A 144,179-nucleotide genomic window follows, 5' to 3' on the forward strand; every position below is an offset into this window, starting at 1 on the left:
AAAAAGAAGCAGAAAACTACAACTGTGGTTGAAATGAAAACTTATTTTCAGCAATCCACAAATCACAAACACAAACACCAATGAATATATATTGATTAGACTAGCATATAACAGTTTCATGCCACAGCCATGTGAGACCGAAAATGCAATTAAATTTGAAATTGTGAATTGTTTCACTGAAATAATAGGTCAACGTTTACGATACGAACTGAAGTCTTTGGCTATGGATATAGTTGGCTTCGATCATACATTCAGAAAAAAATCGCTCGGAATTTTAGATGATTAAATAAGCTTTCATAATTTATAAACATTTTCTTTCGTAAATTTAGAAATTATTTCTAAAAACTACTTTTTTGTTGTTGTGGGATGAGTGCAATTTTAGTGTGATTTTATAAAATTTAGTTTTATTTTTTTTAAGGCTTTTAAGGTCCAACTATCTACCAGCAGAAAATAATAATGTGAACTGTGACACATTCTTTATTACAATATTCTTTCCTCACTTGTTTTGAAACGACCAGAAGACCATTTAAGTCGCATTGTGAAATAATTAAAATTATGTATAATTATGTGTGTAAGCGTGCTTGTGGGTAAAGTCTAAGGAAATGGTAATAATAAATTGTTTGGCAAAGAAGTCTGGCACATAATAAGAAACTACATCATAAAATCCAAGCAATATAAAAATACACAGTGAATGGGCGTATGTGTGTGTGAATAGACTGTTGGAGTTGGAGATTGCATTTTTAATAAAAGCAAATAAACAGCAAAACGACCATAAAACCATTGAGGACGTTGAAGCGGTCTGTTCACAATACTTGCAATATTAAAGCAGAGTGCCGAACTCAAGCAGCGACCCAAGTAAACATTGCAGAGTTTTAGACGCTGAGACGCAACTGGCCAGCGAAAAGGCCAAGAAAAACGAGAAATATACAATAAAAATTACTGAGCCGAATGCATCATAATGTTTACGTCAAAAGTGAACAGCATGAAAGGGGCAACCAGCGACCAAGTCGAGCAAAATTATATCCGGCCAGTCAAGCAGGCATCCAAGATGCAGTCTGGAATGCTTGCAGCGTGGAGTGGCCTTTGTTCCAGGCACAACAACTCTGTGATATTGTTGGCCCAAGATGGGACGGAATTGTGCAACGTACATTCACTTCACATAATTGTAAGGACTGCTATGGCTGTGGTTGTTGCTGTTGTGGCTCTTGTGGCTGGGCAGCATCTAAATTGATTATGAGCAATACAGAACAAGGTATACTATGAGTTAGAGCACTAAAAAATCGAGAAGTTTAAGTAAGCCAGAACCAGAGCCAGAGCCAGCAACATGACCGGTGGCGTATACTTAATATTATATTGTAAATTTCTTAGCGGTAGCTCTTAAATTGAATATGTCTTAAAATAATTTGTTGACTTGCTGTGACAATTTGCTATATATCACCAAGAGAATAAGCCGTGAACCTGTGGCATATAGGAGTTAAGATTTTCAAGAACTTTTTTCACTCAATTTGAAAATAGGACAGCTTAAATTTATACAACATGAATGTCATTGAAGCCAAAAGTATCGACGTGACCTTAGGAGACCAAGTGCTAGACGAATTTAAAGTGCGCAAAAGTTAAGAAAGTGCAGCATGAACTAAATCAGAGCAATTGCTTTTAATGTCACCGCAATACAAGTGCCCTTCAGTACTGGCCAACTTGTCGGTGGGTAATGCTTTTAATGCGCCAAAGCCTAAGCTGAAGCGGCTTGCTAAGCGCTACAATAACAACAGGCAGCACTTTAAGTTTGCAGCTGCTGCCAAAGTGCTTCCCTTTGCCTTGAACATTTGTTGCATGCACCTGCGCTTCACTGTTAACGAACCCTGCACCGACAACAAGAAAAACATCAACTACATGAGCAGCGAAACTCCGCATTTAGCTGCTAAAAACGGCATAACGTAATTATAAGTTTACCATTAGGCAACGGCAACCCCAGCATAGCACCTGTACCTGCACCTGCACCTGCCACTACCACTGCACCTGTGACTGCACCTGCACGCCTCACTGCCAGACGACCATCAAATGATCGCCACAAAGTGTCGCAGTGAAATGCAAAAACATTTCGAGTGACATTCATGTTTTTTTTATATATATACCTTGCACCCATTAGAAATAGGAAAATGGGAAGAAGGGTATACTGGAGCTGTGCAGTCAGAAGGAAGCAGTCCCGACAGTCTTGATAAGGCTCAACAGACGAGCCGATCTATATCCCATATCCGTCAGCGGTTTATTTCAAGTTATCGAGAACTGCTCCCATTTTGCGAATATCAATATATATATATGCCGATTCCAATTGCAATAAAACCCAAGCTATAGTCGAAAACATATTCACTTGACTATCAGAAGTGAACTGCTCACATTTGAGTGTGCAAAGCTCATAGAAGGGAGTTAAAATATATTTAACAATTGGGTTCAGGGTATCTCGTAGTCGCACTCAGACGAATACATCCTTCTTGCTTGGGTTTTTTGTTACTTTTGTTGTGTTGGTATCAAAACGCTGCAAAATGTCCAAGTGCTCACTTCATTCACACTCGATGCGTTTCCATGGACGCCGTCCTGGTGAGCGGCTGACACTTTTACCAGACTGGCACACACTGGGAAAAAGCGACTGCTGTTTTATGGTAAAATATTTACGATTCGGTATGTAAAGTGGCGTTTCTTGTGTACCTATCCGGTGCCTTCTCATACAACGCCTCGTTTAGTTGCACGATTTATTATTTGCAACCCGCACTGCGCCTCTGATGTCCGTGTCCGCTGTCCTTCTCTGGTCTGGAGTTTGCTTCATTCGCTCAGCTGTCAATTTGTATCCTGGGTGCATTTTTTTTCCTCTTATTTCTTTCATTCTTAATTGGCTTCGAGTTTCCATCCGAATCAGGATATCTGAAATGTCAATAAAAGAAATAAATGGAATTTAATATAAAACTGGCACGTATAAGACTACCTTAATGTTGATAGTGTAAAAAAAAATCGTCATCGACTAATATTTGACATTATTATTAGCAAAGCAATTCTGTCAAACGTTAGAAGTTTAATATTTCGCGTATAGCAAAAAGAATTGTGTAGCTAAACTCTGGGACACCAGTCGAGCGAGCTAATTTGATTAAAGAAAACATAAATTGCTAAAATATGAATTGAAGAGTGTATGAATAAATATTGAGAACACTGAATTTAATTAATATGAAGTGATTTACGCAGCTCATAGCTACATTTTATCTTTCAAATCACACTTAATCCATCTGCATTTTAGTGATGTACTTTGGGGCAATAAATTCAAGAACAACTGTGCTCCCTCTTCAGACAAACTACTTCAAACTAACGCATGGAGCATCTATGTATATGTAGACACCAACAAATATATATGGTGACAAACTGCTGGGTACTGGGCAGCTGCTGCAGCTGATCTTTTACTGCAGTTGCTTCTGCTGTTCCAACTCCTGGAGAGAGGCCCTCGGCTTTCTGGCTGCGCTGCCCGTTTTTGTTACGAAGATTTTAACTGTCAGCAACTTGGGCGACTTAATTTGAATTTACGGTGCTACGAGGAGCGGCTGGCACTGCTGCTGCTGCTGCTGGTGCTGCTGCTGCTGCTGCTGCTCTGAGTCGCATTGGGCTATTATTTCGCACAAACTCCATTAAATACGAAGTAGAGCACCTAATGGGTTTATTGTTGTTGTCGTCCCTGGGTCGTGGTCTGTCCCAGCTTCGTGTGTGCGCGACAATAATATTCAAATGCACGGCTCTGTCGACAGTGTTGCACTTGGTTTTTTGTTGGCTATGTGCGGGCGCTGCCAATGGGGCGTGGCTTGACGCTTATCAACCGAGTAGTCAGCGCCTAGGTACTCACTTTTCGCCTGGCTATGCGCTCCTAGACTCGCACTCCTCGTCCTCGCTGTCGTCATGCAGCTCGCTATGGTCTCGAGTCCCGCCTGCATTTTCATATTTATGTGTCTCTAGATAGCGCCATAGCAGTCAAAAGTTTTTCGCTAACACTTGCCACACACACACACACACACACATACACACATCCTGTGTGTGTATGTTTATATGCTAATACTTTAGCACACATGCTGAGCACTATTATCGCAGCTGCCACTTGGGCGTCGAACTTCCGTTTTCCTGCTGTTGGATCTCAAGGCAATTCTGCAGCATTGCAATTTTGCTTTGACTTTGGTGCATGTTGTAAAATGAATTTTACTTCATTTTGATATGTTCTCCCTGTTGGTTTAGTGTCGGCTACATAAATACATGTGACTTGCACATAGATATGCGAGGTGTTTTGTGTGTTTGTTTTGCCTGTTAGTTGCACTATCGCAATGATAATAAATTGTAATAATCTCGCTGTCACAAACACACACATACACACACACACAAGCACACACTCTTCTACATGATGTATGTGCGTAGCCAGTGCTTGGCAGTCGCTAATCATTGAACCATTTCTAGCAGATACATATATACATATACATATATTGCATTAAAGTATCCATTCGATGGAGCATTGAACTTTTGGCTGAAAAATGCACGCAAGTCAAGTTTACAAATAGAGTGGAAATCAACAAAAAACTGAATGCCATAATCTCACTTATGGTAGGAAATAGAATTATACATTATTATAATCAAACGAAATGTGCAGAAAAATTAAAATAAGCGAAATTGCAATATAAATTTATTAGTAAAGGTAGTATTTCTCCATCAAAAATATGAATAATTCAAATGCAATGCTATTATTAATGTTTATCTTTTAATTGCGATGTTAAGCTTATTATAAGATACGATTAATCACTAATTAATCAAATACAGTGCCGGCATTAGCACTGAGTACGGCGGATACCCAAGACCCACAACGCAGGCGACTTTCAATTTATTTCCGCCATCGCCACTTTGTTCGCCATGAAGCCGGAGGACGGGTAAAATTTTGTGTAATTAATATTCTGAATTCTAATTGGATGACTTTTTTATTTTGTAGTGAAACAAAAAAAGTAACAACAAGCCGAAAATTGTATACCCTTTTAGACCGGTGAGCTCAAGTTCCCCGTACTTGTTTCTTCTTTTTTTTTTATAATAAAATAAAACATTCTTTTAAACAAGCATAAATTGGATCTTTATTATTCAACATTTCTGTAGTCATATTGTATAAGAAAGGATGACATCTGTCTTCAATCTTTCCAGCGATTATACCTATGGCAGTTATATGATATATGAACTGATTTAGATGTCTTTAAAACTGATGAAATCCAATTGTTTACAATAAATGAGGACATCCGGGCAGACGGACTTGCATTGTGGCGCTGATCAAGAATATATATACCGTATGGGACTGGAGAAGACTCCTTCAACGCAAAAACATTGTAAATATGCAAACCTGTAAAATCGACAAGAATTAATTCATTATATTCTACTAATTAAAGGTTGTTATCAAAAATATTTAATTCATCTGTGGACGACATGCACACAGTCCCCTAAAAGTTCGAACCATGCACTAAACCGAAGAAGCCACCGAAAGTTTTCCTCAAAAATAAATACAAAATTAGCTAATCAAACATTTATGTAATTTCTGGAGCACTAACACCAACCTCGTGGAAATGTGCAACGAGTTCCAGTTTGGATCAAACTGAAATAATCCTCCCAACCCACACTGCCAGCAATTAAGCCCTTAGTGCAGTAGATTTGGTAAAGCTGCCGCTGGAGCAGTGCTGCGGGCTTGTGCCCTGTGTCCATGGAAAAGGCTAAGCAGCAAATTTGATAATGTTGGCCGCAGTGCTTTCATATATAAGTTGCTGCAGTCTGACGCTCTTGTTGCTCCAGGAAATACAGCTCAAAACCAACAAACGCCGGAAATTCGCCGCTGTCGTCGTGGCTCGTTTAAAGTTTCTGCATTAAAAATAGGGCCAACCAACTGGCCTCAAACTGGGGTGGGGGTTTTGCTTGCAGCTTCTCTGGACGGCTGTGGTTGCCAAATCTAATTGCAAATTTTATTTAGCGCCAACTGTCCAACGCACTCTCTGTCCTGTGTCTACAATGTGGCAGAAGGATATCTACTTGTCTGGTGTTTTTTGCTCCACATTTTCCCGATTGGTCGCAGTATATAATAAAATGTATTTTGCAAAATACAAGTGGATACGAAAAATAAAAACAAAAATAAAATAAAATGTGAAATTATTTGCAAATGTCCACTTTTTGAGTGGATGTTCTAACGACCAACTCCCTCAGGATTGTTGGCCTTAATTTATTTGCTGCCTTTAGTATGGATTTGTTGGTCAAACTCATTGACAAAGCGTCAAAGAAAACTTTGTTTTTGTTTGCTAATTAATTAAAAATAATTGAAAGTTTTGTCTCGACATTGAGATTGTCGAGTAGTCGTTAATTCTTCAATTGAAGCCCAATGAGAAATGCAAAAATGATTTTTGCCCCTGGGTCACCAGGGAAACAGCAACTACAGACATGCCAAGCACTTGACTGACGTTTTGCCAAATATGACAAGAATTTGATGCAGGCCCCGACAGAATACGGAGCTGCAATGCTATGCTATGTGGCTGGTCGAGATGGTCGACGTGAAGTGCACTTTAAATCGAGCACAGCCAAAATGGCACAGAGAAAAGTTTAAGGCACTTTTGCCACAATTATGCAAACGTTGCCAAATGAGCTACATTCATGCCCCTCATTCACGTGACGGCCTAGGAAATGAGCAATGAAAGTGCGACAAGTGCGTGGCAGGTGGAGTGTGCACAGCAATTAGGCAACACAATGTACGAGCCCCGAAGACACAGAGCAACTAGGATAAAGTTTACGTTGTTTTACTTACTTTAGAAAACCAACTTGCGAGCATTGTTGAGGGGTTGGGCAAAAATGTTTACATAACAAATCTGTTTGGATTAGTGTGAATACTTATCAAGTTAAGACAGAACTCAGGAAAACCTATTAAATAAAATCGACTTAAAGTTGAATACAAATCAAATTTGGACGATTTATCGATAAGAATTTCAAATTTCAAAGATAAATAAATAAAAAAAATTAATGAAAATTAAAAATTTAATATGTGAAAAATAAATTAAATTAAAAATACAAATTAATATTAATAATTTTAAATGTAAAACAATTAAAATAAGAAAAATGTATAGTATTTCTGGGGGTACTCAATTACAAAATTGGTACAAAATTTGTTGCGTAAATTGGAAAACCCAGAAAAAAAAACCGAAACAGACCCAAAATAAAAATCAGTTAGCATGAATCAATTAAGATGCCAAACAACAACTGCATATGAAAATGTTATTTACGCGAAATGTTTAAAACTGAGTTTTTAATGATAGTAAAATCGCACTCTGAGTTGATTAAATGGTCTATTGTAATAATTTTAGAATCCTGGAAAAGGCTAAGAATAATTAGTGTTGCATTAGTATTGTTTAAGAGAAAATTGGATGAAGTAATGCGAAGGTTACGCGGGAACAGAAAAAATAGGTATTATCTTGATCGTTTTACTATTTACTATTCTGTATGGAATTTAAGAATTACATTCTTTACGAATATAGATGGAAATAAGAAATATTCTTTGTTGTAAATGGCTGGTGGTGCAAAAGATTAAATGAGAATCACATGGATCGTTATTTATGCTCTTTAATTATAAATAAATCAATCAAATAACTATTTACAATTTATGTTTCATGAATTATGAATAAACGACTTGGAAATCATGGATATAAATTGCTTGCGTGTTGTTGAACTCGCAGTGTTAATTACATTATTAATCTGGGAATCTTGTGAAATGTGGAAGAATGCAATATAATGAAATGTGGTGGAATTTTCAACGTGTGCCTTTTGGTAATGCCATTGGATTTTTGCTCTTCTCTGGAAGTGGTTGTACTTTGCAGCTGGTACAGTCCGCCGACGGTGAAACGGTAACAAGGTAGGAGAAAGAACCTTCACTTCGCCGGCGTTTCTCCTGCGCTGGATGCGGGAACTGCAAGTTCTTCAGCAGATTACGAATCTGATTGATAATCGGCAATTGGGGTGATCTCAAATTTTTGGACAGACGTAAACTGCTGGGCTTGTTCTCAGTTAGTAATAAGGTTGAAGTGCTACCCTTGTACGAGCAGATATTTTGTGATTTGGCTATAGGCAGTTGGCTTATGGTGGCGGCACGCATCAGACGCTGTGAAGTCGGATGGGACCTTAGGCAGATACATGATGAGGTCGCCTGAATCGGCTCATTTCGATTAATGTCAAACGTGTCTTGGCGGCTGAGGTTAATTTGCTTTGCCCGTGATACGGAAGACACTATTCCATTCTGCTGCTGCTCACGTAGCTGTTCCAACTGAACACGAATTTCCTCGATTCTTGAAACATTTGGCACCAATTTTGCGGTACGAGCGAAATTCGCAATAGGCATTATCGATTTAGTCTCTTCTTCATCTACTGTCAGCACAGCTAATGTTAACAGTTTGAGATCATCCTGGAAATTCAGTTCATCAGTATCAGCTTTCCCCGAATCGGTTGTGGGCTCAACACTTGTTGCGGACCTTTCGTACTCCAACCAAGGAAGCACTGCGCATTGTTTTTGCACCCAATTCATGCGCTTCTCCTCCCGCTTGAAGAGTGCCACATGCAGCTGGTGACGCGTAGTCGCACATATTCCATCGACCAGCAAGAACGGCACGCCTGCAATGTCATTAAATGCGTTCGGTTTATTAGTTTGGGCAGCTTCACTGACATGATTAGGTCTGACAATCGAAGGAGGGTGGCCATCATGCGGCGATGCATTCGCCGTTTTCCCAATTTGGCTATTTTTTTTGCTCATTGTGCCTGTGTACAGGTGCGATTTGGCAAGTTGGCATGTTGAAAAAGTGTCAGAAAAGTGTTCAATTAAATGCAAATCAAGTCATAATCGACGCTCACATCGTTTCCAGTGCCAGCTGGCAATCGTCATATTTGATTTGCATTTAATTGCTGCGGAAATAATTTGGCACACGTCTAGACTGTGTCATCCGCCAAGTTTTGAGTCTCACCTGAGCCAGAATGATTCAATAGTTGCTCCTGCTGTTGCTTTACCTAAGCTTATATCCTTCAAAAGTACTTAGCCTGAAATCAAATTGAAAAGGATACACAAGCTTACCAGCCAAAAAAAAAGAAGAAAACATATATAAAAAAAAATAAAACCAAAAAAAAATTGCTTTAAGTCCTTAGGCGTCTTTTGGGGCCACAACGCGCACTTGCACGGCTGACAGACGCCTTCTGCTTTGCTCCGGCTGTTGGTTTTGTGGGCGGCGAAATCCGTATTGCAAAACTTTATTTCGTCCTGACAAAAAAAACTTAAATGTTGCTGCTGCCTGGCTGGCTGCCTGCCTGGCTGGCTGGCTGTGAATCTTAAATGCTTGATATTCCCGAAAGGTTAACAATTTAAGCTTTTGCTCCCCACTTTTGGTGTGTTTGACTTCAGCCTTTTGCTCAATTTTTTTTTGTTCTCTCTCGAATTTTGCAAAACCGCAATGTTTAAGGCGACCAACCACAGCCACATAGAAATAGAAATATTGTTGGGCTGGCAACCAAAATAATAGATACGGGTGCGCTGTGTTAAAGTGTCTGTTTTGCAGTTTGCTGTTATTTATTCAGTTGGGCTGCTGGCTTCTAAAATCAGAGAACGTTTACCCAGTTGGCAGTATGGCTAAACCATAGAAATGAATTTGTAGTTTATTTATTATTATCAAAAAATATATATATTTATATATTAATATGTATATGAAGCCTTTCAGGTGAATACTTTTAAAAAGCAAGACTGGCTTCAGTTCTGAGTTGAGAGCATGGCCCACTTTGTTGATGAGTATTTTGGTTAAGTTTTATCGTAAAGGTCGCATTTATTTTATACGCTTTCTGTATCCTTATTCTCTTATTTGTGCTCTCTAACCAACAGTGTTCTCTCTCTATCTCTCTCTTTCTCTCTTTGTACTAAAAATGCTTAGAGAGAGCGATCCGAACGCACAGACGAAGCAGGCAGGCGAGCACGAGCACGCTGAAAGGGATGCGAGTGTGAACGATGTTGCTACAGTTGCCGACACTGGACAATTAGACACACTGAGTTAGCTGAGTTGGCTATGAACAAGTTGAATTGTGGCCATGCCCGGGACCGTTCAGTCAAAATCGGTTGGGTCTTCGGTACGGACGTGACAGCGGTTGATAAAAATACGGCAACGATGGCATTTAAACGGCGCACAAAACTGACGGATAACGTGTGTAAATTTAATATGCGGTTATGGAATTAGCTGTCTGATACGTTACGTTATTTCGACATGCTCGTGTTTAATGACCTTTGCAAAACTCACCTATTGCTTTGGCCAATTAAGTGTGTGTGTGCGTGTGTATGTATATGTGTTAAGAAAGGCAACTGATGCGTGAAACTTACTTGTGTGATATTGTTTTCAAAGTGCGCGGGCAATTAAAGTTTCAGACTCGCTGACGAGTGACGCCTGATGGTTGTTTCCTGATGGACGCCTGATGGTTGCCTGATGGTTGCCTGCTGCAAGTCAGGACTTAAATTGCATGTCACGGTTGTTACATGACATGAAACTCTGCGTGAAAATACCATAAAGTTTAACGTACTAAGCCGTATTGTCTGCTTAAAGCAAACACAAATACACCGATTAACAACGGAATTGGGTGACAACCATAAAATCAACAATAACAACAGCAACAATAACAATGGCTGACAAATCAAAAGCCCAAAAATACACATTTTTAGGCATGTGGATTTGCATATGGAGTAATGACTAAGAGGACTTCAATTAAAGGATAATTTTTGTAAACTGAATTATGTAAGTACATAAAGTAATTGGAAGGGTATTGCTAATTATGCAGAGTTGTTGGTTGACGAGTAAACGAAAAAAGTCTGATAACAGAGTGCATAGTACAATTTTGGAATATACTAACACTACACACTCAAAAGCTAAACTCTTTAATTACACTAGAAAAACAACAATGGATAGGGGTAGTCATTTACCCCATTAGCAAACATTGTTACAAATCCAAAGCTGAACAACTCTCAGGGGAGGTGAGTTTCTGTCGTTATAAACAATGTATATTCCAGTGGGCAAATTATTTGATTACTCCTCTCACAATGGCCACTCAGACCGCCGTAGACCAACAATGGAAGGCAGACGCCACAAATTCAATTAAAATTCAGCCGAAAATATATGCAAATTATACAATGGCAGAAGCGATGGAATGATGGACTGTTGGAGCTTCATATTTAGTGAATGTAATGTAAGCATATAATGAAAAAAGAAAAAAAATAGAACAGACGCAGTCATAGAATATAATTTAATATACATATTTATTGATCCATACAAATCCATGCGTACATGTCTAGGAAAATAACAAGCTTTGCTTTTATTCGGATTGTTGAGTGGCTGGCATTTATAAAAAAAAGTTCATTGTAGCCGCGTAATTGACATTTTTCGAATTCCATAAATATTTAATCTTGTGGTGTGCCCACATTTGTCTTCTCTCTCTCCCTCTCTCTCTCTCTCTCTCTCTCTCTCTCTCTCTCTCTCTCTCTCTCTCTCTCTCTGTCACTCTGTCACTCTCTCAATAAAGTTGATGTCAGTCTTAAGCGCAACTTAAATATTTTTTTTTACACTTTCCTTGCCGAAACTTTTCAAATTATGTGTCATTTCTTTCCACAAGATTTCACGTCTGTAAAATGTTACTCAAACTGTAACATTTCTTCTATCCTTTTACCAATTTTTTCTTTTTGATAAAAGTTTGTATCGTTAAAAATTATGCAGACATGGCCATATGTTTGAAGCCTCGTAAAAAAAACTTTCTCAACGATTTTATCAGGAGAAAAAAGTGTAAATGTGCATAATGAAATGAGCTTTCTCGACCAGAAAGCCCAACATAATTTGCAGTCCTTTTGGGAAAATCAAATAAAATGTAAATGCACAAAAACTCAAATAAAAATATAAAAATATATGCAAAAAATATATATAACATTGATTTAACAAAAATATATTTAGTTTGACAGAAATTGGAATGAACCCTTTGATATAAATGGTTATTACGTTGCTTATATCGTATTTATTGAGGCATTTTATAATCACCAGTAAACTCATTTTATTTTCAATATTTTCCATTTAGTATATTCATAAATTGTTATATCTATTTATTTTGAAGAGGTTGTTATTGTTGGGATATATGGGAAACTCGAGCACGTTATTTCACTTTAGTAGATTAAGGTAGACTTCCTTTGACGATGCGTTCAATTTCCGGCTCAGACGCTTGGTTTTGCGCAGACAAGCTGTCACTTATATTTTACTTAGTGTTTTTCATTAAAAATTAATTTTCCACGTAAATTCACTGAGATGTAAAAATAAACCACAATCAGCTGTTTGCTTTTAATTTCCAGTTGGAAATCCCCAAGCTTTACTTCTATATGTTTTATATGAAATTTACTTAGCGCTGCTCGTAAGAATAAAATATTAAGAAAAATTGAGCCCATAACTCATACGCCGTGGATGCTCAAGGTGCGAATAGCAATTTCGCCTGAGCTGCCAGGACGTTGGTTTTTATTTATATATTTATTATTTTTTTTACTTTTCCTTCTAACCCACAAATCTTCCATATAGCAGTTAATTTTGACGTGACACCCATGTTTGAGTGCGGTAGCCTTGGCTTTGGTAGTAAAGAGTCGCTGATGTTGCCCGACAGCAGTCTGAGGTGCCACGTCAGACAGCTTAGGCCGCAGCCACAAAATGTTGTCATTGCAATAAGGCAGGTTGTATGTGGGAGCTACTACTATTTATAGACATCAGAGATATGTATATTTTAAGAATTGTTTCGTACTTGCTTTTTTTTCTCAATGCTATTCATTCTGACGTGTTTGGTTTATTGTGTGTAATTTCTTTATGTTAACGTGTCTTTTGATGAAAGTAGGAGTTATTAATATATACCACGTCACTAAAATAAAGTTGCTATCCTTATCTTGTTGCTCTATACAACAGGTTTACTTTAAATCACGGATCTACAAATCTTTTCTTTTTTCTCAATTTTTTTTAAGCTGTTTAATGTGCTGGTTTTGAAAAAACATTGACTGTTGATGGCATTATACCTTGTGATACTTAAGTTGTGCAGCTGCAACAAAGGAACAAAAAAATCGAGAGATTATAACCCAAAGTTTCCCACACCGCCACACAACTGTGGCAAATCTCAGAACTCTTCTTCCACCTCCACCTTATCCCAACTCTGCATTGCCAACTGTGCTTTTTGCAGTTGCATTCACTTGCTTTATATATTATTGTGAGCTCTTTTCTGTTTCATGTAGCATTGCCCCTGAAACGGCAGACGGATAACTTCTACGATGCCGTCGGCATTAAAAATTAAAGTTCTTTTGTTTCCTGTATATTGTTGACTGATTCCATTCTAGCCTTAAGAAAATATATATATGTGTTTAATACCAACGTAGATTTAACGTTTGCTTATGTCGTGAACATTTTCAGTGTGCAAAATACATTGTTTATTTTATGTTAGTGGAAACCATTTTTGTAAGACTTTTACCTATAACATTTTAAAGAGGTAAACAGTGCCATAAAAAATGTTGACTGTTTGCGTTCCTAAAATGCGACATCATTAGCTCTCATGTGTACCTGCACATAAGTAATGATAATTTATTAATTTTATGGTTAGTTTAGGATAAGGAAGTTTTCGGCATTGACGCACCATGAAAACACCATAAACACTTTGCGCACACATTTGGGGCTCTCTGGCTAAAAAATAAGTTTTTATATGGGCGCTCATAAACTGGTTTTATTTTGAGAGCTGAATATTTATCCACTCACATGTCAGAATATGTACGCAGTGACACACATCTGAGTGTGTGTATATTTTACGAGTTTACCACTATATTTAAAGGCTCTTAAGTTTTACGGCTTCCAAGGACTTTTCGTGCGCAATCTATAAAATTAAATATATTGCCATGGCTTATATTACGCTATGTGTTTGAACTGCCGCTCACACTTTAATAAAACAAATTTGATGACTTTTCAATATCAACAGCTGCGTCTATTGCTTACTTACAAACAAGGAGTGCAAAGGATATTAGGAAGTTTCTTTTAACAGTGCACTCTGTATTCTTGATCAGCATCAACAGCAAATTGATTTTGTTTGTACATAACTCATAATTTATAAAACCACCATAAAGTTAATTGCTAATTAATTATTAAATTTTTTATTTTTTACGTAAAAAAAATTAAATATATTCTAAAACTGTGAAATATTAAAAATAAATGCATAACATAAAATAAAAAAGTTAGGTGATGGTAAAATATTGACTGTCGCCATAATTTATTTTTTAATTGGATTAAATGTCAAACATTTTGATGTGTGCCAACATCAATTTGCAGCGTTGAATTTTAATGTGATTTTTGGCAATGCAGCCGCAAAGCGACGGAAGTGAAGCCTCACAGCGACAACACGTGCAACAATAAGTATACCTATTTACTGCCCATTATTATATCCCTATAATCAAACTGAACATTTAGTATAACTCAATGCATGTATATAAAAACATACATATATATAAAATATATATAGAGAGGGTATAGAAAATTGTGTCAATATCCGAATTGTATGTGTCGGTCCCCAGTTGTGTGTCAAATTGAAAATCAATATTATACGCAAATAGGCAGCAGCTTGACATCTTTGATGGTAGGTGCAATGGGATTAATAGGGTCAGAGTTTAAATTTAACTTGTCCACCCATTGCTGCAGCAAACTTAAAATATTAAATGCAGCATATAAGGCATTATTTGCATTAAATGCAATTTTTTAGTTTTTTTTTGTCTTACAGAGCTGAAGTTGGCATAACTGATAACTGAGATCAGCAACCACACACTAAAAAAACATGACCCCAGAAAGTTCAAACAACTATTTGAAAGATAAATAACTAAAAACTGAACGTTAGACCAAAGGGACAAGTTTTTTGATTGTTGTTGCTAGTTGTTTTACAATAATATAGTGTGGCTGCAGCTTTAATAACTTTTGCAGCAGCAACAACCACAAAAAGTTCTTGGTGAAGACAACGATAGACAACAAATGAGAGATGTTAGGATGCAGCATAACAAACAAAAACCAAAGTTACACTTAGTGCTTACACTCAAAAAAAAATATCGCCCTGCATTTTAAGAACCGCTATCTTTCTAAAATGTAGAACAATATATATAAAATGTATGAAACATTCGCTTCTTTGTTATTATTATTATTAAACATTACTACTTAAATATTTCACATATGCAAGTATTTTAAATGGCTTATAAAAACTTATCTAATTTAATTTGACAGACAGCAGCTAAACTCTAAAATAGCAGTCGAGAGAGCAAATTAAATTTTTATTTTACGAATTTCAGAAAGTATTTTGTTTAAAAAATAAGCATATGCATTTCTACTTATTTATTTTAGAAATATTTTCTATTGTTAAGAAATATATTTCTGAATAATGGGAAAGAAGCATTTTTAATTTAAAGACATTTTCACATATTTCTTTTTCACATATTTGTCTAGCAAATTTTTTAGTTCTTACGACAATATTTATTTCATCAGTTGACTTGGGACAACCCTCGTTGGGTGAAAATAGTTTAAGCAAAAAGAAAAAAAAGATATATGAGGCAGTGCTCAAACCAAAGACGAATTCCATTTGTAGCTCAGAGTTTGCCCAACATTTAAGCAACTGAAAATGGCAGCTGAATTATGTTAGTTAGTTAGTTGGCTGAATTACAGAACGACTTGCATAAGGAATATATATAGCGCCCCTCTATGGTTGCTCTCTTAAAAATGCCTTCATGCCGTCAATCTCGACATTTTCGTGGTGTCGTCCGTCGCACAACTCAATTTTAGTTGGCAATGCTTTGCAATGCAAAATGGCCACGGAAAGTTTTTACTGCATAATCGCAGAAGAAGCGCTTTTCACTCACAGATAACAACAAACGCAATACGACTAAATAAACTTTACAAGACACTACAAACTTTGTGGAAACTGCGCATAATGTCCCGGAGGAGCAGAAATAGAAATGGGAACACACAAATTCATCTGCGTCTGTGGGCAAAAGTATCAAAAAGTTTCAGTTTGCCAAATGCAAAAAGAATGAGACAAGGAACGAGACCTAAGCTGAATTCGACGTCGTTAAATTCTGTATTTTTTTTATTTTTTTATTTTTTTCGTTACGATTTCATCCCTGATGATTTTAGATTTGTATTTCATTAAGAACACATGGTTCGAGAGTTTGGTGACTTCGAAAGCTGAATCACACACAAGGCATATATTTTTGGAATTTCATGTTGTTTTGACATTAAGGCGATTTGTTAGCTGGGCTGTGCCACCGGACAGCTGTGGTATTAACTCACTATTATTGTGGCATGTGTTGTTTGATTAAGAGTGCCGCGTAAAATCACCTTTTGATTAAATCATTGATAAGAAACAACACAATGCTAACAAGGGAAAACACAAAAAATCGAAACTATATATAGCAACATTTATTTACTCGTGCAACACTGAGTTGTCACTATTCTTGAGTAAAGGCGTCACATTAGAAGGTGGACAGTAAATCACATGCTGATAAAGTAATCATGGTGACCATACAAATAAAACGTTAATCCAGTGGAAAAAATGATTTTAATGTACTTCGTGAAAGTTTTTCAATTAGTTATTTATTAATATTAATTGTAATACATTTATATACATATGTTACAATTAATAACACAAGTAAAAAGTTTTTCATATATAAGTTGTACTCGTAAGAATACTAATAGGCATACATTTTTGCTAAGTATTAATCACATGCAATCATTCAATCTTCTTCAAATTGTTGATGAATCTATACATCAATATTATGTCATCTTAATCCAGTTGATTTCCATAAGTTACAGAGTCTAATTACTAATATATCTATCTTATGAAAATCCATTTGATTTTTTTTATTTGCAGACTTGCATTTAATAAGGCATTCGGAGCTTGGAATTGCTTAACTCAAGACTCAATACTCAGCCAACTGTAAATAGCAACAGGCCGAAATTTATGCGAAAACTTGCTCAAAGTAATAAGCAAAGAAAGCTAAACAAAAATAAAAAAGCAATGCCAACAAAAGCCACAAACAAAAGGCGCAAAAACTAAACTAAACAACTATCAAGAAGGAAAAGAGAAAATCACTTAAATCGGCAAGAAAACAGCTTACAAAGAAAAACAAAACGCAGAAAACAGAAACAGCAAAGAGGAAAAAGTGAACTCTAAACGCATTGCATAACCGGCCCTAAGCAGAACGTCGTATCATTAGCCCAGCTTAAGGAATTATTATGCTATAAATATGAGAAACACTAACGATATACACATCATTGTGCTCATTTGCTGTTTGCTACAAGGTGAGTGCAACAGTTTTTAAGGAAAAGTTGATGATACGAAAAGGCAAGATTGGGTATACACACTCAGGAAAAAACGGATCCCTGAATTTTAGAAAATCACTATACTTTTGGGCGTCAAAGTTAACTCTACCTATTATTCAGAAAGTATATTTCAAAAATGAAAAATTTTGTTTTTATAAAAATCAGAGTTTTTGTTTGCTTAATTCCATGGTACATTTTTCTAAAATCTAGATAAATTATGTCCAGGGTGTTTTTATTACAAGGCATTAACATTAGATCTTTTGTTACTTGTAAAATCATTAATATTTTTAAATCTCATATATACACACGTTTTATTTATTTTAATTTAATTTGACAGACAGCAATATAGGGTTTGCAATATAGACAATATAGAAATATATTCTATTATTAAGAAAAATATTCCTGCAAAATAGAAAGCAGCCTTTCTAATTTTAAGATAGTTTGTTTCGTATGTCAGAAAGAAGAAAACTTTACAGTTCTCATGACGATTTTGGGGCGATTCTCTTTCTGAGTGTACGATGCCACCTAGAGAGGGGACTGTCGGCACCCTGCAAGTCAATAAAAAGCAAATTGTAACTGCTGAACAATGTTGCTTGTGGCATTTTAGCACCTCGATACACACACACAGGGAACGTTGCCACACTCCCACATAGCTGCCTCTGTGGCATGTGTAGTCTTTGACTGCGTGCATGCGTGGACTCCGAGCAGCACAACCAACGTCAATGGCACACCCAGCTCGAATGCCTCCTAACCCCTGCAGCGACTGTTCGTTTCGCTCATTTTTTCTGTGTGCCGCATGTGGTGCGCATACAAATAAGCTACGATTCGGTGCCCGGAACTCAATTTCACCTGTCTTCAATCTGGTTTATTTATAAAAAGAAAAAGACATTATAATTTTAACTTAATGGAATTTGTGCACTGCTTTTTATCGCCTGTTGAGCGCGATGACGTTTTAAGCTTGAAATCAGCTCAGTAGATACTCAATTCTGTTTAAAACAGGCAGCCGTGCCTCTCAGTGACACGTACGTATATGCTGTAGTTGACATATGTGGCATATTGCGATCCGTTGCAGCTCCCAGAAGAAATCAGCCATATGCATTCACAAACGTTGCGGCTGTGACATACAGTGAGTTGCAGCTGCTGTCGCATTTGCATTGACACAAATTCCAATTCATTTTGCAAATATGTATCGTAATCCTTCTCAAAGTGCGCACATGCCAAACGCATAGTTCATTCCAAAGGGGCAGGCATTGCGGCATATAGTCATCTTACTGGCATCGTCAAGCCTGCAATAAAAGCTTTAACGTTTTCGAGCAGCCTCAGCAAATTGTTTGGCGAACGTGTGTCGGATGCACGTCTGTCTCCAGAGCCCAGTTCAATTTATGTGCGAATTAACTTCATACTCAGGATGCGTATTGCACAGTAATCCCTTATTTTATTAAAAGTGCCTTCAAATGGCATGTTGTCACTCTGATTACCATGACACTCATCATAGCTCTGGACAACGAATTTATGGACAGGTCATTCTAGTGCTAAAGTTATACTTATTATTTAGAAGAAAACAAATATAGAAAATCGCCCTTAAAATTAGAAAAGCTGTTTTATATTTAAAAATATATATATGTCCCTTAATATTATAATATATTTCTAAATAGTCTTTGTAAATGTGAAATCTTTAAATACTAATGTTTAATAATAACAAAAAACACATTTGAAAACTACGCTAGAGGTTAAATATATAGTTTTTAAAATTAAAAAAAATTACCTTGGAATTAAGAAAATAATTTTCGGGTTTTTTACAAAGACACAATATGCCGTTTCAGAAATATACTTGCTATATGCCAATAAGATGAGTTACCATTGGCGCCAAAAATGTGTCGACTTCAAAAAAGTGTGGCAATTTTCTTTTTAGTGTTTGTAAGAGTGCTAAGCTTAATTGAAGACTCTCCCACACCTGTCGTCAAACTTTTAATTTCAAAATGCTTGCCAGTCGCTAGTTGCAGCTCTTTGCTTTTGCGCTTGTTATTTTATTCATAAATGTTTTACTAAAAGTCATAAGGATTACTTCGCTCAGTGTTACAGCAAACAGAATACACAGCAGGATTCTTGCTTAGTGAAGTACGTTTACAATTTCACACACATTTGCATCGGTTGTCATGTCAGACCCGTTTAAAGTTGCATTGTTGCAGTCTTTGTTGTTGTTGCTGTTGTTTGGTTTTTTTCGTGTAGTTGTTTTGCGGATTTGCGCCGGATTTATGTCAACTTGAATACATCAGAGGCGCTTGCATAGACTTGCTAGTTTGGTGTTGCTGTTGCCGCTTGTGGTGGCTCTAAACAAAAATGCATACGCAATCGCGCTGCAACGGGGCGTACGAGTATCGTTTGAGTGATGGTGTGGTGCCTTTGAGCCAACTGCACGCCTCAAAACTGTTGCACACTTTTTTTGTTTGTTGCTTTTGCTTTCGTTTTCGTTTTTTTTTTCCTTTTTTTTTTTTGCTGATGATACTTGCTCTGACGCCCACGCGTCTGTGGACCTTGTGTGGTCTCCCGCGTTGCCTTTGTTGTTGCACGCTTACTGCGGCAAACTAACCTAAAGGCTTTTTCATTATAGTTTCTCTTAGATTTCTAGTTTTTCTATTTGGCACAAGGCTAAACGCGACCCGTAATGAAGTTTTCATCATACTTCCCGTTTTCCCTGTCAGTAATTGTTTTTTAACCGCCATAAGTCCTTCACTACCCAATACCGCATCATTATGTACATTTTAACGAAGTCTAGACTTTTGCCATCAGCAAGACGACAACAATCAACAGCAACGAGCAATATAAGATGCCCCAATGAGCTGCGACTTAAATTGATTGTCATTTAAATATCGTTTACTGAGTTTGATGCTGTTGTTGTTGTGTCTTAAACATTTCAAAGGTTTTTTGGTGACTTTCGAGTGATGGGCTGCCAAGAAGGCCATTGTCTGTGGCCCAGGTTGGCACAGGAACTGGACGAATTTGACGCCAGATAAAACTTTGCCATCCCGCCGAAGGCCGCATAATTGCTGTGAATGCCCCGAACTCATTAGTGGTTTAATGATTGTCCCCTTACGAGCAACTAATCCGCTTTGATAGAATTTTTGGGTGTTATATCTTCTAATGGCGGCCATCATTATGCGCTAGTTGATAAAGCAATTCGGGCTGGCCCTCGCTAATAGGGTCCACTGATTTTCATACCAACCCTTATTAGTGTGGGGCCCCACCTGACTAGAACCTACTTTTCACGCTGTACATTATCTAATTTGGTTATTTTGTGTTTGATTTTCTACTCTCCGCTACCTCGCTCATTCCCAATGTGTGCCAATTTAATCGAATTATGGTAAATGTTTCATATAAAAGAGGGCAGCTGTGGGAAAAGTGCTCCACCACATTAAACGGGCAGTCGTCTGCATGGAGAAGCTTGTTTAAATATGCGTTAATGAAAGAAATTATCATACATACTTAACGAAGCAAACTGATTTCTTGCCCCTGCTTCGGCTGTTCATACATATTTGATGTAACTAAATTGCACAGCATTTCCATAAATTTAAGAGTGCAAAGTTAAAGTAAAGAAGACCAGGCTAAAGTGAAGTGAGCTGCTGTTTTTCGAGCTTTTAGCTTTGAACACCGATATTCGATTTTTGAATTTACTTAACTTTTGAATGCCTCATACATTTGATGGCAGAATTTCGTACAGTGGAACCAATCATTGTGATATTGTGCTGATTTTCAATGAAAAATCGTTAAAAATTTTACAAAAACGCCATAATTCTGGCGCCAAGTATAAGTTTGCTTTTTATGTAGAGAGTATTTTTCTATAATGGAAGATTGTGTCTTTCTTCTCATAATTCCAGATTACATATTTCAGAAAGTTAAGTAAAATATGTCTTTCCACTGTTTTTTATATGTGTACATAGAACTTCTTTCATTAACGTTTCTGATGCTTAATCTTTTCTATTTCTTAGACTTTTTTTTTTTTTTTATATTTAGAAATTTTTCTAAAATCAAGAAAATGTTTGCTTCGTATCCGGATAGCTTTCTACACATCAGGAAAATGTTTTTCTGAGTGTCGAAGTATGGAAATAGTATTTGAAAGTAATGCGTTAACCCTGTATTGCAGTGCATTTTAATCAGACTTTCTGTGCTTACCCCATTGTACCTCAGGCTTATTGTGTTTCTCGCTGCTGCAGGCATCGTTTTTGCCTTTTTGTTGGCTTTGTAGCTTTTCGGGCGCAACTGTTGCTCTTGTTTTGTTGTTGGATCTGGTGTGTTGGTAGCATTCAAGTATTCTGCTTTTAATTAATATTAAGATACTTTGTCATGTCATGTGTCTGCTTTGTCAGGACTGCTTCTTGGAGCGACTGTGTACACATGTATACATACTAATCATTGCCATTAGTTAAGGCATCCTTATTTTATATTTGCCGTCAGCCCCCTGGCTAATCTATTCATTTGCACGACAAGGTTTAATTACTGTGATGGTTTTAAATTCGCTACTTCTGACAACCCTGCCAAACTGTTATAAACTGTTGTTTCTGATATAATAATGTTAATTTCCAGCATAAAGTATATGTATTACAAATGAAATAATCGGCTTTCGCCAAAATGTCTGATCAAACTGATATGAGTTTCACTCTGCAAGTATTTTCGATATAGCTAAAAATTGCATAAACATTTACAGTTTAGGGCAGGAGTTTGTTTGCTTTAAATTGAGAGTGTGTTTAATGGCCGTCCAGTTTTGTTAGCTATTAAATAATTTATGGAAAAAAGGACATAACCGTAAGCTGATTTTGTAATTTAACGCTGTATGAGCAACAGCAGCAGCAGCAGCAGCAGAAGCGGCAGCAACAATAACAATAACATTAACAATGGCTGTCGAGGTTGCGAGCCAATATCCTGATGGCGCTCGTTCGCTATTTGTAATTTGTGGCAGGGATGAGCCACGTGGCAGCCGGCGTCATAATTTCACAAAGGATTAAGCACGATTACGCGCTCATTTTTGAATATTTACGGCCAGCAGCCCAGCAGTAGGATATTAACATACGGAAGGCTCATTGGCGGCATTAATTTCTATAAATTTCATCTTCTTGTTGTTGTATATTTATTTATTTATTTACCCATAAATAAAGGATTTCTTATTTTACCTGATTGCTGCATAAATCTTCTGACAGCAGCTCGTTTAATAATTCACCACCTCTGTCAGCGGACACAAATCAATTATGCAAATAAGCAAGGAAACCGAAAATTTTATATGCATAACAAAATTGGTTAAAGAGTGAAAAAACAAAAACAAATCAGAATGCAGAGCAGTCGACTAGAATATACCCTAAGCCCAGCTTCCTTCAACGCTATGGCTTTTATTGTTATTGGAGATTGATTTGCGTCGTATATTCGTGAAATGGGGAATTTATTGGACTATCTAGCTCTGAGATGAAACTATTCGTACAGACGGAGCCACATGGCTATATCGACTCGATTGTTATACTTAATGGGGTCGGACATTTTTCCATATGTCAGTTGCATGCCTTTGCACAACTTCAATATACCCTTTTTACCCATTGTTAATGGGTTCAGGTTACACAAATATCTGAAACCGCTTTACATGGATGCCATAGCTTTTGACCTTTATTATATTTAAATCTGTATATTTTTGTCGCCTGCAGGTTTCGCGTTGGGCGTGCGCATGATTAAGGTCTCCATACCCGCCTTCAAAATGCGTGGTGAATCCGCCTTCATGGAATGCCAATATGAGTTGAATCGGACGCACGGACCACAGATATCCAGCAATGGGCATCGAGAGCGCGATCGCTATCCACATGGCGGTAGCGATGTCCACTACGTGGATGCGGATAATGAAAGACAGTCATATCGACGCATGCATCAGGGACAGCGACCATATCAACAGCACCAGCAGCGCCGGCAACAGCATCAGCCGTTGGCTCTGAGGCAGTATCAGAGCCAGTCGGAGGGGCATAACCCACCACTGCCGCCGCCACAGTCACCCTATGGCCACAGCGTATATCGGGGCAGTGCAGCGTCCGGATATCTGGGCGGCCGGCTGAGCGCCAGCGTGAATAATGGTGGAGGAGGCGGGAGTATGGGCAATGGTGGCAGCTCCAGCGGTTCCATTTCGTACATGCCTGACTTTGGCCGCGACGATAAATTCAATGAAAGTGAGGAGGGCGAGGATGAAGATGAGGAGGCGCAGGAGGAGGGCGAGGCGCTGTACGCCATCAAATGGTACAAAGACAACGAGGAGTTCTATCGCTATGTGCCAAAGGCTCGTCCGCCCAAAACCAGCTACCGTGTGGATGGTGTGCGCGTCATTGTAAGTATACGCCCAGCCACTGTTCGCTAAGCCAGGGACCAACCCTTTTATCTCTTCTCGACAGGAGGAGCTGTCCGATGCTAGTCGCGTTTTGCTGCGGGGCCTGACCCTAAACTCCACAGGCCTCTATCGTTGTGAAATCTCCGCTGAGGCGCCAAATTTCTCATCCGTTCAGGGCGAGGGTCGCCTGGATATTGTTTGTAAGTAAAAAAGATAATTTTTTATTTAACAAAAATACAAATATCAAGCAAAGCGTTGCAACGTTAAAATACTGCCAATATTTACTCGACAATTTATATGGCAATTACAAACAAATATTGCATTTGTAAGCTAACAATTACGTTTATTTACCTTTGAGCAGTGTGCATACGTAAAATGCAATCCGTATTTAGTCTGTTTTCAAATTTAAGATTAAATCACACTCTATATTTATTGGCAAATATTATATTTGTATTTGCCTTTGCAATTCAAATTAGTCTGGCAAAATTGGCAATTTAGCTGTTTATTTTATATTCGAAATGCTTTTAAAAGCCATTTATTAACTTTAGTTGTGTGACAGCACTTTTCTGTTACTTCAAATAAGTGCATTTTTATCGTTTCATATTTTTGTTTAACCTGAACGCTTTAAAAGCTGGTAAAGGGAATATAGTGAAGGTATGTAACAGGCAGAAGGAAGCATCTTCGAGTTAGAGACTTCAATTTTGGAATATGTGGTCAACTTTATTTCTTTTAATTTTCGTTAATTTTTTTTAATTGCCCTGAAGTGCGAATATAGATACATATTTCCGATTCCAATCAAAACAAGAGTCTTAAGGGCAGCTTATTTAAGCTGATTTTTATAACTAATTGCTTTGTTCAACTAGAAACACCCAAGTTATAGAAGAAAAAGTATTCTTATATTGATCTCATTACTCGTCAGCAGGTGCAAGCATTTTCTCTAGATGATTTCAGTGATTTGAGGCTTTTAAATGATATTTGGCAATATGACTATAGCCTGTTTTTAGTCGACTTAATAACAACATTTAACATCAGGCTTTTGGGTATCTCGTAGTTGAGCTGACGCGACTGTAACAGCAGTATTACTTGTTTGTGCATGCACGTGCATGCATGTTTTTGTTTAAGCCATATGCATGTACATCTGCAGTTGCAAAGGGAATAAGTAAGGCTGATACAGGGGGTAACACGGTAACACGGTCCCATTGGCTATGGTGATAGCAATGCCAATATATTTGGCATGGCAACGGTCAGCAGTTATGGCCATGGGTCTCATTCGGCGATTTATAAGTTGAAATGTTATTTTAATGGATATTTCCTCAGTGTGTTCCGCACACCACCCATTTTGGTGTAGTGTTAGTATTTTTTCATTGCCATCAATCCCTTCCACTTGTTCCGCATTTATTCCTTTTGCATACAATATGCGAGTTTTTGTTTAAGCTGTTGGTTTTTATATTGCACTTTTGTAAAAAGCAGGAAAATGTTTACGCGAACACTGAATGGAAGTGATTGCAGTGATTTTATTTATTTGTTGTACCATGCTTTTTTGTCAACAATATTTTGTTTCTTTGACTACATCAATAAATGTGGCAATGAATACTTGATATTTGTTGTAAAAATATAATATTATTTGTGAACTGAACCCAGTTATTCGGGATCTAAGTTTAATCTTCAAAAAAATACATAAATTTCTCATTATTTACAGTTCTACCACGAGACGGCCCTCATATTAGAGGACAGCAGTATCAGTATCAAATCGGTGAATATTTAAATTTAAATTGCACATCGGGGAAATCACATCCTGCCTCTCATCTGCAGTGGTTCGTGAATGAGCAGCCGGTAAGTTCTTTTTAGCGCAATCCAACATTCTCGAACAATATTTGTATACCCTGAACGCATTAAAAATGGGTAAAAAGGGGTATAATGGCTTTGTGGAAAAGTATGCAAAAGGCAGACGGAAGCAGCTCCGACCCCAAAGAGTTTTTGATTCGATATAACCAAGTCCGTCTGTATGAACAAACGGATCTCGGAGACTATATCGATAAGTCTTTTATTTTCGCGAATATCGATATATATCGATTCACTTTAGCATTAACTGCAGTTATTTATATTGCTAAACTGTTGAAATTTGGTTAAGGTTGGATAAGAAACAACCAAGTTATAGTTCAGAATGTATTTTCTACTACATGCTCAAACCTTTTCTGTATACTTTTCTGTTGTAAAGGATCAAGGATCAGAGTATCTCGTAGTCGAGCTCACTCGACTACCGCGTTCTTAGTTGCTCTGTTAGCATTCTCTTTTTGTATTCACAAGCGCTTACATTAATCAGGCTGGTCCAGCTTGCAAGGGCTGGCCCAGCACATTTTATGTATACAGTAAACATTTAAGCCCCCCAACAATGGCAAACAATGGACCACGGCGCAACCGTGGCACAAAAACAGTGACCAAATCTCTGGCACAGCTGGCGATGCAGGTGTCAGAAATTATTTCATGAGCAAAAATCATGTAGGCGTCCAGGCTTTTGGATTTGCTTATGTCCATGTCCTCGCCACCCCTGCCACTATTATCTGCCTTTGTCAGAGCCTTGGCTTGGTTTATGGCATGTTGTTAGTTGTCTGTAGGTGGAGTTGGGCTCGTTACACGTTTAAGTTAACCGGAACTCGAAACGGCTGCCGATTCGAGTGCGGGACATGAGGAACGAAGGGAGGACTGGGCCCTCACTGCATTTCATAGACGGCGGCGGCTACATGCCACTCAAATTGTGTGAATCCAGGCGTTAAGGTACGAGTTAGTTCATTGTACATGGTGCTGGCGCTGTCGAACATCGGAGAGGCGTTTGCCGTTGTCCTTCAACCACTTTTTGTGGAAATAAAAGAAAAATCAATAATTGCGATTAGGCACGCTTCCCGGCTTATTTGCATTTCAACAATAGCTAAAAGAACGTTTATTGAATTCCATTTCCGAAGTATTTCATGTCTATAGAACATTGCTTTGTTTTTCCATGTAGAAGTATGTTTCTTTCTTTAAGGTCTTGTAACCAGAAATAAATGCCAATAAGGTAGACAAATATTTGGCAATTTTCGAAATTTTATAATTCTTACATTGCCCCATTCTGGCCACAAAATGTGTTAGAAATACATTTAGCACTCGTTGTAGAACCCATTCAGGTCTCTGCCTTTGCCTAAGAATGCGACGGGAATTTCAAATGCCCTTATTTTATAGGAGCTGCCTTGTTGCTTTTGCTTGTTGTACGTTTTGTTTCAGGGCATCGGACAGACAGCAGTTGGCATTTGCAGCATGTTCGTTATGTCACCCTGACACAAGCACAATTGCGACAAGGCAGCCCACCAGCATGTTTAATTTATGCCTTTAAAGTTTAAAACTGCTTTAAACTTTGGTATGCGAGAGCTCGGTAACTTTTATGGACGCCATAAAGAATGGCGAACCAATCGCATAACAAATGGCAACAATTTCGCTCACAAACGGGCAAAGAGCTGGGCCCCCTCCCGCATTCAATTCAACAAACTCAATCCAAATCCAATGTACCAGCAAAAAGTTCAAGCTATTTATTTAAGCATTTCACATTTTGTATCTGCACACCGCATTTCTCTTATTTATGGCGCCGTGCTCTGCGAAAATGGCTTCATTTTTTTGCAAGTGCGTCATGACCCCCAATGAGAATCTCACCCCCAAGTTGCTGACAGCAGCCACGCTTAAAGCCAGTTATTTTAAAGCGCCTGTCTGAACTGATAATTGTTACCTTTGGTTAACACACCTATACATAGCCATATACGATACACAGCTGTCCGTGGGTCCAGGTTCCCAATAAACAAAAGCAACATTTGCTTTCTGTTGAGCATTTGAGCGCTTACACGACACGTCTGACATGCCCCAGAGCATCATTGTTGCTGTAACTTATGCGCCGTAAGGACGAGGTACACTCGGAAAAAAATCATCGCGAATTTTAGAAAATTATCATACTTTTGGCTGCAAAGGTAACTAAGCTTATTCTTCAAAAGTTTGGCTAAAATATGTTAAAATTAAATGGCATTACGCATAACAGTAACATTAGTTTTTTTCGGTTTGCATTTTCACTTTTTAGAAATATTTTCTTTTGTATTTCTTAAATTATTTCTAAAAACAAGAAAAGCTTTATATTTTTCAGGGCAAGTACCATTTTAGGGCGATTTTCAAAAATTCAGGCTGATTTTTTTTTAGTGTAATGTGTAAACAACTGATGAGTACAGAATAGAGTAAGAGCGAGCGAAGGATATAAATAGTAGTTTAGAAAAAACAATAAACAATATGCGGTCATCCCTTGCAGATACTGGATGAGCACTACCTGCACAAATACACCGATATCGTGCATAAGCATGGACTAATCACCTCAATACTGGGCCTGCAGCTGGAACTGGAGCCGCGACACTTCCAGGATGGCGACATGCGCGTCAAGTGCCTAGCTAGCATATCGCCGGTGCTGTGGAAGGGTGGCAAGGAGAGCATTCTGCAGCGCCGACCTGGCATTATTGACAATCGCGAGACCATGCTGCTGGGTGAGTGAACACTGCGACCAGTTCTTTTAATTGATTTTTATTACACCTCATCTTCCCTTCCGTTCCCATCACATCGTAGTACGCAGTGCGGCTGGCCAATCTGGGAGCAATATACTGCGCCTACTGACCATCACCATCATCCTGGCGCGCATTGGTCAGTGGCTGCTCAGTCCCGAGCTTACTTAGAGTGATTTGGAAGTGGTGTCCAAGGCAGACACATGATTTTCAATTCAATTCAATTGCAATTGCAGAGCATAAATGGTGATTTTGTATACTTAAAGTGTAATATCTTTAGTTTCTAAGCGATAACCGATAACAGGAAATTTCCCCGGCAACCACTCAAATCAATAAGCGAATATGTCGAAAAACCTTTTGACCGAAAAATATCAATGTCATAAGGAGAGAGAGCCGGAGAGTCACTCATCAATTAAAAGGAGACGACAAATGTGGTAAATCTAGTGCAAATACGTGGCTCGTGGCTCACATACGTAAAGCATAAAGTAAATCATATCGAAAATGAACAGTGAAATTTTAAACAAGACGAGAAACCGAAATCGAGAATTTATCTGTTTGCTTCACGTGAAATCCAATTAAAAACAATTCGACAAAAAAAGCATTCCAATTAGGCACACAGTTAAGAGATAGTCGAGAGTAGCAGTTTCTGTGTAAATAATTGAAGGAAAGTAAAGCAAAATTCAAGCCTCACACATACGTGTACCGATAATTGTAAGCCTCAGATATTTCATTTGCGTCAATTTCAATGCACAGAATTTACTTTTGTATAAATAAATTTGTTAAGTGAGTAGTCTTTCATTCAAAGTCAATAGAATTTTGTAAACTGTTTAAATGGCTGGTGCTCTAAGCATTTATTAAAATTCTCGAATTTTATACACTACTATTTCAAGAGCTCGTCTTCTATTTGGAATACAAAATTATAAAACGTTGAAATGTAAAAGAATTAACTCAATTCGAAATTTCGTTTCTCCCTTGTGCAGTAGTAGTATTTGTGGGGCTTAAGAAATATAATATTACGAAGAAATAAAAAATATGTTATGACTAACTTAGATTTTAAGCAGTTTTATTTGTAGTTGAGTGGGTACAAATAATCCATGCAGTATAAAAAATTAAAATAAGAAATCAATTGACTTGTTTGTAGTAAAAACAAATTTAAACTATCATATTGCCAAACGGGGCAGCTATTATAACTACATGTAATGTGGCATAAAGCAAACTGACTCTTTCTTTCTTGAGTGTTTGATAAATAAATGTGCAAAACGAACTTTGAGTTGTGTTTCTTTTTATGTGCTTCATTTCTCCTACTAGCAATTTTACACATCTCTGGTTTTAGCTACATCTGACACGCAGCCTGGATAAATAACAAAAATTAGCACCTGTAAAACCACAGTAAACATTTTTCATACACGGCTCTTGGCTATGCACCAGTTTCTTTTGCAACAGCATAAAAGATACAAAAATTATACATAGAGCCCAAAAGGAGCAATGCTTAAACACCACGTACAAAACCGCAATCCGCGGCAGTTACACACTCTCTCCGACACACGCCCCACCCGGCAGTGGCACGGACAAAACGGCGACCGCAACGTTGCAAATGGAAAAATTGCGTGCATCCTTTTAGGCGCACATAAAACAACAACAAACTGAACTCCCGTTTATTTGCCGCACAGAAGGGTTCCTATTGCGGGCTGCCCAATTTGATGGCGTAGTAAACTTTATGGCATGCACATAAATAGAAATGCACGCAAAAGTTTGGAAGAACTGCGACAAAAATACCAAAGAATATGAACAAGGGGAACAACACGCGAACGCGTCAAAATACGCCCACTGGCCAAGTTCGTGCGTAGGCCAAGTTAGTTGCCAACGGCCAACTCTTCCGGCCGGCGGTGTACTCTAATCCGTTCATGCACCTTAGCAACTTGCTGAAGATTTATGTGTGCCTTGCATTGCACTAGGGGCACCATTTAAATGCTTCCACGCAGCTACCAGCCCTGGCCGGAAGTGTGCAAAAATTTATTACCAATGATTGCATAGCTGATAAATTTATTTTACCCACAACTGGAGGCGACTGGCCGACTACAAGATTGCCTAATGTTGGGTGTTGGTAATTATGACGCCGTCACTCGCCACACGTTGTGCGTGTGTGTGTGTGTGTGTGAGTAAGTGTGTGTGAGTGCGTCATGCGGAAGGTGACTAAACTGAACCAGTGCCGTAAGCAAATGTCTTTCATGTGAGCTGTATTAAATTAGTTTTTAACAGCTATGATTAATGAGCTAACTGCAAATTCTGACGTCTTAGCGCAAATGCAAAGTTTTTTGATAAGTTTTCATTGGATAAGACTCTTTGGGAATTTAATTAAATTGTACTGCAACACAGCAACAAAAACTTGCTGCTACTTTTCACATTTAGTTTCAATCTCCACACCTGATTAGACGAATGCTGTGAATCTCTCCCTGAAGATAGGTCCCGACGGGATTCAAAATATATTGGAGCATAAAAAAAGCATTTTACTTGGTGCCAGCAAATTAATTATGAAATGAAAATGTTTTATAATTTTAATTAATAATTGTGATGAACTTTGGGTTGAGATACTATCTTCGCTTTTATCGATAGTCATATATAGTGCTAAATATTGTTACTACATTCATAAGCATAAATTGTGCAAATGTATTTATACTGCAATTCGAGACCCGCTCGCCAGCTCCACAGTCGTTTTACCAATTAATGGCAAATCAATAAGTAATTTTATTGTGCAACGAAATGAAGAAAAATGGAGCACAGCAAAATAATATAATAATAAATAATGCAATGAAGCTGTGCGCATATGGAGAAGGAAATCTTGAATTATAGACAGGTTGATTTTCCTCAACATTTTATATTTACTCAATTTTTTCAATATAAATTCGATACCGCCGAGCACGTATTGTTAAGTGAGGATTGCAAGGGCAGTGGTTATGGGCATGGTATGAATTGTATAAATCAATCTCTCTGTGGAAATACATGAATGTGATTGCATATTCTCTCTATAGAAAGATTGCCGGAATTTAAAGCAAGCCATAGGCATACATAACTAATTGGTCAAACACGTCGACAGTTGAAATTTCCACCCAAAACGATAAGTTGAAAATTAAAAACCTCTACTATTTTTCAACGAAATTGTGCGGACGCTATTTCTGTGGCTGCATAGTGATGTTGGCCGCTAGGCTCGAAAAGCGTTTAGATAAACATTTAGCATGGCTATCTGGTGTACCCTGACTGTGAATGCAAACAGGAACCCGATCGACCCATTGCTAACCTCTTCTGTCATTGACATAATGGCATTGTTAGAGTACTCACTCCTGTTGCCTGAATTTTGGGCGAAATTCGAATGCGAAAGTGGCTCATAACGCCATGAATACCAGAGTAGCAATAAAAGCCAAGAGCTAACCAATTTAGTAGCCAAAATGCGGAACGCGTTTCACGGATATTTGGTGGTGCAACGTTGCTGGATGAGCACCGTAATTCACTCAGTTGAACGACTTTTTAAATCAATTTCGGCACGACTGAAGTTGCGCAATTAACCAAATCATTATTGCCTCTGGCGCCATTGCAACAACTATCATCTATTTGCAAGAGTTATGTGGCAATTATTATACCAAGAATACCACACTGCATGCAAGAAAGGAGTCCACATTTGCATACATACATACTGCATTAATTATGATACACAGAATAATAATTGTGTTGTTCATTTAAAATTCAATGGCATTGAATGCCATTAAATTCTGTGATATGCTCAGTTGACTTTAAGTCGTACGAAACCAAAGTCGACAACTAGAGATACTCCTCTGCTTTGGGAATGCCAGCATGAACTAAGATTTAATGATTCTTTCACTTAGGCAACTCAAAGTATCAAGGATGCCGGTTTATTTGTAGGGATCGGAAATTGGATTTGCACAAATGACTATTTAAGAAATAAACATATCGAACAAAACAAAGAATATGGAAAAGTTTTAGACACTGTGTCCATTAACCTTTTAAAACTTCGATATACTCTTGGCCATTGTTCGAAATGTGCCACACAACTGATAAGATTGTTGTAAAAACTTTAGCATTTCTTTGCAGCTTCGTGTCATTGTTTTGGCCCCCAACACAGTTCATTAGCATGCCACCCACTCCACCAGCAGGCAACAACAGAAAATCCAAAGCAGACATCCTCTTAAGCAATGCCATCGACAATAAGGCCGTCTTCCTCTTATCGGCTAGCCTTTATCTGGAATACATAAATTGTTGCCTAGACTCGCGTCTTCAAACTTTTTGCGGCTTGATCTGGGTGGGTGGGCGCTAATTAAGACATGCAAAATGCGGCAAGAAAGACAAATGTTTCTCTGGCACGTAAGCGCGTCAATCTATAGCTGGAGAATTTTGGGCGTGGCTATATCCCAGACAGGCAAACATTTTTCATTTGAGACTAAAACATGTTTTGTGTGAAAAAGCAGCAATTCGCCGCCTCATAAAAAATGCCAATAAAGTGATTTGTAAGAAATTCGGGAATAGGAAAATATGCTAATGCGGTGCACTTAGTCAGGGTGCCACTCAACTGAGGCAGGCGCGTAATCAACCAGGCTGGTCAGCTTATTAGCCAGCCTGTTATTTTGGCTCGTCAACTGGCCAACTCACTTCGGTATTCAAAATTTTAATAATGTCTTTATATATACAGCCCCAATACTTTGTCGGTTCATTTTTCTTTGCCTTTTTCTTTCTTGCGTGCTCTGAGTCGCACATTAAGTTTTAATGCCATATTTTATGCTAGCAAAATGTACATAAATTTATTTACTGGTCAGTCGGTTGTGGTCTAATCAAATCAAAAGGCGGACAGCTCACACTACACTTACACACACAAACACACACATACATCACAGGAGCAGCAATCCATGAATAACAAGGCAGACATGCAAAGTTTTTCGGCCAACTCAAGAGTTCAAAGCAAGCACAACTCACTCTCACACATACACACAGAAACACACAAGCACACACACACAAACACACAAGCATACACACACAAATACACACAAACACACAAGCATACACACACAAATACACACACAAATACACACACAAACACACTTACACTCACACAGTTTGTGTCAAGCATAAAAATAAGAGAAGTTGCTCATACGACGCGTTGCCGATGGTTCTTTCCCCTACAGACGCTAGCAGTGTGGCAAAGTTTCTGCTAAACACAAACAGAGAGTAAGGCAAGAATCACACAACAACACACACACACACACACACACACACACACATACACATACATTGTCGCAGTAGCAACAACAACAACAACAACAAGAATAACAGCTAAAACAAACTGAATAGTTTTTGTTACTCTTAGTGCAGCTCCCATAGGAAGTCGTTTCTAGGAAGGCGCATGTATAATTAGAGCTATGAAGCATGTCCGGTGAAGTTTGCCATTGAAATATAATAACAATGCAACAACTGCACCACCCTAACATACACATACCCATTCACATTCCAGTTGCATGCAACGTTCAACTTTGAATTGGGCAAAAAAGTTTCGCTTCCCTGCGATATTATTGCAATAGCCTTTGCTCTTGCTCTTGTTATTATTATTGTTGGTATTGGTGTTGTTGTTGTTGTTGTTCTTGTTGCTGTTGTTGTTGCTGTTGTTACTGTTACTGTTGCCGTCGACTAAATATATTTCATAGTGCAGCACAAGCCTGCATCACAAAAATTGTACATATGAATTTATGTGGCGGCTGAGTGTTCGCTTAGTTCAGGTACCAGACCAAATTTACATGCTAGGGTTACCCCGCCTGAGTTGGATTCCATCCGCAGTCCACTAACTTTTTATGCAAGCTTATCCCTTGATTTATACGATAGCAAACAGGAACGTGTATGAACGTTGTTTTTTTTTACACATTTATACGTACAAAACGAGGCAAAACAAATGAGAAATCGACAAAGAAGGCAAAAAAAATAAAGGTTCCCCTTAAAAGGTTTGCTACTTTGTGGGATAGCCATTTTTAATAATGTACATTTTTATTACAATAGTTTATAAAAGTAGCATTTATACTTGAAAATACATTTCGTAAAAGTAGAACAGTTTGGTTTCTTGTTTTTTTTTTTTGTTAGAGTTGCCCGCCTAAGGGTCGTCCCATTCATTATCCGATTTTAGAATTAGAACAACACCTTAAATTCTGTAAGCGATTCGGGCGAACCGGTTCAGACCGCATGAATTGTATTTCTGCTGCGCCCATCAAATAGTTAGTTTTGCTCCTCTCTCACTCCTGCTCACCCTTTCTCTGTCATTCGCTCTCTCTCTCTCTCTCTTTCTCTCTCTCTCTCTATCTACATTTGTGTCTTCAGACGTAAGGAAATGCAACGAAACACGCAAACTGTTTGCCCCAGCAAAGTCACAAATGTTTTTTGACTTTTTTTTCTTCTTTTTGGCACCCGTTGGATTCCAGTAGCGCCACTAGGCCAGCTGCCCTGGTGGCGCCTCCTTTGGGTGTGCCCCCGCAAGTGGCGTCAATGTTGTGCACATTACGGTTAACGCCGTTCAAGCGCGTCACAACAACGAGTAACAGAACTTTAAAGCGCAAGTTTATTGCTGAATGTAATGGCTGCCACCTGCCACCTGCCACCTGCCAGCTGCACGAACCGAGTATCGTAATATATACGACTGGTCGCCGTTGCACTTGCAATTGCCGCGTAATAATATTAAATGTCAGGTGCAATGCAGTGACACTGGCAGTTGCAATCGAAGTCGTAGCCGATAGCTAATTAAGTTGCCTCCGCAAGTTGCCCGTAAATTGCCATAAAGTATGCGCGGGGCAGTTGCCTCGATTTCTTATTCACAGATCCATCGCATTCGGTGTGGCAACACTTGGCTTTATACCAAAGAGACGTTTATTGCAATGCACTTGCACTGTGCAACCCACGTGTGCTTTATGGCATTGCCCGAGAACAGAATCGATGTGAGTCATGAACATTACATTTAGTCTGCTCCTTAAAATTACGGACAACGCGCCAACTCAGTAGCTACACTCACAAAAAAATCGCCATACATTCTTGGCATTCTTCAAAAATTGCAATTGATAAAAAACATTTCATAACAATTTTCTGTATTTCAGAATGGATTTTTACTCAAAACTGCGACTTGCATTTCAACATTAAGAAATATATTATTGGAAAATAGAAAAATGGCATTATAATTTTAAGAATAATTTTGTTTTCTTTTTTTTGTATATTTTAAATCTATTTCGAGAAACAAGAATCGTTTTCTAATTTTCTAAATTTCTTGGCGATTTTCTGTAAGTGTAGTGCAGCTGACTGATGCATACGTACCCAGAGGCAAAACGGAAGCCCAACCGACTGAATTAATGTCTTACTTAGGTTACCAATGTTCATTCGTATGAATAGGTACAAACATATGTACTTATGTACGTACATATGTATGTACAGATATTTGTATATATGTAAATATATAATATATTCTAAGATGGGCATTTGCACATTTGCCAAAGTGTGCTTGTATTTCCGACAACAACAATGCTAGTCAGTTTAGTAACTCCAGTGGTTATTGCAGGTATTCAATTGTTATATATGATTTTGATATGCAATGTGTAAAATTAACTATTGCAATTATTCGTTGAAAAACGCTGTCAATTTACGAGTCATTCAAGATATATTGCATGCTAAGAGATACTGAGATATATAAAAATATCATCCAATATTTGTACTAGTTAAATGATGTGTCATTTTTAAATCAACTTAATTTAATAAAACTCTGAGAATTTGCATTTGTTTAGCATAAGCTCACAACTAATTTGTTTGTTTTATGATATTGGCAGCAATCACGTTATGTTTATTTGAGTCAAACACACCCACACACCCAACACACACTCGCACACTCGCACACTGAGCTCTCAGTCATTCTAAGCCATACATTACTCATTTTGCTTTGTGTAATTTTCAAAATGAGTATGCATAACTTACAGGTATCCGCTCATTTGTTGCTCCTTGTAGTCCGCTCCATTTGGGGCTGGTGTCGGGCACTGTCTACCTCTCTGACTCATTCATTCATTCAATTTAATTCAATGTCTTTGGCGTTGACTAAATATGAAATTGGCTTGGCTTTATTATATGCATATTATTAACAAAAATAGAGGCGAACGAAAACATCATTAAGCACAAAATTCGTTTAATGCATATAAAACTGATAAAGCCCGCTTTTGATTTTCGCTTATTGAATCATAATTTGACGCGAAACTTTATGCAAATTTCAATTTATTTGCCACCAGCAACTCTTGTCTTATTCGTCCTTGGCTGATATCCAGGCCTATTTAGCAATATAGTTTACGACTTTATTTCATGACTATTTGTCATTACAAGTGTAACACGCCAGTGTTGGTATAATGACGAAATTGCGTTTTTAGTTCGGCTCGCCATGAAAACGGGCTTTTTTCGGTATGGGCCATACATCATATATTTTCTCCCATATAAAGCACATTAAGTCTGTAAGGTCGTGGCACGTGCCATCAAACAGCATTGTCAATAAAACTGAAGCTCCTCTTAAATAAATGACACAATAATGAACATGCTAACGACCATTAAAATGGGAAATTTGCATTAAAAATGTCCAGCTTGGTTAATAGAAACGTTATTTAATTGGAAATGTCAGGCGTGTAAATTTATAATTGAATTACTTGAATTTTACTACAACGATTGTGATCGTTAATAAATAATTAATTAAAAAACATTCATTTTGTTGATTGAATTTTCCTCTAAAATATATGAAAAATACAAAAAAAAACTTTGTCAGAAGTGGGATTCGAACCCACGCCCTCAGAGAGGACCAGAACGCTCATCGACCTTTCTACGAAAGGCAAGACTTTTATCATCTTGAGTCTGGCGCCTTAGACCGCTCGGCCATCCTGACATGAGTATCGACTGTTGCTAAATAAGAACAAGCCAAACTGAACATGAAGTTGGAGTTTTTTTTTTACGGCGATAACCGTCACGTACTCTCTCTCTCTCTTTCTCTCTCTCTCTGTCACATGCAACACAAATAAGTGCACAGGCAAACATACGTTTTCTCGCCACAACGTCAGCGTCGCATGTTTAATAGCTATTTATAGACTCGCCATGTTCTCATTCTGTTAATCGTGCTTCGAAAGTTTCGTGTGTGCTTTTGCGATTAGTTCAACTTTAATGTTGCATACTTTTTGGCACTTTAATTTTTTTTATGTTAAACATTATAAGATATAATTTTAGGCTGCATGCTCAATTTGGTAACATTAACAATATGTTTTTTAAAGTATGTCAAATAACATTTAGTGGAAGTCTTTGCGCTGATTGCAACTTTTCATCGATTGAATCGCACGGATGGACAGGACATGGACATCGACATTCAGTCTATTCAATTTCAATTTATCGAATGCTGTAGTAACATGTCTAATCTAATCTAATCTCGGTAAAATTTCAAAATATAACATTTCAATGCCGTGCCGCACAAAAGGCACTCACAAAAATGCTTGCCTCTTTGATGAAACAGTATTCAGCCAAGGAACTCAAATCTATTATATGTTGCTCGATTTGCCTCATCCTCAAAATTACATTGATAAGTACGCTTATAAATCACAAACCGGGCTCGCCGGTGAGAAGGATGCTGGCTACGGTCGAGTCGGCTCTGGAATGGGCCGCATGCCTTTACATCGACATCGATGAGCATTGCAAAATTGACAATGATTTTTTAAAAATAATTTTATTGCTTCATTCATTGGGGCATTCATGCAGACCGGCGGAATAGCAACGGCCAGCCAGAAGTCCATCAGGACTCTCTACCGGCGGCTTCTTCTTTCATGATTGGATGCATTCATGCGTGAATGTAAACGCTGCCGCGACCCACCCAAGAAGAACTAATTCGAATTTTGTCAGCTTGTCCCTTTGGTTTTTTTAATTAAATGGTCAAAAAACAAAATCTAATTATTTTCTTTCCGGCTTTATTATCAAGTCACTCTTATCAGTAAATATAATTCTGGATTGAGTCTGGGCTCAGGGCCAGCGGGCATCGTACTGCTTGATGACGTAGGAGATCTTTTTTATGGCCATCTCCACTTGATCATCATTCACCTGGTGGTAGAGCACCAGACGCATAAATTCCCAATTACGGGAACTGGCCTTCAGGACAATACCCGCTCCATTCGGGCCGGTTATGCCAGCCGTTAGCTCCTCTGGCTCAATGACAGCGAGACGATTGGCCAACTGGCTGGCAGTCAGTTTGGGCTGCTTAATCTGTATCAACAGAATGTTGGTTGCCACAGTTGGCAGATCGACGGTCACATTGGGACTGTGCAGCTTATCGATGGCTTTGCAATTTAAACAGAATGAGATTCATAAAATTGTATAGGTTTTTGAAAAGTGGCTTACCTTCTGCAATGCGCAGGGTGCGCTCATGGTCTTTTTTAATCAGGGGTACCACCTGCTGCAGGGCGACCAGACCACCCGCTGCCAAGATTCCAGCCTGCCGCATGCCACCGCCTAAGGCTTTGCGTAGTCGGTGCGCTCTACAATGTAAATAGCAGGTGGTTGGGTAAAGTTACAAATTGATTGCATCACTTATTACGTACTCTTTAATGAAATCCTTAGATCCAACCAGTACGGAGCCAACGGGCGCCGATAAGCCCTTGCTCAGGCAGACGGACACTGAGTCAAAGCCACGTGTGATACGCTCAACACTGACGTCCAAAGCAGCCGCTGCATTAAACACCCGGGCTCCATCCATGTGCAGGCCAATCCGGGCGGTGCCCACGCCCGACTCGCGCACCAGCGCCACGACCTCGTCTAGGAAGGCGAGTGGCATCACCTTGCCACCACAGATGTTTTGGGTGTTCTCCACCACAATGAGAGAGGTGACTGGCTCATGACAGTCCTCATATTGCCGTATCTTCTGCCGTAGCTCTGCCAGGCTAAAGGTGCCGTCCGGTTGGTTCCTAATTGTGGCTAATTGCACACCAGCTATGAACGAGGCACCACCTAAACGACATAATGATGCAGTTGTACAGTGTTTGATAATTAATACGCAGCCTCATCTTACCTTGTTCGTAGAGAAAGGTGTGCGACAAATCTCCCACAATTGCCTCCGAGCCACGTCGATTACAATGAACCATTACTGTAAGCAGACAGTTCAAGCAGCTGTGTAAGTTATGGCAACAACTAAAGAATTTATAGTTCATCCGCTTTTAATAAAATGGATATTCCATTAGAAATATTAATTTGAGTGGGGCATAAGCGGCAAGGAAGTTAACTTCACAATGGAGCCACTGGCACACGTCTAACGTTTGAGTATATAAAAATTAATGTTATGTTTATGGGCGTGCCCTTAACCTTTACGATTATGAGCTTGATGCATGATATGAGCGCTTTTTGCTGTTAGGTATATGTATATGCCATCTAAATAAAAAACACTGATATATATGTTAGGCTAATATTCATCAGTGAAAGAGGGCGTTTTATTTTGGTTAGGCGTCCCAGCGTCTAATTCAACCGCACTTTAAACTGGGATACATTAAGGTAGTGCCAGTCATTTTATTAAAGATGCAGGCCTTAAAATTGCTGAGCGTAATGTTATTTATGTGCCAGTCGTGCCACTCACTTGCCAGTAGATTTCCCATGGTGCCGCTGGGCACAAATAGGCCAGCCTCCTTGCCAAATATGGCCGCCGTTTTGGACTCTAGCTCAGCGATAGTGGGATCCTCGCCAAACACATCGTCGCCCACGACAGCGGTTGCCATACGTTGCCGCATCTCCGGCGTCGGCTGGGTAACGGTATCCGAGCGCAGGTCAACAATGTTGTTCGACATCTTACAGAACTGTTAAGGATTGCGCAAATTGAATATGTGACTATATATATATATATATATATATAGCATATGCATTGATTATACAAAATAGTTCCAACGAAGCAAAACAAGCGAACTGTGTTGTCTACATTAATTACATAAGCTCTGTCTACAAACTTATGTTGTTGTGTTGTCAGTGGAACACATATATGGCAGACCTGTTCTTTATAAGGAATACCGGAATTGATAAGTCTACGCCGCATGTTGAGCATTGCCTTTGGTTGACCGCAGTGCCTCAGTGCCTCTTGCAAATAAGTACTCAACTTACAACTTTATTCATAACAACTACCAAACAATAGCGAAAATCGAGACCGCTTATTTATGCATATATATATATATATATATACTTTTATATACATTTTCAAATGCTTAATTACTACTCAATTATCTTTCCAGACCACCACGTGTTTGTTTTAATAAATAACATTGATCCACCTTCCGTTGATAATAGCAATGAAACTATTTGCACAAAAATTTAAAAGTGCTTGAATTAAATCAAATGCTCATAAAATGCTAAATAAACAACAATCTACTCACAATAGGCACAAATTGATCCGGAGCAAGAACAAAAACACCGAACTTGCTTTGCTCAGCACGAGGAATAAACTGAAACGCAGCAGCTGGCAACAGCTCAAGTTATGCTCTCTGTGTACAGTAATCTCTCCAATCCCAATAAAATAATAAAATAAAAAACGACCGAAAATGAACGGCGATTAGAGCGATCAAAGCGATCCATAACAGCGTAGCAGCGACCCGAAGGCAACGAGTCCAAAATGTTGTCTATCTCACTGGATTTTGAATTTTTTTGTTTTTGTAACCTTTAGAAAATTGGACTGTTGATCAATTTTCTGACCACAACCCGCAAAATCTAAAGCAGGGTATCATTGTCTCGGCATACACAATTCTTTGTTTCCCGACGACCGCACAGCAAAAAATTCCAAGAGAATAACAAACGGTTGCGAGACCGGCGCACAGTCTGCATGCAGAGTAAACTGAGCACAACAGTTGTCAACGACTCAATAAATGTTCTTTGGGTCGCCAGCAGAGCAAAAGTCCAAAGAGCTTTAAGCACTTTTGAGAGTGATCGGCACTCTGAGTGATCGCACAGTGAAGCTTCTCGATGTTAATCGGGTCGAAACTGAAATCACAGTTATATGTTACATTCAAGGCTTCGGTTCTAAGATTTATTTATAAAATTTTTAGGACAGAGTAACGTAAATCTTAAATGAAAAAGTATTTTGTATTTCTATTAGTATGTCAAAAAACGATTTTAATGTGAATATGTTTGTCTCGATTTTCGGAAACCGTTCATTTAAATTAACAACTATTTATTAACAATCTTACTTAAGAAAATTCCATAATTAAAGAACAACATTTATTTATGTTTCTTTGGTATTTTTTAATCAATATTTCTATATTTTTGTGTAGAAATAGAATAGATAAATTTGAGAGACCAGCGTACAATCAGCATGCACAATAAATTGAGCATAATAGTTGGCAACATCTCAATTAATGTTCTCTGAGTCTCCTGCAGAGCAAAAGCCCAAAGAGCATAAGGCACTTTTGAGAGTGATCGGCACTCAGAGCAACGCACAGTGAAACTTTTTGAAGTTATTCATTATTCATTTTGCATTAAACGGAGCAAAGCTGAAATCACAGCATTTATGTTACAGTAAAGGCTTCGTTCCAAAGATTTATTAATAAATTTCATAGAATAGTGTAACGTATAACTTAAATGAAAAAGTATTTTATATTTATATTATTGTGTCGAAATAACGATTTTTATGTGAATATGTTTTGTTAATTTAATTAACACTCAGTTATTCGGAAACTTACAAAAAAAATACCTGAATTAGAGATCAATAATTAATTTCGACTCTTTGGTATTTTTAAATCAACATTTCTATATTATTGTGTGTAAGTAACGAAGCTTTCTGTAAAATATTAATATAAATTAACAACCAGTTATTCGGCTACTTACCTTCAAATTAAACACCACAATTAAAGAACAACATTTCATTACGTTTCTTTGGTATTTTTTATTCAATATTTCTGAAATTTTCACTAAAATTTTTGCTATTTCTAACATTTTTATTTCTATGTGTTTTTTTTTACTCTTCTGAATTGGCCAACAAACAAACTGTGTCACATTTAACTACATTAGGTACGATTTAAATTGTCACATTAAAAACAAACGAAATTAGCTATATCTATACTCGATAATCATAATTAGTTTTTAACAGTAGTTTTCTAACTCTTGAGGGGCATCTGCATACTCGGAAACTAATTCGACTAACCAATAAGATAAAATATAAAACACAACATGTCCTCACTGGGAGGTTGGGGAACAGTGGTCTGATAAAGCTACGTCTGATATCGATCATATTATTGTTTAATCTTATTAACTAAATTTCCAACAAATATTTGTTTTCATTTACGGGGCTGGCTATTCACCACTTGCATAAAATTTACATACATAAATATACATGTTTGTCGTTGTAAAATTTATGAAAAAATTATAAATAAATATTTAGCAAATAGTTTTTAGTTTTTGTTATAGTCTTTTCAAGAAGTTTCACTCTTGCGCAATGTAAGTATAATTTAGATTTGCTCTTAGAATCAATTTAAGTTGAAGTACTTTTGCACATCACTGTGCATTGCGTACATGGTGTTTGTTTTGTTTTTTTGGCACCCACTGTGGTTTATGGTAGTAATATAATTGTAGTCGTAATTGTAATTTAGCTGCTCTGGAAGTGTGTGTTATGTAGGGTTATGTGCCGTGTGTCGAAGGTACTTGATTTTATATCAGACCACATAACGATTCGATTCCATCTATAAGCTAACCTGTTTACATAGTACATACTAAACAAAATTAACCAAAAAAATGTACGGGATGCATAGTTGTTGCACATTGTTCTGTTTTGTTTCCCTTAGTTAATGTTTTGTTTTTGTTTGTTTCTTTTTTCTTTTATCTTTTTTTTTTGGTATGTGCAGACGAGTCTGCAAGGATATCGCTGGGCAGCACGGCCTTTTACAAAGGTCCCTGTCGCGATCTCAACTCTTACAGCTAAACAGTACACAAGACACGCAAACTAGTAGCTAAATTTAGACTCTAACTCTGCTTTGGGGCTTAGCGCTATGACGAAACATCTGTTTCGGACCCATCAAGTTCGCCCGGGGGATTTCGTTTAATACAATCCCGTATGCTTTGTAAAATGACGCCAACTCGTCGATCAAGCGCCTCCAGATGCGGCTGCCAGAGCACCGGATTGACGGGATCCACGTTCAGCGATTCGCTCATTATCACCGAAAGTGGCTTGGGCCCGTTGTGAAATCTGCGAAAGAGCAAACAGGCACAATAACAGTAATCAAGTATTAAGTGGCAAGTGGCAAGTGGTATATGTTATCTATTTGTATCTATCTCTATATATATGTATATGTATACATATCTACTCACTCTAGCAGCTTGATGAGCGTCGCCTTGCGTATCAGGCAGCATTGCAGCACTGGCGCCAATATGGAGAGCTCATCGTGAAAGGGACGCCCAAATCCACGTCCATGGTCCAAGTGAAGTGGGAAAGTCTCGTTGCCATAGATTCTATAATGATAGAGCAAAAGAATTACTGTGAAGTGATACATACACCCCGTGCATAAGCATAATTGCCTGCGAATGTGATTAGAGTCTAACAACAAGGATTGGCTTTGGTGCTGTCACAATACCAACAATTACTTCGCAAATGCTCATTTGAATAGCAACACCATATTCAGGGCATGCCACCTGGCTGCCAACGGATGTGGCATGTGGATGCGAGTCTGTTGCCGTCTGACTTCTTTAGCTGGAAACAGATTTGGTTCGCCATTTGCAGTCTGCATAAAAATATCTTTCCGAGACATTTGCTGCTGTCGTTGAGCATTTCAAATGCTGCCAAATATGGGCGCTGAGACCGCAGCAGCTGCATCATTAAAGCTCACATGCTCACATGCAGCCACATGGTAGGCATGAAGCCAACAACGCCATTTATGCGGAAATAAACCAATCCAGCTTGCCAAAAATTCGTTTTATGCACACTCATCCAGTCGCATGTGGACCAATCAATACTCACTTGAACGTCTCGTAATGATGACGATCCATGTTGCCGGTAAGAAAATCAAAGACAGACATATCCATAAGGTCCAGCAGACGGCGACCTTCATCGTAGGGTGGAATATCGCGAACCTGTGTTAAAAATCAAATGCGAGATTAAGCTGCAGTCGAGCGGTAGAAGAGGAGAAACATAAGAATTGTTGCTGTCTATGCAGACTTAATTAAGTCAGTGGCGATTGCTGGAAGCACAATTGCTTTAGCCGTAGTAACAAATAAAAACATTTGCATTCCACTCGAGCTAAAATGCAAATTAAGTTAAAATAACCGCAGCAGGAAGGAGCTGCAGACAAAAGCATACCGAACACAATCGGAACGGGAATGAAAATAGCACACAAAATTGGGGTAAGTAAAAGACGACTGTCTTTCTCCAAATAAGTAAGTAGCTGGCTTGCTGCTCTGCGACTCGTTTACTTACCAGAGCACAATAATTGGCATCTGTCTCCCACTGAGCCTTCTTGCGTTTGTGATAGGAACGTCGCCAAGGATGTCGCCAGAGCTGTAGGAGAGGAAACGGCGGGAATGAAATACAAAATCAATATCAATTTGAGTGGCACAATGTATAAAATCTAAAGCTGCTGAGTAGCATTAATATGCTACGGGTGCGCGGCGGTTGGGCTTCAGCTTAAAACATTTATTTCTCATTTTGCAATACGACAATATTATTTTTGTATTTTTTCTGCTCTTCTTCGGTTTTTTTTTCGCTTTATCTGCTCATTTTCATTTGCAGGGCGCAGCACTAGCAGCGAAATTAAATTATTTGCCAGGCAGCCAAGAAATGTAATAAAACTTTATCTAGAATTTTGTGGGGGCTGCTCGACGGCATTCAGTCCGGACCCCCAACAACCCCAACAACCGCAACTTACCTTGCGTCCCTATGCAAGTGGCAATGTCAAAGCGCGCATTTTGGTAGAGCGAAGAATTTTAGGATCGGGGACGTAACAACAACAACAACGCAGTAACCAAAAATATGTAGAAAGATTAAAAAATATAACAAAAAAATGGTTCAGATAAAAATCATAATAATAAAAGCAGTGCGCTTTCACCGTTGCGTGGGCGTAAATGGGCGCGCCAACTATGTGTAATGACCGGAAGTGCGCGCAAACCGCAAAATGCAGTAGGCGGCGTTGAGGCAAATAGAAAGCGGCAAGCAAGCAACAAAAAAAAAAGAAAAAATTCTGCAGTAGGAGCAAAGAGCAAACACAAAGCCAACACGTAAAAGTTAGGTAAGTTAACGGCAACATGGCTACGATGGGCGAAGGATTGTTTGCATATAAAGCAGGCCAGCCCATAAACTGCATAAATCAAGCGAAATTAAATTTCCACAAAAAGACAAGAGCGTGCAGAAGAAGCGCTGAAAAAATGAGTGCAGAATGTGGCAAATATGAGTACAAAGCAAGCATTTCGAGCATTTTTGTTGGCCTTGCAGTACCTTAATTGCTTTCGAGAAATCCATGAAATAATGCACGGGTGAAAGTTTCTTAACACCAATTTAAATAAATTACGCAAATTGTACAAACATGATCAGTGTGGAATATGAAGAACAAGAGATGAACTGAAGACAACATTTTTCGAAATTTGTCTTGCAATACCAAATGGCTTAAGTGAATTCGCTCAGCGAGCTTCTAGCTAACATTTTAATTGCATCCTGCAAACATCTAAAGGTGTCAGTGGGTTAGAAACTGTATATACATTTTCCGGCGTCATCCCACTCAGTCCGTCCTGCTTTTATTCACGTAAAGCAATTAACAAGCGTGCAAATCAAATTTGTGCCATAATTAAAACTCTTTCCAGTTATAAAATTGTTTGTTATTTTCTTTAGACGGCTGCCCCAGCGTAAATTATAAGAAGTGAATAAAAAGCAAGAGCAACAATAATAATATGAACCCCTTGCACACTGTTACTCTAAAAGTGGTACTAAAGAAAAATGATCTCCTGTGCATAATTTACAGTTTTGCCTAACGCTAAATCTCAAGAATATACTCAAACATTTTCTACTTGTTAACGGTTACGAAGGCAAGCCGAAAACAAGCAAAAATAAAATAAACAAAATTATTCCTTTGAGGCGTAAGCCAAAAATACGAAAAAATAGAAAAATGTTTCAGCTGCGGCAAATCTGTTGGCAAAATGGTAAGGGACATGGTCAAAGAGATATAAACCCTTCCTAACCACGCTGCTGATATTAAGGGTAAGCTGGTCACGGGTTCGGGTTTTTTTTTTGTTTTTTTTGGTTTATCCTTTAAATTTTTTGCGTTTAAAGGCCGTTGCCGTTGCCGCTGCCGCTGCTGCCATCCGCTGTCGTTAGCCACCCTTTTGATAGAGTGTACTCTGAAATTTATAACCGTCCGTTTGGGGTTCAGCATTTATATTTTATTTTGCGCTGAAGAACTGATACAATATTTTTGTTCTTAAGTGCCAGGCGGCATACTGAATGAATGCACGATTTTTGCCGAGTACCGAGGCAAACACAGGATACAAACCAAAAAAAATAAAATAAATAATATGCAAATGTAATGCGAGCCTGGTAATGAAGCTTGCGAATGGCAGCCACGCAACTAACTAGTTAAATTCTACCATTTATCTTTTTGTCGAGTTACTACTCGGGCTGTGCTACTCTCTCCCATTGAGTCATTTAGTTCAAACCAGAGCTTATAGAGCTTATTTTAGGTAACGCTGTCTGGGGCAGCTTACCTGTTGCGTACCAGCTTAGTTCCATCTATGTATATACATTTATAAGCACATGCTTAGTAAATTATGTGATTTGTTATTTAGTTTGGCCAAGCGCACGAATTTAGTAATGAAAGCGGCAAACTCGAGCGGGCGGAGAAAATAAATTGTAATCTGGCGCTAAGTTGAAAGTTGCCATGCATCAATCAACACTCCGGCGCACAAACCACAGAAGCCACTACTTACTCTATGTATCGTATATGAGTCCCATATGTGTATTAGTGTAGAGGGGGTGTGAGTGTGAGTGCGTGCGTGTGTTAATTGTTGAGAGTTGTGCTGTGGATGTGCTGACCTACCTTACGATTGGAGGACTCGAAGCTGGGCAGAAAGGCGGCGAAGGAGCCCTCGAGCATGTCCGGATTGCCGCAAATGGCATGCGAGGTGTCACAGTAGTACGAACACTTGCCATGGAAACATAAATTCAACGATGGTGAAACAAAGAATGTCTTCAATAAATTTTCGTCGGCCATTTGATAAATTTCGGTTGTAATGTTCAATGTGCGCCCTGCCACGGGCATTGCACGACGAAAACCCAGGACTCTGCAAACAGAAATAAAATAAGCGTTGGGCACTCAGCGAGATATAAACGGTAAATAAACTGCCAAAAAAAAAAAAATATAACAAAAATAAACAATACTTATTGCAGGAGTGCGTGAGCAAAGCAAACAAATTATCTGGCGGACGAAAGTCGACATTGAAATACTCTTTACGGATTAATTGCGTCGGAGCAGCGAAATCTGTATTTTGTCTCGACTTAGCTTGAGCATTTTCTTGTAACTATTTTATTCGATTGAATAACAGCCGAGCACAAATTCCATTTCAAACGGAGGTCCACTGGAGTAGAGCATATAATAAATGTTTTTACAATTAACTGGCAGGCACAGCAGAAATATGTGTCTGGCGAAACTGAACTGCTTGGCAACATGAAATATGTTCAGTGTCTAGTAAGTGTCGCATCAGATAATCAGTGAAATGCCGTTAGTTGAACGCCATTTAATTACTGTGTGACCAACAATTTTGTCTCTTCGAAATTCACGAAACATTCATTTGCTTGGACTGCGATGCCAATAGAAAAGAACCTAGGGCATCTTGTGGGAAACAGCGACAAATCAACTTGAATGTAGTTCAAACATAATTAACCATTTTAAGGTAGTATGTGAGTATTAAAGATTTATTCCACAGTAACTCCACCTCTCAAAGGATATGTGAACGCTCAACCGAAATGTTGCTTGGCCATCATAAATAGTAACATAAATAAACTTGGCTTTTTGGTTTCCCTTTAACTCTATGCAAATTAGCTTAAGCTTTTAATCAGACCGAAGCAGGCTGGTTTTATAAATGATTTGACAAAAGTATCATATGAACCATAACATCCAAGTAGAGTTTATAGCTGCAGCTCAAAGTCTCTGCTGATTGAGTAATAAAATAAAAAAATAAATAAAGTAAATAATATTTAAATAATAAAAACTTGCTGATATATGCATCTATAGCGTTGTATATCATTCTTGCATTGTAACAATTGCAAAAATATTTACGTTCAAATTGGTAAATGTAATTAAAAATGAAATTTAAAATAAATATTCGTTAAATATGCGAGCTATGCAATGATTTTTATTGCATAAATTGCAACTGCATTTTTTATACAGTTCACTGCATTCTTAAACGACATTTGCCCGGAGTGGGGTGTGGCGAACTCACCTGTCCAAATGGAAGGCAGCAATCTCAGCATTGTGACGCTCATAGTCTGTAAAGTAGAAATGATTGGGCAACGTTTGCTGCTCCCTCGGAAACCTGAAAAAAAAAAAACAAAAAAGAAAGATAAACAAAAAATGAGATCGTAGTATAATGAATTGAATTTAAAGTGCGGGCGCCAGTTGAGTGCATTTTGCATTCGCAACGAGGTGAGTGTAGAAATTCAGGAGCGGACCACAGGACGATTGGATGGATGAATGGATGGGCGGAATTGGGCGGATGGCCGGCGTGGTTACTTGATTGCTGTATGCCAGCTTAATTACTTACACTGCGACACCGCAGCGTAATTCAAAAAACGTTTCATTTAAATTGCAAATGAAGAACATTAAAAGGACACTTTACACTTTACTTTGTCAACTGCAGCGTTTCTGCGGGTTGTGAACTGGGTCTGGATCGCGAAAACTGGCCAAGCGCTGCGCTTAAATCCCATTATAAAATGGCGTTTAAATGCTTCAAGTGCCAGGTACTGAACTCCAAATGCAGTCCAATTTATGAGCATTGCAGTCCATGAATTTCATTGAAACGCCCATTTGCTGGCCACAGAAAAGTCAGCAATGGTAAATTATATTTACTCAGGACGAATGTGGTGAATTTCATAATTATTAATTTTCTTTTTGCTTAACCGCTTAATGAGGTATTTGTGCTTATAGAACTTACCGCATAGGCTTCATTAAAGCCTTGATGTCATTCGGATACTCAATAATCAGCTTCAGCTGGGTGCCGCCCTCCTTTTGCACTATGGGAAATGTGGAAAAGAGCAGAGAAAAGACAATTAAATCAGTTAAGTGAAGCAAAAATGCGAATACTTGAATTTAATTAATGCATAAAAGGTTGCTGTGCACAATTTTCGCCTCGTTGCTCAAGATATTTTCGACCACAAGAAAAAAAAAGGGGAAAAGCAAGTGGTTATCTCAGATGTGGCAATTACTGAGATTGCATTGAACGAAAGTGTATGCACAAATAACACTTTCTTAAATTAATATTTAAATGTATATGACTCACTCAAATATTTCGCATTCGTAAAGTGACCGCAATGAACAAAACTTTTCTATCGTTTCTGTCTGGCTGACATTAGACATGTAAACATTTATATGCATATCAAAACCATATTTTCTTGGTATATATTTTAGCTGCGTACACCACAAATATATTTAAAATTTAAATCATGTTATGTAAATGTGACTTTTTTGTTGTTGAGTTATTACATAAATTTAAATATTTATACACTGTGCTCGCTAAATAAATAAGTGTTTGATGCCATAGAGGTTGTAAACTGATTATATGAATATCTTTACATAAATGATTAATAATAATTGCTCAAACAGTTAATTGGCTAAAAGGTAACATGGTTAAAATTTGACAGAGTGCACTTTTGCTGTTCAGCGTATGCGTAATAAAACTTTGTTCAGCTCGTATAAGAGACATTGTTGTATTTGTTGTCGTTGTTGTGGCTGTTGGCGCCAAGAGCGGGGAAATGAATTTTGCAATTTGTCTTGCACATTTTGCATTTTAATGTTGTTTCTTGTGTTTTGTGCGCCTGTTCAAAAGTTTATTATTAATAAATTCGGGCCATAGTAAACTTTCAAATGAAAATAGTTTTGCCTGCCACCTTGGCGACTCTCAATAATCCGAGCAAGTTCTGTGCCGCTTCCTTGCATAATTAAGTTAAATGTGCAGCCAACCAAAGGGCGAATAAGTTTACAAAAGGGTTTTAACCAAAATGCTGGCACGGCAAGTGCTCGAGTATTTATGGCTTTACAATGGCTTCAGTTGCTGCTGACTCTGAATTTGTGTGTTGAGTTGCAGCAGTAAGTGTATACATATTTACAGTTATAGTTGTAGTTGTACTTACCCACATGCTGTATTGGCAGCTTGATCATGTCACGTAGCACCGCATCGACTAGTGTATCCTGCTCGCTGTAGAGCTCCTTCTTTGTAATGCGCAATTGGAAGCGCTCCAAATTGCTGGCGTTTGCTCTGCAACGAAACCAAGATAGTAAAAGAAAGTTTAGCCAGCTGTCGTTCCATGAGCATACAGGCAGAAAATCAGCCAACTTGGGGATTACAGCGGATGCGTTCATAAGTATGCAACGAGAATGCTTTTGGCCAAATACACACTAGTATCAACTTGCCGACATGATTGTCACATTGATTTGTCAAAGCAGTCGCCATCCTTTCATCCTGCAGGCTGCAGGCTGCTGGCAGCCTGCAGCTGTTGCAGGAAATCTCTCCACATTCATTCTCCGAATTGTTGCCATGTCAATTTGAGTTTCAAATGCATTCTTCCTACCTCTGAATCAATTGAAAAATCGACATAAAAAACGTACACGCATTTTTTCGCTGTAATCTTGGCAACCTTAAAAGTACCATTCTCTTTGTAGCACATTACTCGGCTTTACCATCTCAGTTGTCGGTGGACAGTAAAAAAAATGGAGCAGAATGCATTGCTGCCATATGTGCACAGTCTTTGCTTTCTACCATTGCATTAAAATTCCTTTCCCTCTCTCTCTCTGCTTGTTTGCGATTTTGTCTTTGGGCATTCGCATTTGAAACAGTTTATTTAAGCAGTTTTTGCAATTTTCCTTTACGTCGCTGACTAAGCATTAAATCGGATTGAAAATTGCAGCTTAAATGCGCCGCAAACTTTTTAAGCGAAATAGCTGTTGCATACTTTCTGGCTGAGGAAATTGAACTGCTAACAATATGCACCGCAAATTATCAACAACAAAATGGGGAAATAAATAAATTCGATAGAAAACCAGTGGATGACAAATTAAATTGTTGAAATTTGTAGCCTCGCAACTGCTGTTGGTCAAGTTGCCAGCTGCAAATCTCGCCAAAGGACTGTCAGTTCACAGCATGAGCAATGGCAAATGTCTGTGGTATTGTTTGCCATGTTTATCAAGATAATGTAGTAGTCACAATCCGCCTAACTCTATCCAAGCAGGCACATAGCTTGCCAGCTTGACTGCACTCACATTACTCTCTCTTCCTTTCTCTCTCTCTCTCTCTCTCTCCCTGTCTCTCTGTTTCTCTGTCTTTCAAAAATCTCCTCTTTCTCTTTATCTTTGTCATTGCCGTTACTGCCACTACAATGATTGCCGTTCTTGTCTGTTTGGCCGGGTGGTTAGCTAACTGGCTGGCTGCTGTCAGCCCAGAGTCATCTAAGTGCTTTTGCTCTTGTTGGAATCCTTTTCATAATTTGCTTGATGACGGCTGTGATACGCAGGCAATGCTTTAAGACTGCTTCCTGCCGTCGCCGTACGTTGTTTGCGTAACTTTGGTCGCCCCTTGCTTCAGGTGGCAGGAAGGAAACAAGTGTCTAACATCCCAACCCCCTTTGTGCAACGACCGGCACAAAATGACTTTCAATATTTTAACTTTTTATGGAAATGGCGACAACTTCCTGACTACCTGGACTGACTTCCACTGGACGTGCTGAGCGTATGCACAGAGTTCAGTTGAAAGGTTCTGATAAATGTGCGAACTGCATGCGGCTTATTAAAGCGTCTGAATGGGCTGCAATTAAAAGCAGTTGAATGGCTGCTTCTTCTTGGCAGCAGCTGCCAATTGTCATGAAATGCCCAAGAAATTGACGAGGGTTCAGGCTGGGGTCACAGACGCAGCTGCTAAGTGCGGTCCACTGTCAGCAACCACAGTTCATTCCAGCCAGGATCGACAGTCGCCACCGTAGCGACATTGAGTCCAATTTTCGTGCATGTTCATTTGTCAAATGCCACTGGGGCCAATAAGGTGGCGAGGAGGTGGCTGGAGAGCGGCGTAATTGATGAAGCAGCTCGCTTAGACGTTGACTAATAACGAGATACTGTCCAGCAGGCAATATGTTGATTTGGCGGCTTGTTAATGTATTTTGTCAATGGCTTAAAGCTTTTGCTTATGTAGTACCACATTTGTTATATGCCACTCCTGATCAAATCCCTTTATAATTGAGTTACGCAGAAAAGTTGCAGCCTGTCTGCAACAAGAGATGAATTAGTTCAGAACTATGCCAAACTGAATGTGACACATTGTGCGACCAGACACATCCACATGGGATAACCATTTTTTGCACAACCTAACGCAATGTCAGCTATTCCAAGCGTTGACAGGAAGCAAACTTTAAATAATTTTTTTTATATTGACAGTCTGATTGCTGTTTACTTCATCCGGACGAGAGAAACGCTGACAAAAAATTATGGCAAAGTGATTTAATGTAATTTTAGCGAAAATTATTTATACATTAATAAAAAGTACAAAATAATTTAAACAATGGCAACTTATGAACTTCATCGCGCTCTGTTGAGCCGGGCAAAAGTCTAACTTTTTATGATGTTTTAATTTTGTTTTTATCAATATTCGAGCTAAATTAACCAGAAACAAAACTTATCTAAACAAAGTTTACCTTTTTTATTGAGCTCTAAAGGGTTTATTCATTCATTCATTGAAACAATCGGTATGCCTTGAGCTTATACCACTTAGATTTAACAACAATTTTAATTTGTATATATAAATCGATGGATTTTTTAACAGAACTAGTCTCAATTTCCAATCTTACAATTGAGAACCTTTAATTTTTGTGCAACTCCTCCGGTCGACCAATTCGATTAAAGTGTACAGAATATAGATATCACTTGGACTGTATGTTTTCGGGTCTCTTTTTGATATTGTCAACGTTTTCCCATTTACCTCAAATAGGTCTAAGTACTGCTATCAACTGGCATGTCCCGGGGCGTTTCCAGTTCTTTGCTCAGCCCAAGTCTGTTCCATAATTGGTTCAGCATGGGAAAATGCCAGTAAAGTTGGCCATCGTCGATTGTGTTTGCAGCTGCGCTCGTTCGCAGTCGCAGCCATTGCCGCAGCCAGTTTCATAGCTTCGCCATATGCAAAGAAAGTGTAAAACTTTGTGCGTGCAAAATTGTGGCAGGCAGACAACCCAACAACGCAACCGCTGCTGAGATTCCAGCGGCAACGGCAACGGGCAACGGCCACACACACTTTGAACAGAGTTGCGAATATAACGCAGAAAAACGAAAATTAAACTTATATTGTTGCGTTTGCCAGGCTTCCAGGATAAACTTCAGTTGCGACAAGAGAGCGAACATTAAAACCAGTGACTGCCAACCAGCTGCAGCTGCGCCACCACAACTGAATAAGGAGCAGCCAGCAGACAGCAACCAGCATCCATGATAGCTGGCAAAATGTCAGCGCACATTAGTTTTACACACTCGCCGACATTGGGCATAGTCTTTTATTACGACGCGTCTGGGGCAAACCGCATCGCCATCCGCAGTCCGATGCGAATCGGGCTAACAGCTGCTGCTTAGCTTGCACTTGCCGGATATTTCTTGTTATTTGGCTGTAATTTGCTCAAAATAAAATTGTTGCCAAGCTTAACGTGGTCGCATTTGCGGGCTAATTAAAAATTTGTCATACTAATTAAACGTACGCAACGTGAAAAGGTGATGGCTTAAAGTTGGGCCAATAGCAGGTCGCTGAGGATTATGGCTAATCAGGGGCAGTGTAGACAGCATCAGCAGTGCTACGTCAAAACGCGGTAGAATTTTTTAATTATATTTGTGGCAATGAAGAAGACAAGTTGCTTTGGTTACCAACTCTGTTGTCATACCGCTCGTCATATATCATGTTATAATTTTAGGCACATTTGCATTTTTTGTAAGCTGCATTTTTGTTTTTTTTATGTTTTTTTTTTTTGTTGCCAGAACCACCTGAACGTCATCGCATGCAAAACATTTAAAAAACTGCTGACTGAGCTGCCGCAACCGAGTCCGTACACATCCCTGCACCTTGAAAATTGAGAACTAAGGCAAAGGACGGACCAAGCCACATGAGCGTGGCACGCGCCTGCTGTGGCAGCTAACAATGCCAACAAACGAGACGACAGAATTTTAATGAGATACCTCTGGCACAGGCAGGCACAGCCGCAAGCTACGCCCTGATCCTTTCTCAGCCATATCCCGTTACCGTTCTTCACCAATGCAATGTGGCCAGAAAGCTTGTCAGTCAAAATTTTGTGATTCTATTTTGTTATATTTTATTATCTCTTTTATGCATGCAAATTTTTGATAGGTTATCCTAGGGTGTCTTCAAGTACAGCACTGTGAGATAGAATATTCTTGCTTGTTTAATTCTCTTCTTCTTTTTTTATTTTGTTCACTTTTTTGCACATTTACTGCAAGCAATTTCGCTAGTTAATGAAATTTGCATTTGTGCTACTTGCAGCGCAGAGAACATTCGGCTCTGTTTCGGTGATGTGCGATAAATTAGAAAATCAAGTAGTTCATGCTAATGCCAACGCCCACAGACCGCACCCAGACAACGCCGCAACATATATCCGTTTGAAAAGTTTTTACCAATTTGCATTTTAGCCCATTCGCCTTCAACACTTATTATTTTTATACTTTTTGTGCAGACTCAATGTGAACCAACAACTATTTCTACAAATAGAACTAGTCATTCAACTCGTTTTCAATATATATACACACTATCAACTTGAAGCTTGAAACAGAACCTGGAAATGATCCCAGACGTTTTGTGGACTGTGCGAGATGGTTGGAAAAACGCTAAGCAGATTACTGTGCGAGAAAATCAAATGAATTTGCTGCGTAAGAAATTCAGCTTCTTTATTAAACGAAAGCTGAGGCAACCGCCAAAGAAGACATTGGCAATACGAAATCCGCATTGATTTCTTTATTGCAATTTTATTTGATTGCTCTCATATAAAATTACGTATACGCAATGTTGAGACAAGCACTGTAGCCTAGCGTTAAGCTCACATCAGCGCTATCAGCAAATGACATCAGCTTCGCAATCGTTCTGAACAACAACAGACGTAGCTGTGCCAACCACAGCAACAACAATATCGGGCTCACATATATGAAGATGGAGTGGAGATTTAAAGCGTAAACGTCAACGTAAACGTTAACGTTACAGCAAATATCTAAAACGTAAATGTATCACGTAAATGGAGCGTAAATTTCAATAAAAATCATTTCAATTTCATCCAAGCCAAAGCCAAAAGCAACTGTGACTGCTTCTGTCGTACGCCACATGGGCATACTGAAAATTTAGGTAGTTGTGTGGTTGAGGCATGGGATGGTTACTGCCCCCACAATTACGACAGTCGATGCGCGTGCCAGGCAAATGTGAATGAAACTGTAGTCTGGCATTGCAAGGAAAGTACGTATTTTGGAAGACAAACTCGAAGGTATAACACTGAACAATATGCCTTCCGTTTCGAGGAAATTGCATTTTTCATTGAGCTTCCGTTCGTCTGCCATTAACAAGCGCATTTAACTACTCAATATTACTCACCCGACTTGACGGTGCAGCATCTCGCCCAGTGTAGGATTATTGGTTGTCACATCTGGTGCATTATCAACTAGCACATGTCCGTACTCATCGCTCAGCAACAGCTTCTGCAGATCCACATAGCGATCGTGCGGCGTTGGCTTTCGCGTGGATGGAGTGGAGCCAGCGACTACCGCCTCCTGGCCGCTTGTGGTGCCGCCACTCTGACTGCCCGAGGCTTGGGCCTGAGTGGATGCCTCCTTGGAGCCCGAAGAGTTACTGCAAGAAAGTGTGTTCAAAAGAAATAATTTAATTAACTTTCAGGCCAACTGCAGGCAATTGCAGCTATTTACGACTTACAAGTGGCCAGAACAAGTGGCCAAGGTAAGTGCATCTATTGCAACTTGAATGCAATACAAATGTGAAGAAAAGGTAAACAGTGGGTATGACTTGGGTGAACTTGTGCACACATAAAAACTGGTCTAAGTAGCTGATATGTAATGCAAACAAAGTTATATGTTGCAAATTGAGTGCCAGCTATATAAATAAAGTTAGAAGTTAAAAAGTAAATTGCATATACAAATCAGAATACAAATAAAAAACAACTTATTAACTTTTGTTTACTCTTTCAAGTTTCTTAGTTTATATGATCTAACGCTTTGACGGTCTCTCTATAGGCATATCCACATAAGATGCATGTTTCACTTATCTCAATTATTTTGTTTTACTGTTTTTGTTTGGCTTAACTTAAACTTGGACCCGGCTGCATTCAGCAGTATCTCGTTATCACAATATTTAGAAGTTGCTCGTGTGCTTTTCGTAATTTAAGTGCTACTCTCTTAGGCCATTAAAATGCATTTTTAATACACCTACGACAAGTTCTTCACATGAAAGAAAACCGAATGTTGCATCATTAGGGGCTGGGGCTTACATGCCGAAAGTTGACTCAATTCTGGTCTTGCAAATTGCTTCGCGTTAGCCGCACAACTTTTGTGCACTGTCGTTTCAATTTTTTAATTGTGCTTAAGGTGTGCAACAATTTCGGTTCGGTTTCGTACCCACCCGTTACCCCTGTCTGCGTGGGCGACCAAGTTAGATGTCTCTGTTATGGACTTGTCTGGGTGTGTCATTCAAAAGGTGCGCACATGTGCAGTGTCAGGTTAAATCTGAAACTTTTTCAATTAACAGTTGCCGGCAAGCTTTAAACTTTACAGCCACAAGAGGGCGCCGGACCCTTTCCGACGAAAGCCGCAGGTCCTATTACGAAAACGTCATAACGAGGCTCTGTCGACTTAACGCACTTAATGCCAACAAATACATAAACACACGCATACGCATATGAAAGGAAAAAAAATCATGCCACATAATGCCATTTTATGTGGCAATGGGAATTAAATGCTTACTTTGTTGCAGGTATGTTTTACCGACAAAAGGCAACAGATGCTATATGCAAAATTCTTGCAGCCTTGCTCTGATATTTATGCAATATGCTAAGTTGATTTTGTGGCCAAAACGGATTACATGACGGTGGCTGATAAGTCACGTGGCCTCTCATTGCACCGCCACGTGACGTGCTTGACACGGGCTCTGGTTTGCCTTTTCTACTTTCGATGACAGAGTATAAAAGCGAGTGGCTTGCTTACATAAATAATTCAAGCTGTGTTTATAATTATTGGGGTACTTGAACTTTTTGCTGGGTATAAGCTTATTTTAGTTAGCGTCAGTCTTTAGTATATGCATATATTTTCAGACGCACTCAATACGCATACGCAGAAAATGATTAAAAAAAATTCTATAAACAACAGTTTACAATTCAATTTATTATGAATATTTTGTAATATTATAATTCTGAAAAATATAGAAAAAACCCAATTGCTAATTTTAAGTCTAGGCATAATTTTGGTTTCAGTGGAATTTTCTAAATTTATCGTTTTATTTCTCTGACCGCTTCTATGCACACGCAAAGCTTGTTTTTTATAATCGTCCCAATTAAGAATTGTATACTTTATAGTTGTAATATTATATATAATTTATATGTATATATATTTTACAAAGTACATAATATTCTCCTTAGAATGACTGCGTCATGCACGACATCTACAATACTTTCTACGATCTAACAATCAGGTTAGCAAACAGCGTTTCCTCCAATTCATGCTGAATAAAAGCACTATAATATTTTATAATATATAATATAATATTGTCTGCTTCGGGGTAAAAGCTAGCAACCGGATGTAATTCAGGTGCTCGAAGTAATTGTTAGCACAGCTCTGCAGTAATAAACATCGCATAAAATATTATTATATTATTCATGTTACATATAACAAAAGTTATTTATAGAATCAGCATGTTAATTCAAAAAATGATCAAATCGAAGACGGCGAAAAGAACGCAAAAAGACAGCATAATACTGACAATTTGTAAGTACAGAGCAGAAAATACGGAAATCATTTTGCAGGCCGCACCAAACAAGTTATGAATTAATTAAATATTTGCCGGCTAGAAGCCGAGGCGAAGTAAAATCGAGTTGCCGCTTGCTGCACCTGAAAGCGAACGGTCTGAATTGTAACTCTGTTGGTTGGGGTCCTGGAAGCGTGTTCTGCGTTTTGCACGTCATTCTAATGTTTTATTACTGGACTTCCGTCAGCAGCAGGAAAATGTCGGCGCACCCTGCACAGCCCCACCCACACATCCATATATATCCACATGTACGATTACGCAGCAAATTATAAGGAACATCAAGTCGATCTCATCGTAAAAAGTGCAAAGACCAAAGGCCTCTTTGTGTGTGCATGTTCAGAAATATATACATTCGCTGAGCATGAAGAGCGACATTAACAGCCATGTTACAGTTGGTTGTTACGGCCATAACCGTTGCCATTCCACGAGCTCGTAGTTTCCAAGAAGTTTTGTGCAGGTCGTGCTCCGTCTTGAACCTTCTGCCTGGTTGCAGCAAATTATGTTTTAATGTCTGGCCAACCATATCTTATTGCAACTTTTGTTGCATTTTGCTAAATTGAATTATGTACAAAAGTCGTTGCTGGCTCGCAGGGTGTACGCCTGTGCCCGTCACTAGGACTATGTGGGAGCAATGGCCGGATAGTGATTCCTACGTAAGTTTTACTCACAGCTTTATGCTAACCGGACAATAAAATGACTAGAATATAAATATTTATATAGGTGCGCTCATTGTCTATTCACTACAAAACTGAATATATGATCATTCATAAATAATAAAATATAAAAGCGACGTAAGCCTAGTATATTTATGACCAGACACAATGTTCCTCTGTATTATTAGAAATAATTGCTGTTATAGTTGAATAAATTTTAATATTCGCTTTCACCAACCCTTTGTCATCGGTTGTGTTTGCAGATCCCAGCTAAAGCAACTAATGTTTTTCAATCTAATTCCACGAAATATTCTGTGGCACTTACCTCTTTTGCAGGAACTTGCGTTTAAACTCATGCAGCATGCCTCCACCTGCAGCTGAGCCCACTTCGTTGTAATCATTGTTGTTGCCAAGACGCAGCTTTTGATGCTGCTGTTGTAGCAAATGGCGATTTGCAACGCCAAAGTCCATTTGCACATCCACAATTAGCAACAGGGTAAGCAGGACGAGCGTCGCTCCTAGGCTAATAGCCAAGCGCTCCTTAAGCTTCATAGTACGCAGGACAGCCATAATGGAAAAAGGACTCGTGCTCCTTTGACTCTTGGTGGTCTCTATTTGGCTTTGAGCTAGGTCTGTTGCTATGACACCCTTTGAAGTGCCACCCAAATTGCGCAGTCTTGATAGCCAGCCGGAACTTGAATCCTTTGCCTTAGCCTCCGCTGTCCTGGCCGCCTGCCTGTGGGGGGAGCCCGATGTTTGAAGTACAGCCGCGTTACGGGCGCGTGTCGAGCGGACAATGCGCCGCTTGATGAGCACACGTCGTCGTGGCGCTCCCTCGTCGCTGCCAGGCTCCTTCTGTTGGGCCTCAAAGTGGTGCTCGGACTCGTCTAAGCCGTCAGTCGAAGAACGCGTGGGAACATCGACTGCAACACTGGCGCTGAAGCGTCGAACAGCGGGCTGCCAACTGTTATTGGTATTGTTGTTGTTGTTGTTGTTATGATTATGCGAATTGGCAACGCTTATTTGCTCAGCTGATAAAGGGGGCTCGTCGATATCAGAGCTGTTATAGCGCTGCTGTCGCTGCCGGAATCGCTGCAGGCGTTCCGCTAACGGCGCAGACTGCGCGCAGCTGAAATAAGAAAGGAGATTTTTTTTATAAGAATGGCAAATCGGAGTATATGTCAGATTGCTAACCAGACGACTGCTGTGCGAAATATAATCAAACGTGGTCATAAAACCAACTATTCGAGCTGTAATTCAAAAATTCTTAAAAAAAAAATAAATTGTCGAAGGTTGTTCGACGTTTATTGTGCCACGATACTCATGGATGTCACCATCCAATTTGCACAAAAACCAATCGACGCACTGGGTAGTCTTATAACAGCCACGGCATAGATGTTTTTTTTAGTTATCTATCTATCGGAGGTCAAATATAAAATATATCCAGACAAATATATAAATAAATATTTTATTGCAGATTATCATAACATTTTTGAAAATATAGATTGGAATATTTATTGAATTTTTATTTAGCTTTCTTTTTATATATGTTTTTTGTTTTATTTCATTTATGACAAGTGACTTGCAAGTGCTATGGAAATGTTATTAAACTTCAATTGTTGAGGGCATAACAACGGGAACGAGCTTCAAAAATATGAACAGACACGGCTACTGTTCCAATGCTCCCTTTTTTTTTTTTAGTAGTGTCTACAGCGGCGTCACGACCATCCGCCATTTTGACTGCTGCCGGAAATGCGACAGAGACCATTTTTTGTGCCGCTAACTTTGCACTTTGCAGTTGTAGTTGTTGTTTATTGTCTGGCTTTAATTTATTTTTTTATTTTTTTTTTTGCATGAGACATATTTGTTTGCCAGCTCTTGTTTTGCCATGTTTTGAGTATATGTTGCTGGCAGACAATCAGGATTTAAACTATAGCTACAACAGGCTTGTGAAGGCTTAGAGAATGCATATCGTGTTGTTTTCGTTGTTGATAGGCAGGTCAAAGTTAACAAAGCTTGTTGCTCTCCTACATGAGATAACTGACATGTGTTGTTTAACCCACGCTGTATTGTTCCTGCTTAAACAACAAAATGCAGCTGACAAAAATGGAGAAAAGGCAGATATAACAGCTGCATGTGCAAATTGAAGGCAATGCGAATTAATTGGTATTTCAGACAATTGGACGAAAGTTACGTTGCCGTTACCCGCATGTTGTAGTCATGACGTAACTGAGCTTAAATATGTACATAGTCGCACCCGTAATGAAAATTTAACAAGAGTTCATATGCAGAAATTGCTGATTAGGGCCTCAACATGACAGATAACATGACAAAAGCGTCGTCAGATTGTAAATTGAACCAACTGAACTTTGCAACCGACTTAAGCGGGCCGCCATGTCAATCAAATCAAATATCGTGTCAATTGGCAAGGCAGCTTATCAAAGTTGCATATCATGACGAGACGATTCGACAGCTACATCCAGAGAGAAGAGTATAACTGGATTTACTTGGCGGCATTTCGTGTACTTAAGTGCGATAAGGGGGCAACAGGCAGATTGACTGGCATGTTATCTGAGATACGTGTATGCGCAATGCTTGCAACAATCAAATCAATTGCTGACATCTACCAGACCCCAACACTGTCAGTCAAATTCAGCCAGTGGTAAGAGCCGTAGAAGCTCTGGCATTGCATATATATATATGCTTGTAGACTGCAGGAGGGCGGGTTGCATGCAGATACCCCACATTTATCGGATGGCGACGACGGAGAGTGATAAGCGACAGCAGCAGGCACATCAATAATAACAAAACATCTGAATATGAGCGGGAAGGGAGCAGAAGTTCTGAGGTGAGTTAATAGCAATTGCTATCGCCGCATGTTGTTGTTGACAACGTTGCTGTTTTTGTCATTGTTGTTGCTGTTGCTGTTGCTGTTTGATAAAATTGCTGCGTTGCGTTAAATTCAACTGATGTGGTCTATTAATGATGGAATAAAGCTGCAGTGGAACGTTGAGTAGCGCTAAGTTAAATTTACTGCTGAATGCAGCAAAAGCAGTGCCTTGTGTCGGCAAAGTGAGTGACAGCAATTTCCCTTCCAATTTGTGCTGTGTTTTTATTAATCACATCAAACGGAAAACAGAAACGAAAAAAAAGAGCAAAAAGAGTTAAGGGCAAGGGAGTTCAATGTACACCCATGGAACGTGCAAAAGAGTCGATGCATCTAGTGATAAGATACAGGCAAGTATACAGCGTATACAAAGACGCAGTTCTCCGACATGAATTAATTAAAGGCAAGGCTTTGAATGCCATATCGAAATGTGAAATCTAAAGAGTAGTGAATGAACTTATTTACACAAAAAAAAAGAGTATTCAGATAACAAGTGAAATATATTCGGAAATTGTATTGTGGCATCAATTTCTTTGACTGGCCTCATTATCGACCCCAACGTTAAATCAAACTCACTTTCAATCAAATGACAAATAACTTTCCGCTACCTTTCTCCCGCTCAATTAGCTTCAGTCACTGAACTTGCCAGCGCCGACAACAAGATTATGCATTTTCCCCTGCTCTACTCTGCTCAGCTGCCCTTTCCTTGCAGCCCCCAGCCCCCCAGCCAAACCAGCTGATACGCATGATTGATTTTCGGAAACTATTCCCAGACCCCCCCACCAGTTAGCAATCGTTTGGCCCTGGGTGAGTGCTGTGTTATGCGTTGCTGTTGTGTTTGTTGTAAGTGCGAGTGAACGCGTAACCCGCACAAACTTGACATGCAAACTCGGCAAACTCAAATCAAATCAGTAACGATTGAGCAACAGCCACTGCTAAAAATGACACGCTTGATGCATTCACTGGCACGTCTGTCGTACTTCCCCTCACGGTAACAGCAGTCTGTTGCCTGCCACGCATCAATGAGGTTGAAGAATGTTGTCCATTATGCTCTTGCTCGACCAGCCAAACAACGTATCGAGATTGGCTGGCAAACAGCTTATCGATTCTATATCATTGTTCCCAGCGGTTGCAAATGAGCCAAAAGCAACAGCCACAGTGCAAGTTTGCCCCATCGGCCAATCAAACAAACGCCATCCGATATACAAATGCCTAACAAACTGGTGAAGTGGCTGGGTTAGTTTTGGTTTCCGCTTTGACTCGAATGTTACTTTTTAACGGACAATTGACGCACGAAACTTGAACAAATTGATCAACTTAGCCAAATGGATGCCACAAAATTAGAAAACTTATTGCTGTAAAGTTTCGATTACCAAATACTATTTAAGGTCTTCTAAAACTCAAAGCTAATTGGCTTAATCTCCAGCATAAATTAATTTACACAAACTATCTCGGAATAATATGTTGCTCAGTGTTTGGCTATCAAAATTAATCACTTTTAAAGGTTTTCGATATGTAATCTATACTTAGATAGTCGAATTTTATTTCAAATCGATTGTTTGTATGAATATGAGCAAAAAAAAAAACATTGTTTCAAAACTGATTATGAAGTTGTCGATTGTATATGTGAGCATACGTGAAGAGCTCTCAAATCCATAGTATGTAAGTTAGAAATTGTTATTAATATTGAATTGGTATTTCTCATTTCCTGGTCTTAACCTTTTACTTTCAGTTTCAAAAATTAATTTAAATATAAATAAATAGGGGTAGAGCTTATCTTTATTTCGTTCATCTATTTATTCTTGGCGATTTGCCTTTGCGCTTCGTCAATTTACCTTACGCCTTGCATGCTTTGGCTCTGCTCCTGCAGATGCTCCGCCAGCTCATCAGTGCTATCCTCTTTGTGCAGATAAGCAGGAGCGGCAGAAGAATATATTTCATGAGGGTAGTCCGCTTTGCTGGCCTCCAGCGATACCGACTCCTGCCGCATTCTCAGGTGATTCAATGGCTGCGATTTCTCTGTAGCGGTGCCCCAGGTTATTTCATTACCAAAGTCAACATTGTTGTTGTTCCAGACTCCTGGCAACTTAAGCTCCAAGGTCTGTTGCTGCTGCTGCTGCTGTTGCTGTTGCTGATGCTGCTGTTGCTGTTGCTGATGCTGTTTTTGCCTGCTACTGTTAATAATATTTTCTGGCTGGCTTGCTGCTTGCCAGTTGGTTCGCTCCTGCCAGGGCAACGAAGGACGACGAGGCGAGGTGACAGCTGGGTGCTGCTGCTGCTGCTGCTGCTGCAACTGCCCCGGAGCCAATTGAAATTCGCTCTGTTGGCAACCATTGTTTTCTTTGTTAGCATGGCCGCCCAGTGCGTGGCTCGTTTCATTGTAGATGTCGTCCTTGTTGTAGTCGTCGCTGGAATTGTTCTGAAGGTTATTGCCGCCCATTGAATTCCTGTTGACGCCATCATATTGTTTTATTGCTGATTGATTCCTACCCATTGCCATGTGATTTATGCCTGAGTTAACGCTCCCTTGGCACATGCTCGACTGGAAATCACCATTGTTTTTATTATACCTATTGTAGCTGGCAATTTGTCCCACAGAGCGTCTCAGCGCTTGGCTGCTCTGCGACAGGCCATTTCCCTGCTGCATTTGCCTCTGACTCTCCAACCGCTCCGTCTGTAGCTCCTTCTGCTCCGATCGCCCCCGCTCCAGGCAGACAGTGCTTTGGCTGCGCTGTCGCTCCGCTTTGCGCTTCGCCAGCGTTGCCGGGGATGGCGCAAACAGATTCCGTATGTTGGCATTGCGTTCGGTGGCGCTAATTTCAGTGCTGCTGCCGGCGTCTCCGCTACTCCGCTTAACCTAAATAATTGTAGATTGTTTGCAATTGGATTTTCATTGCTTTTCTCGTCGGGACGCGGCTTTTGTTCGTGGCCGTTTAACATTGTTAATTGGACTGGCGCTGGGGCAATCCGGACGCTCAGGCAAATCATGCGCAAGGAAAATGAGCATCAAATATTGGGTTAGTTCAAAACGCAGCTGCGCAACACCAGGAAACGATAACGGTAACGATAATAATGATAGCTATTGTTATAAACTGGTTAACAAACTAAGAATGGGAATGCAGACGATTGGGGCGGGTCAACTATAGCAACTTTGGTCAACACAATGTGCTGATGTTATAATCGGATGAGTTATTTTCGGAACGAATAAGAAGCGAGCCAACGCCAGAAATGGAAGTACTTACAGTGCTGGCCAGAGATATCCTTGACGCAAGTGACATTGAACTAAACGCAAGGACTTTGCCACAGTTCAGAGGGTCATCAAATGGAAATTTTGCGTACGCCTCAAAGTCGACTCAATCTTTTCATCCGTGAAACACAGCAATCATGTGAGAAAAATTAGGAAGAGCCGAGACAACGAGGCACGAGAAAAAGGAGAGAAAGGAAATGTGAAACGTAAGAGAGATTAGCATAAGCGGATAATATGCTAAGAACGCAATGGCAACAGACAGCAACTGCAGCAGTATATTGTGAGCCCTCTCAACTTAATATTGGGTGAAGAGCATGTGTGAAACATTTAAGTGCTTATACTGATACCGATCCCGATGCTGATGCTGCTCCTGCTGCTGATTCTGTTGCTGTTGCTGTTGCTGTTGCTAAGCAATTCCCAAATGCACAGCCAACAAAGCAACAAAGAGACAAAGCCACATCAATACAAATGTGAACGACGCACAAGTGGATGCTTATGCTTCAGCTGTTCTGAGGCAGGACTAAGCCGCCTTTAAGTAAGCAAGTTGAGTGGCAAAGCGCACAACAATGGCAAGACAAACAGTAACATTATCAATAGTAACAACAACAAAAGGAAATAACAAGAACAATAATAAATACAACAAGCTCGATTTGCAGCAAATTCAGACATCAAACCAATTTTTTTTTTGTTTACACGCCCGCAAGGATAAAGGCAAAGTTTTTGACGTTCAAAATGGATGCTGTTATATCATGTGCATTTTCAAGTGGCCAAAAGATAAAGGCTTAAAAGCATTGTGTAAATATCACAACTTTGTAACTCTACATACGTTCTTATTAATTACTGCAAACCCAATATAACAAGTAATTTTTGCTTACTTTGCCAACAGTTTCTGTTTGCCTACAATTTATTTGAGAGTTTATTCATCTAACCAATGACTTGATGTCATTTGATCCAAATACGACCCAGCCACATCTCTGTTATTTGGAGTTTTGGCATTTTTCAAATGTTTGTGCAGAATGTGGAATTCGAGTACTTTCAATCTTTTGTTGTGTTGTGTTGTTTTGTGGGTTCACCAGGAAATTAATCAAAATTGGTAAGCAACAATAGGGATTAAAAGACTCACACACAAACGCCCGTTCTATCTGCTGCTACTCTACATGCAGCGGGAGTGAAACGAAGCTAGCGCAGGAATACAGCAGTTGCAGCAGCAGCAGCATCATATATACACCTACACACATGTGTCCAGAACTGAGATATACGGCGGAGATACTTCGATCTGCACGGCTAACGATAAATTGAGATGAATGCCCCGCATCCAGGCAGTGGGCGGTGCTTTGTATGTCTGGCATTTGGTCTGGCTTTTGGTCTGGTCATTCATTGTGCGAGAATCTCTGCTATGGTGTTTGGATCGGACATACATTTGCTTTCGACTCGAGTACATTTGCCTGCTCGCTGTCTATCTGCCTGTCCATTCACATTGAGCTACTGTCGGGCTTCATGATTTAACATTTTTGACGCGCCGATCGAAGTGTGTGGCTTTAAGATGCTCTACTCTTAAAGTGTTCGACGTGTATGCATATTTTATTGTAAATTTTATTGCATGTACTGCAAAGTGGGGTGTGCGACAGTGAGCACCCATTAAAATGCAACACGCATGCGACGCATTGCGATTGCGTTGCATAATTTAAGGCGTCCGCGCACGCAGTCAACTGAAACAATCAGCAGCAAGCCGCTGCTACCAATGTCATTTCCAGCGTCCATAAAATATTCATTTAAAATGCAACATGCAACACTTTGTATGGCATATTCTGCACACTCATCCGCTAGTCTCCCCCCACCACACACACATACACACTTTCGACGCATTATCGCTGGAGTAACATGCAGAAATGTCGACCGTGTTTACGTTGCATGCTGATGACAACCTCAACTGGACGAATGGACAGCCCCTTGGAGCGTTGTTAAAATTTAACACACCACAAAAATTCTAATCCCCGGTGTGAGGCGGCATGTGTGATATTCGGTCAGAGTTTGACATTTTCAACAGTTCGTGATAACAAGCAAAATAAAACAAGGCAAACAAAAACGAACGAGCGAGTACTTACCAGAAAATTTCCACCAGCTGACAGTTGGATGTGGTAGCCCAGTTTTGTGCAAACAGGCCAAATTATCAACTGTAAATAATTTTAAGATTCGTTTCATTAGTACAATGAATAACAAAGCATTCACGCGAAATTAGCAATATATGTGTATTTGCTTATTGTTAAATTTGTGTCTGCCAGAAGTATACACTCAGAAAAAAAGTCGTATTGAATTTTAGAAAATCACCATACTTTAGGCGCTAAGAGTAAATCTCATTTACATACATTTTCCCATATTTTAAAAAATATATATATAATTTTCATATAAGTATGCATATAACTGGCACTGTGAATTTCGAAAAATAAAGTTTCTTTTTCTACTTTTCAGAAATATTTGTAATAAGTTAGAAATATGTTTTTAAAACATAGAAAACAAGCTTTTGTAATTTCAGGTATTAATAAAATTGCAAATATTTTTAAGCCTTCTTTTTGTATTGTGATTGATAACAAAAATATATTAATTATTATATGAATTTGTACTTGATTTATTGACACATACTCACTTCAATTGGCAATCTAAATGGAAATATGAGTGGCCCAATTTTTGTTGCAGACATTCTGAATGTAATTGAAAATAAATTGAATTGCTCAGCTAAACCATGTAACAATAAGTCATCAAATTAGTAATTTAGGAATGGAAATTCATTTGTAACTATCAGTTGTTTAATGCGATTGACTTTTGGCTTTTGTAGCTTTTCGTCATAAGCAAAGCAAACATTTGAATGAACATTGGGTTAATGCACAGAAGTAGTTTGGCCCTTTCATCGATGTGATTTAATAGTATATGATGCAGATGGCTTGATATAAACCGCACAATAACATTGTCTCTTAAAAGCAATATCACGTAAGATATCAGATCGCAGAGGCACCACCAACAGCAATAAGACAATATAAATTCGGAGTTACGAGTGCAGGAAGCATGCTACCAGTGGCTTTCCAGGCCAATACAACTATGGACAATTATCCAATCCACTCAAACGTGGCATCGTTATCGATGTAGTCGTTTTTGCTGTTGTTGTTGCTGTTGTCGTCGTTGTCGTCATCGCTCATCAGGCCTCTGTATTTTTCTATAAGCGCGAGTTTATGCCTTAAGTGCGGGCTTTCAATAGCCGATGGGTGCCCCTAATTATGCTGGGGTAATAGGTATCAGATGGAGTGCCTCCCAAGCCAGATTCAGTCGTCGATTCACGAAGCTCACGTTTTGCTCGACGCGATCATGAGCCTTAGATTATGAGCTCAGCAAAGTCGCAGGCACTGCACGTTTTGTGTGGCAAAAGCGAAAACGAAAAGGGAAATTTTCACGGTGCTCACGTAATTGAATTGCAGTCAGCTAAATTGGCATTTATTATAATAAAAGCAAATATGCAATTTCGCTTTTGAAAAAAGCAAAATAAAAGCATTAAAGCATCAAAATACCTACAGCAAGTAGGAAGCACAAAACAAACTAAAGAAACTTGTTTCAACCAGGAGCATGTGTTGTCGCCTTAAAAGGTGAGAGGATAATCAAAGCAAAGTCAACTTAAGTGACGTGATAAATATGCTGTTGATTGAAGTGATAATGTGACAGTATAATAAATATTATGTGATTGCAACGAATTCAACACACGTAAGAATTTTAAATGGTCACTCAATGTGATAATAACCCCAGACTCATAAGCAGCTTATGAGTACATTAAATACTCATAAAAACAATAATAATACTATTATAGAGTCATTAATAAGTAATTCATTAAATTTCCAATAATCACATTTACTCTACGGTCATTTTTTGCTATTTGCGGATTGAAAATTCTTTCTTCACTTTCGTTTAACCATTTCAAAAAAAATAATTTAATAAAGCATATCAATTAAACACATATTTTAATTAAACACAAAAAAATTACTGTTATCTGTGAACAATTTAATTAGCTTGTTAAAAGAAAAATAATTCATGATAGTTTGAAGAACTCTAATCCAGCCAATGATATATGTGGAAATTTATTCAGCTCACTTAAATTAATAATCTAAAGTTCATTTCAATATATTTATTTCCAAATAATTTTTAGAACCCATTATGTAAAATAATTAAAAAGTTTCGTTGTATATATTAATTTTATTATTTAAATGAGTTCGCTTGGAAGTCAGACAAACACAAAATAATAATAATAAAAATAGTACATCAAACGAAGAGAAGAGAGTTCCAACTTCGTTTTACTTCCGCTTTAATTATATAGTTTATAGGCGATGAATTTGATACCATGGGCAAACCATGCTGCTCTTATGCAACTTTGAACTTGAAACTGCTGGTAATTGGTAAATTGGCTTGCAGAGTTAATTGTATTTGCTGCCTGTCAACACTTTCATGCTCTGCCAATTGAAAGAAACAACAAGCACGACAAATATGTATGTTGTTGTCAACAATATTAACGCTTTTGTAAATTATTATATACATCGGGCAATTGCCAAGTAAAGCAAGTTTGCAAATGTGTACACTCATAAAAAAGTCGTAATAAAATGTTGAGAATCGACCGAAAATTAAAACTATTAAAGCGTTCTGGATTTCAGAAATAATTGGTAAATAAGTGAAAGAAATTTCTTAAAATTATACAGAAAATTTTTCCGTTTTTCATACAAATTTTTCAATTATTAAGAAATAAATTTCTAAAAAGTAGAGATGTAAAATACTTATTTGTAGTAAAACGTTTTTATTTTAATTCAGAACCAAATAAAAAAAGTTAGCTTTCTGCTCAGATAATAGAGTAACAAACGAATAAAGCTAATGTAAAAATAATACAAAACAAAAACTGGATATCCAAGTTTTTGAAAAATATACGCTGGAATTACGAAAAGATAAACTCTGGTATTAGAAAGACACAAGCTTTCCTTTTAAATAATATTTATTCTGAATGCACTTTCAAAATGGCAGTTTAATTTACTATTTTTTTTTTTTTTGTTCTGAGTGTATGTGAATTAAACAAAATCCATTAGCTCATAATTTTCTGGTATGCTGCACTTGCCATCAGCACTGTGCGATGAAAACAACAGCACCGACAATTGAGCGTTCAGTTTGTTAAGCCAAAAGGTAAAATTGTGCGCAATTTAACAGCAGAGCGCGCTTTTCCACGCCAACAAAAGCGATGGGCACGTATCCGTGAAATATTGTGAAAATAGCAGCTATGTACAGTCAACAGCCAACAGCCGACAGCCAACTCATACTTGTGCTAGCCGGTTAAGTGCAGTGCAATTGCGGCAACAAAAACATCTTCCAAAATGTTGAGGGAGCTCGTTTCGAAAAATTCACACGACACAACGTCGGCGTTGTTGATTATGGGAACCATTCAAAACGAGTAGGAATTTTGTTGTTGTTATTGTTGTAGTTATTTAGCTGTTGCATGCGACTTGAATTGTGTCGGCTATACTTCTGAATTTAAGTAAGTAAAGCATATATACAAATGAGCATTAAACAAGTCCACCATATTAATACAAAAAAAATGTATAAAATTAGTAAGTTTCTCCATAAGCAAAAAAATCTTAATAAAATTGATTGAAAGTAAGTTTTAATAACATTTATTAGGCAAAAATTGCATATTATACTAAAAAAATCTCCCTTAAATTATGAAAACTGGCTTAAATTCAAATCAGTGCGAATTAAGACACTAGAATTAATTCTTAAATATTAAAAAAATAAATTTCAAAAATTAGAAAGGCATTTTTGCTATTTTACAGAAATGTATCAAAATAGAGATTCGAATCATTATTTTTAGAAAATAATGTATGTATGTATTATGTATTTATATTTTCTAAAATTCTTTCCGATTCTCCTTGTGAGAGTGGTTTTGGTTATGCTTGCCAACAAATTTTCATTGTGCAGGGTATTTTACAATCGCATTTTCTTTATGCATTATACAATATCGTTTTATATGCTCGATAATTGAATTTGTTTGCAATGCGATTTGTCCCGCAGTGCTTAGTTTCTGCATTTTTATTAACTGTAAATTAATAAATTATAAGCAATTAAATATAATTTCGTTACAAGACACACGCTAACCACAAAGCGTTTTGTCAGACAATTTCATTAGCACCAATTGACGCTGGTTAACTTATACGCAAGCCCTAAAAATGCCTCGATTTCCTGACCCACACAATTTTTTTAAAAAATTTTGTGACTCGCTATATAATGTGTTGAATAATAAACATGCAAGCACATACACATATTGTATATTCAAATAATTTCAAGCTCAACCACCAACACACAAACTAATAACAACAGTAGCAAAAGCAAATCAAGTTCGGGGGGAAAAGAAAAACAACTTTTTGGGCTTCGCGTTGAGAATATGCAATGCTGTCAACGTTGGCAACGGACATGGAATGGAGATGTTGACGATGCCGACCGGAAACTAACGGAAATCATTAGACCCTGCACAAATGACTCGAAGTGCTACTGCTTTTCTTCTGCTGTTGCTTTGAGCAATCTTATGTACGATGGAAGCATATTCAAAATTATTTAAACATAATTTATTAAAAAAATAGAAATAAATAAATATATATTAAAAAAATAACTTTTTTTTATTATTTTGTAGTAAAACTAAGATTATTTACTTATCTTAATACACATTTAAAATAAATATAACTAAAAAAAAATTGATACAATAATCTATTTTTTACTTTTTTTTCAATTTACCAATATTATATATTAATATATATTTATAATATTTATAACATATGTATGTTATAAATATAACATTCAATTATAAATAAAATATCAGCAGATTAACTAGGGGCATGATTTTCTACGTCGTCATTCTAAATCTATTTATAATACACCAAAATTAAATAGCAAAATTATTATGATTAACAATTTGGAACGTTTAGCATGGTGGCTAGTTGGCAACTCGAATAAAATGTTGCATAAATTGTGAACACTTTCCACTGTGTCGCTTTCAATGGCCTTTTGTTCGGCTCTGATATTTTTGCTTGCCCTAAACATAAAAGGCAAAGATGTGCCCCAAGAGGCATTATTGTTATTTGTGCTAGTTGTTGTTAGCTGTGGGCTGTGGGATGTTGGCCGTTTGGGAGCTGGTAGCTTTTGCTCGAAACTACTCAAATATCCGGAATCATTATAAAAAATTGTACTTGGGAGCGGATGCACCGGCCAGGAAGTAATTAAAGCACTGCACATAATTGGTAACTTTTTAGCAGAGCCCGTTAAATTCCTTTATGGCTAAGGAAACGAGATGAGAGCTGGCCAATAAGCCAACTAAGCCAACTAAGAAGCGGGTGACGTTAATGAAATTAAGTAAGTGAACACGACAGGGCAACTCTTAGCGATAAGTTAGCCCAGACATGTTCTTTAAAAAAATGGACCCCAATAAAACCGACAGGGCTGACAGCAGGACGTATACGCAACGTGCAAAAGCGATGCCAGACTGCCAACCAGCGACAGTAAAAAATAAACAGCAGATAAAAATCAAATTAACAAACGAAGCAAAGCGCACAAAAAAAATTATATACATCGCACAAGTAAATAAAGCTACCCTGAGTTGAACGAACCAGCTGATAAAAAAGAATGTTTCAGATGATGGTGCTCCACCTGAATCAGACTGGGTCAGCAGCGCACAGGATGCCACAAGTCTAGTTTGGACCGAACCAATTTAAATTTATGTATATGCAGACATTTGTTATTGGAGCTACTGCTGATTGTGTACAAAATGAATCCAGCTGTTGAGAAATGTTTGTGGAGTAAGGGCAGAGCTCTGATCTCCGCTGGTCCGTCAAAGTGCGTATGTCGGTATGCGGTGGTGGCAAAATCCTCGTTGAAGAATCCATTGAGAGAAAGGACACTTACAAAGGTAAAATTTAATGACGTTGACCGTTGTGAGATGTTGGTGCCGTCAGATAAAAAATACAGAAAAAATCTGGTGAATTAAATGAACAAGCATGGAGAACGCGACTGCCGAGAAATGTGTTTAATCAGTTTAACAGCGCGAGGGACATCAAAATTAACAGCAACGAATTTAAAATGTAATTGACAGGCCAACTGACGGCAGCTCCGGCGGCAGTTATTAAAACACATATTGCGTATACGCAACGCAGATACGGAAATGCAGCATTAAATGAAAATAAAGCTGGCCGGCCAGCGAATTTCCGCCGCGAAAAGGACACGTTCGCTTTCTACGGACTGCTGGCGGCTTTTGGCCGTTTCTGTCGCCATGCACTCAACGTAATTGCTCTCTACGGAGGGCTTAGCAAGTACGCTTCAGACTGACTCTGTGTGTGTGTGTGTTGTTGTTGTTGTCAATGCTATGGTTTTTTTTTTAGCTGTGCGCTTATCTCGATCATTTCTTTGGCCGCTTTCATCCTGTTAATATGCCAATTTACATTTACATTATTTTTATTGGCGAAGCGGCGCAAAGGATCCCTTGAATTATTTGTCATATTTATAATGTGCGGTGCTCAACCATTTGGCATGCTTATCACTTAATTGCATTGCATTTAAGCGTTGAACAGAGTTTAATTTAAACGCCGCCACAAAATGCCACAAAATGTCAGCGGAGTTGAGAAGCCTCCAAGCCAAAATACTTAAAGCCGTAGCGATTAGAAGCAATTGCTACTCAGCGTTGCCAGCAATTTCACTTTCCACGTAAAACTTGACTTGCTGAGTGGCGACGGACCACGACTGACGACTGCGTCAGCCACTGACATCTGCCTGGTGGCATCATTGCAAAGGTAAACATTAAACGTAAATCTCATGACTGCAGCAGCTGAGCATTGCCAGCCGGAAGCATGCGAAAATTTCACTTTCTAGCGTTGACGTTATGTGCGGGTCGTACTTAGTTAGTAGCACATACAGGTGTACACACAAGCCAAAACAGCAACACTGACAACAACAACGAGTGTTGTCACAACAATGCGTTGTTGACTAAAAACGCGACGGCAGAGGAATTACCAGCTGCACCCAACACAAAACAACCGCTCGTTGGTGAGTATCCGATCTCATGTTGCCCCGTGCAACACATACATATATGTATGTATACACGTTTGACTTTTGCCTGTGTGGGTATTATGTGATGATGATGAGAATGCCGCCTTGTATTTGTCGTAAAGACAATCTGAGCGTCAGCATTGAGCAAGAGACTTGCATGTGTGTCCACTTAAAATAAGCAACAAAGGTTGCCAAAAGCTGCAACAATGGCAATACCAACATCAACATCAACTGCGATAGCATCGCAACTTGCTGCATATTAAACAAAAAAAAAAAAAAAACAGATCTCTCTAACAAATTAGAAATATCGAACAAACAATATGTTTACTGTAGAGTGAAACCTACTAGTAAGAATTTCACCTTTAAGGGAATTCAATTATTGACTGCTTTGTTTTCCACACAACAACATAGTACACTCAGAAAAAACATGGACATAAGACTAAAATCGCCCACAAAGCAGGAGAAAAAAATTTCTTAAAATTATAAAGCCCATTTTTGTTGATATGTTTTCGAAATTTAAGGAGTTTTCAATAAAATTAATGGATGAGTTCTTTGCACAACAATAAGAAACCACTCTGAAATTAGGCATATTTTTCTAAATATTAAAAAAATCTACCCATCAATTTAGAAAATAAATAATAATTAATCATTTTTATAAAGTCAACCTTCTGTTTTACAAATATACCTTCTTAATAGTAATTTAAATTACCTTTGCTATATTTTTTTCTGCCTGTACATTCGTTTCTCGAGTTGCTACAGTTTGCTAAATTTTCTTATGTTCCCTATGACAAAGCGCAAAAAGAGCTGCTTGCCTAAAGTAAACGATCGGAAACAAACAGACAAACAACAACTACAATCAATTGCATCTCCTGTCGAATGATTGTTTGATATAGAGAGCGGGAGATGACTACTGTGCACCCTTTACTGCATATGGATGACAAATGGGCTCACAAAGTTGCCTTCTGCTGCAATTCGAGTGCATTTTATTTCACTGCATGAATGACTTAATGCTTGGTTGAGTAAATGTGTGAGTGGCCAGTGTGTGTATAGATGAGTATTTTGCTTGCCAGCACCGAATGAAACGAGCAAATGCATAAAAGCTACCACTACAAGTACTGCCGTCCCTGGCAATCTCGAATGGTCTACAGGCGACGAATGCAAATCAGACAGTTTTGTGCGCGATGCGTTGAATTACAATTGGGACTTTTACTTTGAGAAGACCCCGGGCCATATCGATGATATTGATTTGCTGTCATTATTGTTAGTTTTTGTGACACAGCGCTCGCCTTTTACGAGCACCACCACTAGCCAGAGCGCCCAAAGGCAGACAACAGAAAACTTTCAGCGAACGTGGCGCGTGTGAAAATATCTAGCACCGAGTGTACGCTGATTTGGACTGCGCTCGGGGCTGTACCCACAAAATTTGAATTTACGCGATTCACTCGATTCACAAAATTGAAATGGTTATTTGTTGAGCCAAAACGCAGGAGGTATGAGAGGGAAACAAAATGTAAAAATGTCTTTACTTGCCCGAGGCGCACACAACTCCTGTGATACCACCCAAAATTTAGAGCCCTATTTATTTTAGAGCGCTTTCAATTTTGCTGCTTTTGGCTGGCAGTAATTGACTTTGTGTCTGCAGCTGCTGCATTTTAATTGCGTTCACTGAATTTTGGGCCGCACAAACTGTGCCCCATAGTTGATGGTCCACAACATAAAGTCGTTTAGCTGCCAAAGTAAGTGCAAACGAATTCAATTGTCAGTTGATCTGTCAATTTGATTGTTGCCTCGCTGCAGCCCGACAGCTGTCAAAGGAAGAGGGTGGAAATGACAGGTGCAAAGATAAACATGCCAAAACACAAAAGGCTTTTAATGTGACTCGCTGCTTGCAACAAAATTGCAGTCACAGATCCAAAAAAAAGCGAGACAGCCAACAGAGTAGGCAGTAGCCCAACTGACGTCTGTCAGGGGACTAGCTGACTGACTGAAGAACTGCCTGAATGCCACTCGCTGGCTCAAGTTGCGGAAAAGTTCAAAAGTTCGCCTGTCGCTTGTGTAAACAAATTATTTGTTTAAGCTCTTTTTTTCTGCAAGGTAATTGGCCACGCGAGCTGCCCAGTGCAAAGTCAACGCATTCAACGACTAAGATGTCGGCAATACCCTGTAGTAAGGCTTGAACGGTTGCCTAAGTCCATGAATACTCTTATAATTCTTATGATAGTAAAACCATTCATTACAAAGAGACACTGTTCAAGCATTCAGTAAATCGAAAATTGCGATTTTGCGTCGATAGTTACGCATACAGGGTAGCTCGGCATCGAGTTCTTTCTATAGTTTCCTAACTTCTTTTGTAGTCAGCTTACATTGCCAAACAAATTATCGACTGGTTGGTTGGCCATTGTTTTGCAAGAATCCAGTTGCAGTCCTTTTCCCAGCTCAATTGGAGAAAATTAAGCCAATTGTGTGGTGGGACTCGCATAATTAGTTTTCAATGTGTATTGTCCGCTGGGATAAGACTCGAGCCGTTCTCCGGAAAATCGCTGATACAGAAAAGTTATAACCTGATTCTCATTTTTAACATTTCGCGTTTTTATTATTATACGGAGACTCTTACCGTTGTTATTAATGTGTCAATCTTCAAAAATGTATAGTAAAGCAATCAACTAAAATACAAGTTAGGCTATAAACAGTTTTCTGCAAACAACCCAATAAATAAGAAACAATTTTTAAAACTTAAAAGGATATTATTTGTATTTTACATTCAACATTAAGTTATGATAAATTATAAAAATAAGCAAAATTATTATTGTGTTTTAAAATTCGTAACATACTTTACGAATTTGGAATGTACATAATATGGCCCTTTATTCTCTTTACTTTTACTTATCAAAATAGATATTTATCAAACTGTTTTCAACAATAAATTGGCAGAAGCAACTGAATTCCCAAAATAATTTATATCATTCGATATTCTCACAAAAAAATAAAATTATTCCGTTCGCAAATCATGTACAAACGTTTCCAAAATCACGTCAATGGACAAAATACATTTTCTTTGCAAGGCTGTGCGGATTTGTCAGAATTTCGCCATTCGGAGCCACTGAAAAATGAATGTAATACATACATTAGCGGAGTGTGGTTTTAGGTCTTCTATAAATCACCACGGGTTTTGTGTTGTCAAATATTTGGCCCATTTAAATGATTGACTAATGCAAATCGCACTTTTAACAAATAATCCAAATGGCACCACTGAGAATGTTAGCCGTAACTGATGTAAATGCGTTGACTGATTGCGAAACTAAACATGGTCCTTACATTTATGGCAGCCATGAACAAAGAACAAAGCGTACAAATTTCGGATTTCAGCGCTACACATATTGACATGTAATTAAATTACATGTGAAATGAAAGTCACAAACAAATGTATTATTGGTTGCACAATATGGAGGCCGTAAATTTTAGAACGTAAGGCATAGTTAGTTGGACTTTGACCAATGGTGAACCTTTAGGGCGTTGCTGCGGCAGTGTGCAGAATGTAGCATTTTCCAATCAATTGAATTTCAATTTGCATAATTTACAAAATGTCAACGTAATGTGCATGTATGAAATTCAATTATTTTCCATTGAATTGAACTGGAGACATTGAAAGTGGACTATAAGTGGACAAAGGAAAAACCATTCAGCCCATTCAATTCGGTCACCACAAGACCTTTGCATTGGAGTTGAGCACGCACGCAAAATACACATGCAAAATAAGGGACGACAGTGGGTGTGTCACGAACAGGACCACAATTTTTTCAAATTTGCATGTTTGCCGTATGTGGCACAGAAGGGTAGACGAAAGAACAGTTCAACCCCAAACTAACCCAAAGCTCAAAAACATATAAAATGTCAATAAAATGCGTATGTGCAGCACAGTTTGGGGGATAGAACTAAAACGAGAAAGTAGAACCATATCAAGCAATAAAAAGCTTGGCCATGAAATTCCTCCATCTTTTTGCTTTTTGCTTTTTGTGCGGCAGCACTTAGAAAAAACAGCAAAATATAACTAAAATAAAAGGGGCGAAAATGTCAACATTTGAATATCCTTGCGAAGACTATAATTAAACAGTCAATGATATAGAGTAGTATTCAGTCTAGAAAAGTGTTTAGTTATAACTATTTTTGAACATTCAATTATTTTCAGAGTATTTTGGGTAGAAAATTATTTAACTTGTCAATCATTGAAATTAATATAATCATAGTGAAAATATATTTTTAGCAAATTTGTTTCTGCCATTTCTGTGAAACCAATAAAGTAGCTACACAAAATCAATTATTTTTCCGTCACACTTTACCATGATAGTGTCCCTTTTGCGTTTTGCGCATTCTGTGCACCCACAAGCCAATTTCTTTAAAAGATAAATAAGAAAAGGGTAAATGTACATACATATATATATTTACAGTTTCTTCGTTGCTTTATTTATTTTTATATTTTCATTTTTTTTTTTTTTTCCTTTTTGTATCATTTCTTACTTGAGAAATGCTGAAAACACGCAAAGCTGTCAGCAGTCAGCGTTGAAGGCAACGATGTTGTCCTTGTCCTGGTGCCCAGCCCCTACAAAAGTAATATTCTAGTGGCCACAAAAAAGGCATTCCATAAACTTCACTTACGAGCATTGCACGTTGAATGTTTGTGGCTGTTTTGTGGGCGCGTGTGTCGTAAAAATTTAATTAAAAAATAATTTTTGCCAACAGTGAAAATCAACACATCGCAATCCTTGAGTAACTGGTAGCTAGCTGGCTAGCCGCCAGCCAAATAATGATTAGGCATATGTTCAAATGGAAACAGACGCTTCTAGCCAAGCGGCTTTTCCAGCTGTCACGCCCATTTGGCAAAATGTGCGAATAATGTGCATGGACAGCGTTCATTTATGGCCCATTATTCTGCCGTACTGTCCGGCCAACAAAATTATGATGATGACTTATATTAGGCCGACAGCCATTGTCTGCCATTGTGCTTGACAGCGCCTGACGCTAAAGTGGATCGACCGCCTGAGTGTTTTGCCTCCTTCAGCGAGTCAATAAAAATTCAGTAAATCCCTGTCGACATAGGCTCAAGGACTATTATTGCTACTTTAGGACAGTTAATGTGTTTCAAAAGGATAAATACACAAACTGTAGCTGCATCAATTGGCTTGTCATTTTCATCGCCAGTCCAACAAATGAAAATTGGTCTTCAATAGATTAGAATTGTATTAACATGGTCTATAGATGAGTTTTTAATGGTATTTTAACCATCTCTCACACAATTATTGTAGACAATATAGCATGAGTTGTCCAAAAGTATTTAACAAGTAGAAAGTATATATATATATATTAATATAGTTGATTTAGTTGTAGATTATGTCCGAATTACGATAAACCTTGACTTAACCTAACTGCACTTTCATGGACGTTAATAATCTTTAAACATCTGGTTGAACTGCCCACTCTAAAAGTAATGAAAAGAAACTTAAAGATAATGAACAGGCTCTAACAATGTTGCCCAAAAACAATAGAAAGAAATGCAACTTAATTCTCACACTAATTAACCGCTGGTTAGGGAACAGGATCCAAATGATGTCTTCAATCCCAATGGTAATGAAGACTCGTCGCTGCTTTGTTCAATTATGGTCCACTTCAATGTCGTACCATAAAATTTACATTTTTTTACACTTCTTGTAACTTTCATGTTCGAAAAAAATTCGACATGCTAAATATGTTGACACCTTTTGCGGGAGCGGCTAAAAAACAAGAAAAGAAGAAAAAAAACACTCACAGCTAATTGCATGCGGGCGGCTCAACAACAACTTAATTGCGTTGTTTGTTGGTGTTGTTGTTTTTGTTGACCTTTTGACATGGCATAACCATTTTGAGCATTTGCATAATTGCGCTGCCTGAATTTACTGAAATTTCTGTTTCAATTTCCACGTAGCATTTGCATAAAGAAAATTGCATCACTGTAGCACAGCCAAACAGCACCATTTCCAAATAACATACTGGGACTAAAGTGCACAAAGCTCAGTGAAACTTTTTTAAAACATTACAAAAACTATTAGCTTATAACATCGAAAACAGCAGCCACGATGCGAAGCACTTATGTTGATATTTGCTTATCAAATTAGTGTCTTTGCAACACGTTTTCAATTTTAGCCATTGTAACAGTTTGGTGGCAACGAATCATTTAGCAGAGGTAGATATAAAAATAGTTCAGCAGCGACTTGACGTTTCAAAGATGACATTATTTTAAGTGGCATTACAAAAATGGTGTTAATCCAGCAGCGAAAGAAAATATAATTTCAATTTACAGTGATCCAGTTAAAACAAGTAAGAACACTTTGGTTGATTTAGCTCGACTACGAGTTACCCTGAACACAGTTGTTGAACATATTACTCTAGTTATATTGAAAGACTTCATTTTAAAAAGATTTGCACTCTTAAATGCTGTCAATGGTTGTGCACTAATATTCTTGGCTTGCACAGGTACTGAAGGAAAAGAAGTTAGCATAAAGTTATCGATTAAATAATATAAACTTTATGTGCTCCGAGAATACTAGAACTTATATTCCACATTTGAAGTCTTTAGTTCTTAAAGTCACTAAAATCTGCGTGTTCATATAGACGGTTCGGCTGCTGATAATAACGAAGAACATATATACCTTATGGGGTCGGAGATGCTACCTTTTGCCTACTACTCACTTTTGCGGAAAATCTTTACACCCATTTTACTCATTTTTAATAGTTACAAGGTAAGTTCAAATAGAAACCATAAGTTAAGCATAACACTTGAATGGTATTCCCGGTTATAAAAATGTTTTTATGTTTTTTTACCACAGGTTAAAAACATTTGCAATCACACAAGCACTTGTCACAACTTTATTGTTTTGCTGGGACCACGTTGCGTATATGCAATATGACAGAGTAAATATGCACAAATATTTACTTACCCACCTATTTACCTAAGCTGCCAGCCGCTGCTGTCGATGACGAGCAAATAGACGGCCAATCGATTTGGCTTTGTTTACCATTGATTTCTATTAGTTTGCAATTGCGATACCGTAATTAATGCAATTGCATTTAAATGAAATTAGTTTTAATTTTACTGATGCCAGTGAAAGTTGGCTAATTAGTGGATTTAATTGTGCTGTTTGATTAATGCCGATATGATAGTTACATTTAAAGCACATGTATTTTGTATATAGATACAAATACAGTTGTACATCCAATGTTTGGAATAATTTGCTATTTCTTGAGGAATAAAATGAAACTGAAAAGTCAGGTAGTCTATTCAATATCCATATATCGACCATATATAATACATGAGACACATCGATAGGCTGGAATTGTCGTTGTTATCTTTGTTTATTTGCACAGTTTGAGAATTTATTTTGCGTTTCTAAAAATCTTGCATTGTAGCAGCCTGATAAAAACAGAGAAATTTAATGTTGGCAAATATTTAACTAACTTATTTTGGTATTTATTTGTCATACACAGTTGTACAAATGTACTTAATGCCATTGTCCATGCGCAATTTTTTATCTGCCCCTGACATGCTAATGCCTCCGTTGATACGCATTAAAGCCATGGCGATTACATGCGACCCATACCCGAACCCAGACCCGTAACCCAAACCGTACTCGGAAAACGGCAAATGGCAAACAAATTCACCAGCTAAATGATAAAAAGCTGTTATGGCATCCATACATATCAAAAGTAGCACATGACCAATAAATAGTACATAACAATTTTGTATTAATGTATACTTATTTGTGGCTGCTATCTAATTAGCAGTAAGCTGCTTATTTAATAAAGAGTGTGAACCATAAGGCAAATACGCACTCGTATCACAAGTTAGATAGGTCTTACAATTGCGAGAACTACAGCATTTGTCGTATCACAAACAAGCAAGTAGATAACAAAAAAGTTTACAACTGTGGGAACTATCCAAAATGCATCTTATGATAGTACCACAAAATAATCTGACGTAAATTCTCTGGCTCTATTTAATCAGTATGTAAAGTAACTGTTGCAAAATTGTCTGTGTGAAAAGTTTTCGCAGCATTGTTTGTATGCTTGTTTTTTACTTACCCACTTTATTCCACTATGGCGGTGATTGTCTGTAAAGAGAGCACAAAAGCAAACTTGATTAATATGTAAATGCCCGGCGATTTGATTAACTGCTCAACCTAGTTTTATTTTTAAAGCCCCGCACACTTCCGCCAACAAAAGCAAGCAAAATGCTTAAAAAAAAAAAGCAAAAAACCGCAAGACGATCTTAATACTCTTGACGTGACATACACTGCCCCCATCCATAACCATCCACAGCCAGAGTGCAGGCCAGGCCAGGCATCAAATGTCGCTTGAGATGTGCATACAATTTGGTCAAAGCTGTCAAGAAGCCAAAGACAACATACAAGTTAAGAGCCAGTGTATAATGGCAATAGTTATACTCATCTTGCCAGCTCTCATTATCTTATGGCTAATGTTAAACTCGGCCGAATGGCCAGGCCATTGCCCAATCAAATATGGTAGATGTTTAAAGTGCAATTCGCAAGATGCCTTGAATTATGATACGTGTGCCAAACTAATTAAGACACTGTTGATGTTGTCAGCTGAGTGACGAGTTGTGGGTCAACCTTTTGAGCTCCTCAAAGCCTTGCAAACACACACACACAAATATATATACATATATACATATACACATGTGCGCGTTTGAGTACATAACCACTGGAGGCACTTAATGTTAAGCAGCTTAGTCGTTAATTGAATTAGTTTACAAGTGAAGCAAGGCGTTCGCCATTGGGTCTACGGATTGCTTATTGGCGCAGAAAATGCACTCGTTCCCATACACTCAGAAAGAAAATCGCGTTGATATTAGAAAATCACCCTCAACTGAAAATCGCTCTGAAAACTAGAAAAATGTTCTAGTTGTTAGAAATATCAATTTTGTGTAAATATAGGAAAATAAATATTAGTTTATTGCTTTGTGACCTCTTTTTATAATTTTAAATTAGTATAGTATTAGTATTGCTGGCTCCAGGTTAAATTTGTCTAGATTTTGAATCCCGTCGGGATTCAGCATCAGGGAGAGATTCACAGCGAGTACTAAACGAAAGCTATAAATCCCTCCCTGAAGACGAATCCCGACGGGAGTTTGTGCAATTAACAAAAAAACATATTACAAAGAATTATTTAAGATTAGAATCGCTTTTTTTTATTGTTTTTAGAAATATATATTTCTAATGATCAAAAATGCATGACAAAGATTTTAGATCAGAAACTTTATCAAATTTAGAAAATAGTAATGCAAATTTTTCTCTTGACTGCAAGATTCTACATCAGCTGTTGTCTGTCAAATAAAAATATAAAATTTAATAAACTATCTAAAATGTTTGCATCCGTGAAATCTTACACGGCTAATGTTTAATAGTTAACATAAGTAACAAAAAATCAGGTAGAGTTCACATATAACAACAAAACACTCTGGGAACTAGACAAATTTGTTCTAAATTTTAGAAAAATATACTGGAAAAATATATTGGAATTAAGAAAAGAAAAATGCTGATTATTAGAAAGACACAACCTACCGTTTTAGGAATATACTCTCTGAATAATAAAGTGATGATTTTCTGATATTAAGTACGATTTTTCTGTGTACAAATACACCCAATTTATACGATTCACACTCACAACCACAATTGCAATTACCACACAGCTGTTGCACTTGATATACAATTAGATTCTTTGTTGTGGGCACTGCGACTGTTTCCAAAGTGAAACGATTTTTACTCGTTATGAGGCTGCCTCTCTTAGTGCAATTCTTTTTGCCTTAGTTTTTAATGAACGCTTAATTGTTGCATCTTGGCGACCGACCAGCCGCGGCTTGGATCCAGTTTCGGTCTGATGCTGTTGCGCTTGCAGCTGTTTACATAATTGAAGCAACGTGAATCTTTGAGTAAATTGTTTAATTAAGTCATTAAAATGCCATAAAAATAATTAGAGGGCCTAGACGGAAGTATAAGCCTGTTGGGAGCCTAGGTCTTGGTGCCAACCCAAATGAGCAAGAGTTCAAATGGTGTTTGACATGCGACTCTTGCGTTTAATGAGCTTATGTTTATTGGGCTGGCTCAGACCAGACCAAGGTTAGTCTGGTAATACTTAAAAAGCTGTTGAGCAATACAAGAACAATGCGTTTGACATATTTAAAGCTAAAGGAAAATATATAGGAAAGCAACAACAAACACAGTGTCTTGCATAATGACACAAGCACAAACTGAGAATAGAACAAATACTACAATAAACAACTGTCAAAATTACTATAATTCATGATAATGCCACTAATCAAAATAACTGAAAACTATAATAAACCATTAAACATAACAGACTATAATGAAGAAAATCACCTCTTGGGGAATCGAGGCATTTAAAGTTATTCTGGCCTAAATTAAAGTTACATTAGACAAAACAATGCCAAATCCGAAAATATATAGCATTTATATCAAGTCAATAGTGATAACAATGAGTAAATATATTATTTAAGTCCTTAAAAAGATTACATTTGAAAATATGTATAGTACCGCTGACAATTACAGTCGCGTAATGATATTGCAACACAGGCGACAAGGCTCATTCATGTTTAACATTCAATTAAAACAAACATCTCGTGTAATGTTTACTTTCAGTGGGAACAGTAATAAACAATGTTTACTTGTAAATTCTCATTGAATTTAACATTGCTATTAAGTCCAAATGAGATACATAAAGCCCCAGCATATTGTATGCTTAACTTGCTTTATATTGATATTTTTAATTATTTTTTTACATTCATTTCATTTTCATTTAATTTATACGTTAATGCTCTTAGTGATTTATATCATTTCTGCAACTCTGTGCAAAATTTAACAACCAACAACATTTTTGAAAGAAAAATTCTTTTACGGTAATTGATATTGACGAATTTGTATTTAAATTTTTTTAAACGAGAAATTTAAAGCTCGGAATTTACATTTAAAGAGCAAATGAAAACAGGTAAGAATGCTATAATCCAAAGAGCTCAACTAGCAGATATCCGGGTTCCAAGATTTACCTATGATATTGCTATTATCGACATCAGTAAGAAGTTATTAACAACATGAAATTGATATACAAGAAATTATATTCCAAATATGATATATTTAGCTCTTATAGACTTTGAGATCAGCCGACATAGCTAGCATGACTTTGATGATTTCTTTCGCCGTTAACATAGTTTTACAAAATTTCATTAAACAAATTTGAATCATCGTCAATGGTTTCAATGTATTAATAATCAAATCAATATCCAACTATTGCCAACAAACATTTTGTCCATATAACAAGCATAACGAAGTATTGCCAAACAATTAAATCTCAGAATAAGACAATCAAAATATTGAAACACTTTCAACACACATAACCATAAAAAGCGAAAATTCAAAATATATATATCGAACCAATTAAAAAAAATATATATTCTCAATTGATAAGCGCATTTCGCAGTCGCAAAGTGTCAGAGGCTTTTGGGTCAAATTTTTCTGAATCGCAACAAAATTGCATCGCTAAAAATTAAAAAAAAATAAAAATAAAACAAAATAAATAAAACAAAGATTAACAATTCGCCTGCTATAAAAAGAAATTAATTGGTACTGCGTTTGTTGCGGTTCTTTTATTGAGAATCTTTTAAGGGGGCTATGCAATGTTTAAAAGCTCGGAATGATAAATGCTCAAGATCTACTTGCACCATGTCTGCTTTTAGTGTAATTACATATGCCACTTTGAATTATAAGCTGTTTATTGCCACAAACGTGTATAGTTTCTCATCTTTTCTCCCGCTTCCCGTTGTTATTGCGTCAACTTTCGCTCTGTGCACACGCTAATTGAACTTTCATTGAAGCTCAAGACTCATTAGAAAGTAAGAGCAGAACGGAGAGTGGAGGAGTGGAGAGACAAAGAGAGAGAGAGAGAGAGAGAGAGAGAGAGACAGAGCATAGAAATCTGCGCTGTGCAGCTTGAAAATGAAATTAAAGAACAGCAGAAGCAGCGCTGCGTTTCGCTTTGTGCTCAACTTCTTCGCTCTTTCGCAATTCAATTGAAATCAAATTAAATGGAATGCAATTATTTTATCATCATTTGGCCAACTACCCAATTGGGTTGGAGTGTTGTCGCTTATCAGCTAGCCAGTGCCTCTGCTTCTGCCTCTGCCTGTGCCTGTGTCTTACAACCATGATTAATCAATGGATAATGGCACTGCTTCTGGCATGTACTTCAAATTAATTACCTCAGACAGAGATCGTCGCGCACTTGTTCGTCTAATTCAATTGATACGCAGCTTAATCTATTTCCTGCTGTGCGATACAAAAGCTTTCAGAGAGCGTGCCAATGTTGTGCTCTTGTTGGAGGAGAAAGAGAGAACGAGCGATAGCGCAGGCAACCACAATATATTATTATTTGCGGCTCTCTCGCTGGCACTCTGACTCTCCTGAGGCAGATGTCGTAGCTGCCGCCAGGTAGCCAACAACAACAACAACAAACACAAAAACACTTTTGCTGTCCCCATCGGCCAAAGGTGCGAAAACAGAGGCAATAACAAACAACGTCCAGTGCTCCCTGAGTGTGTACCGTGTATTTAATTCAGCTTAACTAAAAAAGCAAAAAGGTAACGAAAAAAAAGGCGAGCATGCCAAAGGTCAATATTGTAAATTGATAAACCGAGGCAGCAGCGGCGTGGCAAAATAACAACAAACACAAAGATGAACGACAACATTTAAATAGCGAAGAGCAATGTAGCCATGCTGTTGGAGCTTTGCGGTATTATAATTAAAAGTAAACAATTTCAAAACTCGAAATTAAATTGTCGGCAACATTATTTTCGCATTAAATTTCAAACTAAAACAGAATATATCAGCATCAACTGAGTATGTAGCATGCCAACCGAATTGGAGCATTATAAATAGAGGCGTCTATTTTTATATAGCTCTGAACGAATGGCTAAATGGGTGAGTATTTAAATTTGATTTAAGCAATTACATTGGCCTACACAATTTACAAAAACAAAGTCCCTGAACTACAATTAAAAGCATTAAAAAAAAGCTCAATGCGTTTTTTGTATGTGGATATTGTAAAAATGTAAATGATAAATGAATTAACAACATAATGTGGGACTAACAAAATGGGCCAAGTTATTTCTGGATATACATATGTATCTGAATATTACTCTATGAATGTGATGGGATATTCAAATATTTAATCTACAAATATATTCATTCAAAAACTAATGTATGCCTTTGTTAAATTTGCTGAACCGAATGAATTTGTAGTTAATTTTGTGTATATACAACGAATATATACCGATTGAAATCAAAGAATACACATTATTGAAATTTTCATTCGATTTTGCAACATGTATTTGCTTTTTCTATTTGTGAAAGCATTCAGTCAAATATGTTGCGTCGATTTAATGTCATGACATTATTTTTTTTATAGCTTGTTTTAATCAATCAATAAATTAATTAATTTTTTTTTTAAATTGCAAAAAAAGACGCTCTGCAAAAATGTGCTGGTGTCTAATTTAGAAATTGAGTTTTTGCTTGATATGTGCTTTTTAATCTGTCATCTCTTGCCAGCGCCAACAAACACAAAATTACAAGCGAAAAATATATGTGTGCAAGAAAACCGAAATGTGCGCAGGATTCCGATATATGTTTGTATTTATTCGTATATTCGTAGATTTGTGTGTTTGGTTCACCCTCACAAGAGCAACGCTATTTGTATCTCAAATAAATTACGTAATGCAATATTCTTTTCATTACATTAAATTGTTTTCAACTTACAAAAGCGACAGATAATCAAAGCAGACGCATTATGAATTTATACTTGTTTTGTTAATTCTCTGTGATCTCAAAGTGGGCATTAGCATATGTAAACGTTCGCATTATATATATACAAATATATACATATATACGTAATATATTATAAGTTTAAATAGCTTACACCTAAACGACTCACGTACTCATGTTGCATCAATTTGTGCCGAGCTGCGTGCCCTTGTGCAAAGGCTAAAAGCCCATTGTACAATGTTAACGGAGTTTTTTTTGTTAAAGGTGTTAAATGACCGCAAACTGTGCAAAATAGTTCAGGGTTATGTTAGCGGATCGACATTTCATATTTATTATTCCCAAAACAAAAAAGCGAAATATGCTAAGCTGGCGTGTTTAAATATGTAGAAAATTCAGCCTAACAAGAATGACGCCAAAAGCTTGCATTTATAAATGGTTTTCGAAACAAACAAAAGCCGATTTCCGAACCCAATAAACAATAATTTATATTCGCAAAATATTAATACAATTATTTCTGAATTCCTGTGCTAAAATGCAAATTTACAGCAATTATGAAAAAATAAGCAAAGCTTTAAAATTCAGGGGCGTACACTGGGGCGTAAATGGAATTTACTTACTACTATTATTATTTATTGTATGAACTATTAATTATTCATATGAATTTAAAAACTATATTAAGTGTTTGTACTTACAGTTTAATCTTAAGTCACCAATGTTTAATAATAACCATATAAGAAAAACCACCCTGGATTGGAAATATTTCATTTCAAGCTTATAAAATTGTAACCTGCCATTTAAAAAAGTAAGCCCTTCTTTCTTTAGAGCGCAAATTTTCTAATTATAATAGTTAGCGTATACTTTCCGGAAATGTGGAGATATAAATTGCAGCGATTTGAAAGCTCTATTGAAATTTCTATTGTCAACCACTGTACATCAAATTAAACAGTGTGCGACATCAACGCGCAATTAAATGTGAACTGGCGATAAATACAAAATCATTCCGTTGAGAGCACTAGAAAACGATTGACAACAACGGTCGTTTGTGTATGCCTACAATTTGAAATCAAATCCATTGGAATTGTATCGAAATTTCAGAGTAGAAATCAAGAAAAACAGCAAAAATGCGACCGTCAGCGTTGAGAAATGTGCCAGATGCAATGCAAATAAAATGTGACTGAAATGTGGCATAGGTCGAGTTAAAAGCCATAGGCAAGAATGTTCATGTTGCCACACATTTCGATCTGAGCTGTCCAGATAAGAAGGGTTAAGCCACGCCCTATTTAGCTGCAACTGTCACCGGCAAGCGATTAGTTTAAGGTTGGGCTTAGGCTAAGCGTTGAGCGTTGAGCGTTTGGTTGCGGTTCGTCTGCTTCCTTTTAAGCTGCGAGTATTTCACATCCAAAATTGTGTTGCCCAAAAATGAACCGTAAGCGCAGAGCTCTGGCTCTAGCCAACTCAAGCATGGCCAATTTTGATGTTGTTATTGTTGTTGTTAGTGGTGTTGCAAGACACACAGCGCAACAATTTGGTTGCTTTACTTTTGTATCCGTATTCTATAAGATTTAATTACGTTGCCCTCTTTCACCTGCCCTCAGCAAAGCAAGTAAAGAAAACTTAACCAAAAAAAAAAAAACAGAAGCTAAACAAAATACAGTTACGCTTTGTATTTTCTGCTCTTGCCACCTAAACGCTGTCCCCCTTTTGCTGTCCCCCATTTGGCTTTGTTCTGTTCATAAGCTTTGCACTTTTGTAAAATGTTTGACACAGTTTCTGTGGCCGTTTTACTGCTGCCACTGCTGCCACTGCTGCCACTGCTGCTGCTGTCGCTGCTACTGTTACCGAGATTGAGTTTTTTGGCTTGGTTCTTTAAATAAATGCTATTATAGTTCTGCGCTGAGATGTGTTTCGCTTGCCCCGAAAGCTGGCGTGAAATTTTAAGAATCTCTTTTTTCCACTGAAATGAAAGTAATGCCCAAAATCTACAAGTCATGTTCTGGAAAGCGTAACAAAAGCCGCAGAGCAAAAAGCAGAAAGAAAATTGTATAAATATCTCTATGTCTCAGTGGGATGAGTGAAGCCAAATTATCTCTGACATATGAAAATTGCACACACACACACACATACACACACATGAAAAGCGATTTTAATAATGCGTATCATTTTCAGTGAGCAGAGCGAGTGGCATAAGTTTTATAACTCATTAACCTTCCCAAGCAGTCTCAGCCTGAGCAAATAGCCAGAAACTTCTCATCGACATCTGCTGTTTCTTTTTTATATCCATTTCTACCATTCGAAATGGGTAAACCGGGTATAATGGTTTTTGGGAACAGTATGTAACAGCATAAGGTATATATATTCTTCACCATTATCAACACCCGACTCGATTTAGCAATGTCCGTCTATCTGTCTATATGAAGACGTCGATCTCAGAGACAATTAGAGCTAGACACTTTAAACTTGGCAGATAAGTTGTGGCATATTCCGCACAGCTCAACTGTATTGAATTTTATCGATAAGCTATCGATAGTTTTGCGAGTCCGTATTTCCGGTAGTAATGAATGCCTCTACCTTAATGGCAGAGTCTTCTTATTGATATATAATATACATTCATATAGAATGGAAGAGGAACGCTCAAGTTAATTAGCGACAATATTGCTTATCGACACGAGTGTAAATGTGTGATTGTGTGTGTATTCTGATGCACCCCGTTATCGACAATTGTATATAAATATATAAATATATGCTATATATTTGCATACGATTGTCGCAAGTCGGTGATTTCAATTCGTGCTTGCCAATAAAATAAATATAAAAACAATTTCCTGAATCTGCCAAATGAAACGGGAGCCCTTTCGCACCTGCTTCCATCAAATAAAACTATAAAACTATAAAATAAAACTATAATATACATATTAAAAGGTGTGTTCAGGGTATATCGCAGTCGACCACAACATTATTACCTCTTTTTGTTTTTGGGGTGCGGAGTCTGTGTAGATTGTACGTCTGTCAATGTTTGTATCTGTATGTATTTGTATTTGTATTTGTGTTTGTGTTTGTGTTTGTTTTGATGTTTGTTTAAGTTGCGTCTCACTTCTGTGTCACTGGCACAGCAACACTAAAGGTTTCTATAAGACACTCAACACATTTGAGCTCCGTTTAATGCGCTTCATTAGCTTGAACAACCTAAAGCTAAGGGGCTAAATCAACAATTGAGTCGATTTGTGAAACTCGCAGTGAATTTCATATTTGCGACCGACAGTTCTAATTATATTTGTGATTAATCATGCACTTTAACAATAATATTAAGAGCAGCAACATTTTATTTTCATTGCCGGCAGCACACAAAAGAAATAGCGGAATTGCTTACAAAATCAGAACTCTATTCTGTTGATGATACTCGTCGTGTTGCAACAATGTAAAAGTTTTTGCTCTCAACAATTTCACCGGAATGATGTTGCTGGTACCATCGGTACTTGATAGCCTAACGGCTAATGCAGTTTACGGGGGAAAGTGTGGGGCTCAGTTGAGGGCTTTAATGGAGAGCAATGACCGATTAAAAACATATCGTTAAATGCAACGGAAATGTTTTCAACACTGCAGCTTATATCATCATATCATAATAATCCGAATGGGCAGAGAAAGCCGATCCCAAAGCCAATCACACCAGCTTGCAATCAAAACAAACCTCAAGTGCGCTATGATACAACTAAACAAATGCAACCAACCAGTCAACACCCAAAGCATACAAAATAGATAAAGCAACCCAGGCAACCCAGGCAACCCAAGCAACCCAAGCAACCCAAGCAATCCAAGCAACCATTTATGTTAGACACCCACATCGCTTGGCATGTGCTGCGGCTTCCTGGTTTCTAGAGTGCGATGCGTTGCTTTGCATACTAATAGAAGACAAAATATTTTTGTTATTTAACAGCGCTCTCAACACAACCAATATGGTTAAAGAATGGCTGTCGACTCTTCTTAATGCGCAACCTTTTTTTTTATTATTATTAAATAACGATAGTGATGACTAGTCTAACTAGTTTTGAGTTTATTTCAGATATCTGAGCGTAATTTGCTTTAATGAATATATTTGAAAATACGACAAGCTAATTGGTAATTTACTCTTAGATACTCGCTGAGAGTTGGCCCATCAAAACCTCGGGGCTGGGAGGTCACTAACAAAAAAATAAACAAGTTTCTGACTCATAACTTAAAAAGGTTATAATAGCTTCGAGCATGCTCCTATTAGACGCCGATCACGGCATACTAATTTAGCCATTTAGTATTTACATATAGACAGAATTCAGCAACAAAAAAACCGCATCTTTTTCATAGCTCAAGCTTAAGGAATTTTATATATATGTATTAACTATATGAATTAAAATTTACAATAAGCATTCAGCTAAATAAATAGCATAATATGCAAAAATAGTATGTGATTTATGCATTGCAAATTGACTCGTTTCTATGACAGGGTATCAGAACAGTTGGCTAAATAAATAGCATAATATGCAAAAATAGTCTGTGATTTATGCATTGCAAATTGACTCGTTTCTATGACAGGGTATCAGAACAGTTGGCAAGCCCAAAGACGTCACACAGCATTTGTTGTGGCATTTTCAGTGCGCCCATTGCAATTTATTGCTCAAAAATTTCATTGACACACTTTTTGTGTGTGTGTGTTTGTTTTTTTTTTCTTTTCGATTTTTTCTTTAGTTTTTACTCTGTATTTTTTATGTCAGCTTGTCTTCAACAGTCACTGAAACTTGGCTGTTGTCTTTCTTTAAAAATATGCAAATTTATGTAGAACGCGAGAGTTGCTCGTTTAACATTTATGTGCATACTGAAAATTGTAGAAATATCTAAAAACTGAACCGGTTTAAAGAAACAAATGCCAATGAAATTGTTTTTGCTTTTTTTTTTTTTATTTACGTCTTTGTTAAAAGTTCCCCGAACTTTTCAAATTTTGTATGCTATATATTATAGTGATCCGCCGTTCTAATATACAACTAAACTAATCAATTAATTATACAAATTGAAATCAAGCAAATCCATCCTTGAATTGGCAACCTCAGTATTGCTGTCTCTCTTTCTCTCTCCCTATATCTCTCCCTCTCTCGAAATATAAACAAAGTGTTGCGTATATAAATATATTTCACTGCATCTTTCTGTCTCCTCGATATATTTCATTTCGATTGTTCAGTCATTAATATTCAATGCAAAAGCGACTCGCACGTTTCTGTGCGGTTTACATTTGGTCCGCAGTGTTTATTGTTTTGATGTCACTTTTTCATTTTATTTTATGTTTGCTTTATTTTGGTATCGCTTGCAATATTTGATTTCCTGCTGCAGAGCAAACCAAAATTTAAAGCTGTGACAATTGGCAATTGGCAATTGTTTGTTGTCGACTGTTTCAACTGTTTATGAGATTTGTAGGCAACACGAGATCATTTCAATTTTTCCAAAATAGTACCCCTGAAACCAAATTCGGGATAGTGTTGTTACATAAACGTGACATTTGCTCACATTGCAGTCGTTTCATTATAATGCCAAGCGGCGGCTGTTTTGCTCTTTCCACATGCAATTGTTGCAGTTTCAGTTATTATTATTATTATTTTTTTTTATCATTATTTTCGAGACTCCCGCTCTATTGTTGTGACCGCTCACGTTCACAGCCCACACGATTTGTCGGGTGGAAAACAATACTGGTACACACAGTACACATGTATGTACACATGTACGTACATATGTACATATGTACACACTTACAGTCAACTGCAGTTAGTCACTGCACTGAGGTCGCTTACCAGCAAATCGTTCAACAGACTATCAACAATGCCACATTCCCGTTGTTAACTGATAAGCAAAGCAGACCCCAGCCGTTTTTCTAAAATGAAGTTGCGCAACAAGTGCGCTGCAAAGCAAAGCTTTAAACACGCAAATTCTAAGCGTTGCCCTTTAAAAGCTCACAGCCAACGCCATCTACCCAAAATCCTGACAACTAAGCGAAACATTAATTTGGACTGTTCGCAAAGTTCGCGATAAGCTTTTTCGAGAATGAATAAAACACGAAAAAAAAGAAAACGAATATTCATAATAAATTGCAACGTAATGAGAAAAATTGTAACCTGAGCCGTTCATCGCGCAAAAAATTTACAACATTTGTATAAATTTGTATGCAATGTGGCATTTCACGTAATTTTTTACTTTCGTATGATTCTGCGTCGTTGCATTTTTTGCGTTACGTATGCAGTTAAAAAAGCAGTTAGTCAAAGCGAATCAGCCTGAAACAAAGAGAGAACAAGAGAAAAGAAATCGAATGCGAACACCTTCGGAATGATGCACACGCAATTGGGAGGCAATTGGGAGGGGTTGCAATGGACGCAGTATTTACGAGTTAACCCGTAAGCGGGGCCTTCATTATTTCACTCTGACAGCAGCGACAACAATGTCGTGGCAGGTATTCAACGTCAATGTCAAAAAAAAAACGAAAAAAGAAACGTAATAAATCAAATGATGCATATGAATTTCCACTGAGCTGTTGTACTTAACGCGAGTCCATTTTTTTTTAATTTTATACAAGTTTAACGAAAAAATAGTATATATATATATATATATACACACCTTGACAGGAAAATAGGTGTGAATTTTCCAAATAAATATTACGCAAAAAATTAAATATATTAGTTTATATAGCAACATAGTTTCTTAATGAAACTCAGAAGGCTCTGGCTTTAGATAGCTATTTGCACAGAAATGGACCAACATTCTCTGGAATGATGAAAATCAGATAAATTTGTTTGCAAATGCAAACAATTCCATATTAAATTAACTAAAAAGTTGTCAGTCAGTTTTCCCCATCCTCAAATGTACTATACTAACTAAAGGAACGTTACTGGATATAAAATATCTCGCTCTTCATGACTCAAAAAGATTACTTTTAGCCAATGACACCATATTATTATAGGTTGCTGATGAAGTTTTTTGCAATCCTCAGCTAATAATTTCCTCCAGCTTAGAACTTACGCACAAGTCTTCTATCCTCAGCCCTGCTATGATATCTTTCGATCATATAACATTATTATAATACGTTAAGCCTTCATTAAACAATCAAAATCATTGGAGAAACTAATGTTTTGCTAAGTTTATTCAGCTATTTCACTGTCAATATGGACTTGTAACCAAGAAAAGTGGCAAACAATTTGACTGTTCTCAATTTTACGCCAGAGACTTCAAATTTTCATTAAGCAACAATGACGCCATACTTCCAAATTAATATGATACTTATATGGTGATATTTAAAATTTATTTATGTTTTTTTTTTAGTCTCAAGTTGTTGTCTTCACACCTATTTTACTGTCCAGGTGTGTATATATGACTTTAGTGGACAGCTCGTCAAATGCAATGCAGTAAAATTTCCGTAAATATCATTATGATGATCAAGATTGTTCAAAATGGAAATTGCCGGCAATAAGAGGCATGCATGACTCTTTGCGTGACACACAAAATTGAGAAATTATTAGTGAACTTCGTAATATTGGCATTAACAACAATTTTCAGTTAGTGCTTGTCGCAAACTAACTGTGAATAAATTATACAAGTTACTCAAATTGAATTCAATTCACATTCAGCTGAGAGACGCATGCAACATTCATCTAGATTTGTAGAGACTAATTCTTCTTAATCTGTAATATAATTCGTCATATTTTGGCTACGTGCATCTCATATATCAAATTTTTGTACATATATTATGCTTATTTAGTTTGTGGGGCGTATTACAAATAATGCAAACAAAGCAAAACAGCCCAAAACAATAATAAAAAAAAAAAAAACTAAAATCAAACCGAAATCAAATTGTAAATGTGAAATTGAAATGCGCTCAACAAAACAACACGGTTTCATATTCGTGTGAAGCGCGGAGTCGATTGTAGCAGTTGATGTTGTTGTTTTTGTTGTTATTGTTGTTGTTGTTGTCGCAGTTGTTGTTTTTTGTTGGCGTTGTTGTTATTGTGGTTTGGCATTAGAGACTGAAATGTTTTCCGTTTGCTGGCATGGATTGCTTATGAGCTCGGCCACTTTTTTTTTGTGGCCATAAGCAAAGGCCAAAGGCATACAAAAATATTCTGAAAACGTGCTGATTAATGATCGGGACACAAGAACAAAAACAACAACAAATGGCATAGGTCAGTTACACTAATTGAAATAGAATGTTGCTGGTCAGTTTTTTTCTCTTCTTTAGTTCTCGTTTACCGTTTATCGTTTATGCATCATGTGGGTGTTTTTTCGAACTCATAAACGATTCGTAATTATTTGTGTCCGTGCGTGCGAGTGTGTGTTGTGAGTGAGTGTGTGAGTGTTGTGAATGGCCACTTGGTTGCCAAGAGCTCTGTTCAAATTGTTCAATAGTAAGTGGCCATCGTTTAGAAAGCAACAGCAACAATTTATTTATATGTATAAGTAGCTGCAGCTCCTTTCACTTTAGAATGCGAGCGCGACGAGTGAAAGTGCACCTGGCTAAAATCAAACGACCGATGGGGGACCAAGGGAATAATAGCTCAGCGAATAGCAACTGCAATTAGCGAAGATTTAGCAAAGAAACAAAAAAGATCTCATAAATCTATTTATGGCTACTTTGTGCTTAACATCGAGTCTATCTAGTCTGTGTGTTGATTGCCAGAAATGCTTTGTTGAGCACGATGCGCATTTAAAAATAATATGTGCTGAAAATGACATCAACAAGTGTCAAAAACGCAGCCACATAAAATGCAGCATTGAAAGCTTTCGAGGATGCACTTGGCGCTGGCTGGGCAAAGCTTTGAGTCAGCTTTTCTACGCCCTGCGGCTTAATGACGAAAGTCAAAGTGCAGCTGACAGCGGAGCAGCAGCATGTGGAAATCACGTGTTTGTTTGCTGCTGAGAGAGCAACAAAGTGAGAGAGCGCAAGAGCGCAGAGAATAAGAGAGCAGGCAAGCAAGGATTTGCTGTGCGCAGACGCTGCTTATGTCAAAACATGCAAAGCTCTTTGTTATTGTTGTTGTCAGCGTAATTTTTTTATTTTTTTGGTGTGGGTTTGTTGTCAATTGTTGGCCTGATTAGACAAGAAATGTGAACTGTGAGGGACCATTCTGATTGACATGATGTAGTAGCAACCCAGTAGCGAAAAGACCCCCTTACAAATGTGTACTTTGTATAGGGTTGTAGTTTCCAATCTATACCACAAGCCCATATTGCTTCTCCACTCCACATCATGCATTACTTTTTAATGCATGATGTATGCGTTGCCGAAAGCTTTTTTATGCGCCTTACAGGCTCGCATACGTTGTGTAAGAGATCGTAAGTGGAATATTGTACGATTCTATATCCCCAGATAGTCTATTATACATACATTTAATATTCAAAATATAGAAAGCTTTGAAAATATAACAATTGTATACATAAATAACATGATGATGACTTAGAAGCTCCAGCATACAACTCTGCAGGCAGGAGTACATCACTAAGCAATTAATTACATGTTTTGCATACAGAATGCGTTCCGTAATTAGAGATCATCCACTAGTTCGCTGCTGGGAAGTGCAGCACTTGAGAGCACTAAGTCGCCACTCGAGCAAAATGTCGGCAACAAGCAGAACCAACCAGAGCACCAAACACCAAAGGCAATGAATATGGGTCTCCCAGCGAAAGTATCTGATGCGTGAAAAACAAGCGTCGCGTCGTCTGGGGACGAACTAATAAGGCGCCACAAAAACAAGCGAAGCACATAGAAACGATAAAAAAAAGAAAGGCGTGCCAAGGTTGGACGTCTGCTGGCCAGGATATTTTTTTGGGGGATTGGTTCAAGGTAGGAGGTCATTTTGTCAGTAACTTGTGCAATCAGCTGTTGCTAATGAAAAGCGTCGACAAAGAGCAGACCTGGGGCTGGGGCAGGTGAGAGACACTCAGACAAACGTCAGCTATCAACTCGTATTGATTTTCTGGGTTTCCTGTGGTGTCAGTACTAGCGTGCGTGGGTTGGTGCTTCGGTTTTGGCTACTAATTTCCGGGAGTTAACAGGGGGTAGTTCGACGAAACCAAAAAAACTAAAGCAACAACAACAACAACAACAATAAAATAAGTAGTTAATTAGCTAATTGGTGATCGGACTTACCTGTCGATTACTCGATACTGTTGCACCTTTTATTATAACGTTAATCTTGTTATTTGTTTTCTTTTATTTGCTGTTTCGCTTTATTGCATATGCTATCTATACACAATATACTCTTTTCTCTTGTTTTTGTTGTATTATACTTATTATTATTGCAACAATCTCTTATTGTTGTGCAGCTGTGTGTGTGTGTGTGTGTATTTCCGCTTTAAACTAAATGCAATTAAAAATACATACAATATTCATTTATTTATGCACTCGCGATTCACATTTACATTTACATACAATTATAGCTTTTACAAATCCGCGCACTTAAATCAAATGAAGACATTTTCGCTATTTTGCGATTTGCTAAACGACGACAATGAAAAGTCTGTCGACTTTTGCACACGCGAAAACAAAACACAAATAAGTTATTTTCACACACACACAAACACATCTATAATTTATATATAGTAGGTATTCGAATATTATAGGTATGTATATACAGACATATTATATTTAAGTGACCGGTGCTAGGGTCAGCCAGATAAGGCTGTGGAGAGCGAGACGCGACGAGACAGAGGAGAGAAAGACCTAACTGCGTTATCAGCATAGAGGGTATATAGGTAGAGATAGAGATAGAAATAGAGATGGAGATAGAGATAGAGATGGGAATACAGATCTGTACACAAATTGAACAAGTACGCAATCAACACACCTACAGCAATGCTTGTAATACATGAGTGTACATATGTACATATCGATGCATATATACATATATGTACATGTTTGTAGATATATACATAGATTCATTCATGCTTGTCACGCTGTTTAATATCAATTGATAAGATACATTTGATAAGAGACAATCAGACGAAGCCGAAAAACCGAAATACCGGCAGAAAAACTTGTTCAGATGCACATTTATATGTATATTTGATAGATTTTTGTTAGATTTCAAGATCCATAACTGATAAGCTGTATGACTGACAAACTGACTGACTGACGAGAGAGATACATTGATTTTTGGGCTATAAACAATTTCACTGCGCCAATTCAATTTCACTTTGCGCAAGTACACACGATAAATTGTTGTTTTGACAACCAAAAGCCATGAACTTGAGAGATTTGGTTTCTCTCTCTGAATATGAATATGAATTGATTATTATTATTATACTTGTAGCTATGTAGTAGAATTATACACACACACACAGGTAGGTAGAATTATTTTGCATTCGCAGCTAGGCAACTTAATTGAGACAGTTAAATGTGTAAAATATTTTTTGAAATTTTATGTACTATATTGAATATTATGCACTGCACAGAATTATAAATATTATAGGATTGTTTGTTATTTTAGTACATTCTCTGTGGCCACAAGCAAATATAATAACCAACTATATAATGTATTATTTGTGTGATGTCAAGAGACAGAGAAACTGAGAGAGAGAGCGAGCGCGTGGGAGATTTAAGTTGGCAGAGAGTGAGAGAGAGAGAAAGAGAGCGCGCGCGAACGTAAACCGAACACTAAACGAATAAGAAGAAGACGAAGAAAGGTAAGGCAATCAAGACCAGACCAGACCAGAGCAGACCCGACCCAATCAGAAAAAAAAAACCCACCAGCAAACGAACCGTGCGCGTCTACGTCTCGGACATGACAGCGGCAGCAAGCTCCGATAACAACTGACTGCGGCACAGCAGCAGACCAGTGAGTTTTGTTTGTTGGCTTTGCTTTGCTGTGCTGTGCTGTGCTGTGCTTTGCTGTGCTTTGCCTAGTAAGTAATGCCTCCGCATGTCTTTGTAGTTGTAGTTTGTTGTTGCTTGGCTGTGTTGGGGCCGCCGCCGCTCAATCAATTGACAAAAGTTTTGCAGGGGCTTAGCTTTTCATTTACAGCGCTCTCACGTGCGCACGCTCTCTCTAGAACGCATTTGCGCTCTCTCGCTCTCTACTTCGCTCTCACGCTGACGGAATCAGCTGTTTGGCCTGCAACAAAATGTAAACAGACTGTGAAAAAGCTTTTTGGTTGCTCTCACATTTAATTGAAAATAATTGTAATCAACATCAACAAAAACAAAGCCAAGGTAGACGGAAACGAGTTTCCAGTGGAGGCGGAGAAACGGAGAAGCGACCCTGCTGCCAGTGCCAAAGGCGGCGCTAAATTGCTATCCCATGCTTGGTATTTCTGCCCCCAATCCAAAAACCCCATCACAGTCTATTTTGGCTGTCACATTCACAAAAGTCGTCACTTGGCAGCAAATTGTAATTTGCTTTTCGCCAGACCGACCAAAGACCCCAAAATTTGTGTCACACACACCAACCTAAAATGGCAACCGAAATAGACGTCAAAGAATTTCTCAGCTGGCTGCACACTCACACACACACACACACACACACACACACACATAGAGCAAGAAACCACCGCAGGCGACGTCAACCTCTGTGCGGCGACCTAGACCCACATTTTTGCATTTGACTTGAAGCAATTTGCTGTCTTGTAACCAACACTGCTGATTCTAACGGAAGCCTCAACTAGTTTGTAGTTTATAGTTTGTAGTTACCATGCACAATACAATTTGCGGATCCGCCGGCCAGAGGCGTTATAAATCTTGCGCAACGGCTCATTGGCGTGGGCTGAGGTCTGTGGCCTGTGGTCTGTGCTCTGTTGCCTGCTGTGAACACCTTAAGTTTGTGTGGGGCAAGTCAAACAATGGATTGACTCGGACATAATAATGTATTTGCACAGCCGCTTAATAATGGCCGGGTCGTGAACGTTTGTTCTAATATCCCATTGTTGGTCAGTGTGCTAATGTGATTAGAACTTGACGTCCACAACTTGACCACTTGTTGCTCAACGCTTCAGCGCCGCCAGCCTTGCCACCCTTGCCAAAAAGAAGCCACCGGTCAATGCTCGTAAATTTCTGCGCGGCGTTTCCGCTTTTTATCTGCCTAATACACATATCAACATATCTAGATACATGTTTTCTCTTCTTATTGCTGAGCAATGAAATTAGGCAAACAAACAAACAAACAAACAAAAGATTTGTGCTTTTCGGCAGCTCGAAGACAAAATGCACTCACTTTCATTTCAGTCGGTGGAAATTTCGATATGGGTTTACAGCCAAACAGTCAATGAGTGCTTTGAAATACAAAAAATTAACATTTTAATCCGATTTTAATTAAGTAACTGCTAAGCTAGAGAAAGGATACTAATTGGCAATGGAAACCTATTACCAACTCTAAGCTTTCTCGAATAAAATAATGTTATCAAATATTAAATGTTTTCTCTCTGAAAAAAGTATGTTTACTCCCAAAATGCTAACGGTTGCACACACAAATTTGATCAATTTGGGAGTAAAGAACAAAAATCGACTTTAAAAAAATAATAAATAAAATAGCTGAGATCGTGTTTTTTGCACAAATTTCGGTAAAAATTTAATTACTTATAGACAAATCATAAAAAGAACTGTCGTTTTAATTAACATAACAAATTTCACAAATTTTTTTGAGAAGACCCCAATAAAGAATAACTTTATTTTTACCCTTTAAAGATAGATTTTTATTTGGTAATTTTGTCAGAGACATAGCTAAAATAACCTTCATCAGGGTATGCAAAATGCCATGCAAATAGCAAATAGCAAATAGAGAAGGTCGCTCTTTGTATTTAGCCTTTAATATGTTTTGCAAGTGGAGCAGGCATTGTATTTGCCTCCCATAGAACATAGTCAGCGTGGCGCTCTCAAAATCCAATTAAGAAAAATAAAACAACTGCTAACCACCGAGCAGCAGTGCCCTACTAAACTCGGTATCAGTCAGCGTCACACGATTTGTGTTCTATGCTCCCAATTTGAGTCAGTTGCTATTTTCGATGTCTGCCACATAGCAGAACCAAGCAATTATCTGACAATTATAAATAAGCCTTCACCTATCTCTCATTTACACACACATACACACACAAATATATATATATCCATATGTAGGTGGCTTACACCCAGAGGCGTTTTATCTTGCGTCAGTGGTCCCAATTTGGATCGCTTTGCTCATGCTTAGTACACTCAGAACAAAAATAACATTAAAGATTATCCTGACAAGTAGAAAAAGTTTCCGATTTTTTACAATAATTTACAAATATTCGAAAATACATTAAAAAAAAATACAATTATTAAAGCAATCGATCTTTCAGAATTATATATCTAAAAAATTGAGCATATTTAGCAAATAGTTCTGAAGTTCGAAAGTAGCAATTAAATTGGCTCTTTCGACTGCTGTCTGCCTAAAAGTAATATAAGTAATAGAAAAAGAAAAAATAAAAAAAGGACCCTGAAAATGAACAAATTTGTACACTTTTTAGAAAATTGTACCATGGAAATAGGAAAAGAAAAACACTCGTCTTTAGAAAGACACAATCTTTCTTTTTAGAAGTACACTTTCCGAGTAACAATGTGAGCTGCCCTTGGAACCAATGGTTAACCAATTTCAAATATTCATTTTTTTCGAGTGCAGCTTTACTTTACTTTAGTCGTGTCATGTTAAGTAGGTGTCGTACTACGCACTGCACTTATCTGCCCAGTCAGATCTAATTTATGATTGTGTTGTTTAGCCAGTCAGTCAGAGTCACAGAAAAAAAGGTGAGTAACTGGACTGAAGTTTGCTCCATTCAGGTTATTGGCATCGGAACTAACTGTTTTCACTGCGATTGCACCGTCCAGCTGCAAGTGCCATAAAAAAGAGTGCTTGCTTCACGTAACGTGGCTGAGATCAAAATGGCACTTAGCCGCAAGTGAAAGATATGAGAACCAGTTTACAGTCCAGTCTGCAAATGCGAAACAGATTCGTGCTGATGTTCTGTCGATTGCTTAAGATGCTTAAGTGGAACTCGCATATTTTTACGCAACTGCTGAAATAAGCCAGAGAAATGGAGAAACTGTCCAAATCGACTATGACAGCTGCGCGCATCGATCGCATTGAATGTCAAAGTTGAATCACAGCCCAGCCCAGCAGAAGCAATTGTTTAGGTGCCGCCATCAGTTGCATATACCACATGCACCTTGGTTGTTGCTGTGGCTGTGGCATCATTTAGTTGGCTCATTGTTTCGGCTTTGCTTTCGGCTGCTTGCGGCACAACTTTGCTGCTATTAATACGCTGCAAATGGTGTTGCACCCATATTGATAACACTATGGAAAAGTTAATCAATTTAAGCAGCATTTTCAAACATTTCTCAATATGAATATGAATCGCCATTGGTCGTTAACGTGGTAGTGAGAAAATTAGCGATTGGTTAAAATAAAACTGTTGATCAGCTTGTATTTCTTATTATCATATATATTATCAATTCAATTAAGTTTAATAATGAAATAATTAATAGCAGACAAATTTATAAATTACAAAGAATTTAATGTAAATTTAAATTTCATCGTTATCAAAATGAATTTAAAAATTTATCAGGCGTGCTCCAATTTACGCAAATCCTTTCCGTTTTTACTTGGAACAAAAATCTTCTGTTTCTGTTTTTCTTCCTTTTTCAAAAGAGACCACTTTTTTGCTCTCGCAAATTAGAACATGATTTCAAAATGAAAACGAAATGTTTTTCCATTTTCACAAACTGTATAATTGTATTACCTGTCTTCTATTTATGTCATTTATTTTACCAAAATATCAATAACATCGATTCGAAATTCGTTAATCATCCCAAAAAACACGAAATACTATTTTTACTTGTGACATTAATGACTAAAATAAATATCAATATTAAAATAAAGGTTATAAATTATTTAATAAGTATAACAAAAGATGTTTAAAGTTTTTTTTTAATTCATAATGAAACAGCGGCTAGCTACTATTATTTTATGAGAATACCCTAAGAAATTACTTGGAGGTCTTGCAGCGCATTCAACAGTCGACAATTGCCATAAAATTCAATCTCTTCGTTTTTATTTGAGGTTTGCACGCAAACCGAAAGACAGCCAACTCGCTGCAAGTCATCATGTAACAGCGAAGAAATATGGCGATGAGGCAAGGCCCGGCTGAGTTATGCCAGAGTGTCAGTCAGTCCGTCACTTATAAGTGTCGGCACTCACAGTTGTTTGGCATAGAGAATCAGAAATTGACAATGCCGCTGAATGCAGCGGAAATTAGGCATTTAAAGTGCCAACAGCCAACAGCTAGAAAACCCAGCATCATTTGCATAAGACGTCAGCTTAGAGACGCACACAATTGATACACATATATATACATATATATTATGCCCAAACACGACTCCAGACGTGCACCGAACGCATCGAATGGAGCTTAGCAGAGAAAGATCGTGTGCATCCACCGCCAACCCCTTCCAGCGCCTAACGGTTGTCCATTCGAACGTCTTGTGAAACTGTCCATCAGCTCTTTTTTCAGTTAGCCAAAAAGCATTGGTTGCGGTGAAAGAGAACCCGATATACATGCATATTTTGTAAGCGGGAAAGTGCGCTGTGACAGGCCAGACAGACAATATCTTCCTTGCGAGCGAAAACTGGTCCACCGTGACCCACAAAAAGCCGCATGCGAAGTCGAAGTCTTTAACACTTGCGACGCATGTCGGCGGAAACAACCCATATTTAAAAGACTGTTGTTACCAAACATTTAATATATTTAAATCAGTGAGTCAAACCGGAATACGAGCCGCATCTCTACCCATTGCAATACTGAAACGGAATCGAAATCAAAAGGCTAAACTCAAAATTGTTTTAAAGCACAATTGTCAGAACTGATATTATTTGTCTCGCAAAAACACCGTATCGGAATGGCCATAATGTTTGATCAAGCTGGTGTTAAAGCTGGTGTTCAAGATATGTTTAAGCTGCTGTTCGAGAACTTGTATTCACAATTATGTCTCTGTTATTACAGTGATATCAGAGTATTCCACAGTCAGGAACGTCTCACTTATTTTCCAGAATCTGAATACCAATACGTAACTGTTTTCCGTAAAAAAAAGTTTGGTAAATTACCGGAACGTTTAACGGAATTTTTATATGCACGGCGTACCAGAATCGAAGCCGAAACTCGTTTTGCTTAAACACCCTGTTAGAAAATGTATTCTTTTCAAAATTAATTTCGATTTAATTGTCTGTTGTGAATTTACCTAAGATTTCTCGAGCATTGTGTGAGCATCATGTTGTTGTGATGATCTACTTTAATCCCATTGTTTGCCCAATGATATATTCTAATTATAAAGTAAGTTGATGACAATCGTTATGCGCAGCAGCAAGCATAAGGGTTAATGTCCATGACTTACTCGTTTTTCGGCAAGTAAACAAGATCAACGACAACAACAACAACAACAACACGATGTTGTAAATGTTGCCATTGTTAAATGCCTGTTAAATGTTGCAATGAGACACAAGAAGTTTATATTTACGGAGACGCCAGTGATCGACTAAATGACACCCTGTCGGAAAAAAATTCGTTTAATTTCATAAATTCGCCGCAATTTGGAAAGTCACGGGTAACTGACCTTATTATTCAGAAAGTATATTTCCAAAACGGAAAATTGTGTATGTTAATTCCAAGTTATGTTTTTATAAAATTAAAAAAAAAAATACAAGAATGAACTATTTTAAAGAATGTCAATATATAAGCACATGTTGAGTGTTTAAAAACAGGTTCTCATAACAGTGTTGTTTCTTATTCGAAATTCTTAGATTATTTTTTATTTAATTTTCATTATTATTAAACATTAGGTATTATAAGATTTTATTTATACGATTTACACCGATCCCGAATTCAGTGCCTTTAAGGCAAACTTATTATATAAGCAATTTTCATTACTTTTTACTGAATTTCAGATATATATGTATATATTTTTTTAAATAAGTGTTTGCATTTCTACTTTTCGAAATATTTTCTATAAATTTGGCAAATAGTAGTTCAAAATTATTTCTAAATTTAAGCATAACTTTCTAGCTTTTAGTTGGATTTTCATTTTTAGAAGATTTTCTAAATTTCCGATCCGATCTAAAGTTATTTTCCAACTCTTTTAAAGCTCAACAACATTCCATTTTCTTACATTTTATTTTTCCAAGAGTAGAGTCGGGTTCTAAGTGCTGCTTACCCAACTGCTACATTACTGGCACAGGGTATGGAAAGAATACAGCACTTGAGCAAGCAGCAAGCAGCAAGCAATACAAGCGACACAAAAGCAACAAAAGCGAGTCACAGCAACAGCAACAGCAAGAGCAACTGCAACAACAACAATGTGCAAGAACAGCAACAACAACAGCCACAACACGAATGCAAATTAGTAATGGAGACTGTGGAAAAGTGAGAAACGGCCACAGAAACTGGCACAGACATCAACTGCGAGAGATAAAACGATATTCGTGAGGCTGCCTGGAGCTGTGCCTGGGCGTGCAGATTCAGTTGCCGCCCAATTGGTGGGCAAACGCAATTTGGGTTAATTGCTGCAGTGACGCATTTGGGCTCGTATTCGGATTTGGATTTGGATTCGGATTCGGATCGAGTTCACAGCTGAAGCCGGAGTCGAAGTTGGATGTGGACAGCAGCCAATTAATGTGCGGAAATCGGCAAGGCGTCCCATAAAACACTGTCACTTTTTGCAGCCAAGTCGGATTGGTCGGCTTGGATGGCTGTTGGTTGATGGTGTCTCTCAGCTGCCACTTGCCACTGCTTGCAACACAATTAGCCCGGCCAGCCGGGCGGCATTCTTGTGTGCAAACCTTGACCATGAAACACGCACCATAAATGCTTCTGACAGCCATTTGAAGAATTCAGTTGTAATTAAAGCCATTGAAAAATAGTTAGAAATTGAAATTGGCCAAGCTCATGCCGTGGTCAATGCCACACGACCAATGACAGTTACTCCTTTTGTGCCACGCTCAGCTACGCGCGTAGGCAGTCCAACTGGTTTTCTGCTGCCGCAGATACCGTTCCGATTACACAGGCCTTTGCCTCCAAAATGGAGCTGTCTGTCAATTAGCGCCAGCGCGACACTAAAGTGCACTGAACTTGTTGCCCATGAAGTCTTCACTGTTTACGTCTTGTTAATGTCGACTGACAAGGTGCACCATGGTCACACATAGCTGGCCATTAATATGCATGGAATCTGCCCAAACTACAAACTTAACCCACAATTGCCGTTAACAATTATAAATACACTCGAACTGGACTATTTTTCCAACTTGCCAACTTGTCGGGCTGACTGCTTGTAAGAAAATATGGCCGCTTTATATTTTCGAACGATTATTTTAAAAAATCGCACCACAATTCTGAAACTATATATTATTATATTTTATATATTTTTTTAAATATTTCCACAAAGTAAAAATGTAAATAATTATTTAAAAAAAATCTTTTTTCAAATTAAAAAAAATTATAATAATTATTTGCTATCTCGACTGAATGATAGAGTTTAACTGTTGTCTTATTAAATCATATTCATTTTGCAGATTGCAATCTTTTTTTTTTGGTTTTATTTAAATGGAAAAAAATCAATAAAATGGCTGATATATTTTTGGTTAATATGCAAATCCAAAAAAAAACATAATTGGGTAATTTTCTTATCGATTGGTTTTCCCCACTCAATGCTGCAATGTTCAATACTCTCCGATATCTTATGAATATCAATCTTATCTTTTAATTTGAAATTTTATTGAAATGTACTTGTTCCACTGGGTAGGCTGCCACCCTCTACGAAATACAGCTCCCCTCTCTCTCCTTCGCAGCTGTTTGTTAGTGGGTTAATTGACGAACTCTTTAAATCAACACACAAACACACACACACAAGCATACAGACACACACACACATAAATACATAAATACAATCGCAAACATGCAAATATAATTCGTTTTAGATAACAAAACACAAACATATGGGCAACATTTGCATAGGGGGAGAGCATATGATGATAATATAGCAATTGCTGTTTTGCGGCAAAACAGTTGTTCTTTATTTGTGAAGCTGTAAAGAACTTAATCGGTCGCCGCTGGCAATGGATAATCGGGCAATGTGGATACTGTTCCCAGCGTTATCGCTGTTGATGTTTTCAATAACTGGCTGCTCCGGTCAAACCCAGTTGACAGATGAAATTGCCGTTGAATCGCCCACTTCTGCAGCCCCTGCGCCCAAGCTGCCCAAGCTGACATTGGCCATACACTATGAGGCACTCTGTCCGGATAGCATTTTCTTTGTGCGGCGTCGACTGCACGATGCGCTGCTCGACAACGATTGGTGGCCCCGCACCGAACTAAAGCTTTATCCATTCGGCAAGGCGGCAGTAAGTTTGTACAGGTTCCGTTAAGGCTTTCGAGTGAAATATCTATCATGTGTGCTTTCTGTGATTAGTTCTACAACAACACGGAGATCGGCGAGCTGCAGCTTTTTTGCCAGCATGGCAGAGAAGAGTGCGAGCTGAATGCTCTACACGCCTGTGTTTTGGAGCATCTGGAATTGCGAAAAGCTTTCGATCTGATCTACTGCATGCTGCGCTCCTACACCAATAGCATTGACGCCTGCGCAGCCCGCCTCAGTCTGGATGTGACTGCGGCCAAGGATTGCAAACGGACGCGGAAGACGCCTGAAATTCTGTTGCCTTATGGCCGGGAAACACTGGCACTCGGCCTTTCATTTGTGCCCACAATTGTCTTTGACAATGTAAGCGAAAATAATTAACTAAGAAAACTATTTTAATTTTTATTAATTGTTATCTTTATATTCTGCACAGAACTTCGAGCCCTACGAGCAGAGCAGCATTCGTTATAATTTTGAGGCTCACTTTTGCAGAGAGTACAAGCGAAAGTTTCACATCACATTGCCCACTTGTGGCTGAGAAGTGACTGAAAAAATTACGTCAGTTCTTACCAGCCTGGTTCAAAGCTGGTTCGAGTGATTTTCAAATCACCGCTTAATAATAAAAACACAAAAAAAAACAAACCAAATCAATGGTTTTAACATTTGGCACACATTAATAGTATACGAAATCGCATGTTCTGAAGTATTTATTTCGACATCCTGTAAACAGAGATGTGGAGCAAAGTCTGTTAAGTTGGCGGACTCTGCTAAATTTGAAGTGTTTCGTTGTGTGCGGAGTAAATATGAAAGCTTGCAATTCCTTACTTAACGAAAAAGCCAAGACACACACCTTTGTGTAGACTTAAACTGCAGTATGAACTTAACGAAAAAGCGCTCCCACAACATTGAACATTGTGCATTCTCAAATTTCCCCTGAATATCGTATGTTCTAAAACCCAGTATTTATGCAAGTTAAGACCTGACGGCGCTTAATGGTAAAGCGCTGCAGCAATTAGCTTTGAGTAGCTATGCATAACTATGAGCAAAAGCCCACTGCTGTGTGTTATATTTTCAAAGATCTGGCAGCACATGAAATGAATTTGCGCATGTGGCAACCAATAAGAAATTTAACGGTCAGATTGTAACGGTTTATGTATAACGCTTATCTTAAAGGCTTTTTTCGAATGTGTTTCTCTGTAAAATAATAAAATACATAATAAAAACAAAATAATAATAATAAAATCAACTGTAAAATAAATACACATACAATATTATTATGTAAACAAATAAAGTTTATTCAATACGCATTTTTAGCACTTCAAAAGTAAATAACAAGGGTTGCAAAGTTCCCTTCTAACAAGATAAGTATTGATCGTGCGACGATAAAGGAATAATTTATTAAATATCAAGTTGCAGAACGCCCCTTTTGAATTCCGACACATCAGTATTTTGCAATTTGCGGAACAACACCTCGGGCCAGCCATCCTTTCAACATGCAACATAGACCCAGCTATCCCAGCTATCCACATATCTGGCTATCTGACTATGGCTGGCTATCTGGCTATCTGGCTGCAAAAGGCCAATACATAATAATTTGCCAATCGATTTGTGCGCAAATTCACTTTTCCGATGAATCGTTGGACCAACAAGCTCAGCACTGGAGTGGGCAGGAAAGGGGAAGTGGGAAGACGGGCGGGAGGACAGATGGCTGGAAAGGCGAATTAATGGCGCGGCTACTGCGAACGGACAATGCCACTATGGAAATGTACACATGTATGTGTGTGGTACGCACACTCCTGGTCACTAAAATAGAGATGAAGACAATAACTTGTGCATTTTTTGAATCTCACATTTGAATAGTAATATATCAAATTAGAAATATCTTGCTTAAGATTGCGTATGGTCAAATTGATAAATATCTTTGCTAAAAGTAAAACAGGCCTGTTGATATAAGACATGCACGTCAGCTATAAGATGAAGCAACAAATTAACAATCTCTTAAAAAAAATCAGCGAAAATTGTTATTGGCTAAAACTGATCGTTTTTGAGTCATCAAGAGCGATTTACAGCTAACTTTTGTAGTTGTTTTCAGCTAGTAGAATATCTACTAAATTTCCTTTGGCTAGAATAGCAAAGATGGGGAACCACTTTGCATAGCTTGACAGCATTTTCTGGAAACGCAAGTTACCAAAATGAATTAGAAAAATCAGCTATGCATGTTGCTTGCCACCAAGTTATTGGCTTCACACCTATTTCACTGGCCAGCTGTGTACTGTGTATTGCCTGGTTATGCTCCAGCTGGGTTTTCTAAACAATAACGCCAAGTCGACGATATTACTGCAAGCGTCCACTTTGAGGGAGACTCTCTCACATCGCAGGTCTCACATGGAGAGTCGACGGTTTGAGGCGCGCAATTTGTTGCTGCTGGCTAACGCAATGCCCAATGGGGCAGGTTTCGAGCGTGTGTCAGCAGCAGCCGTAAATGATGTCCACATCGAGACCACCGCCGGGCACAGTTGGTCGGCTGTTCGTCGGCTCGTCGGCTGAGGTCGCCGCGGGGTCATCGCTGGGCGTGTTGGCAGCAAGTGTATGACAGAGTGGCCAGACGGTCGACTGCCTGCTGCGCTTTGATTTCGAGTTATTGCCAGCTATAGCAATCGGCACAGAACAAGAACCAATACAGATGCAGATGCAACAGCAGTCAATGCTGTGTGCAACATGCACTCTGAATCTCAGTTGGCCAAAACAGCTAAAAAAAAAGATAAAAAGAACTTAAATTTGCGCACAGAACAAGTTTAAGTGGCCATCAAATTCGAGTTGTGAGCGAAAAGACGCGTTTTTGCTGCTTGTGTATTGCCCTGAACGACTACGGCAGCAGCGACAGCAGCAACAGCAGCAGCAACAGCAGCAGCAGTGAGCACCACCCACTGGCATTGCCTTGGCCCATCCCCCGGGCTATTTGGCCAGTGTACGCCAAACTCGTTTGCAATGCAACAAAAACAAAAACTGTTGCATTTCTAAAGGTTGAGGCAGCAAAACGGCAAAAACAGCTGAAAATACAGCAACCATTGCAGCAGCAACAGCAGCAACAGCAGCAACAACATCAACAAGAACAGCAGAAGAAAAATAGCAAACAAATTTACTGCCAATTTGCTGCTCATTTCGTTTAGAAGGTGACATGCCCATGCAACATGCGTGGCATCTGTGGCAGCAAGCTCGATGGCAGCGCAGCAGCAGCAACAGCAGCACCGATGGAATCCCGACGAGGACCACAAACAGCAAAAGTGTTGGGAGTTGGTTCTGTGTGCACTTTGAGCGTATGTGTTTCGCATTTTTACACTTAATTGCTCCGTTTTGCAGCGAATTGAACTGGTTGGCGAGGTCGAGGGTGGTGGGTGGTGTATGGTGGGTTGGAGAAGGGGGCAAGTGCAGGCCAGACCAAGCTTCGACCCGGTTACAAAAAGCGCAATTGCAACTGCAACTTTTGGCAGGCACTGGGCACAATATATCCTCACACACACACACACACACACACACTCAATACACATATAAACAGCAACAGACCAACACACACAGAGGGGCTTATAACTGTTTGAGTTCACACACCCATCTACCCATCAACCCATCTACCCACACAGCCACTGTGCTCTTATGAGCTTACCAGGGCTCGATAGTTTTAGAATTTTCGGTTAGTTTTCGATAACGTTTAAAATGGCAAAATAGACCCAGGGAAAAAGCAAAAACGTTGAACAAACAAACTAACTATTTTGCCGCGCGATAATCGACGTCAATTGGGATGCATTGCAGTTGGTGTTCGCTCTGCCTTTTTGCCGAATTGCGCAATTTGCGCCAACTTTTGTGTAACATAATTTTTGGCCAATTTATTGCGTGCCTTATGTGGGCGTTGTAATCTCGTTCTCCGTTCTCCGTTCTCGGTTCCTCTCTCTCTCTTTCGCTCATCATCGTAATCATCATCATTATGGCTATAGTCATCATCGTCATCAGCATTTGGGCATTGAGGAAACGACTTGGGAGCCACATTTCCCACATTCAAATTTATGCGCTAAAACTTCCGCTCATTTGAAGTATAAAAATGGCATGCGATTTGATTTGGCACTAAAGAGTGCAAAAAAAAAAATCGTTTTTGGGTTATTCATTTAAATTATAAATGCATTCGGAATGTTTAATTTTTGAATGGTGTGGCCAACAGCAGCAGCATGGACTGGCACACACTCTGTTCCACACACACACACACACACACACACACACATAGCTTGACGGCCACATTTACACAGGCAGCACATTCGATTCGCATTAATCTTCATTTGTTTCAGAATAGACTGGCTCTGCTGCTGCTGTTCTGGTGGTGGTGGTGCTGCTGCTGCTGCTTTGGCTCCAGCTGCAAAAGGACAAATACAAATCTAAAGCACAAATGTCTGCGGCATCGATGGACGACGACTACATCGACGACGACGACGACGTGGCAAGAAAACGCAACGAACAGAAAAGCCATAGGTCATAAATTAGATTTTCCATTAAGCATATAAAAGCACCTTTTGGTTATCCTCAAATGCGTTTGCTCGTCCCAACCAACCATGCCACCGTCGCGTTCTTGCCCCTGATAAAAGGCAAAATCCAACAGTGCAAAATCGAAGAAAAGCATTGAATAAACGAATGAGCCGACGAACGAGGAACGAGGAACGATGAAGGGCTAAGGATGAAGGGCAAGTGGCAAGACGAGGTGAGTTGAGTTGAGGTGAGGCAAGTCGAGTCGAGTCGACAGAAAGGAAGGCAGGCGGCAATCCAAGAATGCTGGCGAAGTGTTCAACAGAAGCAGCAGGAGTGGCTCCTCAGAGTATCCTGTGCACAATGACAACGGCAACGGCAACGGCAGCCATATTGAATGGATTTGCACAAACGTGCAGAAAACTTTTGCTAACACAAAAGATGCAAAAAGGTGCAAGACGCAGCGGGACAGATGCAGCCTGTTACCCAACTCGGCCAAATTCTATTTAGTTCAACGTTTTCCCTACAAACTATTACAGCATAGTAATAAATATATATATATCAATATATAGATAGATAGATATATATATATATATATATATATATATTGGTGTATATTTATAAGTTGCCAACAAATACTAATGCATATAAATGAATGGTTTGCGCATAAAAGTATTAGAGTGCTTCAGTTGCTGGTTTTTACTCAAGAATTATTGGTGCGAATTGCTTTAATCAGCGGTCGAATGAGGCGAAAACGTTGGTATTGAAATCCCGTAAATGTAATGAGCCTTTTTGGCAGCCCATAAAAAGTCATATAAACATTTCAATTAACGTGGTGCACACGTAGCCGAAACTGGCTCAATTCGCTTCGAAACGACTGCCACCGTTCCCCGGTCAGTTTCACGACCTCCACCTCCACCTCCACCTTCCTTTGCCACTGCCACCTGACAGGCATCGAGGACGAATGAGCCGCAGCATTTGATAAATTGAAGCAACAGAGTCAAGACGACAAATGTAGAGGGTTCCAGCCTGTAGCTGTATTGCTGGTCGATTCGTTTCAATTCATGCCATTGACTGGCTAATTTAGTGAGGAAATGGACACAGCCACTAGGGCCACATAGGGCAATAGGACAACAGGACAACAGCACATCAGACAGGAGGACAAGGGGACAACAGGGCAGCGATGGTGACGACACAAATGTGTCGTATTCAAGGTCATAAAACGTGCGACACAACCGGTAATCAAAGCATGAAATTAATTTCCAATTGATTTTGGCCCCTTGTTGTTGCCTTGCCAATCGCAACAGGAAGTTGACCAACGGAAGTGCGAAACGATAAACAGCAACGAGAGGAGTCGCAAAGGCAACAACAGCAGTCGAGTCCCAGCACATACTTCAACAGCAGCACCAACAGCAGCAGCAGCAGCAGCTGCTGCTTGTGGAACAGGAAAAGGTGGTGAAAGGGGGAGGGAGGCAGGGAGGCCAGAGTTGGGGCATTAAACGATCAAACGTTTAATGACACCCGGCCAGTCATTGATTTGCCAAATACATGCGAGAACTGGGACGAGAGAACGACTCAAGCAGAGCAGTGGGGACTTCGACTATGTTGAGTCAACAGAGCCGCAGGGACGACAGTTGACGACGCCGGTCAGTCAAAGGACACAAGCCATGAAGCGAGGGTTGTTGCAGCGCAATCTGTAGTGGCCTGGACATGTACTCCAGCACCATCTTATGTGGACAGCCTTCTCAATAGTTCTTCAACTCATCGAGCCACACTCGCATGACCATAAAAATGCCGCAACCGCTGTTGCTGTTGCTGTTGTCGTTGCCGTTGCTGTTGTTGCCGACGTTTTTGGGACTGTAGCGACCATGGGCGCCATTGCCATCAATATGAGACGAATGCCAATGGCCAGCGCATAGCCCAGCTGGCAATGGTCAGACGAGCACTTGGCTTCCACCACAGGCACAAACAGCTGAAGCGGGGCATTTAATGTCGCTCTGGCTGTCATCACCAAAATCGAAAAACAAAGCAAAAAAAAATCGAAAAAAAAATAAAGAGAAAAAGAAAAGAAAGTGACAAGCGAAGTGGGGAAATGGGGAGGCTGTGGAGGAGCCGAAAAAATATGCACAGCATCCTTGACGTTTGTTCGCTCGTTGACGCCCGAGCAAGTCCAATAGAATGGTCGTCCAGCTGCTCGGCCTTCGTTGCTGCTCTGGCTGCTGGTCCCCCAGTGGCGACCCATGGCCGAGATGCGTTCATGTCTAATGTCGAAATGGTTAGTTTCACTTTTTGCGTCAGAAATCGTAAAATTGGATATAAAATTTTACGAGCGTATGCCTGAGCCATGGTCCCCGTCTTGTCTCGAGTGCTCTGCTTTCTGTTTGCTCTCAAGCGTTGACGATGCCGTTGACATTGGTTGGTAGCTGCTGCTGCTGCTGCTGTTAGTGCTGCCAGACGAATTTGTGCTCGGCCTGTATTTGGTCACGGCGCAAATTTTGATGCTTAACTAGAAATGGCAGCTGAAGTGGCAGCAATGGCAAGGCTAACAGCTACAACAACAGCGACAACCACAGCAGCCATTTCATTGTGGCAATAAATCATTTATGCAAGTTGCTGTTCCTATTTGCGTTGAAATAAAAATTCAACCGAAATTTGTTTGCCAATTGTGCTTGTTAAAAATTTAAGCTCAACCAACTCATTGTCTTGAATTTTGTCTCTTCTGTGCCCAGTCTAGCAATATGTATCTGTTTCCCCAGACGTAGACCTGCAAAGCTTATAATACACAATAATCTAAAATACACGCTAGTAGAACAGTGGGGGTGGGGGATGGTTGGGGGTGTGGCTGCACAATATACACGCATACATATGTCAATATGTATATTCATGAGCAATATATTTTATAAGCATCATTGTGCATATTGGATAAAAATAAGCTTAAAATACAAAATATTTCGATATTCTCTGGCAGGCAGTAAAAGCAATCAGACGCCAGCCGAGAGCAAGTTTGCCACTGGTGCAAACACACACACAAACACACACACAACACACATATATATACATACAGATATATCAGAGCCATGGAACTTGCTCAGCCATTGTGCCAAATGCCCAGCAGAGCTGCAAACATCCTTTTTAAATTGTACAAGTGTACATGTATTTGTAAGTCTCCTGCCAGAGTGTGTGTGTGTGTGTGTGTGTAAGTGTGTTTGTGTGTGTAGTAAAGGCAGCAGTGGCAGAAGCTCTGCCTGAGCATTTGGCAACAAAATATTTACAAAAATGTAATGGAATATCAACAGATCATAAAATCATGCACATTTTATTTGTCATAGTCGTAAAAGAAAAATATATATCAAATAAAAAAAAACAGAAACAGAAAAGAAGGAAAACCCCAAAAGAAACAAAATGGAAAGTATATTGAAAATAAAATGAAAATACTCGACGAGCATGACAATGTCAATGGTGAGCCAATATACTACGAGTACATGATGGAATATTGTGGTACTTATTGAATGGCTTTGGCAGCACTCTGACACTTCAAGTGCATATCCATTGCTTGTTGGCTGGGCACATTAAAGGTATCGCTGCATTGGCTAAGCCGCATTAGAAAGTGGTCAATTTGTTGATGGCCAAGCCCCACTGGGAGCTACTTAAAGTTTAATTTGAAAATTAGGCTTGCCACAGCTACAAACAAACAAGAACGAAGACAGCCCACAAAAACAACGACAGCAGCCACAACATCAATGACAGCAACTTAAACAAATGTCGCCTCTCACTTGAATGCTGAAAGTTTTCAGCTAATTTTTTGATTTTAACGAGAGAGTTTTTAGGCAGCTACACTCGGGGAAAGTGGACGTAGCTGGCTGCCTATGAGTAGGACATGGACAATGTCCAAATAACTTGGGAGCCAACAACTAACGAGAAAATGTCTGGCAAACACTTAAAAGTTTTACGATGAGATGCAGGCGAAGTCACTGCACCATGGAATCAAATCCGGAATGAACAATTCCAACCAACTAAACTTAAATATAAAATTGGCTTATTTTCCAGTAAGGTGCCAAATAGTCACAAAATACTGTAACCTTCCTTAGACTATAATATTGTATTTAAAGCTAAATCTGCTTAATTTACCAATCTTATTTCAAATTAAAAATAATATATTTTAAGTAAGTCTTTATTGATTGACCATAACGGAATGGAACTCGGTCATTCGTACAATGTTTCAATCTAAATTTTGACCACTGTGCGTTATTAGCAGCTCGTGTTGGACTGGCTTTCAACTGCCTGACGCTGTCATTGACTTTGGGACAGTACACGATCCCCACGGTTTACTTATCCGCTGTCCAGTACTGTCCAATTTAAGGGCGTTTGACAACAAAACTCTTGACAGACATAAGAAAATGAGGACGAAAGCCAGCAACGAGGATGAAGCACCAGCAGCAACGGTATCGGCATTGGATTTGCACTTAAAAGCTGTCTAACTTGAGCCAAAAGGTAAACTATAAAATTAATGATAATTATAGGCAGCACTCGTGTTTGCACTCACATTATCTGGCCATCTTTCCGTTGGCGTGTTTAGTGGAACTGTAAGCAAGTCCGGATATTTTTGGCGAATTGTCAAAGCTGCCAATTTTACTTTACTGTCTATTTTATGGATTCCCGACGGTTGAATGGACTAGAGTGGACTGACCGCAAAGGAAGGAGCACACAAACTACTAAATAAAAAAATTAAAAAAAAAAGCAAACAACCGACAACAGCAGGAAAAAAAGCCCTTTGGAATTGAAAATGACTGACAGTAGTCATAACCAGGCAGAGGCAGTGAGGCAGAGAGACAGTGAGGCAGTCAGCCAAACGGCTCATTGCCGGCCCGTCCAGGGCCAGGACTAAGGAAGCGATAAAAGTGAGATAAAACGCTTTAATAGAGGAGACATAGCCACAGCCCCAAAAATGTAACCATAGCCACAACGCAACTGAAGTGAATAGTCTTGTTTTATGGTTTATTTAAAAGTCCGCTGCAGGGCATGGGGGGCTGCCATTGGGGCGATAAAGAAGACAGGCCAGGCCAGGCCAAGCCAAGCCAGGCACCAACATTTGTCAATTGAACACTATACTACCTGCAATTGGTGTGGAGAAGCCGCTAGTAAACCTGTCAAAACGATTACCAGCACGACACGGCACGGCACGGCAGGACATGAAGGGGCAGCATAGTACAGCATTGGCAAGAGGCCCGACAACCCAAAAAGCCAAAAATTCATTTGCCTGAAATTACAAATTACGGCACTTGCAGTTACCACTAGCAGCGTAGCAGCAGAAACACCAGCACCACCACCACCACCAACAACAAGAACACAAGTCGAAGTACGCACTAACACAGAGGTGGCAGCCAACTATTAACTCAACAAGCATAAAATGAAGCAGGCCAAGAAGTTAGTAAGCGAACGCCAGCCAGAACTGAACTGAGCTGAACTGAACTGAGCTGAACAGAACTGAAGCGAACCGAGCTGAACAGAAGAGAACATAACAGAGCTGAGGATGCCAGTGGCCGAGTGCTAATGTCAGAGCTAGTGCCCGGGTGCGGATCGGATTGTGGGCGACAATGGCACTTGAGCACTCACATTCACGTGGCAGCTGAGCTGGCAAATAAGCTGACAGCAGATATTGTCAACGTGTGCCGCAATGACGCACTCCTGGGAGTGGGCTGGAGTGCCAAACCTGGTCTGTGACTGTGACTGTGGCTCGGGCTGGGTCTTGGGCTGGGGTTGGGGCTGGTGCTGGGGCCCCCAACTCTATGTTGTGCTGCTGATTATGTTGTTGGCATCGCCAGGGTTGTTACCTTTTGCATGTGCCTCATATTTCAAAGCCGTCAACACTTTTCAGGCTGTGCACAAAAATACAACAAGTCCAACCGAGCCACAATTATGACAAAAGTATGGCTGGCATAAATTTTGCACTTGTTTTGTGCTGATGGCTGCTACTGGGACTGTTACTCGTTTCATTTCGTCGTTTTCGTGCTGCTCGTGATCCTGGGATGGTCTCGCTGCTCGCAACTTTATTATGTAGTATGAAGTGGGGTGGGGTAGGGGAAAGGGAGGGGTAGTTGTTATGACATTTGTTTGCTGTGAAATAAAGCGCCGCATTAAAGTTAATGACGCCCAGGAAGGTGGCTTAAAGTGCCAGTCACTCAAAGGCCACAGCAGGCCTCAGGCAACCGCAGTCATAGCCACAGAAAGCAGCAGCAGCAGCAGCAACAGCAACAGCAACAGCAGCAGCAGCAGCAACCCACGCGCCACCTACTTACCCTCCTGCCCAACTCATACCCAATTTAACTTCACCGTTCTCAGGTCACAAGCTGAGGCGGAAATTAGAAATTAAGTCGCTCGCCGTTTGAATATAAATTTAATTAATGTTACACAAATGCTTAAAAGCATGCATAGTTTGTTTTCCATAGGCCAACGCCACAATAACAACAACAACAACAATAACAACAACAACAATGACAACAACAACGGCGACAACAACAACACCACCATCATTTGGTCAGGACCAGCTCAACTCTGACAGGCAACAGAGCGCGCCTTCCGCCCCTGTTTTCCGCTTGTGTTATGTGAACTTTCGGGCGCTGTTTAATAGTTTTCAAACGCTTGTCTAACTGACGCCTTCCGTCACTTCTATATGTACGTATGTACATAAACAAGCAGTCGAGGGTTGATCAGTAAATATTATGAAATAATTACATAAAATAACAACAGTCACATCGACGAGCAGATTCCCTGTATCCATTTTTAATACGTACAAATATTGACAAAACGACTTCACAGTGTTTACAGACATTATAAATATGCTCTGAGATGCGTATATTTTTTTACTTGAATTTCTTATAAAGTTTCAAAAGTCACAAACTATCTACTGCCATTGCTTTTGGCTTATAAATATAACACTAGATAAATACTTGGACTGGAATTTTTATAAACTATTTTGAGAGCTATTCTGGCGAGGTCAACTAAATATTTATTTATTGACATTATGATGAAAAACTTTGGCCACAATAATAAAATGTGCCTGTTGTTGGTTGTCATGCAATAAGTATGTACATATCTATAAATTTAATAAAGTTACCCTCTGCCAGCAATGAAGAAGGGCCAAAAACGGTTATGCGGTTGCCATGCTTGGTTCTTGGGAATGGGTAATCAATTCAAGTTGGTCAGTATTGTTGACTTACAATGGCGGAACTGTATCCGTAGTACTTGCTTGCGTCATGTGTGCTTTGCCATTGGAGTGGTGGACGAGTCCTGGTGCAGTTCATTAATTATTTGGCCCTCCCAGCGGGTGGTTCGTCGACGGCTGCGCCTGTAGACAAGTCACATTTTTTGTGCTATTTGACAAAGGAAGTTGCTTAATTAGTTTTAGTTTTACGAGCATATCAGTTGATGTTTATTATTAGGATAAACTTAGAAATCGTTAACAAGACAAAGTCATTTGCCCCCGCCCCTGTCGCCATTGACGATGCAGCTACATGATAATGCTTTTAATGGATGGATCCAGTGCAATTCTTTTCGCTGGCGGAAAATCCAAATAACATTTTAGCCATGCGCATTGTGATTTGCATCTTACAATGCTTCGCCAGCTCTGCATGGGATTTGGACACATTGCGGCCCCCGCAGCAATGTCATTAAATCATGCTAAATGTCACTGACTGTTGCTGTCAGTTAGAGTTCCGCCAGCCCCACCAATGGTTGCCGGCTGTGAGCAACCACTCTGAATAGTTCCGCCTCACACCCAACCTCTGTGCCTGTCCCCTTCTGATGTGGTTGGCGAATGCAAATAGCAGCAACAACTCCACAAGCAGCAGCCGCAGCAACAGCAGCAGCAACAGCAGCAGCAGCAGCAACTGCATCAGCATGAGCAATAACATTTCCATGGAATTAGTTAACGTTTACCAACCAAATGCAGCAATAACAACTACCCAACCAACTCAGCGACTGCCTGTCGCCTGTCACCGTTGTAAGCTGGACAACAAATTGACAGTGTTAAATTAATTTGAAAATACATTCAACTGTTCCAGCTTCAACTCTAACTCGCCACTACTCTATTTCCATTTACATAACCATGGGCTGACCTAGGTAAATTTAAATGCACAACCAAGCCATTGCTCAGGGCAAATCCGGCCATAGACTATTCGCCAGACCAAAGGCACTGGACGCCAGACAGCGTTGTCACCTAGATGCGTTTCACTGATTTTAATTAATTCATCTGTCAAATAAGATTAGTTTTATGGTTTACATTGTACACATAGCCCTTGGCTGCTGTTGCTGTTGCTTTTGCTGTTGCTTGTTTTGTGTTCCTGTTCTGGCCATTGGCATTGACACTTGTGGTCGTCTACAGCCAATAGCCAGTACACATGAGCACAGTCACAGCATTTTCGCGTTGCTATGAAAAATAACAAATTTATCGCAAGTGGAAAACAAATGACAAACATGCAGCAAATTCCAGCGAGAAAATGTCGCGTTGTACACTTACTAATTATTGCTTCAAGTGTATGTTTTCTGCCCACTTTACACTCACTAATTATCGCGTGAAGTGTATGTTTTCTACCATAATCTTACTTCGGCAGTGCAGTTAATGAGCTATAATAATTCAATAAAACTGAGGGCATTATTAATTAACCTGTTGCCTGGCGCTTGTGGTTCGCAAGCCTGCACGCTTAGTTATGACATGCAGTGCAATGAACGCACACCAGTTCATCCTTAAATGCACTCAAATAGGACACAGACACACATGCACACACACACAGCCATACAGCGAGGCATATATCCAGCATTGTTGCCCACTCCAAGCAGTCAAAGGGCCCATCAGGCACAGATTTTGTAAATTATGTCAATAATTCAATACAGAAATGCCAACGCTGCTGCCATTTGCCATACAGAGCCGCCCCGTCAAAAGTCTACCCGCCCACTATTAGCCACCTTAATGACAACAACAGCAGCAGTAGTAGCAGCAGCAGCAGCAGCCGCAGCCGCAGCATTGATGTTGACTTCGTGTCAAACTTGTGCGCAGCTTTATTGTTAATCGCCCGGCCGTAAACCCAAAAACAATTAACTTAATCAAATGCAATTGAGCAATGTCATTTGTGATTGTGATGCCACTTGGCTGGCACCAGGCTTTTGACTCTGTCCTGGGCTATGAGGCCAGCATAACCTTTCTCCTTATACTATATATATATACTGCTAATGTATGCTAGCGGTGCTGCTGCTTGTGCTACTGCTCCTGATGATTTTGCTGCTGCTGTTATTATTAATAGGATTGTCAATCGCAAATTGTGCCTGGTCTTTGTGCGTCTTCCAGTCACCCAAGCAACCAATCGCTGACGCCATGGCCCTGTGTCGTCGCCTTGTCATCATCATCAACAACATTGCCATTGCCGTCGTCGTCGTTGTTGTTGGCTTTGCTGGCATCGCTCGCTCGCTTTTTGGGCCTGGATCTACTATCCTTGGTGTTGTGGCTGAAAATTATTATAGCGGTTATTATTCACAGTCAATTACATTGCCACAGCGACACAAACACAGACACACGCACATTCATGCACACACACACACACACACACACACACACAACACTCACAGAGATAATACAGCAGAAACCGCACAACAAGAATCGCGTGGCCTTCGCAGCGCGTTAAGACAGCCAGCGACATTTTGACAGGGACAACTATCTATCTATGTATTGCACATAATGACAATTATAATAGCGACCACAATTATGAATGCCTGGCGATTAATAACGCCGACTGACGGGCACTAACCAACACGCCAGCAACAACAACAACAACAACGCGGTAGCAATTTACAGCTGTTGTTGTTGCTGGCGCTGCTGTTGATGTTGCTGGCGCTGCTGTTGATGTTGCTGGCGCTGCTGTTGATGTTGCCGGCGCTGGTGCTGGTGCTGGTGCTGCTGTTGGTGTTGCTGTTGGTGTTGCCCAAAATATGTATTCAAGTGTATTAAAATTGCCGGCCCGGGTTTAATGCGCTGTCAATTTAACATCGCTTAATTTCTCATTTTGCCAGCAGCATCATTTCAAGTCATAATTGGAGGTTGGAGACTAAATGCTGTTGCCTGTTGGCTAGAGGGATTTGCGCGTTGCCTGGATGCCATATGCTGCTGTTACAACACTTTGAGAACACATTTTATGAAAATGGAAAATATCCATTGAAATAAATGCTGATGAAAATTCTTTTATTAATAAATTGTCGAAACGCAGACAAGATTTGCCCTTACAATAGGTAGCGTAAAGTAAGCTTTAATCTCGCGCTTACCCACATCATTGCATTTGCAATTACTTAAGATACAATTCAGCGCTCACTGTTTTTCCATTGCGTTTAACGAGTCGGCACTTTATTTATTTACCAGATATTTTCTTGAGCGACAGCCAAGCTTAAAATGTAGCTCAAGTCTCGTAATTTCGCTGCTGCTGTTTTTGATGCTGCTGCTGCTGATGTTGTTGTTGCTGCTGCTGCTGCTGTTGTTGTTTTATGTTGCTGTTTCGTGCGCCAAATCGTTAGCGCATTTTAATTAAACTCTAAATTAGTCATTTTCATTGGCCTTTGGCGCAAAGTACGAGTACCCTTCTGCTTTACGTTGGCTGCTTCTTATACAGCTTTTGGCTGCCTCTTGCATTTCTTTGAGTGAATGAAATTTGCGCCACATTGCGTACCACAGTGTGTGTGTGTGTGTGTGTGTGTATGTGTATATATGAATGCGAATGCGAATGCGAATGTGAATGTTAATAGATGCGCTTTTTGCTACTATGGCTGATGGTGTGCATTTTCATTTCATTGAGACGACAGTTGCTTTCCCTGTAGCGCTTTGGATAACTGTCGGGCCACTACAGTCTCACAAACTAAATTAGGGTTAAGATTGCAAATAAAATATATTACCCAGATATTCCCCCACTTGGTCCCTTTCCATGCGACTCATTTGAATTGCATAAACAACCTACAAAGCAAAAAGTTCAACGACTGTCGCTGTCGCCATTTATCTCTTTTAGCTCGGCGCTGTCTAATGACACGCCCACCAGCACACGCACGCCAGGGCTAAAAGAGAAACAGAGGAATGGAGAAACAGTGAGACAGTCAGACAGTGAGATAGATGAAGAGTAAAATTCATGGGAATACGCCAAAGCGACCGCAATTTAAGCCTAAATGGTGTGCGTTTAAACAACGTCAGGCCAACGGCTGCGGACGTTTGCCGACATGCAATGGTTCTCCAACTCTAACGCCCAGTTCCAGCTACAGCTACAGCTATAGCTACAGCTGCAGCTTCTCAAATTTAGAAATAGCCAAGTACAAATTTGCCAGCAGGCCGTTGCCTGGACGGGCTTTGTCTTTGTCTCGCTGTCTGTCCGGCCTGTCCGCACAAGCTGGGCTGTCAGCGCTCCTCGGGCTGTGGGCTGTGCCTGTTCAACACGCCGTATGCGCATTGCAGAGCAGTGCCCAAGTGCACTAAATTTAACTCCAGTTAAGTAAATTCATGAAATTAGTAATATTTATGTTACATTATTACAGTGACGGCAACTACAAATAAGAGGAACAGCAGCAGCAGCAGCAGCAGCAGTAGCAGCAGTAGCCGCATCAGCAGCCACAACAATAAAACTGGCGTGCGCCTAAGTAACCGCTCTTTATCTCTTTCAATAACGAGTCTAACGACATCAGCAACAATAAGAATCGAGGCAGTAACAAGAACAACAAGTACAACGACAACTACAACGACAACTACAACTATAACTGGTAGTAGTAGTGCTAGATTCGGTCATCAACTTGGTCATTGTTGCTGCGCTTTTGTTGTCCACGTTGTTGTCGCTCGACTTGAATGAATGACATAATGGTGGAAGACCACAATTTCAAAAGCATACTTAACAAATATTACGAAATACTGCGAAAAGTGCATGCAACAAAAGAATAACAAGCCAACCCAGACGAGAGTCGACAAGAGCAGCCGCCTAGGTGAACCAGACAAAGGGGACTAAACAATGCGAGCGACCCGCCATGGACAACATGCTGCAAGCTGAGAGAGGCTGAGAGACTGAGAAACTGAGAAACTGAGCCACTATCAAAACACAGATGCCAACGTGTCCACATTGCAAAGGTGAAATAAATGACAAATCACGCACAAACCTATCTTTCTGATTAATTTGCTAATTAAATATTATAAAATCAGAAATTAAATATTATATTTTTAGTAAAGCTTATGCAATATCTGCATAAAGTAAGAGCGCCTTGCTCATTAAGTGGTTGGGCATCGTGAGCGGACTGTCACGTGCTCAACACTAGATGAACTTTTGTTGGAAACTGTTGCTGAGCCGGCCATAGTGTTGTCTGTGTCTATGCTATTGTTGCATTAAATAATAATAATCATAATAAGTAATGTAGGTAGGCAACGCTTTCAAGTGAGCAGCACGTGCTCCAGGGCGAGACGTGGCAGTTGCAAAGGTAGTGAGCCGCACTTGGGCCAGCTAAACGTCAAGCAAAGTGCGCCAAAAGGACACTACAGGATGCTGTCGCTGATGTTACACTTCCTAAAACTGTGTGGCAGTCGAGCAGTCGAGTTGGCGACCTGCGTTGCCTGTTCATTTGCCAGCCAACCAGCCAACCAGCCAGCCAGCCAGCCAACCAGCCAGACAGTCAGCCAGACAGTCAGACAGTCAACAGCAGCACGTTGGCTTTGTTGGTCTAAATTCCATAGTTGCTGCGTTTAGTTGTCGCACTCCTGTCTCCTGGCTCCGTCAGCACTCATCAGAGCCGTTGTTCTCGGCCTCGTCAGCACGTCTCGTTAAATCCTTTAACAGAGGACGCTATATATTGTTATCTGCCAGCAGCCCACAAGCTCACCATTGTTTATACATACTACTTACTCGCATGTGTATGAACCAAGACCCTTTTGGCCTGGTCTGACTTGCGCTCTAACTATGAGCTTAGCCAACTGCAGACAAATACTTTGTGTTTCACATGCTCTCAGGTAGCTTATCCAAGAAGCAGGAGCACCATCACCATTGTTGGCAGTAGAACGGCCGAAACAAAACAATGGCTTGTCGAGTTAGTTTACGCAGATTTTGCATTTTACCGTTGGCCTTACTATTTCTGTTGTTGTTGTTGTTATTGTTGTTGTTGTTGCACCGGCTTCTGTTGCTTTTGCCTTTGGCTTTGGCTTTGGCTTTGGGTTTGGAAACCTTGTCTTTACCTTGCCTGAGAATTAAGCTCAAATGATTTAATGAGCATGTTTACCCAAAATGTAGTAATTGTCACGTATTACGTGCTCAGCCTGAAGATTTTGTATGTATAGCAGACAAATAGCTAAATCTTTACCTAGTTGCTAGGCTGCCTTACATCCTGATTACCCGTTTGTGGCTCGAGTTTAGAATATGTATATTTGCATATGTAATTTTATGGTAATACTCGTTAAAAAATATATGAATAGCGGTATATAAACAAGCAGAGAAAAGTATTTCTATGTGCGTTTCTAAAGCTCCTCTCTGTAAATGTGTGTGTGTGTGTGTGTGTGTTTGTGTGTGTGTTTGTGTGTGTGTTTCCTAAAACCAAATTAGAACGTTGGAAGCATCTATGGAGCTTTTTAGCTCAGCAACCGACGCACGTGGCAAACGAAATTTGTGGCTGTTTGTTGCTGTTGTTGTGGTGAAACTCTTGGCGAACAAATTTTCGTGCTGAGTGCATAAAAGACTCTAAAAAATTCATATAAAACCAAAGAACGCACTTTACACGCTTCGTCAAACACACACACACACACACACTGGGACACACACACACACACACTGGGACACACACACACAGGCATAAGGGAGACGCTCGCGTATGAGTGACATGTAATAAAAACGAAACAATATTGTATGATAAAGTATACGCCCAGTGGGCAAAAGGTTTCGCCTCCATACTTCCATATGCACATACAAGCATGTGAATACATATATGAAAACTGAATTAAACGAACTACGAATGGGACCATAATAACAACAACCACAAAAACAAGAGCGAGCAGTCCCAACAATAGCCGGGCAATGAGAGCAACAAAAGCAATAGCCAGCGTAAAGCAAAAGATAATAATAACAGCAACAACAACCACAACAACAATAACATCAAACAGTCACCAGAAGACAAAAAACAGCAACAGCAACAGCAGCAGCAGCAGCAGTCACAACAACAATAAGAATGCGCAGCATAAACAGAAAGCACAATAGAGTCAACTTTCGACGAGGTCACCAACAAACAACGACAGTTACAACAACAACAACAACAACAATGACAAAAACAACGGCAACGACGATTGCAGGTCTTACGGTCGGTCACTTAATGGCGTAGCTGTTGCTGTTGCTGTTGCTTCACTTTTGAGCTGTTTTTTTCTTGGGTTGTTGGGGGCAAGCAGAAACAGCAAGCAGCAAGCAGCATACTTTATTTGATGGTCATAACTTTTTCATTAGAACAAAAATATATATTCGAGCACAATATGTCCCGCAGCGCCGTAAACTATAAGTATATAAATAAGTACGGCACTATGAGAAGCAGTAGAGGCAGCAGCACTTCATACTTATACATATTATGCCACATGTGTATATATATATATATATATATGTATATGTATATGATGGTACATTCTGCTCTGCGTGGCATCGGAGTAACAAGAGCAATAGCCTGAGTTGTCATACTTTTTGGATGACCATAAAAGTTGCTGTGAAGTAGCACGCTTTACAATGCCATTGCAGCTACTTAAACAACCAAGGCAGCAATAACGAACAGGGACGAACAGTCGGCTGCTCCTGCTCACTGAAATTTAACGTTCAGCCCCAAGTCGCTCACTGGGGAGCGAGCTTGAGCGTTAAAAGTCTAGAGAGCCAAGCAAGTCAAGTTTAAAGATAAACAATCATGCCAAAGCAGAAAACAAAAATCTGAACACCGACCAGTTTGCCACAGTGGCAACACGAGGACTGCGCAGCGCTTACCAAATCAGTACAATGCAAGTCAACAACCATCGCTTAAGTGTTATGTCCAACTACATATAAATATATATTCATAAATTCAATAAGGTGCATAAAAATCGAATTATTATTCTATAAAATATATCATATTACTATTAATCAGCTTAACCGGATTTATTCCGATTATTTACTTGAAATTTGAATTTATTCTACAGTTGACTAAATCCGTTCAATCCTCTTAAGTTATGATTCAGGTTTTCTTTCCCTATACAGATTTACTCAATTGCATAATTTGATGTTTTCAAAATCTATAATGCGGATTGGTATTTTAATGCGACGCTGCATGGTATTTTAGACTGTGAGGTGAAATCAATTTTTGCAGCGGCATTGTTATGTTTTGTTGCGTTGTCCTAACGACGTTGCAACATGCAAAGCTCAACTGCTGCTGCCATCGGTTTGCCTGCTGTAACATTCTTTCAAAAGTTTTGAATTTGAGTACCAAAATCAACAACTTACAGCATTGTCGGCGCATACTTCTGTTGTTTTCGGTCCTGTGTGCAACGCATAGGGCTTAGTTGGCGGCCAGGGTGGCTTGCCTGCATAGTTGTGTTTGTTTGTTGCCGCTGCAAAGCCAACGAAACTTTTGTCCTCAGTTGCGCAAATACGACACACAAATTCACAAATACACACACACACACACACACATACACCCACACAAACACTCACAAGTGTATAAGCACTCGTGGCAAAAGATTGCCTGGGGAATAAAGACGTCATCTCATGCAGTTGAATGCCCCAAAGAGAGCTTACTAAACTATTATGCTCTCGCGCAAATGCTGCAACAGCAGCGCCTAACCAAGACAACTACAATAATAGCAACAACAACAACAATAACAGCCAGAACACTTACAAAAATATGACTAATAACACCAAAACCAACAATCCGGCCAACGCTGCTGCTGCAGTTTTGTGTACCAACAGCAACTGGCGTATTATAACATACGGATACCGGGACTAACTGCAACTTCAAAAGCCAAAAGCTGACGCACACAGCTGCAAGCCCTGACACACAAACAGACAACACACATTCACACCCACATGCCGATAGACGAGATTGTTGTCCACTTAAGCGCTGCTTGTCGGTCGCCCAACAGAGACAAAAGGCAGCGGACTACAAAAATGAAGCCCTAAGTATACCCTTAAGATATTTGCAGCATGTACTCTTCTCATTCCCTCTGCCATTAAATGGCTAGAATAGGGTATAATATTGTCCCATTGTTAATGTATGTAACTGAAGGAGATATCCCATATAGTACATAATTCTTATAGTATCTTGTCAATCAACCCAGTGCCAGGAAAACGGACTAGCTTTATTGATCTAAGGTAAAATAACCCAAGTATATTCTTGATCATCAGAGCTTAAGCTGGTTGTCTAAGGATAAGACATCTCAATATATATTATTCATAAAACAAATTTTGGTTATTTAGAGTAGTAGCAAAGCTCTAATAGGTTAATAGGGTATCTTCTTGTTAAGTTCACTCAACAAAAGCATTCATCTTTTGTTGTGTTTTTAATTTAGTTGGTTGCTTTATCATGCTCGTTACTGCTGCTGCTGCTGTTGCTGCTGCCTTTGCTGCTTCTGCTGCTGTTGCCGTTTCAATAGTTCTGGTGTAGTTCCTGTTGACAATACATTCAAATGAATGTGACTCGCATAGATTTGCTGAAATGGACATGAAAATGAGAAATGCGTTGAACGAACCAGCAAAGCGGCTAAAGATGCCCCTCAGCGCTGAACAAAGACGATGGCTAAGCCAAAATATATGTATGTGTGTGTATCTGTGTGCGTGTGTGTATTGTGTGTTTGTGTGTGTGTGTGTGTGTCTGCTTCACTAACAAGAAACAAGAAAGTATAGCTCATATGGCAAAATCTTTAGCTGCAGTTGCCGTTACGCATTCAAAACTCATCACCGTCCGCAGCAGTGGCAGCAACAGCAGCAACATAATGTGCTCTGGCTACGGTATTATCATCGGTACGCAACTGCAGTTCTGCCACTGACAGTCGGTGGCACATTGCATTGTTTTTCATAGCAGCAGTTGAGTGAAGAGTGGCGGCAACGCTCGCTCAGACACAATCATACGGCTGACTTATGCACGACTAATGCGAAATATTCCGTACATATATGCTACTCACCAAAATACGTAGAAGCACACACACACACCACACACACGCACACACACACACACAGACACACTTACAGGAAACAGAGACAGTCACATTGAGCAACTGCTTCAGTCTGTGTTCCTGCATACCCTCTTAGCTAAATTTGTTCGATTTTTGGGAGAATGCGAAATTTCTGTGTGCTTTTACTAACGAAAAATCCCAATAGTCGAATTTGTAATGAACAATGTTGCTTAATTATTGCCTGAAGATAAGATTATCTGCCGGGCTAAATCAAATTATCCCTAAAATGGATTTAATCTTCCAAGCATTGTGAACAAATTTAAAATTCTGCCAAACAAATTGAGAGTCTGATACATGTTGTAATAGCTTGTTTATTTTCCTCAATTTTTAGGTTTCTGCATTATTCAGTTGGCTAACCGGATCCAACCCAGCATGCTTAATGTGCTTATATCCCGTAAAGGTGTCCTTACAAATGACACCAAGTGCAACTTCTTCGAAATTGACACATCAGTGGAGACTTGTCGGTTTTCCAAATCTAAGATATTTTATCTGTTTTTAATGAAGATGAACTTTCTGCCACTAAATCTAGCTGAGAAATGGGAAAGAGTCATTGTTATATGCCCATTAGCAATTTTATGGGTACAGGGTATAAACCGAAGTACAAGACCCTAAATAAAGAGCATTGCATTGTTAAAAAGCAGAAAATGTGCATAGAATCTGTACGAGTGCGTGAGCGTGTTGGGGTTTGAGTGAAAAATGTATGACATTGAAGTTAAAGCCAAACATCAAGCAAAGCGCATCAACCTAGGAGAATATGGCAAGAGGGCAAAAAGCAGAAACAACTGAAATCTTACATCTAATGGGGATATGTGTGATATGTGTGCTTTTGTGCAAGCATCACGTAATCATTGCACAACTACCTAAAAGGCAGCCATTATTATTTGAATGGGAATGTGAATGTAAGAGTGTTGCGAACGTAACAGAAAATTACAAGCAAGAGATGTTGGCATTTACGATAAAAGCCTTGGTAATGTTCTACTTACGACGCAACAAGGCTGCCAGCTTGCAAACGGGGTCATGGACAGGGGCAGGGGCAAAGGCAGGGGCAAAGGCAGCGGCAAAGGCGGGGCCAGTGGCAGTGGCAGGAGCAGGGACAGATTCAAAGATATAGTCAGCTTGTTGCTTTGCTTTTAGGTTTCAGGTTACAATTTGTCGAATCTTTGTTTTTTCAATAATGCCACGAATTGCCACGCATGCGAATTGCTCGGTGCCTGTGCACATTGTTTGCAATTAATTTCTTTAATGAATGCATAATTGCATTTTTGTGCGCGCCTTGAAGCCATTTTGTAAAAGAATTCAAATGAAAATAAATTAACGTAAAGCAAAAGCTCATTAAAATGCGGCAGACGCAAAGAAATACGTGCAACACACATGTGTACGCACTTACATAAACACATCTACTTTGTACATGTGCATTATTTTATTCCATTTGTTTGTCGGATGTTTGTTTGCTTTTTTATTATATTTTGCGTGCTGTTTATTTTTTTCACAGTCGTCCGAATAATGAATTTAATGAACCATTAAGATGCTTGCCGAGTGATAAATTTCAATACACTGCATAAATTAAATGAACCCGGGAACGTGGTCCATGGCTTTAGTAATTTTGATTGCAACGCAAGAGCCAATGATTTACACGAACAATATTATTTATTTAATTCACATTTCGCATTTCGCATTTCTGTTTCTTTCATTTTATATCACAACACGTTTCGATTTTATACCAGTTTTAATTTGTATAATTGCACTACAAATAAGCGCAATTACTTTGCTCCCCCAACGCATGACTTTCGCGAACTTTCAAATGCGACTTAAGGCGGTAGCCGCAGAAACAGCGGCAAAAAATAAAGAAATGAACAAAAAAAAAAACAAAAAAAAACTGAACAAACTGTCTGACAAATTGCTGCAGCACAATTTTTTTCTTTTTTTTTTCATCTCCCTACTGGTTTTGTGCTGGCTTTGGGCGTAACAAAAGTGTTTTACATGCCAACAGATTCATGGTATTTGCACGCACGGAGCTTAATGTCGCACCCAGGAACCGAACCGAACCACACAGCCTCTAAGTTAACGGTACACAGGCTCCCTTTCAACATCACTCCGTCCACACATCAGCATTTGTTAGTAGCACGTTGTCTGTTTGTCTGGCTCTGCGGTAAAACTTTTCTTATATGTATGCAAGTACAAGAAAGCAGCACAGGCAGCGCAGGCATCGCAAGCGAAGCCCGAATCCCTACTTCCATTGCATACTTTTCAGGTTTCGTGTGTGAAACAGAAAAAGTTCTTAAGCTGCTTTAATGGGTTTGTGCGTAAGCCTGTGCCAAGTTCAAGCCGTTGAAAGTGCTTTTAAAGTCGCCTGCCTGCTTATTGCATACCCGCTCGCTCTCTGACACCCACACCCATTCACACACACGCACTGAGGAGTCAAAAAATAAATAAATAAGTAAAGTTAATAAAAATAAAAGCAAAAGTTTGCAACTCAACTTTAATTACATTCTGTTTCAGGTGTGTTAACGTTGGTGCGTTTGTTTATGCCTCTGCATATGTACATTTGTGTGTGCGTCAATGCTTATTTAGAGTCGCTTGCTTCGACGCTGCTAGCAATAAAGAGCACAAAAACCAGCAACAGCAAATACCTGAGAGCAAGCATGAAAAAAGAAGTGAATTTAGTTGTTTTTGTTAGTGACTGCAGGCAGGCAGGGTTGGCTACCACCGCCTTCATAATGACTTCATTCAAATGCCAACAAACTTGAAATACCAAATGAAATAACTTGCGCCTGGGCAGAGCCATGTGAAATGGCAGCAACAACAAGTTGAGTTATGAGTTGGCATATGACTTTCATTTTGAAAACAAACGCACACACACACACACACAGAGAGAGAAGGGAAAAGAGAAATGCTGTTGCCATTTACAAGAAACACTCACACATCCTGAAACTGTGAGACGACTGGTGCCTCGTCTGTTGCCACGACCATTCCCATCCAATGCCCGCAAATGTTTGCATTTTTGCACATTTCTCCTGTCTCATTATGCTAAATACATTTGCATTGTTTGTCGTTGTTTTTCTAGCTCTTTTGATGCATATGTGCTGCCATCAATGGTCTTGTTTCGTTCTCACTCTCATTTTAGCTCTGTCTCTGGCTCTGTCTCTGGCACTGGCTCTGTCTCTGGCACTGGCACTGGCACTGGCTCTACTTTTGGATCTGCCACCGACTCTGGCCCTGACTCTCGACTCCTCACTATGTTAGTGAGTGCGTGGCGGCTGCCTTGGCTTTATGGTTGTTTGCTTCCGCTTTTGGTTATTACGCATTCATGTCTTGCCAAGTGCGCTTCAAAAGTTTGCAACGCTGCCAGCGCAGCTAAAAAGTCAAAAAGCAACAAATACCAGATTTTCAGCATCACAGTTGTTGCAGCAGCAGTAGCATAACAGCCAGACTATGTGCAGTTTTGCATATGAAGTGCCGACTCAACAATCGAAAATTTGCTGAACAGACGCGTTAGGTGCGCTCAACACTGTAGCATACTTTGGAGCTGTATTTATGCAACTCCTTAATGAGGCGACTGTTACCCTTAAAGCGAACACTGACAGCAATAAACGTCTATAGACAAATCCAATGCTTTCAGCAAAAAGCTAAAAACGCCCAACGCCCACGCATCTCCATAGAAATATGAAAATTCAAAGAACTTAATCTAAGCTCGTTATCGCCTTTGACTTCGTCTGGTCTAATTTATGTATTACAGTTATAAATAGGGCCGATCAAAAGCGCTTCACGCACACACACACACACCACACACACACACACACCCCTATTCAGATAGCTATTATACGCAGTGCCAATGGCAGCTAACAGCTGCAGTCGGGTCACCAGACAGGCAACGGTATTAGCAGAACAATATACATAACAATAAGCGACGATTAAAAGCTTTACGAGTCCAGCATAGGCCAATTTACATGCCTGCCGCATATTATCTATTAAAAATTTATAGCCAGACAACCGACACGCCACCAAAAAGGCGCGCCTGCAGCCAAACAAAAGCCAACAAGTATGCACCAATTTACAATGCTGGCAAAAAAAAAAAACAAAACAAAAAAAAACTCAATGACTACGGGAACGGCAGCGGCAGCGACAACGACAACAGCCCAAAAACCAAACGCAAGAAAATTTTCAAATAAAATTCACAAGCATGAAAGCGCCATTATACATATACTGACAGAACGACAGACAGACAGACATACAGACAGACACAGTTTTGAGAGCTCCCTCTGTCTCTTTCTCGGTCTGTCCGTTTCTATGTGTGTCTTACTCGCTCTTACAGCAGTCGGCTACATGAAAGAAAGTTGGCCCACAAAACCCACCAAAAAACAAAACAGCTTCTAATCATTTTTAATGAAATTCCAAATAAACACGTAAAAGCCAATGAATGTCATTTCAAAAAGGTAAAAGCTTGTGGCATGCGGTGTGTGTGTGTGTGTGTGTGTGTGTGTGTGTAAGTGTGGTGGGCACAGAGGAGGAGAACAGAACGTGCTGCTGGAGCAACAAGGTGTACCAGCGCACAGGATGTGCGATGCTTGCCGTATGAATAGCAGCAACAAAGCAATAATAACAACAACAACGCCAACAACAAGCAATTGCCGCTGGGCAGCAGCAGCAGGAGCAGCAGCAGCAGCAGGAGCAGCAGCAACGCAAATTGAGTGGCTGGCGGAGACTGGAAGCGGGCGAAAAGTGAGCGAAACAAGTGCCGCAACAACAGCCAACAAAATTTATTAGTCCGCACAATTTGACTACTTTTAGGCGCAACAACCGCAGGACAGGACACAACCGAACGGAACAGCACAGGACGCCGGTCCGGTCGAAGGGCGATGCGCGTTGGGCGATAGGCGATGGGGGCGCAGCATCGTAGCGCTCCAGCTCCAGCTCCAGCTCCAGCTCGACTTTAGGTTTCAGCGTGTGACATTCGCCTGGCTGCAGGAAAATATGTTTAGCCTGGGAAAAACAGAATACAAAAAAAGCAAAAAAAATAAGTAAAAAAAAATCGAATACAAAAAGGGCGCAAGAGAAAGAAGAAGAACAGCATCATACAAATAAACAAATTTATAGCACAAGCTGGAGAATTATTGTGAACGCAGGCGGCAGACAGAGTGCGAAGGGCTCGCTGGCCAAGACAAACAAGCCAACTTGAATGCGCGTTAAAGTAACTTGAAATTTATGAATTTCGTGATAAGGTAAACAAGCTACTGCTGACCTCACAAAATGTTTCGCCCGTACAGACGTGCGTCCGACATTAAAATACGGAAAAATAAAATGTCTAATTTAAGTTACGCTACAGTTGCACAAATTTTCATTATATGCCACTCAACGTTGTCCGCTACGTGCGCCCGACAATTCATCAAAACCAACACCGATGGCGGAATATCCCTGAAAATAAATAGTCCTTGATACTTCCAGAAAGTTGAGCTTTAATACTCGGAAATATGAGCATTTTATGAACTATTACCACTGTGGATGAAAATAATATTTTATTTTCGAATATATTCGTTAAAATAATCATTTGATTTCATTTGATTTTGATGAATACGACTGGCATACCCTGCGATAAAGTTATTATACCCTCTACCAGAACATTACAAATAATATGGCTTACCTGCCACCGTGCTCTGATGGAAACAGACTTAAAGCTACAGTTATCAGCTGCCTGCATTTTTCTGTAATTTAAATAAGTTTGGTGGTTTTCGTATTTTGCTTGGTTTGGATGCCGGAAAAGTTTTTTTTTCTTTTTTTATAAGTATTTTATTTGCGGGCAACCCTCTGTGTATACACACATTTTGCAAAGGTGTTTGACCGGCAATAAGTCAATTTTGTTTGCGTTTTATTCACGCCACACTGTGGGCGGTGAACTGTTCCCTTCGAGCGGCAAGCACCTCGCATCGGATCTCTGGGGAGTTGGCCACCAAAAATTCAATGATTAATGTGCGTTGGTGGAGTTGTTGAAGTGGGCGCGTTGCGAATGGGTTGGAGACCAGAATTAGAATGGTTATGGCCACTGAAAATGTGGATCTGTGCTCAGCGTATTGCTCGTAATGGCAACGACGCAAATGGTGGCACCAACGCTCAATGACCTCAGCGTATTTCAAAAGTTTATTAATTTATTGGATTTATGAAGTCATTGGGCATTATGCGTGGGGAATCGCATTTCACTTTAATATTTGGTCGTCGTTTTTTGACTGGAATATTCATTTAGCGAATGTATTCAATTTCGTGCATATTGTGCCCGTCAACAAAGCGTAGGCGAAAAGGTAATTTGATTTAACAGGCCCCAACTAAAGCTTATATAGAGTTTAGTATTTGCATAGTGTACATCAAATAGATTGGACCAAACATGCAATTTTAGAACAGGGAACATGTTTCAGGATATATACATATATGTGTGTGTCTATGTGTATCTATGTATCTGAATGATACTGTATTTCGCTTCAATTAGCAATGCAATGGTTGGGTCTCATTAAAATACACATCGAAATTTGAATTCAAGCTCATGATTTTTATTACATTGCAATGAAGGGTAAGGATTGTAAGGGGTTGTTTGTGAGTGTACGCCTAGAATGTGAATGCAATAGTCACTGAATTACGAGATTGATATTCTGGGCCTAAAGCTGCCAAAGTGTCTATTTTAAATGAACAATTTAAGCCGTTGTGCCTTAAATGAATAAATCGGTTTGACATTTCTTTGTGTGTTCAGCACAGGGGCAATTGATTCATTAATTAATCCAAACTAAATTAAGCACAAACATACAAAAACAATATGTTTAATACATGTGTAATGTTATATATTTGACTGAGTCTGCGTTTGACTAATCAATGTGAATTTAAATAAATTTGCTAACTGTGCATATAATGGTTGTTTTTGTAAGCATATCATATACAGATGGAGCTACGTGTCCTGCGGTCATAAATTGACTGAAATTCTCTGTTTACAGAACAACGTGGCAAAAAAGTGGGAGCAATTAAAAATTACGTAGTATTTTAATAGCAAAACTTTTCCCTTAAATGGTTATTTGGCTTGTTTTGTTGTTGTGCAATTTTTTTATATTTTTTTTTTTTGTTTTTGCCGCATTTCATTAAACAAAACTTCATCCACAGAACAGCAGCAGCAGCAGCAGAGTGGAGTCTCGAATTTAATAGCTACACCTAAAACTGTAATACGCTCCATGGTAGTTAGTTACAACCTGTGGCAAGAAGGACACCCGGCCATGGACAGTTGAGGACATCGCTACTGCCTTGCATTACGCACACCCACACACAGGCACAGGCACAGACGCACCCACTCACGAAAATTCCATCAAAAGTGCCAACCTTGAGCACTTGGTTATTAAAATGCATTCAACCAACATCAAAAAACTACCAAACTTAAAAAAAAAAAAAAAAAAAACGACGACGACGACGACGAAGCTCCTAAAAACTAAACAACTTTTGCAGGCAGTTTAGTTTCGGGGTGGATGTTGCGCTTAGGTGCTGGGCAAGGGGAGACTGCTTCTGTTTGGCCATTGTTGGCAGTCGCCGGAGGCGTATGGTGCGCACATTTTTGTCGTTACACTTTCTAGCTAGCTTTTTTTTTCGAGTACGCTACGGCGGTGGTTGGCTTGCGAAAAATAATTAATTTGCATAATCCTTTGTAGCACTTTGCTTCATTCATGCCCGGCACGTTGGTTGCAGTTACCGACGACAACGGCAGTGACTACAGCCGTTGCCTTGGCCAAGCTCTGCAAATTCTGCAATGCAAATTACCTTAAGTGCGGGCCACACAACACATCACCCACAAAAAACAGAGTGCACAAGTAAAAAAAACACCAGCTAACCTGAGCATCCACACGGCTGCATTGTACATGGCACTAAACAACCTCAAATCCTCGTAGATCTTAAGTTATGTACGCACACACACACACACACACACACACACGTGTGTGCGTATGAGTGTGTGTGCGTATTTGTTAGTTTTCTAGGTTTTCTGGTAGCACAGCGAAGGTCGGACCAGCATCCAATGCAGCTGTCTTCTTTCACGTCGCGAGACAAGCCAAGAAATGTGTAAAAAAAACACCTGCTGCCAGTTATTTAAGCAGCAGACCAGGCAACCAATGCGACCAGCTTGTTATGACGCGGGTGGCACGCCGCCTGCCTGGCAGCTGGGCTGGCTGCACTTCATCATACAAGTTGCCAGCAAGAAAGAGAACAAGCCGGTGAACCGATTTGGTGCTGGACCCGGACAGCGACCTGAACCTGAACCTGGTGCCCCCGAGGGCCAATAGCAACACCCAAGCACTTGGCTTCAACATTTTAACATTTGGTTAACACGGAATATCTTGCCGCCTCTGATTTGTGTCCGTATTACTTCTTTGTTGTTTCTGCTTATTTTGTTTCTCTTTTTTTTTGCATGCTACAGCTGCAGGCGCATCAATCTGGCTCACTTCAGCTCAGTCAACGAGAGATCACCGGGATGAGGATGAGCGAATGTCTTGGCAAATTAGTGCAGCGTCAAGCGGCATTCGAAATTTGTCTGCTGTCAGTTTGTAGCCTGAGCTGGCCGCTGATTTATGTGGCACGTAGCAGCAGTTGTGGAAGCAGCCGCACAACGCCTGGCCAGCGTCTCAGCCTCCAATTGTTGTTTTTTTTTTCCCCCCCTGTTTTGGCCAGTATCCGTGCCAAGTTACATAACTCACAACGCGGCCGACTCGCTCACGACTCGAGGGTATTGCCAGCTTCTCAGCGGCCAAGTTACTCAATTTGCCATATATAACCGCAGCCCGCAATGCAGCGGCATCATCGTCGACGTTTTTTCGTGTCTGGTTCTTCATTTTTCTTGCAGTTCAGTTCTTAACTATTCTTAAAAAAGAAAAAATTGCGACGGCCCCCGTTAAGTAATGAAGCAAACGCTTGCAGTTTTGTGGGTGCTGCTTCATTAAGTATGCCATAGCGCTGTACCTGGTACGTAAGTATTTACATTTGCACACTTACATATACACATCATATATATGTATGTATGTATGTATGATGATAGCTCTGCTTCTCTGAACTATTTGTCTCCCTTTCTCGCTCTACATCTACAGTTTTCTCATTCTGTCGCTCAGTTCAGGTTCATAGACCTGGGCTGCACTATAAAATTTATGCTGGAATACCCGTTTGTCCTTGCTGCGGCGTCTGCCTGGGCCAAAACCCTGGGCGACCGGTAAAGTACAGTAAAGTAAAGTAAGTATTTTTGGGTATTTGCATAAATTTTCTTAAGTGCATCAGGCAGTAAATTGCAATCGATGTTGTTGTTGCCGTTCTTGTTGTTGTTGCTGGCGCTAGTATGGCATGTTGTTGTTGTTCTTGTTTTCTTTTACACTCTCCAACCCACACTATGCAGCACGCTTTCTATTTGTTTTTTTTTTCTTTTTTTTCTTGTATTTTGTTTTTTTTTTTGTTTTTTTTTTGTATTTGCCTGCTAGCATGCTGCAAATTATATAGCACACTTTCCTCACCTGGACAGGCCGGCTTTCACGTCGCCGTTACCGACGTTGTCGACGTCGCCGTCGTCGTTGCCGTTGCAGGCCACTAGTACAACCTACAACTCAACACCCGTACGTTGGCTCGCTTCCGGCTCGCACACTTGGCCACCTTTCAACATGAGCCTTGGTGTCTGGCAAATTGTTTTCAAGGAACATGCAAAGCGCAAGTATTTAATTAATTTTTGCATATTTTATCTGTTTGAATTTGTTGAAGCATGTAAGAGTGCTTCTCCCTTTCCAGTGCCAGCATATCGCCATCGCCATCGCCATCGTCTTCGTCTTCGCTTACGTTTCGGTGTTGGTCTCGCTCTCTTGCTAATATCTTGGCTTCACCCTTGTGTTGAAATGCTTAAGCCATTGATTGCATCTAAAGTGGCGGTATTTATACGTTCGAGCTCATTTAAATAAATTCTAAATAAAGCAAGACCAACGGGTGGCACCGGCCATTGGATACTGCAAATGCTACGCTCACAACACTCGGCCAATTAAGTTTGTGCACGACAGCATGTAAATGACACTTTGACCTATCACACATGACCTTTTCCAAAAAGGACATTGTGCATTTGAAGGGTTTTCCTCAATATTTTTACTGTACAAATACTATGTATAAGTTTCGTGAGGTTTGCCATCATCGATTTAAAGAGGGGGAAATAATTCAAGAGAGTTAAAAATAATTATAAATTGTAATACATAGTTTGGATTAGAGTATTTGTAGAAAATATTCATAAAATAACTAAATTTAAGACCGTATACCAAGAAAAAAGTCGCAAGTTTCAACGGAACAAGTAATGCACACCAGTCTGATAATTCGGATAAGAGATTTACTTAAACAAAAAAGTGTCATTTATATAAATTTTCTACGTATATATTTTTTATATTTTTTAGTAAATCACATTAAAAAAATAATAATCGTAAGCTTATTAAATTGTTCACAAAGTTTACATTGTGCTATCCAAACGTAAGTAGTTTTGCGTGTTGTTTTGTTGTCCGCAAACTTTGTTGGCCAACTGTTTGCCCACTTATACTGAAAAATATGTTTGCAGCTGTATGTATGTGTGTGTGTGTGTGTGTGTGTAGGGACACATTCACATTGGTATGAATGTAGGTGTGTTAGTGCGGGTGTGTATATGTATGTGTATTGCATGGCTAGTCAGTTCATAAATTGCTTCTCGTGTTGTTGTTGTTGTCTTTGCTGTAGCTTATATTGCTGTGCCTTTTGTTCGAAAATCAATTATGCTGTCATTGTCATGCTTTTGACCTGCCCTTCCCCCTTCCCGCTTCCCCTTCGACCCATCCCCCATTACCGCTGCAGAAGCTCCGAGCCGACCACAACTGTTATCACACCTTGCGCTCTTTCAAAACACGTTGCTCAAACATTGACTGTTGGCACCCCTGACTGACGATAGCTAGAGTGGCTGGGAGAGGGGCTGTGGTGGATGGGAAAAGGCGCTAGCGTGCGCCGCTCTCAAACTCCTGTTTACGTGCCTATAATGGACCCTCATCAGTCTCATTATTTATGCGACGTGCGGTTTCTTTGGATTTTGTTAGATTAAAAAGTGCCTGAGGGTTTTGCCGAGCAGCTTGAACGTCACCGAACGGTCACCGTGGTCAATGTAGCTATGCGAGCATAAAGGTGAAGCAGGTCAGACCGGTCAGGTATTGTCGCTCTTCCTCGACGTGGCCCTGGCCCTGGCCCTGCTTGTTTATGGCCCTTGCACAAGCCCCTTTTACTCAGTCGACTATTTGTTAAATTTATAAAATAAAATACACTCGCAAAAGCGAAAATGCTAACCAGTCCGACCCAGCCCCGGCCACGTCCTTGCCAGGCTAAGAGATTGGCATTAGCAATGATTTTTTTTACGACTGGCCCCCAAGCTAGCCCGGCCGGCCTTTCGCACTCTTTAAAGATTAATGTGACAGGCATTGAATATTTATTAGTTGTTACTTTGCATATAATTTGTGGCCCTCGCTAACTGCCATTGATTGGACCAAGCTGCATATTTAAATATGCCAACAGTCAGGCTGTTGACTCTGCGGTTTTAATTTGTCAAAGTGCGCTAATACGAAATTAATTTGCCCGAGTCAGGCAGCTTGCTGCCTGCCAGGAAGCCTGCCAAGTCGCTTGTCCACTTTGCGGCCAAGACAAATGACGTCTGCTGCTGAAATATTAAAAAAAAAAAAAAATAACACACAAACAAACAAACAAAATTGGTTGCTTGCTTGTTGTTGCCATTCGCCATAGCGCCATGTGGCGCAGTGCTCATGCCCCGGCTAACTTCGAGTTCGTGTCCGTGTCCGTGTCCGTGCCGAGTACAACTATAGAAGCAATTACGTTAAATAAAACAATAACAAAAGCAAAGTGCAAAGCAGACAAATAAACAAAAGGCGAGCAAAATATACACGCATCCCGGCAAGACAAATTGTTGCAGCAGCAGCTGCATGTTGAGCCAATAAACAAAACAAAATATGTGTTATAACATGGCTGTGACTTGACCAGAATAAGAGTCAAGCTTAAGCCGGAGATGCAACAATATCAAACCCAAATTAAATAAAATAGAGCAAAATAATGCAAGCAGTTTGCGCAAACAAAGTAAACCAAATAATGAAAATATTGCATTAGTTTGGGCGAATGGCATTGCTCGAGCAGTCCAGTTAAGAGAACTGTCCGTTCGTCGAAGTTCATGTTTGAGCATTGGCTAAAAGCATTCGCCGCAGTGACATCACAACAACCAACTAGCTGATAACACACACACGCACACACACACACACACACATACAAGTGGCGCTCAAGCACTTGACTGCAGAAGCTGACGACACGCTTCCACATTGCATTGCAATGGCGACAACATGTTGCCACAGTCAGCAGCTGCAGCTGCAGCAGGAGATGCCGTTGCTTGGGAATTGCTTGCCCAAAAGTAAAATGTTTTTACACTTAAAGACAAAACCAGAGATTCACCCAGAAAACAACTTCGTCCCTGTGCATGTTGAGGTTTGGGGCCAAAATCTTTTAGCCCACTAACGCAGACGAATACCAAATGCTGTCCTGCACTGAAACGTTTGCGGCTGCGGCTTGCACTTTTTGGTCTTTGAAGTTGTGCAACTGTATTTGGGTGACTATGTGCCACTGTGTGTGACTTCATGTGCCTCTTCTTTCTATAGCCGTGTTGGCGACTCGACAACAGCAGTAACAGCAAGCATTGCTACACCAATAGCAACAACAGTGGCAACAACAAGAGCGCCATGCATAGGTCTTTGCAAGCTGTTGTCGCTTTCGTCCTCGTGTTGCATTGACAGAAGATTAGTGTGAAGCAACAATGTGAAAACAGCGCTGTAGGGGTGCACGACATGCAACCAAATAATACCCACACACACACACACACACACACAATTATACAGCTATTGGCATTGGTGCAACTACTGCAATAGCGGAAACAGATGATGGGGCGCCGCAGCAGACATTTTTATTGCTGCACGCTCACTTTTTAAGTTGTTCCGAATTGCATTTGGAAATGTTGCTGTGGCTGCTGTTGCTGCTGTTGCTGCTGCTGCTGCTGCTGTGCGACTTTTGCTCAAGAATTGCGTAATTTAATGAAATTTAATAAACATCAACAGCAACTGTGAAGTCGTTCTCTATGTTTGAGTCTGCGTTTTTCTTGGGGATCGACTCAGGCAACTCTGCCAACTTTAGCTTTATTAAATTTCATGCATGCTACGCGCCCCGCCCCGCCAAACCTGAAAATGAATGCACATGCTGGCTGGCATTGCCCCTTCGACGTTCCACGGACACCATCCCTGGCTGACTGACTGACTGACTGACTATGGCTGTTGGTGTTGCTGTAGCTGGCGATGTCGACGCGAATAGGGTGCAAAATGTTTGCACATCTGCATATAAATTCCTCTTATTTTTGCCAGCACCCAGGCAGGCAACGGCTTACACACTTCTTTTTTTTTTTGGCGCTGTTGCCAATATTTGCATTTGCATTCTATTTCGCGTTTCTTTTTTTTCTATTGCCATTGTCGGTGGAACTACTTATTCTACTACTACTGCTGCTGTTGCTGCTGCTGCTGCTGCTGCTGCTGTTGCTGCTGCTGCTAGTATTGTTGTT

General features: G+C 39.2%; 5 protein-coding genes, 1 long non-coding RNA gene and 1 other non-coding gene across 11 annotated transcripts; 3 read left to right on the forward strand and 4 right to left on the reverse strand.

Annotated features, from left to right (window-relative positions):
• Positions 1 to 7,646: 7,646 nt before the first annotated feature.
• Positions 7,647 to 9,683, reverse strand: LOC6563223. 2 transcript variants are annotated; one of them, XM_032737332.2, is made up of 2 exons: positions 9,033 to 9,683; positions 7,647 to 8,829 (listed from the first exon to the last, which is right to left on the reverse strand). In XM_032737332.2, exon 2 carries the CDS (start codon positions 8,822 to 8,824, stop codon positions 7,832 to 7,834), a length of 993 nt encoding a protein of 330 aa, XP_032593223.1. In that variant the 5' UTR covers positions 8,825 to 8,829; positions 9,033 to 9,683; the 3' UTR covers positions 7,647 to 7,831. The 2 variants fall into 2 exon arrangements, with proteins under 2 accessions (XP_032593223.1, XP_043071140.1); XM_043215205.1 differs by lacking the exon at positions 9,033 to 9,683 and adding an exon at positions 8,923 to 8,968.
• A 430-nt stretch (positions 9,684 to 10,113) lies between these two features.
• Positions 10,114 to 17,148, forward strand: LOC116805436. Of its 2 annotated transcripts, none has more exons than XR_006246679.1 (3): positions 10,114 to 10,832; positions 11,105 to 11,280; positions 16,993 to 17,148. It is a non-coding gene; the product is annotated as an uncharacterized LOC116805436 (long non-coding RNA). The 2 variants fall into 2 exon arrangements; XR_004365181.1 differs by lacking the exon at positions 10,114 to 10,832 and adding an exon at positions 11,021 to 11,068 and having other exon boundaries at positions 11,147 to 11,280.
• Positions 17,149 to 17,234: 86 nt separating this feature from the next.
• On the forward strand, positions 17,235 to 29,269 carry LOC6563222. Of its 2 annotated transcripts, XR_004365180.2 has the most exons (7): positions 17,235 to 17,423; positions 23,129 to 23,793; positions 23,858 to 23,993; positions 25,493 to 25,626; positions 28,112 to 28,340; positions 28,420 to 28,601; positions 28,660 to 29,269. XR_004365180.2 is itself a non-coding variant. In XM_001989899.3 (6 exons), exons 1-6 carry the CDS (start codon positions 17,369 to 17,371, stop codon positions 28,524 to 28,526), a joined length of 1,326 nt encoding a protein of 441 aa, XP_001989935.1. In that variant the 5' UTR covers positions 17,235 to 17,368; the 3' UTR covers positions 28,527 to 29,269. The 2 variants fall into 2 exon arrangements, 1 of the variants encoding a protein (XP_001989935.1); XM_001989899.3 differs by having other exon boundaries at positions 28,420 to 29,269.
• A 7,904-nt stretch (positions 29,270 to 37,173) lies between these two features.
• Trnal-caa lies at positions 37,174 to 37,296 on the reverse strand. Its single transcript has 2 exons — positions 37,259 to 37,296; positions 37,174 to 37,218 (listed from the first exon to the last, which is right to left on the reverse strand). It is a non-coding gene; the product is annotated as a tRNA-Leu (tRNA).
• Positions 37,297 to 38,342: 1,046 nt separating this feature from the next.
• On the reverse strand, positions 38,343 to 40,866 carry LOC6563220 (probable low-specificity L-threonine aldolase 2). The gene is made up of 6 exons (XM_001989898.3): positions 40,796 to 40,866; positions 40,012 to 40,228; positions 39,454 to 39,528; positions 38,987 to 39,392; positions 38,787 to 38,923; positions 38,343 to 38,725 (listed from the first exon to the last, which is right to left on the reverse strand). The coding sequence occupies exons 2-6, from the start codon at positions 40,217 to 40,219 to the stop codon at positions 38,412 to 38,414; spliced, it is 1,140 nt and encodes a 379-aa protein (XP_001989934.1). The 5' UTR covers positions 40,220 to 40,228; positions 40,796 to 40,866; the 3' UTR covers positions 38,343 to 38,411.
• Positions 40,867 to 42,281: 1,415 nt separating this feature from the next.
• LOC6563219 (extracellular serine/threonine protein CG31145) lies at positions 42,282 to 98,721 on the reverse strand. Of its 2 annotated transcripts, XM_032737808.2 has the most exons (16): positions 98,557 to 98,721; positions 82,645 to 82,673; positions 67,539 to 67,607; positions 65,429 to 65,544; positions 64,022 to 65,043; positions 59,625 to 60,428; positions 56,211 to 56,465; positions 50,731 to 50,855; positions 49,536 to 49,614; positions 48,825 to 48,917; positions 47,423 to 47,666; positions 45,266 to 45,274; positions 44,818 to 44,898; positions 44,362 to 44,474; positions 43,716 to 43,856; positions 42,352 to 43,593 (listed from the first exon to the last, which is right to left on the reverse strand). In XM_032737808.2, the coding sequence occupies exons 4-16, from the start codon at positions 65,462 to 65,464 to the stop codon at positions 43,395 to 43,397; spliced, it is 3,201 nt and encodes a 1,066-aa protein (XP_032593699.1). In that variant the 5' UTR covers positions 65,465 to 65,544; positions 67,539 to 67,607; positions 82,645 to 82,673; positions 98,557 to 98,721; the 3' UTR covers positions 42,352 to 43,394. The 2 variants fall into 2 exon arrangements, with proteins under 2 accessions (XP_043071141.1, XP_032593699.1); XM_043215206.1 differs by lacking the exon at positions 45,266 to 45,274 and having other exon boundaries at positions 42,282 to 43,593.
• A 9,765-nt stretch (positions 98,722 to 108,486) lies between these two features.
• Positions 108,487 to 109,446, forward strand: LOC6563218 (GILT-like protein 3). Its single transcript, XM_032737128.2, has 3 exons — positions 108,487 to 108,799; positions 108,868 to 109,176; positions 109,247 to 109,446. Exons 1-3 carry the CDS (start codon positions 108,515 to 108,517, stop codon positions 109,349 to 109,351), a joined length of 699 nt encoding a protein of 232 aa, XP_032593019.1. The 5' UTR covers positions 108,487 to 108,514; the 3' UTR covers positions 109,352 to 109,446.
• The last annotated feature ends 34,733 nt before the right edge of the window (positions 109,447 to 144,179 follow it).

This window comes from Drosophila grimshawi, unplaced genomic scaffold (assembly GCF_018153295.1).
Source record: "Drosophila grimshawi isolate 15287-2541.00 unplaced genomic scaffold, ASM1815329v1 contig_311, whole genome shotgun sequence".
Classification (NCBI taxonomy): domain Eukaryota; kingdom Metazoa; phylum Arthropoda; class Insecta; order Diptera; family Drosophilidae; genus Drosophila; species Drosophila grimshawi.

Coding starts and splice junctions, on each gene's coding strand:
- LOC6563220 (XM_001989898.3), bottom strand. CDS start 40,219: ATGTCGAACAACATTGTTGACCTGCGCTCGGATACCGTTACCCAGCCG. Junction 39,393..39,453: donor CACCTTTCTCTACGAACAAG/GTAAGATGAGGC, acceptor TATGTCGTTTAG/GTGGTGCCTCGTTCATAGCT. Junction 38,924..38,986: donor TCTAAGGATTTCATTAAAGA/GTACGTAATAAG, acceptor TTTACATTGTAG/AGCGCACCGACTACGCAAAG.
- LOC6563222 (XM_001989899.3), top strand. CDS start 17,369: ATGAGAAACACTAACGATATACACATCATTGTGCTCATTTGCTGTTTG. Junction 25,627..28,111: donor GGTTCGTGAATGAGCAGCCG/GTAAGTTCTTTT, acceptor CATCCCTTGCAG/ATACTGGATGAGCACTACCT. Junction 28,341..28,419: donor TCGCGAGACCATGCTGCTGG/GTGAGTGAACAC, acceptor ATCACATCGTAG/TACGCAGTGCGGCTGGCCAA.
- LOC6563223 (XM_043215205.1), bottom strand. CDS start 8,953: ATGACGATTGCCAGCTGGCACTGGAAACGAT. Junction 8,830..8,922: donor CAGCTGGCACTGGAAACGAT/GTGAGCGTCGAT, acceptor ACCTGTACACAG/GCACAATGAGCAAAAAAAAT.
- LOC6563219 (XM_032737808.2), bottom strand. CDS start 65,464: ATGTCACTTGCGTCAAGGATATCTCTGGCCAGCACT. Junction 50,856..56,210: donor ATGCTGCACCGTCAAGTCGG/GTGAGTAATATT, acceptor GTTTCGTTGCAG/AGCAAACGCCAGCAATTTGG. Junction 43,857..44,361: donor CATCATTACGAGACGTTCAA/GTGAGTATTGAT, acceptor CTATCATTATAG/AATCTATGGCAACGAGACTT.
- LOC6563218 (XM_032737128.2), top strand. CDS start 108,515: ATGGATAATCGGGCAATGTGGATACTGTTCCCAGCGTTATCGCTGTTG. Junction 108,800..108,867: donor ATCCATTCGGCAAGGCGGCA/GTAAGTTTGTAC, acceptor TTCTGTGATTAG/TTCTACAACAACACGGAGAT. Junction 109,177..109,246: donor CCACAATTGTCTTTGACAAT/GTAAGCGAAAAT, acceptor TATTCTGCACAG/AACTTCGAGCCCTACGAGCA.